Raw genomic sequence first — 144,179 nt, forward strand, 5'->3', positions numbered from 1 at the left:
CTGCTCTCATTTTTATTAATATTAATGGCCCATTACAATGTTCAAGAGGAAACCTCTGACACTATGGGGATTAAAAAGAGCTGACATTCAGTCCTAGACAAGGCTACAGGGGAAAAGATCAAAAGAAAGGTGTGATGAGATCTAGGATTTTCTTAAGTGTGCACTAGGCTGCGAGGAGAGGAACGAATCCCCATGAAACAAGGGCAAATTCAGTGGGGGAAAGAGGCAGATAGAGATTTGGTTCGTGATGATTCATGCTGTTCTAGCTTTCTTCTCCAATAACTTAAGTTATAGAGCATCATCGGTGTGTACACAGTACTATGTAATTAATAAACTGTGCCGAACAGGTAACAGGATCCCTACCCCAGTTTACAATTCAAGGGTCTGCGCCAATACCCACTGAAATCAAAAGACACCCTCAGGCTTCAGTAGTTAGATCAAGCCCTAGTTTTAGGCACAAGTATGTATATGATATATTATGATGCAACGGAGAGAGAGAGTAGTTTCCAATGCCAACTAATTGAACCTGGGATGACCCTTGTATTAACAATCTCCAGATCCTGGGCTGACTGGACTTGTCGAAGATGGATGAGTGTGCACACGGGGGGGGGGGGGGGGGCTATACACTTACAAACATCAGTTCTGAATTAGCTTCACAAATTTCCATTCCACCTGCCCTCCCTAGCCCCCAAGCCAATAGTCTTAGTTAGGCTGAAATATATTAATTGTGGTTGATATGACTTATGCTCTCCTAAGATGTTATGTACTTCAGCTGACTCCCCTCTGAAGATTTATCCACAGTGTTGTGTAGATTTGAAAGGCAGTGGTTGTCCTGTAGCTCAGATTTATCCCCTATATACTCCCTGCAGTCTTTGAAAAGTATTGTTGAAATGCATAAGCAAAGTGTGCAAGCCGAGTTTTACACTGCAACTGCACAATGTCAGCCTGACATTTTGATCCTATTGTTCTGGGGTTCTGGCAACCTGTGGCCTTTTCAAATCCTTTATTTTGTGCAAATATTTTTTTAAACCACAGTTGCAACCAGGTGCTTTTAAAAGTCCTCATGCAGTTCAATTCAATGCCAGGCCTTTTTTTAAAAAGGTGACCAGGTCATATCTTTCATGTTGGCATTTGCCAACAATTCATCTCAAGTGCAATCCTTTAGTCTGTTTTCTAAACACCAGGGCCCTTTTCCAGAAACTGTACATGCTGTTCTTTACTCATTACTACACCTCTTATGCAAGCAGTGGCAGCAGCTTTGAACACATGGCAACAGGACTTGAGATTTTCCAAGAAAAAGCTGACATCGGACTTCACTATGTTCACAGTATGCAGTTTAGTTGTAGCTGTGTTAGTCCCAGGATACTAGAGAGAGAAGATGGGTGAGGTAATATCTTTTATTGGACCATCTTCTGTTGGTTAAAGAAACAAGCTTTCGAGCCACACAGAGCTCTTCTTTGGTCTGGGAAGGGTACTCCCAGTGTCTCAGCAAATTGCAAGGTGAAAAGAAGAGGAGAAAGTCCAGGATATACACCTTAACATACTCAAACCCGCCTTCACCAAACAAAGACACTCCACCAGAGAAATAGCTCACATCATGGAACGGGTCACCCAAATACCCTGAGAGAACCTACTTTAATACAGAAATAAAACCCCCTCTGACTGCACACCCTTAGCTGTCACCTACCACCCCATACTGGAACACCCAACAACTACAACCCATACCCAATGGAGACCCCATCCTGAAAAAAAAAATCTGTCCTGAACCCCTAGCCTTCAAACACCCCAACTCATGGGCAGCAGGTGGAGCCCCACTTTGGGGAGGCTAGCCCCCAGCTCCACCCCTTCTGCCCATCCCCTCCATGGCCAGAGCCCCCCTGCCTCCCCCTCCCATGGCCAGAGGAGTGCCGGGCCAGCCAGAGCCCTGAGCCTCCTCCCCTCCCTCCCCCCAACCTGCTCAGAGGAGCTGTGGGCTGGCCGGAGCAACCACAGATGCGCCTCCTCTCTGCAGACCCCAAGCCACCCTGCGGGAAAATTCAAAAGTTCTTGGCATCTTCTCTTTTCCAGAAGAAGAATCTGAGCTTTTGATATGTCGTATGCAGGTTCCGGGGCAGCTGAGGCGGCAATGTGTGTTATTCAGCTTTCTGGGTTCATCAGTAATCTCCCTGGAGATCAGGAAGCAACCCAGGAAGCTGAATAGCAAATACGATCTCCTCAGTCGCCCCGGAACCTGCATGGGACATAATAAAAAGCAAAAATTCCACCCTCCAAACCCGCAACTGAGGTCCGGCGGCAGCAGCTGGGCTAGGGGAGGCTGAGGACCTATTATACCCACCGCCCATGCCCCAACTTCTCCACACTCATCATCAGAGGCAAGCTCCCCACGGACCAGGACACATGAATGCAAAGCAGCACCGACCCTGCCAGAACAATAGATGCAAAACCTGCAGCCATATCTCCACTGCTACAATGATCTACACTCCCCACAACACACCTTTCAAGATCCATAGGTCCTACACATGCCTATCACAACATGTGGTGTACCTCACCCAGTGCACTAAATGCTCCAACAATTATGTAGGTGAAACCAGATGATCACTATGCTCTTGAATGAACTCACACAGGAAAATGATAGAAGACAAAACAGCCTATCACCTGTGGGTGAACACTTCTCACAAAGCAATCACTCTGTATCTGACCCATCGGTCCTCATCCTCAAAGGAAACCTGCACAACACTTCCAAAAGATGAGCTGGGAGCTTAAATTCATTACTCTGTTAGACACTAAAACTCATGGACTGAACAGACACGCTGAATTTATGGCTTATTACAACAATCTGTAACCAACTATCCCCCCCCCCCTTTTGGTCTTATGATTGCAAAGGTGTTAATGGGCCACTCTACCTTGAATAATCCCTTACAACATGTGCTAACTATGTATGCCAAACAAACTGTTCCACCTTGTATTTGCTCTGACACTGGGAGAACCCTTCCCGGACCTGAAGAGGAGCTCTGTGTGGCTTGAAAGCTTGTCTCTCTCACCAATAGAAGTTGGTACAATAAATGACATTATTGCAATATGCTTTTTAATAAGGAACGAAACTAAAGTGTGGAGGTTGCCACTGTGAACATAAGGATGTGTGTGAGGTAATGGTCCTAAATGCTGCAGGACTAGCCTTGCAAACTGTACTGTTTGGAATTAATAGAAGTGCTGTACTTTGGGGTTATTTTAATTAGGGTTACGTCTGGGATCACTGAGAAAGTAAATATTTGACACAGACATGCCATTTACCTGTACATTTAAAATGTCATACAGCTACCCAAGGCTAGATACAGACAGAAGAGGAAAGTAAGCTGGCTCGCTCTGGGAGCAGAGTGCCAGTCACAAACAAGGCTCCCAGAAAGCCTGTTGTGGTTTTTTCCCAGGCAACCCAATTCTTGGCATGACTACGGATGCCACTCCCTGCTCAGTGCTCTCTGGACCTTGTATTACACCGTATGGCCATGTTTTCCTGTGAATTAGAACTCATTAGAATGAGTTGTGTCCGGGTCACATATACTACGTTGTATGACACTGATGAATTTTGTATTGCCTGATCCAAATGCTCTAGATCAGGGGTTCTCAACCTTTTTCTTTCTGAGGCTCCCCCAACGTGCTATAAAAACTCCACAGCCCACCTGTGTCACAATAATGAGTTTTCTGCATATAAAAGCCAGGGCGGGCATTAGGGGGTAGCAAGCAGGGCATTGCCTAGGGCCCCGTGCCACAGCTACATTGCTCAAGCTTCGGCTTCAGCCTCGGCTAGCAGGGTTCAGGGCCCGGGCTTCAACCCCCACGTGGCAGGGCTTCAGCTTTCTGCCCTGGGCCCCAGTGAGTTTAATGCTGGCCCTGCTTGGTGGCCCCCCTGAAACCTGCTCTCAGCCCCATCCCCAGGGGGCCCCAGACCACTGGTTGAGAACCTCTGCTCTAGATCAGCAGTTCTCAAACTTCATTGCCCTGCAATCCCCTTCTGACAATAAAAATTGCTACATGAACCCAGTGCCCTGTATTACTCTACAGCCCCACACAGGGGGCTATAGTCTGGGGCCAAAGCCCTCAGGCTTCCGCTTCAGCTCTGGACAGTGGGACTCCGGCTTCAGCTTTCTGCCTGGGGCCCCAGCAAGTCCAATACTGGCCCTGGCGACCCCCATTAAAGGGAACCCACGACCCACTTTGGGGTCACGTCCCACAGTTTGAGACCCGCTACTCTAGATCAAAAGAGAGAAGAAAGGATAAGGAAAGGAAGGATTTTCTTGTGGACAATCCACAAGACTGGGAGTTGTGGGTTCTTAGTCCTGGCTCTGTTACTGACTTACTTGCCCTGGCACCAGTCACCCAGCTTTCTAATTTTCAGAAGTGCTGAACAGAGTCACCTCTAAATGAAGTCAATGGCAGCTGAGCATACTCAGAACTTCTGGAAATTGAGCACTAATCATGTAGTGACGTTCATATTTTAAAGCCAGAAATGATCATTGTGATCATCTTATCTGCCCTCCTACCCTCACAGCCCAAAAGACTTCTCCCAATTAATTCCTGTTTGAACTAGAGCATCTTTTAGAAAAAACATCCAATGACTGAGAACAGACCACAACCCCTTGGTAAACTGTTCCAATGCTAATTATCCTCCCTGTTAAAAATTTGCACCTTATTTCCAGTCTGAATTTTTCTAGCTTCAACTTCCTGCCACTGGCTCTTGCTATATCTTTGTCTGCTAAATTAAAGAGCCCATTATTAAAGTTCTGTTCCCTATTTAGGTACTGTGATTAAGTCTCCCCACAACCTTCTCTTTATCAAGCTAAACAGATAGACTCAAGGAGCTCAATCACTATAAGGCATGTTTTCCAGTCCTTTTATCACTGGCTTTTCTCTGAACCCTCTCCAATTTATCAGCACCCTTGAATTGTTCACACCAGTGCCAAATACAGAGGTAAAATGAACTCTATACTCTTACTTGAATCTCCTGTTTATACATCCTAGGATCTCATTAGTCCTTTAGGCCACAGAACTACACGGGGAGCTCATGTTCAGCTGATTATCCACTATGACCTCCAAGTCTTTCAGAGTCACAGCTTCCCAAGAGAGAATCCCCAATCCTGCACATATGGCCTATGTTCTTTATTCCAAGGTGCAACACTTTACTTTTAGTTGTATTAAAGGGCATATTGTTTGCTTGCACCCAGCTTACCAAGTGATCCAGGCTGCTCTGTATCAGGGACGTTATTATTCATTAATTTACCACTTTTACCGTGGTAGGTTTTTGTTTGCCATGTGTACATATAACTAGAAAGATTTACTACTGAAATCACACATTTTTCTCAATGCAATAACCGATTCTCTCTGTATTTAATCATTTGCTTAACCCTAATTTGTTTGTCTATCTAGGCTCAGATGTATCGGAGTAAGGAATAAAAAGATATCACAGCAACAGTAGTTTTGTGAAGAGTTACCACCACAAAAGCTGCACTGAGGTGATCAGGAAGTCCCACGTTCAATGTCCATTCAGTTAGCTCCTTCCTCATTTTTCCCCTACCTGCCCATGTGAATTTGCAGAAAGCAGCAGGTATTGGAATGGTGGACACTGGAAGCGGAGCATGAATGGCTGATGACTGATGGGAACTTCCTGAAAGAGCAAAGGGAGGTCCCCACTCTGAGTCATGCATGGGAGCAATTGACCCAACCAAGGAGGAAAGGGACACCAACCCACGGCCACCCCAAGAGCCCCGCTTTGAGGGGCACAGTGAGCACCTACACCAGATGACCAAGGACCCACAAACCCAACAAGTGATCCAACAACTGCTAGTGCCATGTAAGTTCCGACAGGACTTGCTGCGGCTGGAACACTCGGTGCCCTGGTCCAGACACCTGGGGTAAGAGAGGACCCTACACTGGGTGGCTCTTATGGATGCTGGTCCAGAAAAACTTAAGGAAGTAAGTGACTTCTGTGCTTCCTGCCAGAAGTGTCAACGCGCCGGTCCCAAAGAAATACGCAAAGCATCCCTGATCCCCCTCCCAGTGGTAGGAGTGCCATTTGAGAGGATAGGCATGGACTTAATCAGGCCCTTAGAAAAGAGTAGTTCTGGGTTCTGCTACATATTGGTGCTGGTAGACTATGCCACCCAATACCCTGAGGCTATCCCCTTGCATTCAACAATGGCAGCCGCCATAGCAAAGGAACCCTTAGAAATGCTTGCTCGAGTCAGGATACCAAAGAGATTCTAACAGACCAGGGCGCCAACTTTTCATCCCGACTAATAGCGGAGCTATGCAAGCTACTAAACATCCAGGCCCTGAAGACTTCAGTCTACCATCCCCAGACTGATGGCTTAGTCAAGAGATTTAACAGGACCTTGAAATCAATGCTCTGTAAATTCGTAGAGGATGATCCACGGCATTGGGAGACTGTTACCTGCCTTGCTGTTTGCAATACGGGAGATAACCCCATGGACGCTTGGGGTCTCCCTATTTGAACTGTTGTATGGAAGGCAACCCAGGGAGATCCTGGACCTCCTTCACGAGCCCTGGGAGGAACGAGAGTCCTGGGTTACTGGGTCCATCCCATATATACTACAACTGCGAGAGCACCTTAAGAGGCTTGGAAGGTTTGCCCATGAGAATTTAATGAAAGCATAAACAGACCCAGGAGCAGAGGTACAACCAGGGCACCCGTCTGCGGACCTTCGAACCCGGTGATCGTGTCTTGTTGCTACTCCCGTCATCTGAGTCCAAACTGTTAGCCAAACGGCAGGGACCGTTTGAAGTAGTCCGAAGGGTGGGACCGGTAGATTATAAGGTCTGGTTGCCCAGGTGGCGGCGTGAGACCCGGGTGTACAACATCAACTTCCTAAAGATCTGGAAAACCCAGGAGGGCATGCTAATTGCCCCTTACCTGAATTAGGGCCAGACGCCCTGATACAACGACAGCTAACATTGGGCACGAGCTCACTGTGGAACGATGACAACAACTACAAAGACTGACCCAGTCTATTGCCCCACCCCAGGCGGACAAAGATGGCATACTATCACATAGCCACCAGCCCAGGACAGAAGGAAGCCTTGAGCATGCAGGACCAGCTGTGCTGTTGAGCTCTCCACACTGATCAAACAGGAAATTAAAATTCAAAAGTTCTCAGGGCTTTAACAGGGGGGCGGCTGTTTCCTGCGTACCTGGCTGATGTGCAGTTAAACTGAAAGTGCTCTCCAGAGCGGTCACAGCAGAGCACTGTGGGACACCTCCTGGAGGCCAATTCATTCAAATTACACAATGCAGCATCTACACTCTCCCTATGTCGACTCAAGCACTACACCTGTCACAATGATTAAGTACAGAAATCGACTTTACAAGCCCTTTAGGTCGGCGGAAGGGACTCTGTAGTGCAGACACATACATTAACAGCTCGACCTAATGCAGCTTATGTCTACCTAACTTTGTAGTGTAGACCAGGCTTAAGTCTTGAAGAAAATGAATGCTTTATGTTCACTGGCCTTACCTAACAAGCAATCCTTACCACGGCAGCAACATTCCCTAGTAATGCAAACAATCAATCTTCACTGGTCATAAATAGAGCAGACAAAAAAATATGCATGACATATATGCACACAGGTCTATTCTCGCTCACTTTCACAGACGCCTCCAGAGACACTTAACATTGAGGAAAATGCACCACCAGATTGTAATTTTATATTATACTGATTTATAAAGTAAAATTAAAGAAATCTATGCAATGAAACTATGAAACATTTCAATTGACCCGAAACAAGTTTTTCAGAATTTTGCTTTGTAGAAAACAAGATTTTTTTATTCCAAATCAGAAAAAACAATTTCAAGCTGTCAGGCTACTACACACTATTCATCAGCCTGCAGCACTGATCAAAACTCAGAAATTGAGTCAGCCATATTTGCCTGTTAAGATAAATAGTAATATCATCACATTGATTCTAACATTTCTGATTAAGAAGTTTTACCTGGAACTACTGGATACCAAAATGTGGCTGCCTCTCCAAATGATGTGAAACAGTAAAGCTTCCCATCAGAGGGAGTGACTGTACAGTCCCTCTCCTGCTGCCCTCCCCCCAGCTCCTTGCTTTATTGCATTTGTATTACCTGCCATCCAACTTGCCTTATTGGGGGAGAAAAATGGGCCATTTGATTCCCTTTCCCCACTCCCCCATTTGCCCAATCAATTTAGGTCTCCTCAGCTGGAAGAGGCTCACATCTTACCCCTTCCCCTCCGCCAAGATTGAAGAGAGGTTAGGCACAGATCTTTTGCTCCTTTTTCATCAGGAGGTGAGACCCTGCCACACATCTTCAAATGTTGGCAGATATGTAGGGTGTGCTATCTTAAGCTCTCATGCCCTTTCCTCTTAACATGAGGAGTTGTTGGGGCACATAGTAAAGATAGTCAGCCACTCAGGAAGGAGTATGGAGGAGGTTGGATTTTCCTCTCATTAGTGGGGCCTGGTTCATATGGTCATGTACCCACCCCATCCCCCTAATACTTCTTGGAGAAACATGTCCAAGTGTCTTCTTTCTTTTGATCCCTACTTTGATCAGGCAGCGGAGTAGAAATTTTCCAGAATAAAAGGTTTGGGGATGGCTGACACTCTGCTCTCCCAGTCCTACACGAACCTTTCTTTAGAATCATAGAATATCAGGGTTGGAAGGGACCTCAGGAGCTCATTTAGTCCAACCCCCTGCTCAAAGCAGGAACAATCCCCAACTAAATCACCCAACAGCTTGCTATTTTGACTGATGGCACTTAAAATTCTCCACTCATTACTTTGAAATTAACTCCCCCTACATACACAACTGATCTTTTATCTACTAAACTACACTCAAATGTCTTGCTATTACTCTTCTGAAAGAGGAATTTTTAATCATTCTCTAGCTCCAGGGAGCATAGCACCTGCTCTCCAAACCGTGCTTAAGTGAAAGTCTATATAGTATCTCCCCATATAAAAGTAATAAGCCTATTTATAATCTGACATTTCGCAAACGCTTCTGCTCCAGCTTTTTTCACAGTTTCCTCAGCATCTCATTTCATCCCCCTTTTCATGAGCAGTTCCAGGGATTTCCATAACATGAAAAGTAGTTTTGCCAAAGATTTAATGATCCGTCTTAATCTGCATTTAAGTAATGCTCTTTGTACAAGTTCCTCTTATATAAAAGCACACTGGTCTGGATGGTACTATTAAAAAAATTGATGTATCCTGTATGAAGACATATTTTTGTACTGTTTGCAGGAAGCCAACAGCAGGCTTCTATCACCATAGATACTCCAGAGTCAGAATGGGAGGGTAAAATGTATTTCACACAATCCCGCAATTGGTAGGGTAGATGCCAAATATTTTGGGTCGTCTTCATAAAACATTTGACCATTTTAATTAAAATCTACAGTGCACAAAATTCACCCCTTTTAAGTCATTGGCTTCCCAGTAGTACTACTTGCCTTAGCAGTATACTTAAATATGAGCTCTTTAGTCAGTGGTAGATGCTTTGTGGGACGTAACACAGCTGAAATGTTTTTATTGGATTAATATTTGTCTAAATTCCTAGGGTAGAATACTTGCATAACTCTTACAAAAGCCATTTGCTTTTAAGATGCATTTGGACAGATGCAAAACTCAGCACATTGTGCAGATTTCATGAGAAGACAACCTATGCATTCTAGTAAAAGCTTTTTATTTCCACATAAGGAGCTTTTAATATGTAATCATGGTTATATGTTTCATATTCCTCTGTACTACATTTATAGATGGGCCTACACAAACTCCATCTGAACTTTTTTGAAGTCAATTTTGATTCATCTTTACATTTAAAGTTACAACCCCTTCTTACCCTCTTCTTCATTGCAATATTGACCTCTCCTAGCCTCCCAGACAGACTCATGCAGGCTATGTAATCTAGCAAACTGCATATAAAACTACCAATTCCATGTTTAACATCGAGTAGAGAGGAAATATTTCTCTTGCAGCAAAATTTAAAATCTCTGCAAAATAAACTAAAGGATCACAACTCAATACACCAAGCTGAAGTGTACAATGCAATCCTAGTACCTTGTTAAATGAACCAAATACTAGGTTCTCCATGTACTTTACATGCCATTGCATGCCGCTGGTGCTATTTGAATAGTAATTAGTATGCAGCCAAAAAAAATCTAAAGTTCACAATTTTTTACAAGAGTAAATTACAACATATGATTATAAATCTGCAAGCTTGACAATACTGAAGTGACTTAAAGAATTGTCTGACCTTCTCAGTGCATATCACTATTTAAAAAAAAAAACAAAAAACAAAAACACCCACCATTGACATGGCTCTCACCTCCATTTTTCAAGTGGGTGGTCAAATATTTGTATGCAGCTCTTCTCTGATAGCTTTGTCACTTCCATGTCTCCACTGTAGTTTTCATGCAGATATTCCTGATTCAAGACTTCCACCGTATTTTAATGGTAAAGGATCTTTATACTCCACCTGAAGTCAATCTACTTGTGAATCAAGATTACCAACTAAAAATGTGTAATAAGTCACCTGGGTTTGCTAATATTTTAATGGTTACATAACTATCTTTTGACAAAGTGCTGACTTATATTACTCTCCTCACAGATTTTAAGGATGTTTAAATATTTGTAATTGCCATGAATAACTGAGATTAAGTTCTGGCTATCAGACAACCAGATTCATGCAGTGTTATAGCCATGTTGGTCCCAGGATATTAAAGAGACAAGTGAATGAGGTAATACCTTTTTATTGAACCAACTTCTGTTAGTCAGAGAGAGAAGCTTTCAAGATGATGAGCTGTGTGTAAGCTCAAAAGCTTTTCTCTCTCTCTCACCAACAGAAGCTGGTCCAAATAAAAATAATAATAATAAAAAAGTCATACTTCACCCATCTTGAGACTAATAAGATCCATGAGTTGTATTCCAAAGTATTTGCATGGTTTCCCAATTTTAGTACATCACATTTAACTACGTCAAAGTATTTCTGCCCTCCACTTTCACCTCTTCATTTTAAAGTGAAGTTTTACTCTAAAAAACTTACTATAAAAAAGTGACATCTTAAACACATGGAACAGTTTTATCAGGTATTTAGTTGTATCTGATTTTAGTGGCAGACATTTTTATTGCTTTTAAGTTCTGTTAGCTCTACAAGCTAATAGTGGGATGGATTCTATCCGTTCTTGTGCATCAACAGAAATGTAATAAAGTCAAACCTGTGTAAATCCTTTGACGGCAGTGCAGCTGCACAGGTATTACCAAGGATCTAATTTGCCCTTAAAAACCTTTGTTATTGCAATTTTGAAAGAAAGCACACAAACTAAACCTGAGTGTGCAAGGCTGACCAGAAACACACATAAATTGAAGACATTTGATATGGAAGTCTATTGAGACAATCACAGACCTCCCTAATGTATTTTTAATCACTTTTCAAGTTATAAGCACACTAATTCAAGTTTAAAGTAGGGCTGTCGATTAATCGCAGTTAACACACGCGATTAGCTCAAAAAATTAATTGTGATTAATCGCAGCTTTAATTGCACTGTTAAACAATAGAATACAAATTGAAATTAAATATTTTAGATGTTTCTCTACATTTTCAAATATATTGATTTCAAGTACAACACAGAATACAAAGTGTACAGTGCTTACTTTTTATTACAAATATTTGCACTGTAAAAATGAGAAAAGAAATAGTATTTCAATTCACCTCATACAAGTACTGTAATGCATTCTCTACCATAAAAGTGAAACTTACAAATGTAGATTTTTTTGTTACATAACTGCACTCAAACAAAACAATATAAAACTTTAGAGCCTACAAGTCCACTCAGTCCTACTTCTTGTTCACCCAATTGCTAAAACAAATAAGTTTGTTTACATTTATGAGTATAATGCTGCCTGCTTCTTATTTACAATGTCACCTGAAAATGAGAACAGGCGTTTGCATGGCACTGTTGTAGCCGGCACTGCAAAGGATTTATGTGCCACATATGCTAAACATTTGTATGCCCCTTCATGCTTCGGCCACCATTCCAGAGGACACGCTTCCATGCTGATGACCTCGTTAAAAAAATGTGTTAATTAAATTTGTGACTGAACTCTTTTGGGGGAGAACTGTATGTCTCCTGCTCTGTTTTACCTGCATTCTGTCATATATTTAATGTTTTAGCAGTCTTGGATGATGACCTAGCACATGTTGTTGGTTTTAAAAACACTTGCACTGCAGATCTGACAAAACGCAAAGAAGGTACCAATGTGAGATTTCCAAAGATAGCTACAGCACTCAACCCAAGGTTTAAGAATCTGAAGTGCCTTCCAAAATCTGAGAGGGACAAAGTGTGGAGCATGCTTTCAGAAGTCTTAAAAGAGCAACACTCTGCTGCGGAAACTACAGAACCCGAACCCCAAAAAAAGAAAATCAACCTTCTGCTGGTGGCATCTGACTCAGATGATGAAAATGAACATGCATCAGACCATATGCTTTGGATCGTTATAGAGCAGAATCCACCATCAGCATGGATACATGTCCTCTGGAATGGGGATTGAAGCACAAAGGGACATACGAATCTTCAGCGCATCTGGCATGTAAATATCTTGTGACGCTAGCTACAACAATGCCATGCGAATGCCTGTTCTGACTTTCAGGTGACATTGTAAACAAGACGCGAGCAGCATTCTCTCCTGCAAATGAACACACTTGTTTGTCTGAGTGATTGGCTGAACAAGAAGTAGGACTGAGTAGACTTGTAGGCGCTACAATTTTACATTGTTTTGTTTTTGAATGCAGTTATTTTTGTACATAATTCTACATTTGTAAGTTCAACTTTCATGATAAAGAGATCTCACTACAGTACTTGTAATGGGGGAATTGAAAAATATTTAGTTTTTTACAGTGCAAATATTTGTAATCAAAAATAGATATAAAGTGAGCACTGTATACTTTGTATTCTGTGTTGTAATTGAAATCAATATATTTGAAAATGTAGAAAACATCCAAAAATATTTAAATAAATGGTATTCTATTATTGTTTAACAGCACGATTAATCACAATTTTTTTAAACTAGGGTTGTCAAGTGATTAAAGTCAAATCTTTCACTGATTTTAATTCACAAACCTATTAAAAACAACCTATTTTAGCCACTTTTTCCAGTTTATTTCACTGCAGAATTTTTAACCCTCAGCTGTTTATTTAACATGTTAAATCCCAGCCCTGCCCCCAAACATACAATTTTCTGTAAACTTTTCTACACCTCATTTACTCCCTTCCTCTTCTCACCTCTTTCCCGACAGTTTCTTAGCTCTGAAGTTATGGAAGTGCCCTTTGTGAAATCCACTGCCAGTACCTCCAAGCACACACATGTATCAGGAGCAAGGTTAATGATGTAACGTCCAATCCACAGAACACAAATTTAAATGATTTTTAAGGGCATTTTTTCAGTGTTTAAATGCACCATAAAGGGGAGTATAGATAGGTCACTGCATTTTAAATAACAGTACCACAAGTTAATTTGTGCAGCACCTAGCACAAAGGGGACACAATCCCAATGGGGGCTTCTGGACTCTATTGTAATAAAAACTAATAAAAAGCTTCCACACTGACAGTGAACCCAACACCACTGTCAATATACTAAAGAACCAGCAAGTGAAGGTACCTAGATACTAACTTAACTTGTCATTATCCCAGATATGACAAGTTAAAACAAACAAAATAGTGAAAAGTAAATTAGATTTTTTTAAATGTCAATTTAGTGTGTGTTAGCACCAGAGTCAAGAGAATTATTATATTTGACTGAATTCCTGTAGCATTTTTTTTGTCACTTAAAACTGAATAATGCTGCAAGGTAATCAAAATGACACACAAGATATCCCATTGGTTGGTTTGAGCTGATTTCTCATAATACAGATGCTTTCCAGTGCCTTCCTATTATAGTGCCTTTCAGTACAGAGAAGCCAGACTGGGAAGATCTATATGTTCACTTTTAGTATAATACAGTACACTAGACAATATGAAAGCATCATTGTATCACATATCAAGTTCCCATAAGTTTATATGCTGCAATGCAATTCATGAAGAAGTGCCAGAAGAAACACGCTGCTTTACAGATTTACTTACAAAACCTCTTCACCTGTTGGTTTAAACCCTACCAATTCCTTCATGGGCTCACTTAACTGTGCGACTTATTCATCAAAGTGGACAAAGGAAAAATATAATACTGATCTCTTGGGAGAGATTTTATTAACTTACAATTGACATTCTAATTATCTGTATGTCAAGTCTGCCACACTTTAGGAAATATGCTTTATTGTTGATATACAAAGCTACATGATGCTTTTTAATAACACCAGAAACCATGAAGACTTAAGTGCTACAGTATATCTTGTAGTGATTGTTACATTGTCCCGATATTTAACTGGTCAAATCCGCCATGCACTTCTAGAAAGTTGCTGGGTTTATTCAAATGCACTATTTATGCATTATGATTGGTATGCTCAAATCCATTCATTATACTGCAGATTAAAGGTCTCCAATAAAAAAATACCATTTCAATACATTCCTCCATAGTAGGAGTGCTAGAAAGTCTAGTCATCGTATTTATCTTTACTGAAGCTAATATGCATATACAATTAAAGTAACTTCAGATTTTATTCAGAAGAATCTATTTTCCAACGAAAACTTTGTTTTTGACAATAATGAATGAATATTGCAAGCGACATTCTGCAGCAGAAGCTGGAGTGTTGGGACACCAACTAAAAGTCTACATATCAGCAATACAGACACTTTTACATGAACTCTGACCATTTTTAATATTAACATTAAGAACCAGGAGCTTTAAAGTTTGTGCGCCTGTCAAGCAATTAAAACCTCCACACAGAGAAAAAAAAAGGAAAAAACCCACAGAACACAGTATTTCAGAGACTATAACACTTTAGACACTTCCATGACAACTCAGATCAGATTGGCAACTGAAACTTAACATCCACCTGAGCTTGCTTTGCTAAGGTCACTATTTCTGAAAGTTTCACAACCTGGGGGGGAAAAGGAAATAAAGTTATAAAGAGATAATTCAAGAAATATTAACAGTTTAACAAATGACACTACTAAATTTTAGGAGTTCAACTAGACAGTCTATTTTAGAAAGTGATGTCAGAAAGAGCTTGCCATAAGAAAAAAATAGATTCATAGATTTAAAGGCCAGAAGAGACCATTGTGATCATGTAGTATGCATGACACAGGCTACAGGACTTTCCTGAATTTAATTTCTGCTTCAAGTCCAATACCTTTGGTTGAACTAGAGCATCTCTTTTAGAAAAAAATTTCCCCTACTGTTACTCACACTTTCTTGTCAACTGTTTGAAATGGGCCATCCTGATCATCACTACAAAAGTTTTTTTTCTCCTGCTGATAATAGCCCACCTTAATTGATTAGTTTTGCTAGAATTGGTATGGCAACACCCATTTTTTCATTTTGTGTGTGTGTGTGTGTGTGTGTGTGTGTGTGTGTGTGTGTGTGTGTGTGTGTGTGTGTGTGTGTGTGTGTGTGTGTGTGTGTGTGTGTGTGTGTGTGTGTGTGTAAAAATAGAATCAGTATATCAGGGTTGGAAGGGACCTCAGGAGGTCATCTAGTCCAACCCCCTGCTCAAAGCAGGACCAATACCCAGACAGATTTTTGCCTCAAATCCCTAAATGGCCCCCTCAAGGATTGAACTCACAACCCTGGGTTTAGCAGGCCCATGCTCAAACCACTGAGCTATCCCTCCCCCTCATCCTACTGTATTTTCCACTGAATGCATCCGATAAAGGGGTTTTAGCCCACGAAAGCTTATACCCAAATAAATTTGTTAGTCTCTAAGGTGCCACAATATACTCCTCGTTCTTTTTGGATTTAAGAAGTTTCCTGTGATGAAGAATTCACCACAACTCTTATTAAGTTGTTCCAATTGTTAATTACCCTCACTGTTAATATATGCACCTTATTTCTAGTCCACATTTGTCTAGCTTAGTAATCCATGCTAGCCACCTGGCATCTAACAGATGCTAATGATATTGTTTGTTCATAACTTTATAAAACCAACAAATTGTGCATAAATAATCTACACAATCATGTGATCCTATTACTGTCACCCTCATTTTTCCCTCTTCCATTTGTTACACCTACTTGCTGCATTATTTTAAAACAAAGCTCTTCAGGGAGTTAGGACTTGTCTACGAAGAGTTAACCTGGAAGTTGCATGTGAATAACACTCTTATTCTGGAACAGGAGTGCCTTGTTCCTGTTTAGTTTAAGCCACGTTGAAAGTGGGTTAAACTAAACAGGAACAAGCCACTCCCATTCCAGAACAAGAAAATGCCCACACATTGCACTTTAAAATTAATCCATGTTAATTTTCAAGTGTAGTCAAACCCTTATATTTTAATATACATTTATACAGTGCTCAGCTGGGGCCTCAGGGTGCTTTTTTAACACAAGTAAATATTCTCTGGAGACATTTATGTTATTTTTAAACTAGTAGTACCTTTTAAAGTGATTTACCTGTTGGTATATAGGATATAATTTTAAAATTGACAAAACAAATTAATTTGGGTCATGTTAACCTTGACAAACTTATTTCTTCGTTTATAAAATGGTACCAGTAGCTTTGGATGGTGGGCACCTTATACAAATGCAATATAGGTCTAAAACCCAAATTCTCTGCTGCAGAAGCATTGTAATGATCAACCAAGGGCTTGATCAGCTTAACAGGATTTCCACTGTGCCTTTAAACTCAGTTTTGTGGATCAGGGTGAGTAGGTTGTTCCCCTGAACGCAGCTAGTTCTGGAGAGTTCAACCCCAGGAGCTAACATTACAAATGATTCAGATTATACACTGGTAGCACTCTTGCTTATTAGGGAGTTCAAATACTTACCTTGGCCTTGAACTACTAAAAGTGTTGACCTAAAAATACACTACCAAGGAGGGGTGAACCATTAGAAGTGCAGCCTTTCAGATGAGATTTTCACTTGAGGTCCCCCTTCTGCCCATCTACAAAATTAAAGATCTCTTGGCTCTTTTATAAAAATAGGTAATAATCTGGTCAATATTCCTCTCTAGCAATATAGAGCAGGTTCCTAGTTTGGGGTAAAATAGATTCTGCCTATAAAGTTACGGCCCTACCAGTTAGTTACTGCTTTGTGAAATACACCTCTACCCAGATAGAACGCTGTCCTCGGGAGCCAAAAAAATCTTACTGCATTATAGGTGAAACCGCGTTATATCGAACTTGCTTTGATCCATCGGACTGCGCAGCCCCGCCCCTGCGGAGCACTGCTTTACTGCGTTGTATCCGAATTTGTGTTATATCGGGTCGTGTTATATTGGGGTAGAGGTGTACTTTGGATACGTAGTGTCAGTGATATTCAAGGTTTCAAATATTTTATCCTAGACTCCTGTTTTAAGTTGACTGGGGGAAAGACACAACTTTACTAAGACTTCATATTAAAGCATACCATCTGTTACGAAGAGTTATGCAAAAAGCTCTTTCTTGCTCACCATTTTAGCAGCTTCATCCAAGTCATCACAAGCAAGGATTTTGAGGCCGCTAGCTGTTATTAAAGCTTTGGCATCATCAACTCGTGTACCTGAAGAAAGAGAAGTAGTTTTAAACAACAGAATTCAGAATGAAATAATGACCCACTAACTATCCACTTCAATCAGAGACCATGTGAGCTGGTGATGATCAAGTTTTCCAGGACAGATCTACCAAGCCATCTCAAAATTGAGATAAGTACAGTATACACTAGAAGGCATTTACAGTAGCCGCAAGTTAGATTTGCTGTTCTAAAATGTTAACTAAACAGTTACCAAAAAACAATATGGTAAGAAATAAATATTTAATAGAGTCATCAAGAAAAACACTGGATTTTAGATATTAGTATATATTTCTCTTTACAAAATATTCTCCTGTATACAAGCAATTTTGCTGTGCATCAAGTGAACTGCTAAACACAATGATCACTATTATTAGTATTATTCTAGCACCTAGGAGCACTATTGACAAACATAAATCCAAAGACAGATTTACACAGTATTGAAGAGTGCTCACCTTGTAACCGTACAACAATAGGTATTTTTAGGTCCAAATCCTTTACTGCCATAATGATACCTTGTGCAATAACATCACATCGCATAATGCCTCCAAAAATATTCACCAGAATAGCCAGTACCTACATACAGAAAACAGCACGTAGGGTTATACATTTAATGATAGAACGCACATCAAGTCCACCATCCTACTAGAATATTATGAAGAATTTTAACAAGCAGCAAATAGCCCATCTCATCAGATAAAGGGATTCAGCCCACTCAGATGGGCAAAAATCAGTTCTAAAAATTCAAGCTCCAGAAATTCAATGCTAAGCACATGGTTTAAGAAAACCTTCATTCAATTCTACAAGAATTCAGCAGAAAAGTTATTAGTCTCTAAAATAACGTACGTCAGAATCCCGTTTATCCGATCTAATTGGGACTGGGAGAAAGATAATCAAAGATTCAGCTAATCTGGAATATGGGACAGTGTGAGGCTGCAGCACCATCTAGTGGCCAACATGAGAGATTGCCCGCTTCTGGACCAGTGCGCACTGTTAAGTTTATATGGAGTCAGATAATGGATGATTGGATAAACAGGGTTCTACTGTACTGCAAGACAATTATTGCAGGACTAAGTATTATCTAGATCATCCTTGGGGTAAGTGACTGTCTGTAGTGTGTGTTTGTTTCTGTTTGGGGGTTACTTGCTGTGAGCTGAGCTTATGTTTGTCAGTCTGTTTGTTTGGTTGGTTGGTTGTTTGAAGGACCGTGTGCTGTGGCTGGCAGTTGGAAGCTGTGAGCTTCAAAGGAAGGTTTGAAAGGTAGAAGCCTCTGGTAAGTGGCTGAGCCTTAATCAGTGGGCGGGGCATTCATACAGGCCAGGGCTTTATAAAGCAGCGCACAAGCGACCAGGGAGCTTTTGCGAACAAGGGCTCCTAACTGGGAGTTTCTCAAGAGAGGTGGGAAGGGGGCGAGGGTCCCTTGCCGGTTCTGTTTTCCCTTTATTCCCCTTAAAACCTATAAACCAACTACATTCAAAACTTCTTGCTTAAACAACCCTTTCAGCGGACAGGGGGCTGCAGACGGGAGTTTGACAGAGGGAGGTTTACGATGGTTAGGAAGACCCGCAACACCTGTGCCAGCACTGCTTCTGTCTCCTCCACCTGCACCTGTAGCCAGACAGAGCGCCTGAGCATGGATGCTTCTACCCAGATCCTGGTGTGGTTTTGCAGAGACTGTAACTTGCAATTTCCACTTACTGATATCCAGGCTGGGGGGACCATCCAATGTGAAAGGTGCCTGCTGGTGGAATCTCTCAGGCAGCAGGTGGGAGAGCTACAGGAGGAGGTGGCTAGGTTGAGGAGCATCTGAATCCATGAGCAATTCCTCGACAGTGTCCATGTGGAGACAGCTGAGGTAGCTGTCCCAGTACACAGGACTTCTGATACACCACTGATGGAGGAGGAGGAGGAGATGGCTCAGGGTGGACCCTGGCAGCTGGTTACTTCTGGCAGCAGGCAGTGCTCCACCCCTGCTCCGAACCCTCCCGCCGTGGTAATAGGTAACCGTTATGCTCTTCTTGATACAGGAAAGAAGGAATCACCCCCTACAGTAAAGGAGGAGAAGCCTCGTACCCCTAAGGCTGGGAGGTCTGCTGCCACCACTGCGAATAGGAAACGTAGGGTAGTGGTGGTCGGAGATTCTCTGCTGAGGGGGACGGAGGCGCCCATCTGTCGCCCTGACATTTCATCTCGGGAGGTATGCTGCCTGCCGGGAGCCCGTATCCGAGACATTACGGAGGCATTGTCGAGGATTATCCAGCCCTCTGACTACTACCCCATGCTACTCATCCATGTGGGCACAAATGATACTGCGTGGTGTGACACTGAGCGGATCAAGAGTGACTACAGGGCTCTGGGAGTATGGGTGAAGGAGTTTGGAGCGCAGGTGGTATTCTCTTCGATTCTTCCTGTCAAAGGTAGGGGCCCGGGCAGAGACAGATGCATCATGGAGGTCAATGCCTGGCTGCGAAGATGGTGTCACCAGGAGAGCTTTGGCTTCCTAGACCACGGGATGCTATTCGAGGAAGGACTGCTAGGCAGAGATGGCGTTCACCTTTCGAGGAGGGGAAAGACCCTATTTGGACACAGACTGGCTAACCTAGTGAGGAGGGCTTTAAACTAGGTTCGACAGGGACAGGTGAGCAAAGCCCACAGGTAAGTGGGGAACATGGAGACCTGGGAGATGGGTCGAAAACGAGAGGGAGTGTGGGCTATATTGGCAGAGAAAGGAGGGTCGGGACAAAACTGGGAGGAAAGATCAAACCAGTATCTTAGATGCCTATATACAAATGCGAGAAGTATGGGGAATAAGCAGGAAGAACTGGAAGTGCTAATAAATAAATACAACTATGTCATTGTTGGCATCACTGAAACTTGGTGGGATAATACACATGATTGGAATGTTGGTGTGGATGGGTACAGCTTGCTCAGGAAGGATAGACAGGGGAAAAAGGGAGGAGGTGTTGCCTTATATATTAAAAATGTACACACTCGGACGGAGGTAGAGATGGACATAGGAAATGGAAGTGTTGAGAGTCTCTGGGTTAGGCTAAAAGGGGTAAAAAACAAGGGAGATGTCATGCTAGGAGTCTACTACAGGCCACCTAACCAGGTGGAAGAGGTGGATGAGGCTTTTTTTAAGCAACTACCAAAATCATCCAAAGCCCAAGATTTGGTGGTGATGGGGGACTTCAACTATCCGGATATATGTTGGGAAAATAACACAGCGGGGCACAGATTATCTAACAAATTCTTGGACTGCATTGCAGACAACTTTTTATTTCAGAAGGTTGAAAAAGCTACTAGGGGGGAAGCTGTTCTAGACTTGATTTTAACAAATAGGGAGGAACTCGTTGAGAATTTGAAAGTAGAAGGCAGCTTGGGTGAAAGTGATCATGAAATCATAGAGTTTGCAATTCTAAGGAAGGGTAGAAGGGAGAACAGCAAAATAGAGACAATGGATTTCAGGAAGGCAGATTTTGGTAAGCTCAGAGAGCTGATAGGTAAGGTCCCATGGGAATCAAGACTGAGGGGAAAAACAACTGAGGAGAGTTGGCAGTTTTTCAAAGGGACACTATTAAGGGCCCAAAAGCAAGCTATTCCGCTGGTTAGGAAAGATAGAAAATGTGGCAAAAGACCACCTTGGCTTAACCACGAGATCTTGCATGATCTAAAAAATAAAAAGGAGTCATATAAAAAATGGAAACTAGGACAGATTACAAAGGATGAATATAGGCAAACAACACAGGAATGCAGGGGCAAGATTAGAAAGGCAAAAGCACAAAATGAGCTCAAACTAGCTACGGGAATAAAGGGAAACAAGAAGACTTTTTATCAATACATTAGAAGCAAGAGGAAGACCAAAGACAGGATAGGCCCACTGCTTAGTGAAGAGGGAGAAACAGTAACAGGAAACTTGGAAGTGGCAGAGATGCTTAATGACTTTTGTTTCGGTCTTCACCGAGAAGTCTGAAGGAATGCCTAACATAGTGAATGCTAATGGGAAGGGGGTAGGTTTAGCAGATAAAATAAAAAAAGAACAAGTTAAAAATCACTTAGAAAAGTTAGATGCCTGCAAGTCACCAGGGCCTGATGAAATGCATCCTAGAATACTCAAGGAGCTAATAGAGGAGGTATCTGAGCCTCTAGCTATTATCTTTGGAAAATCATGGGAGACGGGAGAGATTCCAGAAGACTGGAAAAGGGCAAATATAGTGCCCATCTATAAAAAGGGAAATAAAAACAACCCAGGAAACTACAGACCAGTTAGTTTAACTTCTGTGCCAGGGAAGATAATGGAGCAAGTAATTAAGGAAATCATTTGCAAACACTTGGAAGGTGGTAAGGTGATAGGGAACAGCCAGCATGGATTTGTGAAGAACAAATCATGCCAAACCAATCTGATAGCTTTCTTTGATAGGATAACGAGCCTTGTGGATAAGGGTGAAGCTGTGGACGTGGTATACCTGGACTTTAGTAAGGCATTTGATACGGTCTCGCATGATATTCTTATCAATAAACTAGGCAAATACAATTTAGATGGGGCTACTATAAAGTGGGTGCATAACTGGCTGGATAACCGTACTCAGAGAGTTGTTATTAATGGTTCCCAATCCTGCTGGAAAGGCATAACGAGTGGGGTACCGCAGGGGTCTGTTTTGGGACCGGCTCTGTTCAGTATCTTCATCAACGACTTAGATATTGGCATAGAAAGTACGCTTATTAAGTTTGCGGATGATACCAAACTGGGAGGGATTGCAACTGCTTTGGAGGACAGGGTCATAATTCAAAATGATCTGGACAAATTGGAGAAATGGTCTGAGTTAAACAGGATGAAGTTTAACGAAGACAAATGCAAAGTGCTCCACTTGGGAAGAAAAAATCAGTTTCACACATACAGAATGGGAAGAGACTGTCTAGGAAGGAGTACGGCAGAAAGGGATCTAGGGATTATAGTGGACCACAAGCTAAATATGAGTCAACAGTGTGATGCTGTTGCAAAAAAAGCAAACATGATTCTCTGATGTATTAACAGGTGTGTTGTGAGGAAGACACGAGAAGTCATTCTTCCGCTCTACTCTGCTCTGGTTAGGCCTCAACTGGGGTATTGTGTCCAGTTCTGGGCACCGCATTTCAAAAAAGATGTGGAGAAATTGGAAAGGGTCCAGAGAAGAGCAACAAGAATGATTAAAGGTCTTCAGAACATGACCTATGAAGGAAGGCTGAAAGAATTGGGTTTGTTTAGTTTGGAAAAGAGAAGACTGAGAGGGGACATAATAGCAGTTTTCAGGTATTTAAAAGGGTGTCATAAGGAGGAGGGAGAAAACTTGTTCACCTTAGCCTCTAAGGATAGAACAAGAAGCAATGGGTTTAAACTGCAGCAAGGGAGGTCTAGGTTGGACATTAGGAAAAAGTTCCTAACTGTCAGGGTGGTTAAACACTGGAATAAATTGCCTAGGGAGGTTGTGGAATCTCCATCTCTGGAGATATTTAAGAGTAGGTTAGATAAATGTCTATCAGGGATGGTCTAGACATTATTTGGTCCTGCCATGCGGGCAGGGGACTGGACTATGACCTCTCGAGGTCCCTTCCAGTCCTAGAATCTATGACTCTATGACAGGTGTCTGTCTAACCTGTTCTTAAAAATCTCCACTGATAGAGATTCCACAACCTCCCTGGGCAATTTATTCCAGTGCTTAACCACCAGGCAGATTTTCCTAAACTCCAACCTAAACTGCCCTTGCTGCAATTTAAGCCCATTGCTTTTTGTCCTATCCTCAGAGGTTAAGGAGAGCAATTTTTCTCCCTCCTCCTTGTGACAACCTTTTATGTACTTGAAAACTGTTATGATATCCCCTTCTCAGTCTTTTCTTTTCCAGACTAAACAAACCCAGTTTTTCCAATCTTCCTTCATAAGTCATGTTTTCTAGACCTTTAATCATTTTTGTTACTGTCTTCTGGACTTTCTCCAATTTGTCCACATCTTTTCTTAAATGTATCACCCAGAACTGGACACAATACTCCAGTTGAGGCCTAATCAGCATGGAGTAGAGTGGAAGAATTACTTCTCGTGTCCTGCTTACAACACTCCTGCTAATATATCCCAGAATGATGTTTGCCACTTAAACTTCAAAGACGCTCCGTGATTTATTTTTGTTTTTGAAAGGTTCTATATCTGCCCTTTAAGGCACCAAGAGTAGCAGGCACTAATAACCATTCCTGATTTGTAAAAAGTTAACTGAAATAAGATGCAAACCAAAGAGAACCTTTTGATCTCTAACAAGAAAGTAAAAATGACTGCACCATGACTTTTCTTGATAGTCTTGCTCAACCAATTTTCTGGAGAAAGCAATTACTTTTATTCAAAGAAAAAAAATAATTAAACCTCAGCTATTAAAATCAGTGTCATGACTGTTCCATTTGCCTGCAGTTTGGCCTTCCAGTTTAAGACAATCCTGCTAGAAGTATTCCCCAAACTAATACTTTGGCCTGTCACCTGTAACATGAACTCGGTTGAAGGACCTACATTAGAAGAGAGAATGAGCACGCTTTTTTTAGACTGAAGGTCATTAACTTTACCACCATGTCTTTGCAGATTACATTTAATGTTAGAAGTTAGATTATGAGTAAGAGGGCTGGGGCACAGGAAAATGACAATAATTCTTCTTGAGCTCTATTATACAGTCTGTATGAAGCTACTGCAAGTGATCAGTTCAACTGGACAAAATGCCCACTCAATATAGCGTGTGTTAAAATAAGTTCTCTAAATTAAGTTCTCTAACATAAGAAATAGTCATTTTCAAATACTTCAGCATATTGCAATGTTCATTCTTTTACTTTCCTAGATAAGGGATACAGCAGTTACCATACGGATGTCTTCAGCATCAGAAAATATGCTTTAACACAATATATAGGTGGTAGGGAAAGCAACCAAACAGGCAAACAAACTCAGCTTAGAACAAAAAGAAAAGCTACATTTTAAAAAGGTAGTTCTTCAGCATTTTAGCCCCCTTTAAACAAAGTCAAGTTTATCGAAACAGTTTTAAATTATTTTAGTCAAAAGGAAAAAGTTATGATCTTCTCTCCTCAAACAAGCCTAGATGGCAAAGAGCCCAAGGCTACGGGACTGTGAGGTTAAAAGTACTTTCAGAACTTGACTGCCTCTCTCAGAGGAAGACAAGGTGGGTGAGGTAACATTGGTTATTGGACCAACTTCTGTTGTTGAGAGAGAAAGAGAAGCTTTCGAGCCATACAGAGCTCTTCAGACGAGATCTAGAAAGGAGGGAAGCATAGTGTTGGTATTCAGTAGCTGAAGCCAACTCAGGCTACTTCCAGAAGCTCTTCACAGCATTCTGGGCTAGCCTTGTGCTGATCTTAAGGGGGTTTTCTAGCTACAGAAAAGATTGGAGGCATTCACCAAATGCCTGAATGAGACAAATAAGACAATCCCTTTATAGATGCCTGATCCCAGGCAAATGACAGCAAGCATGCTCATCTGTGTACATGATTCATCAGGTCAAGTTTTCTGTACTTTTTCTAAATGCATTCAATCATTTTAAGATTTTAAATGCTGCTTTACACTGGACAGAGGTGTTCACTGAGCTACCACAATGACTCAAGGGAGTCATTTATTCTGAGGATGCTACAAGTTCAGAGCCATTGGTGTTCACCCATCACCTTAAAATGTATCCAAGTCAAGTCATCTATCATTGTGCTGTCTAACCTCCTTTAAGGTGACGAACACAACCCAGTTTAAAACCCATCTGTTGTCAGAACTACCTTGATGGCGTATCTGAGGACATCCCCATGCATGAGTTTTAAAAATGTATTTACAGCCTGCTGTGAAGAGATTCCACAGAACACCATCATTTTAATTTGCATACATGACCTTATTAGCAGTTAAATGGCAATCATTTAATTTTTTTTTAAGACATGAAAGTCTTTCTTCACAAAATTAAATGTACATTAAAGCCGCTTTAAGCTATACATGCAAGCATCATTTTTCAGTCAACCAGCCAAATGACTAAAATTTGAATATTCTTTTGTTCTTTAAATTAATACCTGAAAAATATTTTGGTCTTTACATTAAATTAAATACCTGAAATTGGATTCCAAATAAATACCCTTCACAGGGACTATTATGTCATGACTTCTTGGTCCTTGACCAGACATTATGTCAACATGTATAGAACATGCTCCATGGGGAGGTTATGCCAGGGGTTTACCAAATACTGTTGATGAAGTCATTCCATTGCTACTGGCCACCTTGTATCAAGACGGTTGTCTCAATAGTTTTCATCAAGCAAAGTGTTTTTAGGGTTTAAGAGGAGACAGGCTTTAGCCAAGTTTACTATAGTTTGGTATGGTTCCTATCAATTCCTGTTGTGGGGTGCTTGAACAAACATGAAATCTTGGGATCCCAGCACCCAGTGGTGATGAGCAATTCAGCTTCTATCAAAGAGCTGTTTTGTCAGCAAGCCATCCAAGCATTCACTCTGTGTATTTACACTGCAGCAGCAGATAAGCCAGCCTGAAAAAAGGTAGATGGTCCTAGCCCACCACACATTGAACATGCATTCCTACTACTACCCAAGAGAGTTTACAGCGTTAAGTAGGCTCTCAATGCACTTTCATACATAGAATGTCGACGGAAGACACTGTAAAGAATCTTTCATCTGAAGAGCTATGCAGAAGTAACGTTACCTACTTTATCTTGATTTATAACCTTAGAAAGGAACAGAAGTGTTTTACCCTAATCCTTCATCTTAACATGACAGTGCACCAAGGTCACTGTGTGAACTAGGAGTCAGTACTCCTATCATGCTGCAACCCTTTGGTTACACAAAGCTGATCAGCTCTCATCTCTCCACAGCTAACTCAGCATTTCCTCCCCTACTAACTCTCAGCCACCTCAGGCTTTTAATGCAGCACATATCGCTGTACTAGTCATCTCTGTTTCCTACCATCAATCTCTGCACCTCTGCTTCCTGTCCACCTCACCTATTGCCCAGGGACACATCTCCTACCTTTTTCCCAGCTCCCACAAACCTCCATCCCTCTGGAATCACTCGCTTCTCATCACCACAACCCTCCAGCTGCATAACTGTCACTAGCCATCTGATTTCTTCTTCACTCAGCATTCCACAAAAAGATAATAGTATTGTTCTTAATTGTACTAATCTCTCCCTTCATCCGCTAAATGCCCCACTGTTATACAGAACCACAACTTACATCCATTGTTTCTGCCAGCCAGCCCTTTTTGCTGCAGCCTTAACCCTCAATGGAGGTGGAATACAAGCAAGCAGTGATACCATGGATACCAAGTTCTACTTGCCAGCGTGACTGATAATACAAAGTCAAAGGGGTACTTCATAAGCAAAACCAGAATTGCACTAGTGACTCACTTCAACCTCTTCTCCATTCTGCAGGGAGAGATGAAATACTCCAAAAAGATACTGATGAGTACTCATGGCCAATACTGCTTTGTGATGTGCTTTGAAATTGAGCACACTGAAGGAATGATTTAATTCAGGAGGAAAAAACAGGATTGGGGGTTCAGGGAAAGAAGTTTGGGAGGAGAGGGATGGGAAGACGGAAGAGAGTGACCTTTTTAAAACCAAGTATCAGAGGGGTAGCCGTGTTAGTCTGAATCTGTAAAAAGTAACAGAGGGTCCTGTGGCACCTTTAAGACTAACAGAAGTATTGGGAGCATAAGCTTTCGTGGGTAAGAACCTCACTTCTTCAGATGCAAGGCATCTTCTTCTTGCATCTGAAGAAGTGAGGTTCTTACCCACGAAAGCTTATGCTCCCAATACTTCGGTTAGTCTTAAAGGTGCCACAGGACCCTCTGTTACTTTTTAAAACCTTTGCTGGATGATTGGGGAGAAAATGTGAGCAGGTAGTGGGTGGTCGAAGGCCTCAAACTTAAAGTGAAACGTTGTTAGTGCCGAGTGCCAAATAAACTCAGCTTTCCTTCATGCTATTACTCCTATCCATCAGTAAATGTATGTCACTAGGGAAGCCATAGAGTTCTTCCTCCTGTTGCCCAAAATTATACTCAGTTAATCTTTAACATTCAAATAAAATTTATATATTATTCCAACATAGGTTCAAAGATCCTGGAACTCTTCAAAATAGTACTGGGACATGTGTATCCTTCCAGACAAGTTATCAAAATAGTTTTATCTTGCAATGTTACTATGTTACCAACTAGCACCTTAGAATCTTAACGTTTATGTACAAATCAGACAATACCCGTTACAATCTAAGTCTGGAATCCTACAACTGGATCTGCATAAATATACACATGCACCAGCATGAATCTAGTTGCAGGTTTGGTACCCAAGTCAGAGATGGTGTCATGTTAGACTCTTGTCCAACATACATAGAGTTTCAAATTCCTTTTCAAACAAAGAAAAGACACACTTAGGATATTCTAGGAAACCCCATATTAGCCTAGCTGGCCACTGATCTAAGTACAAATAATTTTGGTATTGTTGAAGAAATTCTGCTTTATCTAGTGTAAAATAAGACAGCCTGGTTTGAAATCACTTAGTTTATTCAGCAAGGACAGTTAAACAGATTTAAGGATTTTTAAAAGGGTAATAACAGCACCTCAGTACTTGCTTACAGTACTACAGACGTGATTTTTGAAACTGGGGATCAAGTTACTGGTGTTGTTCATTTGAGTCTGCTAAGTGTTTCTGCGCTTAAAAAAAGTACACTAGAGCTGAAGCTGCGAAGATAATTAAAAGGTAAGCTGTTTACTATTTATTCTGAATACATGTAACAATGCATCTGCTCTATGTTTATACTGCATCTAAATGACTTTCATCAGCTCCTAGAGAATGACTGTTTCTATTTAATTTGCTACTATCTTTAACCTCCCTTCAAATTACATAGGAAAGTGTTACTTTATTTATTCCCTTTTCTCATGCTAATTCTATTAGAAAATTCTAGTTTTATTTTTAAAAGGAGTATTTTTAATTCCCACTAAAAAAATGACTTGCAAAGAAGGGAGTTTGGTAGCCTCCTCCTTTTAATAAAAAACTTTATACATAAAAATTGAATGTTTTCTTCAGAACAGGGCTTGCTACTTCTCCCCTCCCTCAGATACATTACAAGTGTTAGGTATCCTCTACTAATTTTGCCAGTTAACTGCTTTGGAAAAAGTAGAGAACTACTGTGAATTACATCACAACTATCTGAAAACTGTGCAATTGACAGACATTTTGAGAAAAGGCTCTGTGGGAGATTCAAATACTCATGCTTGTTCCTTCAACTGAGGGCTGAGAGACTTCCTACTTCAGTTCTCCTTCCTGTTCTTTGCTGAAGGACTGAAGACTGATATTCCTGACAAGTAAGAAACATGTAGGAAAAAACCTTAACATGTTTTTCAGGCACATCGTAAAGTAGCAAAGACAGCACAGTTCTCCCCTCTTTGTAGCTCACCTTTAAAATCCATGTCTACTAGTGGAAACATACAATACATACATTGTCATAAGGCATTTTAAAATAATTATTCAACAGTGCAGAACTTTGAAATACTAATCCTTGTTTTACCTTTTTATCTGAAGTAATAAGTTTAAAGGCTTCTGTTACTTGATGTACTGTAGCGCCACCGCCAACATCAAGGAAATTTGCTGGAGTGCCTCCGTGAAGTTTAATTATATCCATTGTGGCCATAGCCAAACCAGCACCATTCACTGTAAGAAAAAAAAGTTACAATTAAGAACTCCATTAGCAGCAAGTACATCAAAGGATTCTAAACAGCTATTATGTAGAACATACATACCTAGACACCCTATGTTTCCATCTAGTCCTATGTAGTTGAGGTCTGCTTTAGCTGCATCCTTGTCTCTCTCATCCTCCTGTGTCCAGTCCTGCATATCAAAGATTTTCTGCTGACGATAGAACGCATTGCTATCAAAGTTTATCTTTGCGTCCATACACATCACTTGGGAAAACAAACAAAAAAATTGTTTAATGCCTTTATCTTTAAAAAGGTGAAATACTTCTCTGAAATACAATAGAATAAGTATATTAGGGCACTAAATAATTCTTTTTTGGGCTAACATGCTAACTCATGCAGCCTTCATTCCATAAATTTCAAGGCCAGAAGGGACCATTGCAATCATCTAGTCTGGCCTTCTATATAACACAGGCCATAGAACTTCCCCAAAATAATTTCTAGAGCACATATTATAGAAAACATCCTATCTGGATTTTAAAATTGCCAGTAGTTGAGAATCCACAGGACCCTTGGTAAATTGTTCCAATTATGCCTTACCATTATTAATATATTCTTCATTTCCAATCTGAATTTGTCTAGTTTCAACTTCCAGCCACTGGATCTTATTACATCTTTGTCTGCTAGACTACAGAGCAGTTTATCATCAATTTACTGTTCCCCACTTATTTATATAGACTAATCAAGTCACTCCTTAACCTTCTCTTTGTTAAGCTAAACCAGGGATTGGCAACTTTTGGCTCATGGCTCGCCAGAGTAAACACCCTGGCGGGCCGGGCCTGCAGCGGTTTGCCACTGCAGGCCAATGGGGGCTCGGGAAGCCACGGCCAGCACATCCGCGCTGCTTCCCGCAGCCCCCATTAGCCTGGGACTGAGAACCACGGCCAGTGGGAGCCGCAATCGGCCAAATCTGTGGACGAAGCAGGTAAACAAACCGGCCTGGCCCGCCACGGTGCTTTCCCTGGTGGGCCGCGTGCCAAAGGTTGCCGATCCCTGAGCTAAACTGACTGAGCTCCTTCAGTCTACTCACTATTAAGGCACATTTTCTAATCCTTCAAATCATTCTCATGGTGCATCTCTGAACCCTCTCCAATTTATCAACACTCTTCTTGAACTGTAAGCATCAGAACTGGACACGGTATTCCAGCAGTGGTCGCACCAGTGCCAAATACAGAGGTAAAAGAATCTTGGAGGAGTAGAGAGGTTCTCTTATTTATGCAAGCAAGGATCACGATAGCCTGTTAGGACACAGCGTCGTACTGGAAGCTCATGTTCAACTGAATACTCATCACGAGCCCCAAATCTTTTCCAGAGGCCATGATTCCCAGCACAGAGTCCCACATCTTGTAAGAATGGCTTATACAGTGGAGTCGCATCTTATGCGGGGGTTAGTTTCTAAAGTCAGCATGTAAGGCAAAAATTGCATATAGTCAAAATTACCCTTGAAAATCCCTTAAATTGCCCATAAAGTACAGTATACTTACATGGTTTTGTGTATACAACCCTGTACAGAAGTACGTATAATGTATATAGTAATGTACAGTATATAATAAAGAGTACATTTGCAAAATATAATTTTACAGTACTGTATTTTTAATTACAGGGGGTCGTCAGGGCTTGATGTCAATCCAGGAGACGGAGAGCGAGTCGTAGACGAAGTGGTTGGCTCTGGTTCAGCTCGAGAAGTTGATTGTGTAGGCTCATCTGCTGCTGGTTGTTTTTCCTTGGGGGGTGGGGTGGGGGGGGGGGAACCACACACACACCTAGTGATCGGCAACTGTCGCTGTTGTCTCTTGAGCTGCTCAAACATTTCTTCATATGGTCTCAAATCGTCCGTAATACTATGTGTGATTTTGAGGCTTCGTTCCATAGAGGGATAGTATTCAGAAATTAAATCATTCAAGCGTTTCGCTGCTTGGAACACTTCAGTAAATTTAGGAAGATTCCAACTTGCTGGCTCTTCTTGTTAGTCATCATCATCATCATCTTCGTCTTCTGTAGACGATTTTATCAGTTCCTCTAACTCTTTGTTAGTCAATGTTTCTCTATGGCTCTCAATTAATTCTTCAATTTCTTCCTCAAGGATGTCAACAAAGACATCACCACTCACTTGCCTGGCCACCTGAACAATGCTTTTCACTTCTTTGTCAATGGTCGGGAAACCTTTAAAATCATTCACACATTCTTTCCATAGGTTTTGCCAACATGCATTGACTGTTTCAGGCTTGACTGCATCCATTGCCTGTTTAATATAAGTGATGCAATCGGCAATGTTTAAGGACTTCCAAAACTCCATCCCATTAAGATTGGGATCAGCATCCATAGCGCTACGTATCCGTGAGAACGTAAGCCTTGTGTATGTGGCCTTGAAACAGTGAATCGAGATGATGGCTGTGGTATTTTTGGGGGGGGCGGGGGGAGAGAAAGACAACAAACCGGAGTGCCGCAGGGTGGCCAGCAGCATTGTTTATGATCAGCAACACTTTAAAGTCAAGTCCTTTCTCTTCGAGGTACCGCTCGACCTCCGGAATGAAAACACTTGTGGAACCAATCCAGAAATATTGCTGCCATCACCCAAACCTTTTTATTTGATTGCCAGAACACAGGCAGGAGATTTTTCTTCTTGCCTTTTAGGGCACGGGGATTTGCAGCCCTGTAGAGCAAGCCCGGCTTTATTAAATGCCCAGCAGCGTTGCCACAAAACAACACAGTCACATGGTCTTTAGCTGCTTTGAAGCCTGGGGCTTGTCTTTCTGATTTTGAAATGTAAATGCGGTTGGGCATTTTTTTTCCAGAAGAGCCCAGTCTCGTCAGCATTAAAAACTTGTTCCGGAAGATAGCCCTTTTCTTCTATGATTTTCTTTAATTGTTCAGGGTAGGCTTTTGCTGCCTCTTCATTGGCAGATGCAGCTTCACCAGTAGTCTGCATGTTTTTGGGGTTGAAGCGGTTCCTAAAACTGTTAAGCCAACCTTGGCTGGCTTTGAATTCTCTCTCAACAGAAGGCTGTCCCTCTTCAGCAGAAGGTTTGAACAGCGTGTAGAGGCTAAGAGTCTTTTCTCGCAATGTGTTGCCATCAATGGGCACACGTTTACGATTCATGTCTTCCAGCCATAAGTTTAATGCCTTTTCAGTCTTCACTACATTCTTATCACGCACCTGGCCTGTCACCTTAGCAGTTATTGGAGCACTTAATGCCTTGGCTTGGCAAATTTCTCTCTCTCGAATCTTGATGGCACAGATGCTAAATTTGTTGCGGCCATATTTACGTGCCACATTGGAGACCGACATACTGTCTCTCAATAAGTCCAACACAGCCAGTTTTTCCTCCAGCGTTGGAACAGATCACTGTTTCTTCGGTTGAGCACCAGATGAAGTAGTTGGCTTGGGTTTACGGGCCATGTTATACGAAAAATACGTATCTTTAAACACTAGAATCACACTCAGTGCGGCGAGATGCTCACACTACGAGAGGCACGCAGGAACTGAGACCGACTGAGGGAACAGCAGATTCACGTCTCCCATCTCATGCTCACTCTGGGGCATACGCTCATTGACTGGAATGGTGGGTGGAATCGCCCGCACTATTTACAGGTAGCTTGCGGTTTTTCTTTTTTTTGCCAAGTGCGTATAGTTGAATTCGCACAAGTTAAATGCGCGTATGATGCGACTCACCTGTACTCTTTTCTCCTAGATGTATTAAATGCATGTGGTTTGCTTTTGCCCAATTTACCAAGTGATCCAGTAAAAAGCCTCAGGCCAATCAATCAATCCCTGCGGGACTTTACTAGAAACACAACTGCTGAGCTGGAATTGATATGCAAACTAGACACAATCAACTCCGGTTTGAATAAGGACTGGGAATGGCTGAGCCATTACAAACATTGAATCTATCTCCCCTTGTAAGTATGCTCACACTTCTTATCAAACTGTCTGTACTGGGCTATCTTGATTATCACTTCAAAAGTTTTTTTTCTCTTAATTAATTGGCCTCTCAGAGTTGGTAAGACAACTCCCACCTGTTTATGCTCTCTGTATGTGTGTATATATATATATCTCCTCAATATATGTTCCATTCTATATGCATCCGAAGAAGTGGGCTGTAGTCCACGAAAGCTTATGCTCTAATAAATTTGTTAGTCTCTAAGGTGCCACAAGTACTCCTGTTCTTCTTTTAACTGCTTGATGATGACTCCCCATAGACAATTGTATTTTGAAACCGATCAGTTAGTCAGTTTTTAAACTATTTGATGTGCCATATTAATTTTGTAATGTTCTAGTTTCAGTCAAAATGTCTAGTGGTACCAAGTCAAATGCCTTACAGAAGAGTTTTAAGTATATTACATCAAACACTATTACCTTCATCAAACTTATAATCTCATAAAAAAAAAGTTAATTTGACAGGATCTATTTTCCATAAACCTATGTTGATTGTTAATCAACCCAATTACCTTCCTTCAATTCTTGAGTAATTCCTTCTTCTATCAGTTGCTCCATTATCTTGCCCAGGATCAATGTTAGACTGACAAGCCCATAACTAGCCAGGTCATCCTGTTTACCCTTTTAAATATTGGCACAACACTAGTTTTCTTCCAAATGTTACTGCAAATCAACATTAATGGTCCAGCAAACTCCTCAGCAAGCTCTTTTAAAACCCTGGGATGCAAAGTTCTGCTAAAAATACTTCAGGTAAATATCACAGGACTAGCTAATACCAGATTACCTCACATTAGAGGCATTACCTGATCTCTGGCCTCCTAACTTGCAAGTACCTTTACACGTATAAATGCATTTTTTGAAGAGCGATTTTTACAATATTTGTTGCATTTTTAGTAATAATGCGTCTAGAATAGTTAACACAAACTCACCTAAATAAGGGTATGTCTACACTTACCTCGGGAGCGATCGATCCAACAAGGGTCGATTTATCACGTCTAGTAAAGACTTGATAAATCGACCGCTGAGCGCTCTCCCGTCAACTCCGGTACTCCACCGGAGCAAGAGGCACAGGCGGAGTCAACAGGGGAGCGTCAGCAGTCGACTTACCACAGTTGAAAACGCCGTGGTAAGTAGAATTAAGCAAGTCGACTTCTGCTACGTTATTCACGTAGCTGAAGTTGCGTAACTTAGATCTATCTCCCACCCAGTGTAGACCAGGCCTAAGAAACTGTGCACCAGATTAATCCTTCCATCATGCCCTTTGTGTATCTTTAAAAAAGCCACCCACTTAGGCTTCTGCTTTTAAATTAAACCTATGTGCTTCTTAAAGAGAGCATATAACTAAGTCAAAAGAAATGCAGAAAGTCTCAGAACACCAAGGAAGTTTTTCCCACAGATAGCGTAGGGACATTGGGGAAGATGATATTAAAAGCCTAAGCAGACTCCTCGCATTGATGAAATGCCATGTATAAGGTTAAGATTTTGTCAGTTATTTTTAGTAAAAGTCACGTACAGGTTACGGGCAAGAAACAAAAGTTCATGAAGCCCACAGAATTACTGGGTGGGGAGCTGGCTGAGGGGGGACAACTGAAGCCCAGGCCCCAAGGGGGGAGAAGAGATCCCAAACCCCAGTCCGTGGGGTGGTGAGGAGGAATCCAGCTGGAAGCTCCGCCCTCCTTCCCCACCCCCCCCAAAAGCAGCTGAGAACTCCGGGCCCCCTTTCTTCCCTCTTGCAGCAGCTGGGACCTCCGGGAACCCTTTCCTCAACCTCCCGCCACAGGTGGGAAGCTAAAAATGTCACGAGGTCTCTGAAGGTCACAGAATCCATTACTTCCTTGACCTCTGACAATCTTACTTAACCATGTACTAAGGAAACTGACAAAAAGGAGACCCAATTACGCTAGGTCTAAGTTCAGAATATGAAGCAGTTTCACTAAAAAAAGTGACATACAATACGGTCTTCATCCTAACACTCTTGTATAAAAAGTGCACTGAACTGCTTGCACAAAACTAGATGTGCAAATCTGAACAGCAAGGATCAAGCTGAGACTAATACTGAAAATGTTTAAGGAGGAACAGTAGAGAAGTGCCGATTCCTACAACATTCCAGCAGATTTCAAAAGAAATACTTACTAACAACAAAAAAACAAATCTGTAGTGGCTGAAAGATACTTCAAGTGTGTAGCTGTACTTTCACCCCACCATCACAGATACTGGGGAAAGTTAAGACAAATGAGAAACAAGAGAAGGTGCAAATGCCCAATCTAACCGTAGAACTCTACTAAAAGGACTATAATTGGTTATTATTTAAACTACATTTCTAAATTAAGGTAGTGTTTTCATTATAACTTAACTACACACCAAGAAACTGCATGAAATGCTGTAAGAAGCTTTGGGTGAAGGAAGTATAGCTATAATTTAACCTTTGTTGTATCTGAATTCAAGCTGTCTGAACAAGTCTTCTAAGACTATCAGTTGCCTTTAAGGCAGGTATTCTTAATTGCTGCAAAGTCAAAACTGAAGAAAAGAAATATCTCCTAAAGAAGCAATATTTTATACACAGACTTTTGAGATAGCTTTATTTCAGAGAGGAGAGTTTAAAATAATCCACATCTGATTAAAAACTGCATTTCTTGGGTATCCTGTAGTCATAGGCATAGTTTGACTTCTATATTGGGGGGGGGGGGGGGGGAGGAGAAGACACAGCTCCAGTCTGGCCAATGCGGCTGCGCTAGGGGGGGGGGGGGGGGGGTTGACAAATTCTGTACCTGCCCGAGGCTTGCAGTCTGTAGTCTCTTCAGAGTGGGAAATCTAAATTAAGGAACAAACCCAACTCAGACAAGAAACAATCTTTTGGATTTAGTTATCTGTGTTTGGGCATCAAGAGAGTATCTACTGCTGGCAACATAAGAGGTAGGCAACTAACCCTAAAGAGTAAAGTGCCTTCAAGCACCTAGAGTACATTTGGCAAGGAAGTGGGGTTAAGACATTACACTTCCTTCAGTGTCTAAGATGAAGAATCAGAAGTCACTAGTATTTTGGGTTGCTCAGTTTTTGGGTGCCAGCTTGAAAAAAATCTTAGATGGACCCAATTTTCAGAAAGGGCCTAATGTCTGAAAATTGCACTTTCAAAGTGCTTCAGGTTGGGCACACAAAAGTGAAGTCACTTCTTAAAACCTTGTCTAAAGAGTTCAACATCAAAGCCAAAGGGAATAAGATAAATTTGTAGTTAAAGAATTACAAGAGCTTGGATTCTTTCCAAGAGGAAAAGCTATTACTGCACACAATTGAATGCAACTTTGTTCTTATTCTTCTCTCAGGAAAAAATACTTATTCTGATAGACTACACTACCAAAGCTTGTTATAACACCAGTGTCAATCTCAATCTGAATGTTAAACCTTGGTTGCCTTTATGGATTACCATGCATGCAGCATTAGGATGCATTCAGTAGTAGCAGCACGGTCCACTAGTTTTGTATGCTCTGAGAATGTATATTTACAGCACAAATATTTCACATAAATTACTTTAAGTCCCACCTTAATTACTATTCAAAAACAGATTTGAACATCTAAATATATAGGGCGTTAGCATGAATACTGCAGTCCACATTTACAATAAAAGAAAATTCCAAAAAGCATTAGAGAAATTTGAAGCCAGCCTCCAGTAATTTGCATAGAATTCACACCATGTAGAGGGCTCCCAGATCCAGTGCTGAATATTAGGGTTGTCGATTAATCACAGTTTTAATTGCACTGTTAAACAATAGAATACCAATTGAAATTTATTAAATATTTTTAGATGTTTTCTACATTTTCATATATATTGTATTCTGCGTTGTAATTGAAATCAAAGTGTATATTATTTTTGATTATAAATATTTGCACTGTAAAAATGATAAGTAAAAGAAATAGTATTTTTCAATTCATCTCAAAAGTACTGTAGTGCAATCTTTTTGTTATGAAAGTGCAACTTACAAATAGGTTTTTTTGTTACATAACTGCACTCCAAAACAAAACAATGTAAAACTTTAGCGCCTGTAAGTCCACTCAGTCCTACTTCTTGCTCAGACAAACAAGTTTGTTTACATTTGCAGGAGATAATGTTGCACTCTTATTTACAATGTCACCAGAAAGTGAGAACAGGCATTTTGTAGTCGGTATTGCAAGGTATTTACATGCCAGATATACTAAACATTCATAGGCCCCTTCATGCTTTGGCCACCATTCCAGAGGACATGCTTCCATGCTGATGATGCTTGTTAAAAAAATAATGCATTAATTAAATTTATAACTGAACTCCTTGGGGGAGAATTGTATGTCCCCTGCTCTGTTTTACCTGCATTCTGCCATATATTTCATGTTATAGCGATTTCGGATGATGACCCATCACATTGTTCATTTTAAGAACACTTTCACTGCAGATTTGACAAAACGCAAAGAAGGTACCAATGTGAAATTTCTAAAGATAGCTACAGCACTCAACCCAACGTTTAAGAACCTGAAGTGCCTTTCAAAATCTGAGGGACGGGGAGGTTGGGGACGGGGGGATAGAGCATGCCTTCAGAAGTCTTAAAAGAGCGACACTTCAATGTGAAAACTACAGAACCCAAACCACCAGAAAAGAAAATCAATCTTCTGCTAGTGACATCTGACTCAGATAATGAAAATTAACATGCGTTGGTCTGCACTACTTTGGATTGTTGTTGAACAGAACCCATCATCAGCAAGGACGCATGTCCCCTGGAATGGTGGTTGAAGCATGAAGGGACATATAACAACTTTATCACATCGGGCACGTAACTATCTTGCGACGCTGGCTACAACAGTGCCATGTGAACACCTGTTCTCATTTTCAGGTGACATTGTAAACAAGAAGCAGGCAGCATTATCTCCTGCAAATGTAAACAAACTTGTTTGTCTGAGCAATTGGCTGAACAAGAAGTAGGCCTGAGTGGACTTGCAGTCTCTAAAATGTTACATTGTTTTGTTTTTGAATGCAGTTTTTTTGGTACATAATTCTACATTTGTAAGTTCAACTTTCATGATAAAGAAAGTACACTATAATACTTGTATCAGGTGAACTGAAAAATAAGATTTCTTTTCTTTTTTTACAGTGCAAATACTTGTAATCAAAAATAAATATGAAGTGAGCAGTGTACACTTTGTATTCTGTGTTGTAACTGAAATCAATATATTTGAAAATGTAGAAAACATCCCAAAATATTTAAATAAATGGTATTCTATTATTGTTTAATCACGATTAAGCTTTTTCATCGCTCCACAGCCCTGCTGAATATGCTTGCAGATGTTTAGGTGCCACAGTCAGTTTTTTCAACATACCATGTTAGTGCTAAATCCTCTTACTGTATATAGTTGGAGAAACTTTAGCAGAACCCCTAAAACAGACATGCTCTGTGCAGATTCAAACTGCCCATCTAAAAAATTCTATAAAGAAGGTACTTTACCAACTCCTGATGCATCTTCTACCATAGGGTTTATTTCTACCATGGTGGCATCATATTTCATAAAGAGATTATATATCTTGATCATATTATCTGCTGCTTCATCCACCAGGTTAGGGGGAAATCCCATTTTCTGGGCCAACTGAAAGTAAAAAACAAAGTATTCTGGTAATCAGTTTATAACATTAGGCATTTAAATCTTTTATAAATAATTATTATATATTACTTATATATTGAATATATAAAATTATTATATATTAAATATATAAGTATGATTAATTATTATTAAATATTACTTTTATATATTATTTTAACACAGCTATACAAGTCTAGCCTGTAGCTACAGAACTTTACCTACCCTGCAGGGAGTGGCTCCTGGGTTTTGGCTTTTTTAAAACAGTTAATCGCATTTATCCTACATGGGACAGTGAAATTAAGGCTCCCAGGCTATACACTGGACTAAGTACACACCTCTTGAGCTAGATTTATACTCTTTATTGCAAACTAAACACTACATTAAAATATCTTTTAATAATTTACTAATAATGTTTGGAAGTGTCAGTTTTCTTTAGTCAGCCAAAAGGCTGTATAAAATTTACTAAGTATATTTACAAAAGCAAAACTCCCTCTAACTATGATTGTGTGGAAATGTACTCTTTAGTACCCTGACAGCTTGTTCCTTTTTGATGCCTTCCACAATATCAATGGGTTCCTTAATTATCGCATCAGGAGTCTCTGCAGCAACATCTTCAATGTTAACACCACCATGAGAGCTGCCTATAAGTACAGGACCCTAAAGAAAGAGAAAATTTCAATGTAAGATTTGTATCATTCACTATGTTAATTCTTTCCACAAATATTTCAAAGAACCTCTTGTTCTCAGTATGAGATTCTTGGCTTTTGGCAATCCATTAAAGTCGTCTTTTATTCTCTTACTGTTGCTATCTTTTCATTCAAGATACTTATACAATACTTTTATGATATACGATCACCAAGAAGTTTTCCAACTCTAAACTCTTATATCAAAAGGAAGCTTTTCCTAGGTTATCATCATATTTATACTATGGGAAGAAATACCATACTGGCTTAAAGTTAGGACAGAAAAAGGCAGTTATGAAATGGTACATCATACCCTGTGTATCACTTCTGATTACGCTGTCAGTGAACAGAGAACAACCTTCATTTTCTTCATAGTTTACCACACTCCAGCCTCTGAAGGTAAATCTGGGTCTGCACAGCCATTTGCAATAGTTGTTGCACTCTATTTCTATTCACCATGGATCATAAGCCTTGATAACTATAACCACCTCTGAAAACTTGTCTCAGTGCTTGACTGTTCAGTGACATGAGTTAAGTGGTGTCAATACCATTTCACGGTGCATAAAATGTGTCAAAAAAGCCACTTTCACAATTAATCCCAACAGAAGCACCAAAAACTCAATGGGCATGGAGACTGAACAATCCTAGGACCCTGGAAATGATCCATCAAGTTCAGGGTTGAAGCATGTTTGCTCATATGAGTCAACCAACATTCACTGTCACTACACGTGCAGTACTTGTTGCATGCATAATGAGAGACTATAATGAGAGCTAGACTATTAAGTCAGTACTTCCAATAAGCACCTAAGTAGGGTTTAAAAAACATACTTCACAAGTGAAGCTTCAATTACAGTTGTAGAGAGCATGGTTGTTGCTGCATTGGACTGGCTTTTTTTTTTTTTTTTTTTTTTTTTAAATAAAAAGAAAATCATGTTGGATGCTCTTCTTCCAAAAGAAAGGTTCTAGAACCATTTCTTAATATTTTGACAACTACATAATGAATGCAGCTGCAAGGAGAGCTACAAGTGCTTTTGAAAACTTTCAGGCATAATTACAACTCAGTATCATTAGAGCCTAAAAGTATTAGTTTTGCTTAAGACATGACAAGTACATTTCACTCCTTCAGCTGCTTCTGCCCGCAAGGGTTTTATTTTTTGAAGCAAGGTTTGACACTATCAGAATGCATGATATACACCACAGAATCCTCATATTTGGGGTTTTTAAAAAAACTCTTACAAGTCTAGGAAAATATGTATAGTGTTAATTGGGTGCTGATAATCACCCATCACTAGGAGAATTCTTATCCAAAAGAGAAGATTCCCCAAATTTATAAGCAATAAACTACACCTCTACCTAGATATAACGCTGTCCTCGGGAGCCAAAAAATCTTACCGCATTATAGGTGAAACCGTGTTATATTGAACTTGCTTTTATCCGCCAGAATGTGCAGACCTGCCCCCCCGCGGAGTGCTGCTTTACCACGTTATATCAGAATTTGTGTTATATCGCGTCGCATTATATCGGGGTAGAGGTGTAACCCTGTCAACACAGTTTTGTTTTACAAGTCAAACATGAAAAAGGCCATCTACTTTGGTTAAACTTATCATGGCTGAAACTTGCAAGATAAACATCCTTGTTTGAACAATGTGAAATTTTTAGAGGATAAAATATAGCTATTTGTTGTATTTTAATGCCACCTTGTGGCATAAATGAGGTAAACATTTTCAGCCACCCCCTTGTCACTCTTGTATAGAAATTAGACAGCTCTGGATGTCATAAAGCAGCTTAGAGATTTTTAGATGTTTAAGATTGAAATGTTGGACAGTTTCCTATGAAAAGGAAGAGGCCCCTTAACCTAAGAGGAAGAGCAGGGGTAAAAGGAGTAGATAGAATACAAGTTAAACATTTACCAGTTCACCGACTATGCCTGATTTGCGTACAAGTTCTAAATCAGAGAGCAGATATCGTTTCCAAAAAAGTTCTTGTAACGTAAGTGAGAGTGAGCTACAGAATGTACTGAACCATCCTCTCTGCGGGCTTTCTAGCATTATTGCACCAACCAAGGAAGCTGGCGGAGGCCATCTGCTCCAGGTCTGAACTTTAATGATGTAGTTGTACTTTGTACTCACAACAGAAATAAGCCTAGCAGAAAGGCGTAACCTGGGGAGAAGATAGTTCTGGGGCACACACCACCACCACCAACTGGACAGTCCCACAGTTTGTGCAGGACTCAGCTGCAACCCTAAGCACACACACCACTGACATCTCCAGGAGGCATCAGTATCCTTAAGATAAAAAATAAGGAGCTTTGCTAGACACTAGAGTAAATAACTTCTTATAAACGCCGCAATGGATCACCACCACAGAATTACATGTCACCCTCATTGGGCTAGTGTAATTTTAAGTTTAATGCTCATCCCATATCTATAGTGCTTGTAAATTTGATTCAGTCCTCTAGAGACCAGAAGTCATCTTCTTTCCTGGAGTGAAGCCATGATGATTTATTAATTTTGTTCATATATCAGGTAACTTACAAAATTTATTTCATGAAATGTGACGTACTTAATAGACAAATCAACTAGCTCAAAGAAAATCTGCTGCACACATTTCCTCTATAAAATTAAAAATTGGGCACCTATACAACCAGAGTCACACAGATGACTTCAAGGAAGGCTACTAAGTGTTCAGATCTGAATTAAACAGGAACAGCCTAAACATCCATTGTATAGTAAAGAAGAGGGAGGAAGGCGAGACAAACATGCAATAACCTGTACAAACATCATATTAAGTTAAAATTTACTGAACTAAGCTTGTGGGCTTGCGGGTGTCCATTGTATTAAAAATGCTAACATTTATATCAGTGGTCACCAACCGGTAGATCGCGATCTCCGGTCGCTAAAAGTCTGGCGGCGCAGTGAGTCCAAGACAGCTCCCTGACTGCCCTGGCCCCATGCCCCTCCTGGAAGCAGCTGGTATGTCTCTGCAGCCCTGGGTGGAGGGGGAGAGGCGACGCCGCACGCTGCCACTGCCCCTGCCCCCTCTGTGAGCTGCCAATGCCCTTGCCCCCCAGCATGGACTCCATAGCTCCCATTGGCTGGGAACTGCAGCCTGGGGAGGAGGGCAGCAGGTCTCCATGCGCTGCCCATGCCCGCAAGCACCACCCTCGCAGCTCCCATTGGCCATAGTTCCCAGCCAATGGGTGCTGCGGAGTCTGAGGGCGGGGGCAGTGGCAGCTCACGGAGGGGCCACAGAGACATGCCAGCCACTTCCGGGAGCAGCGTGGGGCCAGGGCAGGCAGGGAGCCTGCCTTAGCCCCGCTGTGCCGCCGACCGGGAGTCACCTGTGGTAAACGCCTCCCAGTCAGAGCCTGCATCTCTCACCCCGTCCCGCACCCCATCCTCTGCCCCAGTGCAGAGCCCCCTCCTGTACCCAAACAGCCTCCCAGGCCCTACACCCCCTCCCACACCCCAGCCCCTGCCCCAGTCCTGGGCCTGCACCCAAATTCCCTCCCAGAGCTTGCACCCCTCACCACCTCCTGCACCCTAACCCCCTGCCCCAGGGTCAGCCCGGAGCCCCCTCCCACACTCCGAACCCCTGGGCCCCAGCCCAGAGCCTGCACCTTCTCCCGCACCCCAACCACATGAAAGTGAGTGAGGGTGGAGGAGAGCAAGTGATGGAGGGAGGGAGGAAATGAAGTTGGTGGCATAGAGGCTGGGTTGATCTTAAATTCAAAAAGTGATCTTGTGCATAAAAAGGTTGGAAACCACTGATTTACATACTATTTTTGGATTGTATGTAACTTCTCTCGGAGGGGGAGATATGTTAATATAATTCCTCCAGTTATCGGCAGTTTAAAAGTCAAGTCACCTACATGTCTAAATGGACACAGACACTTGACTTTGGACACCCATTTTTTAAAATCTTGGTCATCTTCTTGCTCTGCACCTCTTTGACAGATGTGGTGGCATGTTTAAAATTAATCCCCAGCACTTAAAATTAAGTGTGGTCAAGGAGACAGAAATTAGATCATTTCTCTATCCAACTGCAATTATCAACTCTGCAGCTCAGAAATGTCACTACTACAGATATCCAGTTATGTAGCATTCATTTAATTGCACTGTGCCACAGCAAATTGCTTTGGTAGTTGAAGTGTTTGGTAGCATGACCTTGGATTGCATGCTTTTTAAACAGAAGGTTAAGTTCATGTACAACTCTATAAATCAGTTTCAAATATAAATGTGACCCATGTGAAGAACAGCAGTAATATTCTTTCAATTCCAAATATAGCAAATTCATTTTAAGAGCACTATTTCTATAGTTACTCACTTGAAATGACCTTTCCATAGTTATTGCAAAATAGTATTCTCTCCTGGGATATCTGCGCTCACAGATAAATACTTGATTGCATATCCTGCCCTTTTCTCCTGTCTGCTTGGTAAACAACTTCTTTCCAATCATTTTGGAGGAAATCTCTTTTGCTTCTTCTGGACTAGAATAAGAGAAGCTCAGAATGTGACAAGAGAAATGCTGAAGTAAAGAGAGTAGAATGAATTAATTTAAGTTTTGTATATTAGTCTACAGTAAAAATATGTTCTTACCTAGTTCATGTCTTCATAGTTCACAAGGCATTTTAATCAAATTAAAATTCCAAGCCATATAAATGGATTGAAGATATTTTCAATTTACCTGATAATTTAGAAATACAACTTACGAAAAAACTATTTTCACTCCGCCTTTGAGGCCACCTTCAAAGGTTCCTTTTCCTCTACCACCAGCTAAAACCTGAGCTTTTACCACAAGGTCCTTTGAACCTAGAATTAAAAAAAAAAAAAATACATATGCCAGAATTTGTCAATCATGACTCCTAAATTAGTCAGTAGCATACCCAAGGCTATTTTCAGATTATTTCCCTCCCACAAGATAGAGCACAGATTATTGAGATTAAGATGGCAGAACTCTCACTTACATTACTCAATGTTTTCTCTTGACAAAAAAATAAATCAGGCTGACATACCAACAAATCTAGGAAAGCTCCAGCTCAAGAAAGAATGCTGGATTTTGGAATCTGAGTCTGTACTTATAAAATGTACAACCTGATTTTTGGTTTAATTAGTCATTATTCAATCATTAGTATACATAATCTAATTGATTAACATTCTCTCAGATCTCAGTACTATTTACATCATTAAATGTCAACACAACTTTTCAAGCCATCATTAGCTAGTATTTTCTTCTTTGTGCAAGAATGAGTAGCCGCATGCATCCACCCTATGCGCTATCTTGCCCGTTAGTATACAACTGAGATACTTTCTCAAGTTAGCTTCCAAATGAGTAGCGTTTGTGCAATCAACTCAGGCCCCAATCCAGCAGACCACTTAAGCACATGCTGGAATGCTTGGCAGAAGTCAGAGCCTAAATGAATCTACCAGTTTTTGTGAGAAAAAACATGAGAACGAGTAGTATAACTTTTAGGCTGTCAAGCTTCTTAATTCAGACTAAATCAAATGTCTACACTACAGACTTCTGTAGGCCATGGTATATCAGTCAGGGGTGCAAAGAGAGATGAACCTTGACTGACATACTTCTACCAGAAGAAGCCATCGGTATAGCTGCAGTTACACTGGCAAAACTGTACTGGCAAAACCGTACATTTACAATTCTAGCTTGTTTTGTTCAGAAGATGGACACATTAGGAAAAGCTATACAAGTACAGCTTTGCCAGTATAAACTGCATCCATACTTGGTGCATTTTGCTAGTATAGTATACAAAGTATAGCATTCCTAGTGTAGACTCAGCCATAACCTTTGGGAAGATACTTTAAGCAGTTTCCACCCTACCCCCAGAGAGGACATAAAAGGTCTTATCTACACTATAAATGCTTTGCTAGTATAGTTACACTGGCAGACACCCCCAGTACAGATGCAATGTATACAGACAGAGCGAGTTTTTCTGCTGGCATAGTAACACCATCTCCCAAATGACACAAGCTATGCTGACAAATGTGTGTCTCCACGGGGGCTTTTGCTGGCATAGCTATGTCGGCTACGATGTGTGGTTTTTCCCTCCCTCACACCCCTCGCCGGCACAGCTAAGCCAACAGAACTTTGTAATATAAACCTGGCCTTCTGAGGACATGTCCCATGATTCTTTGTGCTGCCATAAGCTAAGCTCATTTATGAATTTTTTCCCCAGTGAATAGTGGGAGAACTTGTCTATGCTTTCTGGGAACACCGAGTGGTCATGGGAGAAATTTTGGAAAGGCAGTGGAGGACTAGCAGCACTCAAATTGAACTAGCCTGCTATCATACACTGGCCATGACAGCTGTAGAGTTGTGCTAACCTGAGCTTTATCCTATATCCTACAGGCCAGCCAACTTGAGTTAAAAGTCATAATCAAGTTGAGTTTGTGCACGGTATATGGACAGGACTCAAGTTAGGGGCAATACTCTAGTTATAATCTGAGTTAACTATGCAGTGAAAAAGTATTAGTAGCCAATCCAACACTAAAAAAAAAAAAAAAAAAAAAAAGCTATAAGCAGCTCTCTTTAAATTTTCTGTCACTATCAATCTCTTTGGTATAAAATATTTGAAGACAGTTCGTGAGTTAAGATGTGAGTACATGTAGACTTACTATGACCTTTACATCCAAGAGAATTATCTTCACAATCCTATTCCATTTTTATATCTACTGAATACTGGATGTCATGTAGATTAGACCAGGGGTTCTCAAACTTCATTGCCGTGACCCCCTTCTGACAACAAAAATTACTACACGACCTCAGGAGAGGGGACCAAAGCCTGAGCCTGTCCGAGTCCCTCTACCACTGGGGGTAGCTAAAGCCCAAGGGCTTTAGCCTCAGGTGGGGGGACCTGTAATCTGAGCCTCGCTGCCCAGGGCCGAAGCTTGAGCCTCGCCGCCCAGGGCCAAAGCCCTGGCTGTGGGGCTCGGGCTTCAGCTTCAGCCCGGGGTAGTGGGGCTCAGGCTTCGGCCCCAGGCCCCAACAAGTCTAACGCCAGCTCTGGCGATCCCATTAAAACGGGGTCACAACCCATTTTGGGGTCCCAACCCACAGTTTGAGAATCACTGGATTAGACTAATATTTTCATAGAAGTCATAAAAGAAATACTTGGGACTCTTATTATTCATGTTACCCTTCCAGGAGACTATTCTGTCTTCGTTTAGTTGTACAAGCCTTATGTTTAGCGTCAAGCATAAGGTAACCAACCACCAGATATAAACAAGATTAGTGTTCACTGGCCAATGATATTGCTATACACTCTGCTCTGCAAACAAAACAGACCTACCCAGTGGCCGATTAGCTACTGGGCCAATGGGACCCATCTCCAGGAACCCCAGCCAATTGGGGGACCCACAGAAAAATGGGCACCCCGCCTGGTGCTTGTGCCAGGGAGCAGGAGCAGGGGCTTGCCCCACTCTGCCTGCCTGGCACTCCTGCCAGGGGACTGCAGGCAGACAGGGGAGGAGGGGCCCCCACTTGCTCTGGCCCAGGGCCCCACAAACTCTTAATCCGCCTCTGGACCTACTAGTCAAACTCTACAACATACAAACAATCTGTTTCAACGAATACATTAATGGAGAACTGACCCAAAAAAGTTAATATGTAACATGGGTAAAAGAAAAGTAGAAACAGGTACAAAGGCAGGACCAAAAAAAAAAAAAAAAAAGACATCCTTCCATGACAGATAGAATCCACTTGGGTGGCTTTATGAAGTTCAGAAGTTATACTCATTTCACTATGAAGATTTTCACAAAGATGTATATTTGGTATTTTGATGACAGTAGAGGAATACTGCTATACATCAAAGCTCTTCATCAGGTACTCAGGAACCAGAAGAGAGGATAATTTGTCTAACATCACAGGGCAACTCAGTGGCAATGTTGGGAAGAGAATCCAGTTTTCTAGACTTCCAGTCCTGGGCTAAATCTGCAAAGCAGTAGGTGCCTCTCTATAGATCAGGGATGGCCAAACTTACTGACCCTCCAACCCACATATAACAATCTTCAGAAGTTCAAGAGCCAGGGTGCACCTGACAGGGCTGGGGGCTTCAGCCTGGATCCTGCGTCAGGTGGGGCTGAAGCCCCGTGACACTCCCTGCCCTGCAGGGCTGAAACCCCAAGACACCCCCCTTCCCGCAAGGCAGAAGCCTCTGCCCTATCACCCTGCTGCAAGGCAGACGTCCTGAGCTCCCCCCAGCAGTCTGGTAGGTGAAGAATGGAGGGGAACCTTGGGGTCTCCGCGAGCTGCACTTTAATGGTAAAGCCATACGAGCCACAATTTTGCCACCCCTGCTATAGATGTTTTCAGGCATTGTTTTTGATTGACACCAATATTTATTAGCCTAATTTCTCTAAGCCACTAAGTTTACTCAAAGATTTTCTGCCTATAAGCAGACAAATCGTGAATATCTAGAATTCTATTTTAACCCCTCTTTTTCTAGCCATCATCATACCTACTAGAACAAAAGTCAATATCCTACCACAGCAGAGCCTGGTGCCAGCCAGAGAAAGTAGAAGGAGCAGCTTCAGCTAGAAACACGCAAACAATCTTTTTGTCCTCCCTTAAGAAGTTGAAAGGGACAGGTTTGGAGAACACGAAATGGACACAGGGGTGTTTGTATGTTCCACTTTACAGGTATAAGCAGAAAATGAACTGTTCAAACTCAAGCAACAGTGTTGTGGGCAGCTGTGGAGAGCACCAGCAGTATTTGCCCTTCTGAAATGCTGACTAAAGAGAAAGGGGATTCTTTACTAAAGCAGGCTTTGTAGTTTTGGATTTTTGTTATTGTTGTTGGGTTTTATTTAAGTCTCCCCCCCCCCCCCCCCTTGAGTAGGATTAGACTCTGGAAAGCTGACAGCCTTGGATTCAATAAATTTCCAACAAATGAGCAGAGAATAAGTAGTGAAGAATCTGAGTTTATTTTTCATTAAAGTTTAAAGAAAACTGTAGACAGTGCAGTTATAATACATATATAAATTGAGACATGTTATTGGTACACATAACCTCTCTGTCCACTCCTTAAGTATAACGAGCCATTTCAAAATTCAACAGACCACAGAGGAGATTTTCAAAGCAATTCAAGGGATTCAGTAGTGATCTGAAACTCTTAACTATTACACAGAATGAGAAATATACAGCAGAGTTTAGCTCTACCTTCTCTTGCCATGAAATATCCTAATTCACTTAAACAACCAACCTACTGGACTACAAGAAGCAACAAGGAATCCAAAGTATGAGAATAGAATTATAAGCTTCAGCATTTTCTGTTCATCTAAGAATAGGCAAGAAACATTAAAGGAGATCTTATCTGAATATACTATCTAGTAAATGTGTTTCCTTTTATTTGCTTCATTAAACTATAGGCTAATCAGGTCATAGAATATCAGGGTTGGAAGGGACCTCAGGAGGTCATCTAGTCCAACCCCCTGCTCAAAGCAGGACCAATGCCCAGACAGATTTTTACCCGAGTTCCCTAAGTGGCCCCCTCAAGGATTGAACTCACAACCCTGGGTTTAGCAGGCCAATGCTCAAACCACTGAGCTATCCCTCCCCCCCACTGTCTAGAAGCATCTCAGGGGGAAAAATGAGTTTGGCTATGATGAATTCCATTTCCTGTATGTCTACATCTCTATTCAAATTTCTCATGAGTCTCCTGAAGGACCCAAAAAGATAGCTGTGATCAAGATTTGAAAAGTCTGCTATTGAAAAGGAAATAGATTAAAAAAATAGATATTCTAGCCTTCTTTCTTCAGCTTGGCTTCAACAGTGTGTCCGCTGCAGACCTTCAGCACTCATTTCCCCCCTGGGGGCCAAAACTAGCACACTCCAGTTCTCTATTTAGAAACACTGTTGAAAAGAACCTGTTGCTCTGACCTATGTATTTGTGATACCCTGTACCCCATGTTCACCACTTTTATATGGTTATGATATATTTTGTACAAAGTATGCCTTGTGAGTGATCATTTGAAAATTTAATCTGCTGAATATTATCTTGTTGAAACATATGCAAACATCACTCACTGCATGTAAAATTATGAGATTTTGCTATGTGATTGTTACTGAAATACGTTGCAGATCTGGGTAACACCCACAAATTATTTTTTGAGGGCTTGTTTACGCTGGCAAGTTTTGTCACCAAAAACTGCCTTTTGGCAATAAAACAGCAAGAGCACACACACACTACAATGGGACTTTTGTCACGGAGAACACACAGTTTTGGCAACAAAAAACTTCCACCCCAGGAGAGACTTTTGTCTTTTCCCCTCCCTTTATTGTCAGCAAAGCCAGTGTAGACACTGCTAATTGTTTTGTCCACAGAACTGGCTTCCGCCAGTATCCCACAATGCTTGTCCTGTTCCTCTGCTCAGTGTTTTGATCTCTGCTGCCCTGCACTCCTCTTCTTTCAAAGCTGCGGGAAGTATCTGTGTGCTGCTGTTTGAGGAACAAAGAGCAAATAATTGGATCTGCCCTGCACTAGGGACACAGCAGCAGGCAGACTGCTGCTGCAGGAGGAGGGGGACAAACTGCTGTGCTGCTTTGCCATTCCTCAGCACAGAGAGCTCACAGAGCTACTTGTGATGCTGCTCTCTGCAGCTAAGGGGGCTGTGGGAGAACTGGGAGAGAATCCCAAGATGCGCAGCGACCAGCTCTTCCTTCCCACAATGCTGCACTGTGGGATACATACCCATGATGTATTGCTCACTCTGTAGATGGTGTCCCCAATGTGGACATGATCTGTTGACAGAAGGAGCAAGTGTGAACACCCTTTGGCAATTTGTTTTGTCGACTTTTCGCTGTCGACATAAGTTTTGTCAACAAAACTTGGTAGTGTAGACAAGCCCTCAGAGACAAAGGCACACTAGCAAGGTGCTAAAGGGCCATTACCTGGCCCTTAACTGGCCAATATACTTAACTGGCCATCCACCAGCAGTGGAGAAGGTATAAACAAGAAATTTACATTTCATCCCAGAGACAGTTTGAATCTCATGCACACAGATAACTGTTTGTCTACAACCCAGTGCAGGGGAGGGATAATCCTCAAAGAGAGGAGAAGACTATAAAAAGAAGAGTGTGACCTCCCCATCACCCCTTTCTTCCTCCCATCCCTCTGCTCGGGGCATCAACAAATACTAAAGCACATTGAACTGGGGGACCGGTCCCTGGCTGAAAGAAAATCCAGTCTGTGAACTGTTACAGCTCATGGCAAGAGAGATATTTGGCTTTTAAGTTCATTTAGGTAGTAGCTTGTGTTTCTCTTATTTCTTTTGTAACCAATTCTGACTTTTATATTTTATCACTATTAATCCTTAAAATCTATTTTTCTCTGCATGAAAAACTTGTTTTATTTAAACCATTGTGTTTGGGAACCTCTACTTAGGATGACAAGGCTGGTGCAGAATCATTACCCAGTGTTGGAATGACATGAGCTTACACTGTCCAGAAGAATACAGAGCAGTGCAAGACGTGCATTTCTGGGGCACAAGGCTGGGACTGGGTATATGCAGGTGTCGCCGTGTAAGTAATTTATGTTTGGCTAGGCTTGTAGCACTCAATACTGTGTAGCTGGGAGCAAGTTACATGCTGGAGGCTGTCTATGAACAGGCCAGGTGTGGCTGTTCTGGCAGCAAGTCAGCGTAAGAGGCATCCCAGGCTAGAGACTTAAGGGGGCACCGCTGTTCAATAGTCCAGATTGTACCCTGGGGAACGTCACAGTGTTTTAATACTTTACAGCCCCAGTAACTTGACTTTTTGGCTCCATTTCTTTTCATTTCTGTACTTCATGTACTTGCAAATTCTCTTTAGGGGAAGAGATTGTCTTTTCAAGAGAAGACATTACTTTTGATTCCATAATAAACTTAGACTAGGCAGACCTTTTAAACAGCATGAAAGCTTTGGTATAACCTCCAAATATCCTGATTATTCAAGAATTGAGTCTGTATTTTAATTGCAAGACAAGAAGTTAGTGTGGAGGATTGCATCTTGGTGATCCAGTCAATGGGTTAGCAGACCACAGCTTCTTCAAGACTTTAAAAAATGTTGGCTAATATCAAAAAAGTCCTCAAATTATCACTGAGCTAGATTTATAAAATGTTTTATGGACAGGACCTTGTACACTGATTTATCAGATTAAAAAATCTAATGCACAGTGCTTCAACAGTCATTCTTTAAGAAGTACTGTGAATGAGCTTACATGCTTGATTAAAGGTGTTGCACAAATTATTGTGTAAAAATGTCTTGATTTGTTTGATAATTTTATATGCGTACCTGCTATTAAATGGAACAGATGTAGCGATTGTTAAGAGATTCTACAAAACTGCATATCATTAAATTCAGTTAGATACCCAGTGCTATTAGAACAGGGTTTTTGGTCATCTCCTCCTCACACTCCAACCCAAACGGGCAAAAAACGGTAGTAAAGAATTCAATAAAATAAAAACAAAGACAGGTTCACTTAACCTTTGGCTCAGTTTAAGAAAGCAAGCGCATTACTGCTGCCTCTTTAATTGGGGTAGAATAAGATGCCACAACAAAATCCTGCTGGGGAGTACTACAAAGCAAATGGCAAGGGAACATGATTTACATGCTCAGTAGCTATCTATCTCAACACACAAGACTAGGAAACAGGGAGCTAGACGCCTCAATGCTGGCTGTCCATATCATAGGGCAGGGGTAGGCAACCTATGGCACGCGTTCCGAAGGTGGCACGCAAGCTGATTTTTAGTAGCACTCACACTGCCTGGGTCCTGGCCACCAGTCCAGGGGACTCTGCATTTTAATATAATTTTAAATTAAGCTTCTTAAACATTGTGAAACCTTATTTACTTTACATACAACAATAGTTTAGTTATATATTATAGACTTATAGAAAGAGACCTTCTAAAAAGGTTAAAATGTATTATTGGCACGCGAAACCTTAAATTAGAGTGAATAAATGAAGACTCGGCACACCACTTCTGAAAGATTGCCGACCCCGTCATAGGGCATGTCTACACTTGCAGTAAAGCGCTTTGAGTTAAACCAGCCTTCATATAGTGCAGTAGGGAAAGCGCTGCAATCTGTCCACACTGACAGCTTCAAGCGCACTGGCGTGGCCACATTAGCAGCAGCATTGGGAGTGGTGCATTATGGGCCACTATCCCAGCATGCAAGTGACTGCCACATGCTTTTAAAATGGGAGGGGTGGGGTGTAGTGGAGTGTGAAAGGGAGTGTGTTGTGTGTATGTGGGGGGGGGAGAGAGTGGGTTTTTGGGAGGCTGAGAGCATGTCAGCATACTGTCTTGTAAGTTCAGACAGCAGCAGACCTCCCTTAGCCCCCCCCCAGCATTCCACAGTAATGGTTGCTTTGTCTCAGAGCCAGCTGTCAGAAACTGAGCTTTCAAAGTCGCATTCCTAGGAGAGTTCAAAACAATGACAAGAGTGGCCATTTGACTTAAGGGGATTATGGGACATTTCCGGAGGCCGATCAGAGCACAGTAACGCAACACCTTGTTCACACTGACGCCAGGGCGCTGTAGCCAAGGCGCAGCAAACGTTATTCCTCTCACCGAGGTGGAGTACCGGCAGCACTGTAGCTGCGGAGTCAGAGCGCTCTACGTGCCTTACCAGTGTGGACGGGTAGGGAGCTAGTGCGCCCGGGGCTCCTTTATTGCACTGTAACTCGCAAATGTAGCCAAGCCCTTAGTTCCATTACATTTTTGGGATCTAAAGCAGGTAAACTCCATAACACCAAACTTTTGAAGAAACAATGTCAGAACCACCACTCAAGCCTACTAGCTTCAGTGTTCCAAGTGATTTTCAAGTTTGTGGCAAAATAGATTTCAGCCAGAAGGGCCACAAGTGAGCCAGATGCTGACTGTTAGTTCGGGCACCGGAGTGATGTGAGGTGTTTTAGGGAGCATAGTCCCAGGGATAAGTGCTCTGCAAGACTTGGATGTATGATAATGTGACCGATAAAGAACAAAAGTTAGCATCTACGCAATAAGGAGTGCAACCGTACATATGCTAAAGTATTGCACCTCCACCCAAGGAAATTGTGAACTTGTAGCTCATATTACAGTGAACAGGAAATGTCAGTGCAATATCAAGAAATCATTTGACACAGCCACTCTTTATATTAAATTCTAATTTTATTACTACTTTGTCCTATTCCACTCTCCACTTATTTGCTGCAGCCATCTGTTGTCTCCCATCAGATGCTAAGATTATGAATTTTCTGGGGCAGTTCTGGGCCTATTTATTACAAGTATATACAACACCTAGAACAAGGCCTTGATAGGGGCCTCCAAGCACTAAAATATAAAAAAAAGTGATAGTTTCCCCTTTAAATATAAAGTGAGCATCTACTTTTACTACTAAAATGTTATGCCTCAAGTGGTGGTTCTCTTAGTGCTTGTCTACATGGGAATTTTTTTCTAGTTATACAGATATAGTTAAACCGTTGTAGTTATAGCAGTGAAACTCCCCATGTGGACAAACATACAAAACAAAAACACACTTACTCTGGGGTCCCTCCCATTCATCTTATGCTATTTCCAAAGTGACATATGTTAATATGGAAAAAAACACTCATACTGGAATAATATCTATAAAACAGTCATATCTATAAAACTACAGTGGTTTACATTTACACCCTATCTCATACTGGTATACCTTTCCATTTAAACAAGTACTCAAGAACAGGAAAGCTACATATGCAACCTACAAATTTCAAAGCGAACAGACACTTTCATTAGTAGTTATAACATTTCTGTCCAAGAATCTCTCTAGGATTTTATCAAAATTAAAAAGGTACTTAAATACAATGGACTTAAGATCAGAATTTGTTCAGACAGTTGGTACAATTAACACTGATGAAAAGAGTGGCTGCTTGAAAGTTAATTATACTTAGATGCAGCATCTGTTCAGGACATCAAAATCTATGAGGTGCCAGTATTGTTATATATGAATAGCCACAGTTTATTAATTGGGGTAAAACTTCATACAGGGACCAGCCCTGTCTTTGTGTCTTGGAATATTAATTTATTTGCTTATTTAGGAGGAATGAGGGAATTTCTAGAAAGACAAAAATTACTGGAGAATGTTTTTTAGTGGAGATGTTTCACGTATTGCCTCAATGATTCTGTATCAGGTTAGGTTAGTTTGAAAGTGAAGAGATTTTTTTTCTGAATTCAAGCTGAGTTCTTTTCTGTTCGAAACAATGCTAGTAACAGACCCTGCAGGCCAAGTTCTGCCCTAAAATAAGCCTGGGCAACCCCACTGTCTTTACTGGGATTGCACTGGCTTAGGGGTGAGGGGGTAAATGGGGGGGGAGGGGATTGGTCCTGCAAATCAAACTTAATTTTGTACATATATGAACCAAAATAGAATTCAGCTTGTACTTCGTACATGAGTTGGTTCTGCATTGTTAACAGAAGTAAAGTCTTACTGCTATCTCTAGTAAATGGTAAGAAAATCTGACTCCCAATACACAGGGAGATCTTAAAAGTTACTTTAAATGAGAACTCATTTTTTAAATTAAATTTTCTCTAACACACCGTAAGATTTGGAAAGTGTGTTTATACATCCTTCCTAACCTGCAGTTCAGAAATGTGCTCTAATTGCAACATACCATATGCATAGCCCTGAGCACAATGATGTCCTGGTTCCTGACTAAGGCTTCTAGGTGCTACAATAATATAAATAATGACTCTTCATCCTTCCTTTGAAAAATTACACTGGATACAAAACAAGGGTATGCAGCTTCATGCTCAAGGTACATGAAGCTGGAAAACAGTTTATATTACATAGATGTTGCTAATCACAATATTGGATCAGGTTACCTGTCAACTGACAAAAGACACCACATTTGTTTGGGCAATAGTTGTAAGTGGGAAAGTGAAATACTGCATAACCTTAAAAAAGTCTGAACATAGTAAAACTGCTGGTAACAATCAATAAAATATTTTCCCAACTCTTAACTAAACTATTTCCTCTTCCGTAACAATCCTTTTTAATTTTATTACACAAGTGAGCAATAGACTCATTGAATTCTGTGAAGTGGCAAAAAAAATCTTATTGTAATGATCACATTTATCAGATGTACTAAACAGTTTCTCAAGTACTGTCAATTTAAAAGGGCTAAATTCCCAAAAAGTCTACTACTACCACCACCACTCTTGTCGTAAGCTGATGTTTGTCTGCTTGATTCCCATAGAGGCTACTTAAAGATTATGTCCTATCTTCAGCTCCTTCACAGAATTCAATTAGCCTGTCAGTTTAAGGGAAGCAAACACGTTAATACAAGGTCAGCTGGACTGTTTGGAGTCAGATCTTGTGGGAGATCTATGTGCAGCAGCAGACAGGTGAACATAGAGAAAATAAACAGTGTTGTGATAAGGGAATGATCAGGTTGATGGAAGAAGAAGGAAAAGTAACCTAGTGGGTGCAGAGGGATCCATGTTAGGCCCAGTCTTTCTTAAGATTTTCAATGGTGTTCTAAAAGAGGTATAGGCAGCATGTTAATGAAATATGAAAGTTATAGCACTGAAAGGCAGTGTGAACAAGTCAAGAGGGAAATACAAAAGGCTTATCTACAATAAACCTCAAGCCATGGGAATGAATCTGGTTATAGAACACTTATCCCTTAACCCAGGTAGAAACAAGGCTGTAAACAGGTTCTCTGACTGTTGTATTTGTAGCATAGACTAGGACTTTGAGATCTGAGGTGTGGGCAGAAAACATGCGACTTCACCGGGGGGGGGGGGGGGGGGGAGGAAGAGACGAGGGGGGGACGAGGCCTAATACATCTGAGGAAGTAATTCAGATAACTCACTGAGAGAAGTGGTAATGATGAAATTCTTGAGTGATAATGGACAGCAAGTTAGACATAAATTTGCAATTTATTATAGCAGTAAGAGAAGCCCAATCCTGGGCTGCGTAAAAAGTGACACATTCAGTATTAGTTTAATTATACCTCAAGCATCCTAGATTTTGCAGCACATTTGCATTTTGGGCAATTATGCCTTCCTGTTCCATAGCACCAAGCTGAGCAAAAGTCTATAGATGAGAAAAGAGACTCTTTCCCCCCCAGTCTGCTTTTTGGCTAAAAGGAAGGTGTATGAGTTCTAAGCTCCCTTCTTCTACAATGACTTCTGTTTATATTTCTGTGTATTTCACAATCCTTGCTATTGAGCATAGCCTCACATCTTTACCTGCGGAGGGATGCAAACATCATTCTCCTCATCTCCGAGAGGCTGAACAAAGTCACTTCTGGAAGAACTAAACCCAGGTCTCTAATATGAAAGACTCAAGTCTCATTCACACTGCTTTAGACAGAAGGTTTCAGAACTATGTACTTGTAATCACTGCCACAACTACTAGATCACACACCTCTCCCAGAGCCAGAAACATAACCAAGAAATTCTGACCACCAATGTTCTACTGCTATATAGAAAGCAGCTGTATAAAAGTTTCACATCACCAGTAGTGACTGGTCCACACAGAGATTAGCCCTTTAGTGCAAAAGTGAGAGATCTGTACTTGGAATCTGATCATATAGGTGAGCTCTCTTACTTGGGGGCACTGCATTTTTAAACAAAATTTCTCTTCCAACTGTTTTGCAGGACTTTGAGTTATAACAGGTATTTACAGTGGGGGTTTCTTTTCATAGACTTTAAAGTCAGAAAAGACCACCATGATCATCTAGTCTGACCTCCTGCACATTAGTGTTAAGAGAATCTTACCCACCCATGCCTGTAATAGACCCCTAACCTCTGGCTCAGTGTTAGTTTACTTGACGTTTGTCATCTTCCTGCGAGTTCTCCGGTCAGTCTCAGGAAAAAACAGGATAAACAAGACCTGAATTTCTAGTATATCAGACCTACAGCCGGGGGGGGGGGGGGGGGGGGGGAGGGGGGAGGAGATGGACGACGACGGGGACGACTTTCAAAACCTTCATACATCTTAACACAGCACCACTTGCTCTGAAAAAACAAGTTCTTTGTAGATCTTATTGCCTGCAATAAACCTAAGCACCACAGCAGAGATCAGTGTCCAGACACAAGCAATTATCTTTGTCATAGAAATATAGATTGAGGAACCATCTCTGCTGCAACAAGTTGAAGATATCTAGGCCTCCTACATATGGTAATGGAAACAGCAAATCCTTTTCTGCATGAAACCCTGACTGATGCAAGTCTACAAGATGATCTTTCAAATTAGAGAGCTTATTTCATGCAAATTTATAAAGAGTCATTGCTGAAACAATACAGAAGGGAGATCAAAATCAAATCAGAAATAAATAAAATAAATAAATATGCACACACACACACACATTTAACAAGAGACATGGGTAGATTAAACTGGCAAGTCAATGTGACACGAAAGTCAAGTCAACTCAGAAAGAGCAAGCCTACAGAAAATTACCTTTAGAACAATGTATTGGCATAGTTTGACACCTAGTAGCCTAGAAACAGCTTAACATTTGACTATTCTCACATAATGAGTGACCATACTGTACCATGAGAAAGGTTGCAAACAGAAAAGTAACCAAGCTGTGGAGTTCAAACAAATTGGTTCTCTTCAAACCCTGGGAATTCAGCACACTCTCCACTACAACACTACATACAGAGGCCCCTTCTACAACAAAAGCAGCTGAAGGGGACTTTTGCAAGGAAAACTGAGAAGAACTCAAGGAACACATTGTCCTGTTGGAAGGACACGTTTTTGCCCTTGCTCCCATCGCAAAAGTGTTGCATGCAAACCTAGTAATGCCCTCATGATCAATGAGAGGCCTGGACTATCCATGTAACGGCCATTTTCATCTGCAGTGGCTTTTGCCCCCAGCTCTATCTAGAGGGGAAGTTATGACGCATTAGGTCTCTCAGAGAAATTATGAAGGGCCCAAGGGAAAATGACGGACAAACATATTCCCTCGTTACCCACCCCACCCTAATCCATTCCAGCCACGGATGTTAAACTGTGTGAAGAGCCTTCCCACAGAGTCAGGGGCAAGAAATAGGAGTGCCACTGAGCCCCCCTTTCCATAAATAAGGACTAAGATCATCCCCATGTGAGTCTCAGGCACATGATTTGATCCAGCAACGCATCTCTCTATCACTAGGCCACCATCACTGTTTCCATTGTTGCATTGTAGAATCTCAGGCTTTAGAAAGCTTCAATGAATAAAAAGATTTCAGCTACAAAATAATATTCAAGCAAGTTTTTTCTGGGGGGAGGAAGCTCTCCTTAAGAGAGGATATGTAGAACTAAAAAATGTCTTACTAGGAAAGCAAGAAACAAAAGTAGTTACACCTTGTATCAGAAATTCCATGTCTAAACTATATATGACAGGTCTTATGCTCTAATAAATTTGTTAGTCTCTAAGGTGCCACAAGTACTCCTGTTCTTCTTTAAACTATATATGTTCTCTTTAATATTATACCTATTTCTTTTGCAATTTTGTAAGCTTCTTCTGGTGTCTTTGCAACTAGTCCATGTGGAACAGAAATACCAGCTTCTTGCAACAGTTCCATGCTCAGGTATTCATGCAGTGACAGGCTCCTTTGTTGCTGCTGTTGCACCTGAAACCCATGGCTATTGAATAGTCCTGGACCTCCAGCAAGTACCTAAGAAAATTAAAGAAAGTGATTGTTTTTCAAACAGGGTACCCTCTATTTAACCACAAATTCCATGTTAAACACACAAGAACTATGGAATTTGAAGAATGGATTTATGTGAGATGGTACATTCTGGTACAATAAGGCTGCACAATGATAAATGCCATAGCACTAGGAAATTTAACATGGAAGTGTAAGAGTCACTTACAGTTTTCTTAAAACAAAATCCAGTGCGCTCAGTTTAACACTTAGCATTTTACATAAAAAGTGTAGAGACTGACAGAATTAGATACAGACAGCAAAATGTATGGTAAAAACTAAACTATTTATCTTTAAAACACTTTGCTACGTAACAGATATATAAATTAAGAGGCATAAGCAGTGGCTAAAAAGGGGCATTGTACACCAGTTTCAGTAATTAAATGAATGGGTTGTACAGAGTTTGACCAATCTAGCAAAGTGACTGTTGACAGGACTTAGCATTGCTATCTTGGTCTCCAGACTGTTGTAAAAGCAGAAAAAAATCCAGATTTAACTTTCTCTATTAGACATTATCAATACTTGATGTCAAGTGCCAGCAATTAATCAGAGGGTTGCATAGAAGGCAAGCCAGTATCAAAAATATTTAAGTCAAGTAGAGAGAAAATATGCTCGAGACTGAAACCAGGACCTTCCACTATCAACACAGTCACTTCTTCATGGAAACTGACACACAGTGAGTGCTCCAGGAGTTTCTGGATAGACACTAGCCAGAAACAAGAGGGCGAATGGAGCAAATAAGAGTAGAATTCTGATCTTACTACACAACCCTGACAACAATGCAATGTGAACTAGACTATGAAAAGGTATTACTGGACACAATGCAGTAGTTTTACCAAATTTTAAAGAACACGCTACTAGGTAGCATAAACCAAGAATCTGTGTTTAACACAAAAGAGAATGATTTCCAACAATATTAGAAAAAGGCATTTTTGTTTTCTAAATTAAAGTGTAGAAAAGCACATTGCTTAACTTTTTGCACATAAAATTTGTCCTAGTGAAGTTAACGGGTTTAATTTATATACATATTTGCAAGACTGGAACCAAAGGTATTTCACTGTTCAAGCTGACTGAAGTACAAGCAATGTTTAATTTTTAAGATTCTCTTAGTTTAGGTGAAGGTGTTATTAGCAAGAGTGACATATAAATACATTGATTTTTAACTGGACACTGATTTTTAAATCCTGGAATTTGAGGGAATTCTTTTTATATTTCTGTGACGCATGGCTAGAAAGGGTTAAGCATCCTTCAAAATAAATAACCTACAGACGATATGTGGGGAGATACATATGTAAATAATGTTTGTGTTTTTGTGTATGAGTAAGGTGGACAATGTAATCAACAGTCCCTGTCTATGCTGTATTCTGATAATTCAGAGGTCAAAAGAACATCCTATCACGTAAGTGAATTGTAAACGTGGGATATCTCCTTATTCATCTCTCTTTGAAATGTACTGTGAATGGTGGAGGAACAAGCAAATGGCCTTATGTTAATACACATAGCTAAGTACCAGTGATAGACCTCCTTCAAAGTTATCCTAATTACCTTTTGTTTCCCGAGGAATTCCAACTTGTCAAGAGACATGAAATTGTATAAAGGAGGGGGAGGGATAGCTCAGTGGTTTGAGCATTGGCCTGCTAAACCCAGGGTTGTGAGTTCAATCCTTGAGGGGGCCACTTGGGGATCTGGGGCAAAATCAGTACTTGTTCCTGCTAGTGAAGGGAGGGGGCTGGACTCGATGACCTTTCAAGGTCCCTTCCAGTTCTAGGAGATGGGATATCTCCATTAATTTATTTATTTATTTATAATTTATCCTTGGGTCCTGACTCTGTCATCTCAGATCTGCTTACGCTTCAACAGGGGAAGTTTGAGTCACAAGACTGAGGTCCCAGTTATGCTGGTACGCCCTGAATATGATATTTGGACATTGGACTATGACCTATGAACTAATTTCTAAAGGAACTCTTTGCAACTTCAAAGCCCACCATCTCTGCTATGAATCTGAACCTCAATGGATTGAACTCATGTCTGTATGTATATTGATCTTTTAACCATACTCCCTCTCTTTTGTTTTCTAATAAATTTTAGTTTAGTTAATAAGAATTGGCTGTAGCGTGTATTTGGGTAAGATCTGAAACATTCATTAACCTGGGAGGTAATGTGTCTGATCCTTTGGGATTGGTAGAACCCTTTATTTTATATAATGAAATAAGATTTACAAAAATATTCATCATATTTGATGTGGGTACCTGGATGGAGGCCTGAGGCTGGATCACTTTAAGGGAACTGTATTGTTTGGACTTCTGAGTAACCAGTAAGGTAATAAAGAAGCTGTTTTATGCTGGCTTGGTGAATCTAAGTATTGGACTATCCATCAACTTGTGGGGGTTTGTCTGCCCCATTCTTGGCAGTTCACCCTAATTGAATGACCATAGCAGGTCCCCACTGGGACCCTGGTCATAATTTCAAATGCCCTAAAATAAGCAAACAAGAGTTTGACTGGGAAATTCAAGCTTGACAAAGGAGAGCAAAGCCTATTTAAATATCAGGAGGATCACTACTGCAAACTGTACGCTGATCAAACTGTACACTATTTACTTTGCTTCCTGTTCAAATTAAAGGTGTTTGTTACAGCAGCTGCTGTTTCTCAAACTGACCAGCAATGCCCCTCAAAGACTCTGCAGTGTAATATGGCAGCGCCAGCCTTCCTCCATTTGTGGCTGGGAGAGGCGCAGACACATCGAATCCGTTTGTCTCACTGGCCCGTTTTGGTTTGTATTAAATTCCCTGTAGTTATGCTAGCGGAAGCAAGGAGAATAGGCTGAAAACAAACGTTCATGTGATCCAGCACTCGGGGGGCGGGAGGAGACCACTGGTACCTACTAAAGCAACCAGCCCGCAGGACCTCAGGTGGCCCGTGTTACTATACGGCTAAGGGGGCGGGGCGGGACTTGACTTTCCATTGCCACAGCGATGGGGGCAGACAGAAGCCAGCAGTCACGGCGCGGTGGGAACGGCCAAGGGACAGATGTCAACACTCCCTCCCCCACCGCCGTCCAGACCGACACACGCACTTGGGTGCTCCCGGCCCAGGACAACCGAAGGGCCGATCTCTGCCGCCCCGGGACACGCCGCGGCCCAGCTGCTCCCGCCTCCTACTGACCCGAACCAGACCCTGAGAAGCCCGTCACGTTAACAGCCCCCCGGCCTCCCCCGCCAGGCGCTTCTGCGCCCCCCGGGGCTGGCGGGCCCGGGGGCGGAATGTCACAGCGAGTGACCCCGAGCCGGAGCCGGAGCCCTCACCCCAGCCAAGTCCCCGCCCCGCGCACCCGGGCCGCGGGGGTCACCTTGGCGGCGGCACCGAACGACGCCCGGCAGCCGTTGTTCCTCAGCCCGGCCGACACCCGGCTGCAAATCATGGACGCCGCCATGACCGAACCTTGTCGGCTTCCCATTCACCGCGCACGCGCGCCGCTGCTACCATAGAGCGCGGGGGGGGGGGGTGGAAAAGGCCTCGGCTCCGCCTCTCCTGACTCGGCGGTCCCAGCTGGGGAACTCTGTGGTCTCTGGACTCTCGCGGTGCCTCCGAGCGCAGCGCTGCCCTCTAGCGAGGGGAACCAGCAACGGCAGGAGCCCGCCCGGCTGGGATTGACTGGCCAGCGGCAGCGAGACGGGGGCTCTTGGGAAGAGCCTCGCCCCAGGCCCGATGGCTTCACTGGAGCCTGACCTGAGGCTCATTGAAGCCAATGGAAAGCGCCTCAGTGACTGCGGGGAGCAGTGGCTGTTGACACCCTTGTGGGCTGTGGGGATGGGTCAGGCCCGCAAGTGACTCAGTGCTGCCTCCAGCCCCAGGGGCTGTGAAACAGCTCAGGCTCCAGGCTCAGTCCCTGTCCCAGTTAGGCTGCCCTCCCACTGGTAACCTGCCAGCCAGGAGTCCCCAGGGCTGAGACTGCTAAAGCCCCTCATGCTGAAAGAAGAACAGGAGTACTTGTGGCACCTTAGAGACTAACAAATTTATTAGAGCATAAGCTTTCGTGGGCTACAGCCCACTTCTTATGCATCCGAAGAAGTGGGCTGTAGTCCACGAAAGCTTATGCTCTAATAAATTTGTTAGTCTCTAAGGTGCCACAAGTACTCCTGTTCTTCTTTTTGCGGATACAGACTAACACGGCTGTTACTCTGAAACTTGTCCTCATGCTGAGTGTGCCCAAAACCCCTGTCCTCCCCGGTTGGTCCCAGAGCAAACAATCATCCAAGGAGCTTGTGTTAACCAACCCCAGGGTTACAAGGGTTGGAGTTAGAGTGACCAGATGTCCTGGTTTTATAGGGACAGTCCTGATTTTGGGGGCTTTTTCTTATATAGGCACCTATTACCTCCCACCTCGTCCTGATTTTTTACACGTGCTATCTGGTCACCCTAGTTGGAGCAAGAAACCTGTGTAAGGGGCTTTGTGTAAGGGGCCTATAGTTCTGGAACTGGACCCCCCCTTTGGCCTGTTACACTACAGATTTCTGCTGCCATCACTACATCAATCAAGGGCGAGATGAAGTGTCCTCTCTGCCCAACATAGCTCTGCTGGCTAAAGTCCCTTGTGTAGATGTAGCTATACCTGAAAAACTGCTTTGACCAGTACAGCTTGTTTCACTCGGGTAGGGTGGAATAACCTATGGTAGTAAAAGCACAGCTTTGCTAGTATAAACTGCATCCACATTAGGAGTGCTTCGCCAGTGTAGTATTCCAGTATCGCTATATCAATAAAGCGTTCCTAGTGTAGACATGGCCTATTACTTATCATTCTTTTATTATGATTAATTATTTATAAGATAACCTAAAGTGTGAGAGGATCTTTATGGAGGACTGTTTATACACAAAAATTTAACTGCTTTAACTATAGTGGAATAATTAAAGCAGTGCAACACACACACACACAGGGCTTGTCTACACTTAGAGTGCTGCAGCGGTGCAGCTGCAGCGCTTAGTGAAACCGCTGCCCACGCCAACGGGAGAGCTTCGCCCATCAGCATAGGTACTCCACCTCCTCAAGAGGCGGTAGCTATGTCAACAGGAGAAGCCTTCCTGTCACTATCACGCAGTCTACACCAGGGGCTAGGTCAGCATAACTACGTCGTCGCTCAGGAGTGTGGAAAATAAGTTGGTAGTGTAAAGTAAAGAGTTACTTTATAAGGGTATAGCTATTCCTGGAAGTGAAGGAGAAAAAGCAGTAACAGTATTCTTTTATACCAGTCTAATTGCATTCATACTAGGCGTTGTACCAGTATAACAAATTTGGTAAAACATCACAGTCCTTAACCTAAATATTATTATTGTTATTTATTATTTGTATTACCATAGTGCCTAGGAGCTCTAGGAATGGACTAGGTCCCCATTATGCTACATGCCGTACAAACACAGAACAAATAGATGGTGCGTCGTTATACCGGCACAGAAACAATGGGTTGATCAGGCCTAGGGTGACCAGATGTCCCGATTTTATAGGGACGGTCCCGATTTTTGGGTCTTTTTCTTATATAGGATCCTATTACCCCCCACCCCCGTCCCGATTTTTCACACTTGCTGTCTGGTCACCTTAATCAGGCCTGTCGGAGAAAAACAGAGTTCTCACTATTTGTTTAGGTAAATGACAAGATGTGTTCAGTGTTCCTAGGAAATTACAGTCCCAAATTGTTTTTCTTTTTTTTTGTCCTTTGTGCAAGCTGTATTTAAGCAGGCTTTAGCTTGAAACGTTATTACAAAAAATAACAGAGATCCCTTTGTTTATATATTTTTCTTGTAGGGGAGTTGAAATGCTTTATTAACATTGAGCGAAAATGTAAAATTGGTGGTGTTTGTTTTTTAAATATGCATATGCTAAAGACTGCTCTGATTAATATTAATATTTTCATTCATTTTGACTGATATCAAATGAAATAGCTGCAGCCACTATTATGTTTAATCACAGAGACAACAGCCTGATGTGCCACTAGGTCTCCACTGGTACTCAGGTCAAGTTGTAACATCAATAATTATTTTTAGTCCTAGCATAATTTTTCCATTATTTCTAGATAGTCTTAATTCAATATATAAGATATGTCAATAGCTAGATCTATACTGAAAGTCCCTTATTTCTATTTTTTTTAATGATTTTTTTAACACCACCAGATTACTCGATCCTGAACTTTGTACAATACACAAAAATAAAGAAAATCTCTGACTCGAGTTTACAATCTAGGGACTTGATCCTGCAAACACTTGTGTGTTTAACATTATGCCTATGAGTAGTTCCATTGACATAGCTATGTAAAAGACAGAATGCACTGGGAAATTCAGAACTGAAAACAGTGTGCGAGTCACTTGGGAGAAGTATTTTTCTTTTAAAGAAAATGTTAAAGAAAGAGAGGTGGCTTGGCAAATTGTGATGAGAAGGGCATTCCGCACATGGTGAGCACCATGGGAAAATGCACATGGATCAGCTTGTTTCCATAAATTATGTACGTAAACGGTAAATCTAAACTGAAGGAAAGCAGTCTTGGAGCTGTAACTATCTGATGTCGTTAACAATTGAAAACGCACAATAGTAAAATAACAGGATGAGTTGCATTTTTTGCCAAAAACAAATCTAATGTGGATTAAAGCAGCTTTTGCTACAGGAACTAGTTTAGGGGACACTGTGACTGTTGCTTAATTGTTTTGCTGCTGGCCATCTACTGTACCCGATGTGCTGTCATTATCCATTAACATTTTGTTGAACTCAGTGGAATGCTAGGATGCAACTGGTACTTTCAGAAGCTCAAAGAATGGTTCTATATGGATGTACTTGTTCCTGTGACACTAATGTGTTGCCAAAATTTCAGCAAGGGACCGTCAAAAATTTTCCACCTCAGTAATACATATGATATTTCTTTGGTAAAGTACTCTTCTTCCCTGCAAAAACCAATCAGTGCCATACTCTTTCCCTACCAAAATCTATCAATCCTTCCAAAGCTGCTCCTCCCATATCTATCAACCCTTCCACCATAACCCCTCTCTATGCACCATGCTTCCCCATCACCAATCTCTTATAAGTCTCTCCCCATCTGGCATCTGTTCCTTACAGCTTTAAGTCTTATCTCAGAAGTGCAAGAACAACTTATATAGGGAGGCTGCTGGATATGGTACCCCCTTATGGGGAGAGATAAGGAATAAAATAGGGCTGTCAAGCGATTAATCACATGATTAATCATACTGTTAAACAATAATAGAATAACATTTAAATATTTTTGGATGTTTTCCCTTGCCCGCGCAGCTTCCCGCCGCCCCCATTGGCCTGGGACGGCAAACCGCGGCCAGTGGGAGCTGCAATCAACCGAACCTGCCAATGCGGCAGGTAAACAAACTGGCCCGGCTCGCCGGGGTGCTTACTCTGGCAAGCCGCGTGCCAGAGGTTGCCGACCCCTGGTCTAGATAATGCGTAGTCCTGCCTTGAGTGCAGGGGAGTAGACTAGATGACCTCTCTAGGTCCCTTCCAGCCCTATGATTCTATGAGCAAAGATGGAGAGGAAAGAGGTAATTTGTGTGTGTGAGTTTTCCATTCTTATACCTTTTCCCCCTCTTTGAAGATTACCCCCAGCAGGGGTGTAGACAAAACAGTCCCCTCTGTACGTAAGATTCAAAACATCTTTCAGGTGAATTATAAATTTCTTGTTTACCCCTCCTGTGTACATGAAGTTTGAGCTGTCTCGGAGATGATGTGTAAATTCTTTATTTAAAGTTTCCTCTTCTTGTGAATGGTTGTTTCAGCAGTTAATAATTTTCTAACACCTGTGGTCAGTCTTTTTTTTTTTTTTTCTCTGATGAGCTAGTCTGTGGGCGTTCTTCAGAATTACAACATATCTCAGTAACAAACATATAGTAAAATCTCACAGCTTTATACACACAATTGTTACACACATTTTAACAGAACAATGATGTTCAGAAGATTATGAGTTTTCAAATGATACCTCACAAGGTATACTTTGTACAAAATATATCATAGGCATATAAAAGTGAACATGCGGTGCAGGATGTTAGATGGGGTACAGTGTGTCACATGGGGCAGTACATGGAGAAAAGAAAAGAAGGAGTGAAAGGGCAGCCCTAAAACCAAGGAGGAGGAGGAAAAAGCCAAGCCACAAGTCACACAGATGAAAATAAGAAAAGAAAATGGAGATACAGAGAAGCCAGAAGTACTGCACATTAATAGAGAGCCAGCTGAATATGAGATGGAATAAACCTCTTAACGGGCTCAGAGGTTCACATTTGCAAGAGAGAATTGCAGTAGCTGAAGTGTGCAGCATTATATGACAGTGAAGTTCTGAAAATCCCAGTGGCCAGGCACCCACCTGAACTCAGATATTCAGGTATCTTGGGAAAGCAATACTAAAAACATATTTTCAAAGACCAAGCACTGCCCACATTCTGCTTCGATAATTCCCTTTTAGTGAGCACACAAAAGTGGCTGGCCAAATCCTCTGTAGAGCACCCAGGGGAGGCCTTTGAAAATTCGATTGCACGTGACTTGCCCAGGTTCATGTAGTAAGATAGCAGCAGAGCAGAAAATAAAACTCAGCAGTTCTGTCTCCTAGCCCAAGCTCATTCTGACCATACAATTACAGCACAGCATTCCTCTTTAACACTATACAGCTGCATGGGTGCTATCAGTCAGTCTCTGCGAGCTCTCCATTGTGTGTGCACATCATTATACTCGAGGAACAATCATCGAGTTTGACCACTTTGGGGGTCAGAGGACATTTTGTTGCAAGGCAGTCCTGATAGTGTAACCAGAAGCAGAAATTCAAACAAATTCATACACATGGATTATTCTGGTCCTTAGAAGAGGATAGGAGTTTGTGAGAGTCAATGAAGGTTATAGAAGTCAGACTTTTTGCTTAACTGGGCACTTTGTAAATTACAATATTAAAGGAAAGGATTTTCTATAATAAGAAAGTATATGATGTAGGAATTCTCACAGCTTTCTGATATGAAAAGGATATGAAGAACTATTGCCTGAACTCTTAATATAAAACTAGGATTGTAGAGAATTACATAGAACATAAAATTGTAATAAAGCTAAAGTCAGGACATAAGCAAAGGTAAAATAACTAGGCTAACTTTTGTAAAGTTTCTTTTACACTATATGGAGACTCTTTGGCATAAGTGATTCATACATTATTGGGATTCCCTCCAAGACCTTTTCCATTCAGCTTATCCAGAACACCTTGTCCAGTTCTGGGAGAACACGTCATCAAGTTCTCTAGGATCCAAAACACTCAGTTTGACTCTGGATTTCATCATTCAGGTTCCTTTATTTGGCATACAGCAAAGCTACGCTGAGTTGATCAGACTCAAGCATAGCGGGTGGTTATTGGGCATACCACACATCCAAAGTTAAACAGACCTCTTCCTTTAAATACATTTACATATTACATTGCATTTGTTATACATTACACCACACATTTTTGGACTGGATTGGTTATTTGCAGGAACCAATCCCTGTACAGCATGCTCTATCCATGTGCTGTTCACATGGAGCCTGATCTTTACATTACAGGTTTTTCTTGTCCATAGTCTCTAGCATCAAGATGTTGCTGCTTATCTTAGCTAGCACAGACATCCTGACTCCAGCATACTGTTTGTCAAGCCCCTGTTTACAATTACAACTTAACCTTCCATTCCCCCTTCCCAATTATGCCCATTAAGAGATGAGGCAAGTTGCTTATGTCAAGCGAGGCCTATATAACTGCCCCTATTTCAGTTAAAGATGGACAGTCTTTTTCCTTATATTTTCTTGATGCCCCCCATAATCTGAGCATCGGTTTCTCCATCAGCACCAAACTTCCAAAACCTGGACAATTTTCAGACTAAAAGCTGCTTTAGTATATACCCAGATGTACAGACACTCCTTTCTCAACCTATGTATTACGTAATTTTTTTAACATTAGCTTTAATTCCTTTTTTTAAATCCAATTACTCTAGGGACCAGCAATTTTACCATGATCTGTCTCCTTGCTTTTCATCCATGAATCTCAAAGCACTTTACAAAGGACAGCACTCTCATTATCTCCATTTTACAGATGGGGAAACTAAGGCATGGAACAGGGAAATGACTAAAACCTCTATCCGCTACTACCAAGCGACAGATACAGCAATATAATAAAAACTGATATATTTAATTTTACTTTTGTGTTTTTTTTAAAGAGTTGGGGAAAAATGTGTTTTCCCATTGTTTTTTCCTTTATTATTGCAAAAATGTATTAATTTCATAAACTCTAAAAAATTATGGCAAGTAGCACAAATAGTTAATATTTCCTTCTTGCCTTTTGTCATCCCACTCCATCCCAGCCCCCACCAGGTTGTGATAATTGATGTGTTCACTGTCTAAATTAGGGCCCACTCCTTAAGGCCTGGCATAAACACAAGGAGACCAAACTATAGGGCATAAGCAACCTTAATATTGGCATTTTGTAAATACTGAGTTATCACTTTATAAACTTAATGTTCTTTAAACCTACATTGTTAATGTAATTCTGTAGTTTTTTTAAAAAGCAAACTGAAAAAACAGAGATTCCATAATGTGGAATCATATTGACCCCCATTAACAGAATGGGAAACTACACCTTCCCAGCTTCCCCTTACATTAAACCTTGACTTACCCTAAGCCAAAGGAGTAACAGAGGCTACTTTACTGTTATTTTGTCTCCTCCACTGGAATTCTAGTTATGTGCCTGGGTGCAGGCTGTGACTGGTGTATTATGGAGCTCCGTGCTACCGGAGCAGTCTTTGCTGGGAATGGAATGCTCAAGACATTTTAGTGAACAGCTTCTCAAAACCTACACTGCACATGTGCATATAGTGAGTTTCAGTGTTTTATACAGCAAATCTGGGTAGATTTTCATTCTTTGACTCCAGGACCACCTCCTTGCCCAATTTAAAGTTCCCACTCCAAACCCTGGGGTCACTAAAGCAAAATTATCTATATTTCCTGAATTTTATTTTTGAAAACAGCTGAATTATTTCCAAAACAATTCAACCTGAGGCAGAGAGCAAACATGGAAAAAAATTGTTCAAATGGTTATAGTGTGGTAAAGTTATAAGCAACTGAAAACAGGGACTTTTAATAGAAAGTAGTAGGCAACATTAATTATATGGAAGACAGGATACTGAGCTACATGGACCCAGTATGGCCAGTCTTATGATTTTATGTTCTTACTTGTCACAAAGCTCTGTGCAATACCCATAAAATAACTAGTCAAAAAAACTGAAGAGAGCAGATTCAACCAATAAAATATTTTGTATTTTCATATGGTATTCTTCACACACACAATCACAAGACATTTTACAGACAGTCATTCATCAATTAAAGAGAAAAGGAAGGTTTTATAGATAGATTTAATGTCTTGGAGGAGAGAAAGAGTTTTATATACCTGTGTGCAATAGGAAATGGAGGTTTTCCTCTTTGTTGACATGTATGACACTCATGGACATCTCTTTTAAATATTAATAAATATTCCTACTCTGCAGAAGAGAAGGTCTGAAGCACTGTCTTTTTTGTGGTTTGCCTGGACTCTATATTTACCCTCTACTAGTTTATCCACTTTCACAGTTGTACTGCTTGCAACCATGGAACCAGTAACATTCAGGGCTTCTATACCATCAAAAGTATAGAGGTTTAGAGTCAGTCCATGAGGCAGTGGTTCCCAAACTTGTTCCGCCACTCGTGCAGGGAAAGCCCCTGGTGGGCCGGGCCAGTTTGTTTATCTGCCGCGTCCACAGGTTCGGCCAATCACAGCTCCCAGTGGCCGCGGTTCGCTGCTCCAGGCCAATCTACAGCGTGGTGTGGGGAAAAATCTGAATCCAATTGCAATCATAGGTTTCCTGAAGAAACTATCCTGTTATATAAACTAGCTTAGTTATATAAAAATGACCACCCAAATATCTAAGTATCCAAGGCTAGTGCCATAAAGAAATTTAGGCCTTGGCTACACTTGCAAATTAGAGCGCATTAAATCATCCCTGGGCGCCCTAACTCCTGAGGTACCCACACTGGCGAGGCACATAGAGCGCCTGGACTCTGCAGCTGGAGCACTCCTGGTAATCCACCTCCACAAGTATCAGAGGGGTAGCCGTGCTAGTCTGAATCTGTAAAAAGCAACAGATGGTCATGTGGCACCTTTAAGACTAACAGAAGTATTGGGAGCATAAGCTTTCGTGGGTAAGAACCTCACTTCTTCAGATGCAAGTAATGGAAATCTCCAGAGGCAGGTATAAATCAGTATGGAGATAACAAGGTTAGTTCAATCAGGGAGGGTGAGGTGCTCTGCTAGCAGCTGAGGTGTGAACACCAAGGGGAGGAGAAACTGCTTCTGTAGTTGGATAGCCATTCACAGTCTTTGTTTAATCCTGATCTGATGGTGTCAAATTTGCAAATGAACTGGAGCTCAGCAGTTTCTCTTTGGAGTCTGGTCCTGAAGTTTTTTTGCTGTAAAATGGCTACCTTTACATCTGCTATTGTGTGGCCAGGGAGGTTGAAGTGTTCTTCTACAGGTTTTTGTATATTGCCATTCCTGACATCTGACTTGTGTCCATTTATCCTCTTGTGTAGTGACTGTCCAGTTTGGCCAATGTACATAGCAGAGGGGCATTGCTGGCATATGATGGCATATATAACATTGGTGGACGTGCAGGTGAATGAGCCGGTGATGTTGTAGCTGATCTGGTTAGGTCCTGTAATGGTGTTGCTGGTGTAGATATGTGGGCAGAGTTGGCATTGAGGTTTGTTGCATGGGTTGGTTCCTGAGTTAGAGTTGTTATGGTGCGGTGCGTGGTTGCTGGTGAGAATATGCTTAAGGTTGGCAGGTTGTCTGTGGGCGAGGACTGGCCTGCCTCCCAAGGTCTGTGAAAGTGAGGGATCATTGTCCAGGATGGGTTGTAGATCGCTGATGATGCGTTGGAGAGGTTTAAGCTGAGGACTGTAGGTGATGGCCAGTGGAGTTCTGTTGGTTTCTTTTTTGGGCCTGTCTTGTAGCAGGAGGCTTCTGGGTACACCTCTGTCTCTGTTGATTTGTTTCTTTATTTCCTTGTGTGGGTATCGTAGTTTTGAGAATGCTTGGTGAAGATCTTGTAGGTGTTGGTCTCTGTCTGAGAGGTTGGAGCAGATGCGATTGTACCTCAGTGCTTGCCTGTAGACGATGGATCGTGTGGTGTGACCGGGGTGGAAGCTGGAGGCATGAAGGTAGGCGTAGCGGTCGGTGGGTTTTCGGTATAGGGTGGTGTTAATGTGGCCATCGCTTATTTGTACGGTGGTGTCTAGGAAGTGGACCTCCCATGTAGATGGGTCCAGGCTGAGGTTGATGGTGGGGTGGAAGCTGTTGAAATCATGGTGGAATTCTTCCAGGGTCTCCTTCCCATGGGTCCAGATGATGAAGATGTCATCAATATAGCGTAGGTAGAGAAGGGGCATGAGTGGACGAGAGCTGAGGAAGCGTTGTTCCAGGTCAGCCATAAAAATGTTGGCATATTGTGGGGCCATGCGGGTGCCCATAGCGGTGCCATCGGTCTGGAGGTATATATTGTCACCAAATTTGAAATAATTGTGCGTGAGGATAAAGTCACAGAGCTCAGCAATAAGTTGTGCTGTGTCATCATCAGGGATACTGTTCCTGACAGCTTGTATTCCATCTGTGTGTGGGATGTTTGTGTAGAGAGCCTCTACATCCATGGTGGCTAGGATGGTGTTTTCTGGGAGGTCACCAATGCATTGTAGTTTTCTCAGGAAATCTGTGGCATCACGGAGATAGCTGGGAGTGCTGGTGGCGTAGGGTCTGAGTAGAGAGTCCACATATCCAGACAATCCTTCAGTGAGAGTGCCAATGCCCGAGATGATGGGGCATCCAGGATTTCCAGGTTTGTGGATCTTAAGTAGTAGATAGAATAACCCCGGTCGGGGCTCTAAGGGTATGTTGATTTGTTCCTGTGTTAGTGTAGGGAGTGTCCTGAGTAGATGGTGCAGTTTCTTAGTGTATTCCTCAGTGGGATCTGAGGAAAGTGGCCTGTAGAATTTGGTATTGGAGAGTTGTCTGGCAGCCTCCTTCTGGTAGTCAGACCTGTTCATGATGACAACAGCACCTCCTTTATCAGCCTCTTTGATGCTAACGTCAGGGTTGTTTCTGAGGCTGTGGATGGCATTGCGTTCTGCACGACTGAGGTTATGAGGCAAGCGATGTTGTTTTTCCACAATTTCTGCCTGTGCACGTCGGCGGAAGCATTCTATGTATAGGTCCAGACTGTCATTTCGACCCTCAGGAGGAGTCCATGTGGAGTTCTTCTTCCTGTGTTGTTGGTGGGAGGGCATCTGTGTATCAGTGCGCTGTTCAGTGTTATCTTGAAAGTATTCTTTGAGTCGGAGGCGGCGAAAGTAGGCTTCCAGATCACCGCAGAACTGTATCATGTTCGTTGGGGTGCTGGGGCAAAAAGAGAGTCCCCGAGATAGGACAGACTCTTCTGCTTGGTTGAGTGTGTAGCTGGATAAATTGACGATATTGCTGGGTGAGTTAGGGGTACCCCTGTTGTGGCCCCATGTGGCAGGTAGGATTTTAGACAGCTTACGGTCCTTTTTCCTTTGTAGAGAGGTGAAGTGTGTAATGTAGATCTCCTATCTTATTTTAGTAAAGTCCATTTGTGTGGAGGGTTGGTTATTTATGAAAGTCTCCAGGTTGGAGAGCTCTTTCTTGATGTTTTTCTGTTTGCTGTATAGGATGCTGATCAGGTGGTTCCTCAGTTTCTTTGATAGTGTATGGCATAATCGCTCACTGTGGTCTGTGCAGTATGTAGATAGCAATGGATTTTTCACCTTCAGTCCATTTGGTATGATGTCCATCCGTTTGCATTTGGAAAGGAAGAGGATATCTGTCTGTATTTGTGCAAGTTTCTTCATGAGGTTGATAGATTTCCATTCCATACGGCTACACCTCCACAAGAAGTATAAAGCTTGCTGCACCCCAGCTGAAACACCCAGGTGTCAGTGTGGACAACGTGTTGCATTACTGCACTGCAATTGGCCTCTGGAAATGTCCCATAATCCTTTGAAGTCAAGTGGCCACTCTCGTCATTGTTTTGAACTCAGCTGCAGGCATGTGGATATCCCCTTTCAAAGCTCCGTTTCTGACAGCTGGCATGTTTATCTGCTCAGGACAAAGCAAACCATTACTGTGGAATGCTTCTGCTGCAGAGACAAGTGTGTGTGTGTGTGTGTGTGTGTGTGTGTGTGTGAGTGTGTGTGTGTGTGTGTGTGAGAGAGAGAGAGAGAGAGAGGCGGTGGGGGGGAGAGTCTGCTGCTGTCTGAACTTACAAGACAGTATGCTGACACTCTCTGCCCCCCCAAAACACAGTCTCTCCTCCCACATACACACAACACACTCCCTGTCACACTCCACCCCACCCCAATTTGAAAAGCACGCTGCAGCCACTTGCACACTGGGATAGCTACCACAATGCACTGCTCTCTGTGGCATTGCAAGAGCTGCTAATGTGACCATGCCACTGCGCTTGCAGCTGACAGTGTGCACACTGCAGCATTTTCCCTGCTGTGGTCTCCGAGGGCTGGTCTAACTCCCGGCACTCTACATCTGCAAGTGTAGCCATGTCCTTAGACTCCTAACAATTGCCACTTAAAAAGCCTAAGTCCAAAATTTAGACTCTCAAAATCCCTGCTCAGCTGCCACCTAAACCTGTAGGTGCCTAAATTTATGCCTGTGGGCATGTGCAAAGCTACTTAAGTCCTGATGCTGCCAAGCAGCTCAGAACCTAAAGATCTGTTGGAATTCTCCAAACAGGCATTCCCCTGCCTATCTTGCCCGTGGGGCCTGATCTCATAGGTATTCTCAGAAGCCACCTAAGTGCATGCCTACCAAATTAGTCCCCCTACAAAACACAGCTGAGGAGCAGGTGGTGATGGGTATTTTATACAAAGTGGAACAATCTCAACAGGAGAGACTGTGAAAGACCCCAAAATAGTGAAAGGCATTGGAGTCAGCGACACCAGCAGTAGGAGGGGAGCTGCTGCTGTCTCCTCTTCCAATAATAAATACATATTCTCAGGGGCATTGGAACAATTTTTATAATGGAGCTGCTGAAAACCTGTATATGATGGAAGCCATGCATTCAGCTACTATTATTACTTCAAGCCAGGGGGTGCTACTGCATCCCCAGCAGTCCTAGTTCCAGTGACATTACAAGTTCTGCAGTTTACTGAGCTTGTGTCTGTGTCATCATTGCAAAAACTCTGCCTGCTTGTGTGCTAACCAGGAGAAGGAGACCAAGAGGTCACACAATATTGGTAGCAGCTAGTGGGATCATCAAGTAGCAGGCAAAATAAGGAAAATGGCAGATGACAGCAGTGAAGTGAGTGACATGCAGCACAGAGCCTCCGGAATGGGAAGACACAGATCAAAATGCTTGTTCTTATGCCTGAACCATTTACAGGGGCTGACGATAATTAGAGCTCCTGGATAGGACACTCTGAACAGGTTGCGAGGGTGAGTCAGTGATCTGAGGCTGAGGTTTTTAAGGTCAGGCTTGACAAAGCCCTGGCTGGGATGATTTAGTTGGGGATTGGTCCTGCTTTGAGCAGGGGGTTGGACTAGATGACCTCCTGAGGTCCCTTCCAATCCTGATATTCTATGATTCTAAGGTAGACATTTTGGTATTGCTGTTGAAAGACAAGGCATGGCAGCTTTGCATATACATTCTTTAGAAATATTTTTGATTCATATAACATATTTTATTTTATTTATTTATTATTTATATAAATGTATATTTTATCAGACTCTACTGTAGTGCTTTATCATTCCCTGAACAAAAAGTGACCCAGCAGATGCAATTTTTCAAACTAAATAAAGTTGTTAAATAAGGACTTGTTAAACTGAGATTAGTTTTTATAATTTTCAGCAAAATGACCCTTTTTCTGCAGTAAATTAGATACTCACATCTTTTCAAAGTCCAGTGAAAACAAAAAACAATTAAAGAATGCTTTGGGTCCATGCTGTATCTCAAGTACTATGCAATGTAACAAAATTATTATGCAGTTATATTGGGTTCTTCTCTCATACTGCTTATAAAAATACTAGCACAGTAAGTAAAAAATAAATAAATAAAATAAAGCATCAATAAGACTAAACCAATGGATTTTTTGTTAACATAAAGTCTCTTTAAATTCCAAGATTGAAATAGAGGAACACCAGCTTTTTCAGTTTGTCTTCTGAAAGAGAATGCCTCCAACCAGAAAGGATAAGATTATACAGCAAGTTGCTGCACTCAGCATCAGCTGTGTTTGTTACAGCATTTATGTATCTGAAAGCTAATGTTTTCAAATTTGGAAGACAGTGGGCTGTTGATAACCAAAACATGGCAGTGTCAATTTCCCCTGACTGTAGAGTGCCACCTTCCTGGTACATAAAGCAGGCTCCTCTGCTGAAATGTCACTGAAGTCAGGAATTGAACCATAATCTTCCTTCCTTGTGACTGGTTCCTAGAATGGACCATACTGAGAATGCCACACTCAGGGCAGACTGCAAGAAACATGTCAGGCACACCCCAAGAACTGGTGGTTTATTCTATAAATAGATACACCAAACCAGTAACAAAAGAGCTTCTGTAGCACTACACTGGTTAACAAGAAGCCAAACATATCCCCTTTAGGCATTCCAGCCTTTGGTTCCCATTCAGACAAACCGATCTTATATGATGAGAGGTTACTGAAAACCCAACTCACCATACATGAGGTTCTACCAATCCCAAACACTTACTCCTAACTCAATATATATTTCAGATCTTGCCCAAATATCATGCTATCAGCCAATCCTTAGTAACTAACTAAAGATTTGTTAATAAAAGAAAATAAGATAGTTATTGAGTGGTTAAGGGATCATATACTTTACAAATGATTGCAAAGTCCTTAGATCAGATTTGTAGCATTGGTGGTGAGTTTGCTGGTTTGCACAAAAGTCTCTCTGGGATCATTCCAAAGGGTATAATCCAAATGGCAGCTTAGATGTAGAGTCTTTCCAATTCCATGCATTTTCCAGGGTAACTACTTGGAAGATCTCAGTCACATGGCTTAAACTTTCCGTTTAAAGTTCAGCAGACTAGAGATGGCAGGATCAGGCCTGAGGTTTCTCTTTCACAGCTGAAACAGGCTGTCAAATGTTTTGAGCACAGCATGTGACTGCATATGTTTCTTTGTTGCGTACACACTGACCCATCCTTTGAAGTTAACATTTCCTTTCCTATGTACACACAGGTAATCCACAAAAAGAACAGGAGTACTTGTGGCACTTTAGAGACTAACAAATTTATTTGAGCATAAGCTTTCGTGGGCTACAGCCCACTTCTTCGGATGCATGTAGTGGAAAATACAGTAGGACGATATATATATACACAGAGAACATGAAACAATGTGTGTTACCATACACACTATAAGGAGAGTGATCAGCTAAGGTGAGCTTTTATCAGCAGAGGAGAAAAAGAGCCAAGTGAAAAATATCTCCTTAACCCCACTGCGCAGCTGACCGGACTTTTAATGGACTATTAAAATCTCCCGGATTGGTTTCAGTAGCCACCAGGAGATCGATGCCAATACTGGGAGACTCCCGGCCAATCCCGGGGGGTTGGCAACCTTACCCCGTCCCCAAACAGCCCTCCCAGCGGCTTCACGCTGCCACTACTGCGCATGCACTTGGACCCAGCCGCCACGAGCGCTTCAGTAATTGACTTCCAAACTCGTTCTCCGCGCATGCGCAGCTTCGAAACTGCCGGCAAATTCCAACGGCATCGGGGCCTTCTGGATTGGAGGAGTCTCGCTGTAGGTCACTTCCTGACTGCTCGCCATAGGCTCCGAGCGGGGGACCGGCAAGGGGGTAGGAGTGTCCCTCCGGTCACGTGGTCGTGAGTCGCCGGCGACAGCATGGAGGGTGGCCCGGTACAGGTGCGTCCCGGGGTCGGCGTGGGGGTGGTGATTACCAGCCCCGCCCACCCCGACTGCGTCCTCCTGGGCAAGAGGAAAGGCGCCGTTGGGGGCGGCACCTACCAGCTTCCCGGAGGACACTTGGAATTCGGGTAGGAGTCGCGCGCCGTCCCGCCCTCCCCCTTTCCACCACCGCGCGTGCGCTTCCCGGCGTCCCACAGCGTCGGCGGTCGCGCGGCAGGTGAGCGCGACCGCCGGCGCTGCGAGTGGGGGGTGTTGTGTCCCCTCCCACCCCGGGCGCGCGGCGCAGAGCTCTCACCGCCCCCTCCCCCGCCCGCAGGGAGAGCCTGGCGCAGTGCGCCCAGAGGGAGACCCTGGAGGAGGCCGCGCTGCACCTGAAGAACGTGCGCTTCGCCTCGGCGGTGAACGCGGTCAGCGCCCCGGACCGGTACCACTACGTCACCATCCTCATGAAGGGGGAGGTGGACACGGAGCGCGAGCCCGAGCCCAGGAACCGCGAGCCCGAGAAAAACGAGAGTAAGAGGGGCCAGGCCGGGAGCAGGACAGCGCCACCCCCACAACCACACAGAGCAGTCGGGGAAAAGCTCCGCGCACCCAGAGCCCGGCCCGGTGTTAGTGCCGTTAGCATCCCCGGGGAGACCCTTACACCGGCTCCTTCCCGCACAGCCGGCAGAGGGGGAGTCATTGCCCCATGAAAGGGGTAGCTCCACTACAAACACCAGAGCCAAAGTGCAGCCGCATACGTAAATAGATCCAGAAAGGGATACTCCCAGGGTATCGGAGATCCTGAGCAGGAGGGAGCTCATCAGCTGAAAGGAAAATAAAGTCACCTGGCATGATCCATCTCAATAGCTTCGGTGCCACTGGAGAATGGAATTCTATCAGCTGAAGTAGGCGCACTGTAGCCTAGGCGGGCAGTCTGCCTGCTGACATAGTCCCCATCTTCATCCCAAGATCTGTGTACAAATCGCAGCTCTAGTTTTAGGAGATCTGCATTTAAGATCATATCTAAAGCAAGGCTCCCCATCCCATCTCACTTTGTGCTAAACTATAAGCCCTAACAGAGAACTGTGCCAACATAGGCCCAGCAGGAGAGAGAGTGGGTAAATTGTGTCCATCCTGAATCACTTTCTTTGAATAAAGGACTAGATACCCATATCTCAGAAAATTCTCTGGATTTCTTGTGCTATTTTTTCTGATGGTTATAGTCCAGGATGTTACATTTATGTTGCAGATGTAATTTCTGCACTAGCACTGTCCTTGTAAGTGTATTGGGATGGTATTGCCCCTCTCTAGTTGTTTTACAGGCTCTGACACTTTTTCCTCTTTCTTTTGTACAGGTTGGGAATGGGTTAAATGGGAAGAATTTCCTCCACTAGATCAACTATTCTGGTCTTTACGCTGTTTAAAGGAACAAGGTTACAGTCCTTTTACAGAAGACTTTAATCATCTCAGGGGATACACAGGAAATCACCACTAAATGGCATAGTAAATTCATTGTATAGTGTGTAAAAGAAAGGGATATCTTGTGCCCTCCCCCATCATTTTGTCCATGCCAAAGTCAGAAAGATGTTGCAGTGCTTTACCATCTTTAACATCTAGAGTCTCTGTCACAGTCACCATCCTTGTATCCCAGGAATAAATGGGACTCCTTTTGGAGCCATTCAATGTTAGACATGTTCTCAAAGTAAAAAGGTTAAACGTGCTATCTTATTTTACAGGATCCTATGCATTTGTTAGAACTCTAGTGTCTTACCCCATAAACTTTTATATATGTCCCGTTGAAGTCTGTGGAACTACTCATATAAAACTATTCATGAGGGAAGGGTTTGCAGGAGCAAGCCCAGGAGAAACTGTTTCCCTTTCTTTCATTCAGATTCTTGTTTTTCATTTTAAAGTAAAGAAGGCTTGTTTGCTGCTACTCTGCAGTCATAGTTGTGAGAACAACTTCTAGATCTTAACTGTAGCCTCACACCAGCCTGTATTATTTTAGTTGATGCCACGAGCCTCCACGTGGAAAGTTGGGTTTTTTTGTTTTTGGGGGGGTGGGTCATACTGAGTGTGTCTTGTACTGGCTGCAGAAGCATGCTAAGTGCTGAAGAGAAAAGCAGGAATATAATGGGTGGGGAAAAGATATCCTATCTTACAGGAATGGGTGAAAGTTCTAGGACCCCACACGGTGGGAAGTCTTTTTCGTATGAAACCTGATTTGTTAGCAAGAGTTCACTCTGCTATAAAATGTTAACACACAAACAAATCTTATATCCTGCTAATCTCCCTTTGATGCCCATGCATATCTTTCTCACAAAGGAAAGTTGTGTGTATAAAAAGGCAAATAGCATACTGTTAATGGTAAAGTATTATTCTTAATGTTGCTAAACACGTTGACCTCAAAATATTGTTCACATTTAGCATGAAAATAAAATAAGCAAGGCATAGTGGTGGCAGAAATGACTTTCTTTTGAGTCTTAATTATGATTCTAACATAGGAACTTTTCAGCACAGCATACTTAGTGTTTATTGTGAATTATGCTGCTGTATATTTTAACTATTTGAAGTGCTAGAATGCTATAGCCGATTGACACCATAAAACTTCTAAATCTTGTTCGTGACCACTCCTACTGGGTAGACTGTTACTAATTCATTCTTCGGATAAGGAGTGCAGCCACCATTAAACTGGACAGAAAGCTATGGCCTCTTATGATTACACAGTGTTCACATAACTCCTAATCACCAAAGGGTTTGACACAGAAAATGTAAATGAATTGGCAGCATGTAACACTGCAAAAGGCAAGATTTCATATGCAATGAGTTAAAGATTTCCATTATATTTTACCCATAAATCAGAATTCAGACTGGGCCAAATCCTGAAGTCAATGGGAGTTTTTTCCATTGACTGTGCATTTTTTCAGAATTAATTATGATTTTAAAGATCTGTTGAATAAAACTTCATAGAACTAGTTCAGTTTTTCCTCTTCAAGCATCATCTTTAAAAGTATATTTTATATCCACAAAATACATTCAGAAAGAGGGGTGGGGAAAGGGCGATACTATTGGTTGTACCACTTGCATAGAATGTATGTAGAGGAAGAATGACAAATGCATTGATAATTATTTTCAGGTAAAACTCAATTTTAAAACAAACAGTATTAAAGTATGTGAGTCACTTGCATACTTTATATGCAAAGCAAAGTCAGCTCCATTTACTTAGAAGATTCTTACTGCTTCTACTACTAAGTTGATGGCATGTGATTGGAAGGTGTAAAGGCACAATGGATTATAACTAATCTCCCACTGGGAAATATTTTTTTTAATGTTCTGCTTAACTATATGTAACCTCTTGTAGAAAAAATGCTCATTCCATAAAGTGGTAAGATTATTTATTGCTAAAAATAGTTTTGCAATTTAAGACTCACTGAAACTTATCTTACCTTAGTGTATTTGTGTACGAGTTATTTTCCTTTGCAAAAAGTTACTTAAGGTTATCTTCCTGAAGGCAACACTTCATGTACACTGTGTATGCAGTTTGAAATTATCTCATCCAGATGTTAAAAAACAAGGCTGTCAGAAGAGGTGACAGATCTCCTGTCCATCAATCTAAAGGGTAATAAAGGAAGAGATTAAATTAAATTATTCTGCACTAATTTAGTTTCTGGGAGATACCCAATACTAATGTGAAGGGACAGGCCTAATTTAAAATTTGTTTTATGTTGCAATAAATGTATTATATCTATGGATTAATTAATCAGTATTTTTTTTGTCTGCGTTGCTAATGAGCAGAGAGCTACATGGTAAAAGGTTGGGCACAAAATAACACATGTCCAGTTGAAATGTGTCAAAACTGTCTTACAGCATTCAGACTCACACAACATACAGAGTATGTAGACTGCATCTAGTTCAGGGGTTCTCAGGACAAATTTTTTGGTGCCTAAGAGTGCGGCCACCAATGCTTGCTGGTGGCTGCTCTCACACTTTTTCCTAAAATACTTGATTAGCTTTAGGAAAAACAAATAAATATGCACATATACACATTATTGTAATTTATTTATTGCAAGCTGGTAAGTCTGTTGTTAAAAATGATATAAACAAACATACAACTATCACTTTTCACAGCATGCTTACTCAGCCCTGGGAAAGCTGGGGACAAATTAAGCCCTGGATGGGTGGGTCAGGGGAGACAGCAGGAGCCAGGGATGATTAGGGTGGGGGGCCCGGGGAAGACAGTGGGGAGCCAGAGCCTGATGTCCAAAGCCCCGTGGCCAGGAGATGGAGTCCGAAACGGCATAGCCCGACCCTGGGGCCTGCTGCCATGCAGTCAGAGCCTAGGGCTGGAGCCTGAAGCCCCACAGCCAGAGCCTTCCACCCCAGGCATGAAACCCAAAGCCTGACCCCTTGGAAGGTGGGGAACTCACCAGCTGCCTGCTCTTCCAGCATTGTGCCCCAGCTGTCTCCAGAGGGGTCAGGGCCTGACCCCTACCTGCAGCCCTAGCAGCCAACACCTCCAGGAGCAACAGTGAGGGGTTGCTGCTTTGCCCCCCAATATCACAGCCCAGGAGGCTGTGGCTGCAAGAAAAGTCCCTGGTGTATTTGAGGAAGGTTGATCTAGTTCCTTTGCCTAGCTTTACTCTACCTATCGCTGGCTAAACAGGTGTCTATCTCCCACCTTAGTCTTGGAGCATGTGTAAAGCTGTGGGTAAGTTAATGATAGAAAGGTAAGGGAGCCATTATTAGTTTAGTAAAAATCTTCCGAATCATAACTTCAGTGGTATCACTTGCTGCAGCATGGCAGGGGGGGACTCGTTGCACCCCTTGGCTCCCTGGTCTATGTCGTCTGGTTGGTGGAAATTTTGATAATACAGTGTCATTGGAAGTGGGTCAAGCTGGATATAATTCAGAAGCCCTTTCTTCCAGAAACACAATGGTACAAACATGACAAACCTAGAACAATTATGTAAATATATATATTTGAGAATGTTTAAAAATTGTTTTTAATTAAACTCAACACAGACATGTCAAACATGCTGCCCTTACAAAGTTAAAGTACTGTCAGTCGAGGGCTAAATTGATCAGTTAGTGATCAGAACAGGGCCGGCTCCAGGGTTTTGGCCGCCTCAAGCAGCCAAAACAAAAACAAACAAACAAAAAAGCCACGATCGCGATCTGCGGCGGCAATTCGGCGGGAGGTCCTTCACTCCCAGGCGGAGTGAGGGACCGTCCGCCAAATTGCCGCCGAATACCTGGACCTGCCGCCCCTTTCCAGAGCGGCCGCCCCAAGCACCTGCTTGAGAAGCTGGTGCCTGGAGACAGCCCTGGATCAGAACATGATACTGGATTAATATTTTTAATGTTATACATTACTATAAAGGGAAGGGGGTGCTTCAAGTTGATTTGCCATCACTGACAAAAAAAAAAAGTAGCAGTTGAGTGGTATTATCAGCTTTGTTTATTAGCCAAAACAGTTGTAATGAAGTGCTGGTTAAGACATAATTTTTCAGTCAGAAATTACTGGAATCCACTCCCAAATGGTAAGCCTATAGTTACATAATATACCTTACATAACAATTAATTACAATCCCCAAGTAACTTATTACAACATCCTTATTTTACTCCTGAGGGAATTCTGCGCCACTACGCAATGCAGAATTTGCACAGAATTCCATGTTTCCCCTACAGAATTGGGGCTGAAGAACTGCTGGCCACCAGTAGAAGCCGCTGGACGCTGCAGAGCCCAGTTTCCAGTGAGTGGAGTGCTCAGCCCAGCAGGGATAGGGGCTCTGCACACTCTGGCTGCCGGACTTCATCATTTTCCCGGGGACGGGAGAGGGCTGGGGAGATCCTGCTCTGGCAAAGGTTGAGAAAGGGCAGGGCCAGGCCGCACCACACCATGTTCCCCAACAGGACAGTAAAGAAGCTGGGGGGAGTAAAGGCTCTGGCGGTGCACATGTTTGGGCTGCGGGGAGGGAGGTGTCCTGCAGCTGGGCTCTGGGGGTGTGTGTCTGGGCTCTGAGGGGGGGGGGGGGGCTATAGCTGGGCTCTGGGAGGACAGGTGTGGGTGTCTAGGGTGTCCTGTGGCTGGTCCAGGGGATGCCTCACACCTGGGCTCTGGGGGGAGGGGAGTGCAGGTGTCTGGGGGCCCCATGCAGCACCCCCTAACTGGAACTGGGTTGTCATAGAAGTTTCCCTAACTCTCTACTCCTGGGGGAATCTCTGTTGTTGTATTGTTTACATACTTGTTGACAGGTATTTTGAAATAAATTACCCAAAATAATTGAAACTGGAGTGATTATACTGTTATTTTGACAAAATATGAAGGATTTTAAAGTATTGTGTGCAGAATTTTTAATTTTTTGGTGCAGAATTCCTCCAGGAATATTATTTTTACTTTGGTCTTCATCATTTTTAAGCATCAATGGGGAGATGAAGACTACAGACTAGTAACTGAATCTTTGGAGAATACCACAGAGGACTGAGTTAACCAATGCTTGGTGGCACCGTACATGCTCTAAAGAGTGCACCCATAAACTGAATTTGGCAAGGTTGGAGAGGTAAGTATCAGTAAAAAATTGAAGATGCCGGGACAAGTGCCAGCTGTGAGCAAGATTCATCTTATATGAGGCCCCCTGGCATGTGTTTTGAAAAGAACACCTGCTTCTTTTGGGGTAAGCTGGAAGCCCAAAGGCATCCATTAACTACAGTTTCAATACTTGAGACAGGTGAGAAACCGTATGAAGCGGTCACTGTTAGCAAGAATGTTGCATGGAAAGTAAAATGAAGTAGGTGCATTGTCCCAAAAGAACCCCACATATACGACACTGTGTATCACATTGAATGCTACACCAAGAATGTATGTAATGTGTTCTGTCAAAATGTAAAAGCAATGGAAACAAATACTGATTTTACTCCTACAAGCTGTGCAACTCAGCAGGAGTTTGTTCATAAATTGCCTTGCAGACGCTCTAATGGATGGGAAAATAGTAGCAATGGCTGATGCAGAGGCTAAGTACAGAGAAATATGTGCTTTGAATTGGACTGAAGAACAACATATGCTTAGCAGAAAGGCTCTTAAAGCACATGTTGAAGATTAACTGTGGGATATGAATGTAGTTTTTAGCAAACCTTCCTGCAGAAAAACTGAAAAAGATGTGGTGCTATCAAATGCTGAAGAAAGCGCTGACATCAACAGCAATATAAAGACTTTGCAGCTGCTACATTTTTAGGGTAAAGCATTTTGTCCTGCAGTACGAGTGTTTCAGGGATCCACAGCTGATGCCTAACTTGAAAAAACAATACCTCATGACCGTACTACTGCTTTAAGTGGCGCATTAGTGGTTGCAGTGACTTTAGCACCAGAAAGTGAGACAGTACGCAAGTGGTGCATAAGACTGCCATTTTATCAGAAAGCCTCATGTACAAATATGTGAGTGAAAGGCAGGTTTCCAACACATACATGACAACTGTAGGGCATATACTTAATGTACCATTACCAGTGGCTGTTTAACAGTTCATTCCAAAACCTGCAGTACATTCCTTATGCAGGTTATGCACAGCATTTGCTCCTCCATGGATTACAGCAAAGTATTCCCACTGGAGACTGCAGTTGCCATAGGTTCTCCACCACATAGAACTGACTGAAGGGTTGTACATTTCCCCCAAGCCTCATCAAGGGTAGGTTTATAGTTTATGCTGCCAATATCTGAAGCAACGGCAGGCGGAAAGAGTACCTAAAGTTACAGTCTGCTATTATGACAAGGATTAGTGTGATATGTCTAGTAGTGGTGCCCAAGACAGAGACTACACAAATGGTGACGCTGATGAATAAATCTTTTCAGTTCAACATGTCAAAGCTAGCTTCCTTGGATTTCTAAAGCTCACGGTCTTTTATGTAAGCAATGCATCTGTGTTAAATTATAAAAAGTTAATTTTTGAACATTTTATCAAATTTATATGCACATAACTGTTCTAGGTTTGTCAAGTTTGGTACCATTGCAGTCTTGGGAGAAAGTGGCTTTTGAATGATACATAACTTGACCCATTTCTGATGCCACTGCATTATCAAAAGACTTTGAGCTGTGAGCCAGTGAGGCGCCCCCCCCGCCCCCAGCCCCTGGCCATGCTGCAGAGGCAACACCACTGAAATTACGATTCTCTAGATTTTTATCAAATGACACCTCCTTTACCTTTCTATCACTAATTTGCTCAGACAATGAGATTTTACTGTACCATGATCCCAGACTACCTCCTTTGTTCTAGATCTAGACTGATTATTTCTTAGATGTACTGTTTTCAGTCATATAATCTAATCCCTTGACAGAGTAGCCAACAAATCAGAAAAGGAAATGCTCAATTTATGGTGGGGATCTTACTTTCTCAGTGTTCAGAGCCTTGTTTGTCAGCAGCAAACACCCTGCTTACAAGATAGTTCAGCTGGTCTTAGTCACGCTAACAGCCCACATAGAAACCAGCCCCTCAAATAGTCAGCTCTTCTACATTTTCCCCACCTTGTGTTACCCAAGGTAGTCAGATTTTGGCAGACACAGTATATGCGGTAATTGTCCCTGGATGATTAAGGGAAGCTTTTGTTAACTGGATAAGTGATTGCCTACTTAGGTTCTTTACCCCATAGCCACATTTTCTATTGCAACCTTCACATTCTGGCCCAGACAGCCTACCACAGGTGAAGTTAGTTCTCTGGGAAGAAGTCTGAAACGGTCAGCAATATTATTTCCAGAGACCTGGTATAGCCATTGTTTACTAGATGATTTGGAAGTAGGGGGTAGTGTAATTTCTGGGCATGTTCCCATCAATAAATTCTTAGGATTTTCTGCTCAAGGCTTTAATGTGATACACTATCCCGGTTACATGCAACACTATATGACAAGTTTATGCTCCTATCTCACCTAGAAGACCTTTATTTAATAGTCCCCTGCTTATGCCTCTACTCTCATTTCCCCCTCCTATATGCCACCAAAGGGTGTGTCTTCACTGCTAAATTAGCACAGGTGATCAGCAGCCAGGTTAGCCTACCTCTCCTGTGAGCATTCCCTACTGCAAAACCGTACCTGGATAAATGCACTCACTGTTTCTGCATTCACCCATGTGTATCTGGGGACATATTCCCTGGTTCTTTGTGATGAGATGCTCTAGGATTCTTTCCCAAAGGGCGGGAGAATTTGAGAGACAAGGTGGGTAAGGTAATCTCTTTTATTGGACCAACTTGTGTTGGTGGGCAAGACAAGATTTCAAGCTACACAGAGCTCTTCTTCAGGTCTGGGAAAAGTACTCACAAGTAAACACAAGATCGAACAGTTTAGCGCAGGGGTTCTCAAACTGGGGGTCGTGAGGTTATTGCATGGGGGGGTCATGAGCTGTCAACCTCCACCCCAAGCCCCGTTTTGCCTCCAGCATTTATAATGGTGTTAAATATACTAAAAAGTGTGTTTATTAGGGGGGTCGCACTCAAAGCCTTGCTGCGTGAAAGGGGTCACCAGTAAAAAAGTTTGAGACCCACTGGTTTAGCATAAGAAGTTAGCACATATTCTAAGGGACCATTCACCTTGCTAACTACTATGCTAAACTATCTGTTTGATCTTGTATTTAGCTGTGAGACTCTGAGGCTGTGTCTACACTAGTACTTTTGTCAGTATAACTTATGTCACTCAGGGTGTGGAAAAAAAACAACACCCTCCCAAGCAACATAAGTTACACTGACAGAAGAACCGGTGTGGGACAGCACTATGTTGGTGGGAGATGCTCTCTCACTGACATAGCTACCACCACTTATTGGCAGTGGCTTAATTATGTCAGTGGGAGAGCTCTCTCCTGTCAGCATAGAGCGGCTACACTAGAGATCATACAGCAGTGCGGCTGATTTTTGCAGACCTGAAGATGAGCTCTGTGTAGCCCAAAAGCTTCTCTCTCACCAACAGAAGTTGGTTCAATAAAAGATACTACCTCACCCACCTTGTCGAATATTCTGGGACAGACACAGCTACAACAACATTGCAAACGGAGAACTTGTTTGTCCTTCAGGGAGAATTACAGGAAGGGCGTTGGAGGACTGTCAGCACTCGAGTGATTTAGCCTGCATCTTCACCGAGAAGTGGGCAGATTCAGCCTGAGTTAAAGCAGAGCTCAGGCTCTAATCTACACCCCCAGCTGAGTCAGCTATCATTGTCTGAAATCACCTTTAAACCCAGGTAGCCTATGTGGAATTAAGGCTAAAACTCATGTAAGAGCTCAGCGTAACTGTACAGTGAAGATATATCCTAAGTATGTTTGTCCTGGCTGCTCCCTGCGTCTTTTTCCCATTCTCAGCTTCGCACCTCTTCAAGCAATCCCTTTAAAGTCTTGTCTGTGCTGTTTTCCCTGGAGAATGTTATGGAAAACTAGAAGGGACTGACATAATAAGTATCAAGAAAATGAAACCTGGGCAGCTGAAGGCAGGGAAATTTTAGTCAGGATGTTGAAATAGAGAAATAGGTACCTCTTTCTGGGCAAAGCATTGTTTGGGCTTCAAAGTCATTTCTACTTCCCTCCCACAACACATCAGCTGCTGAGAGCATTATAAAAGCAAGATGTTCAGTCTCTGGAATACAAGCAGCAAATAACTTAATAATCAAGATGTTAGAGCACCTGGCAGACTCAGGTGGGAGGAATAAGTGAAAACCTCTATTGGGGCTGGCTTTCCTCATGAAATTAGTGGTTTGAGTCTGAGAATCAGATGATGAAGTTATATTCATGACAGAGAATGAAGAAGAGGAAACTTATTTTAAATTGTACCTAAATACTTTAAGAATGACTTAATACACTCATACCAGTGAAAGAAAATTTTGTAGTTCTTGGCTTATTTTTTGCACCTCTGCCATTGCTTTACTTTACCTTCCTATTTCCCTAGTGCCTATTGTAAAATTGAATTAGGGAAGAGGAAAGTTGATTACAAATATGCTTAGAATGATCATTGTCAAAATTACATCATATTTCATAGTGAGTAGTCTAAGTCACTCAAACTAGGGTCTGGGGAGTATCAGTTTTCACACTTGAAATGTTTTGAGATACCTAAATGTTGGGGAGGAGTGACTGAGCAAAGGGGAATTCTAACAGGAATACCCAGAATGAAAAAGCTGGGCAGATTTAGTCAAAACTTTAGAAAACCATGAGTCAGGGCGAATGGAAACTGCAGAAACTACTTGTTCTGTTGTAACAACTGCATGGGGGTTTCCTACTGTGGAGATATGGTAGGCAGAGAAGTTAGTCAGTCCAAGATTAAATTCTGCAAGTTGAAATGTAAAAGTACATCAAAGTTGAGTTTTTTATTTATAACAACAAATTCACTATATATTATAATAATTACAAAAATATTTTTGTATAACAGCTTATGGTCACATCACATTTTTGTTCTCATAACACATAAGATGATCAAACACTTGAGTTCTGGCAGTAGCTAACAAAGCAGCCAACTTTTAAAATCTACACAGCTGGACACATTTTTTGTGCCTTAATAGAAAGGCTTATCAAAAGAGTGAAGTTATTAACAAACATCCAAGGGGATTCCCCTTACAGCTTCTTTTCCAGAAACTTATTTTGTCTAATGCATAGTAAAAAAAAATACAGTTTACAAAAAACAATCACTGGAAAGCTGGCAAAGCTCTCCCCGACAAAAGGTTACCACCAATTTTTGCTTGTTTTAATTGAGCATCTAGTGGACGATATCTAGAGCAACAAAGAGTTTACCATTTTAAAATCACCATCCTAGATCTAAACAGGCTGTGTCTTCTCACTGCACAGTGAAGCCAACGTATCAGGCTGGTATTGCAGCTTTTGATGAACAGTGTCCAACTCGCCTTCACCAGAGGAAATAAAAGTCTATTTGGTTGAGATGTTGTCCCTTTTCGGTACTTAATCTGAGTCACTACTGCTGCTTGAGGAGTCTGTTGACATAACTTCTACATCATCTTCATTTTCTTTATTGTGCCCTGGAGGCTCCAACATAAAGTCATTGCTATGATTAGGAGGTAGCATGTTCATTGAGATATCACTTGACTGCCAGGGATATTGAGGAGCAAGCACATCTGAAAAATAAATACAATGCTTTGGTAGCATAATCATTAGCTGAATATTAGCCTTTTAAATGGAGAAGCCCATGCATCTGAAAACAGGCTCAGCTGCATGTACTGTTAAAAACATTTTCAAAAGTTTTGTTTTCAGTGCCAAACTATTCTCCCAATCCTCATTCTTGAATTTTTAAACAAGGTAGCTGAAACAGTTCACTTGGCAGCTGAAGCTTCTTGTAAATGAGCCATTCTAATACTGTAAGGCCTGTTCCATCAGAGGTACTACTTTGATAGAGAGAACAGAATCCACCCTTCTCTACTGTGATCATACACATTTAAAAATATCAAAATAATGTTTGTACAGTGCTTTATATCTTCACAGCCTGTCAAACATTAACTACCCTTCACAAGACTGCTGAGAAATGAGTGAATGTTATCACTTTAAGGACACAGGCTAAGTGACTTGCCCAAGACTTCACAGCCAGGAATAGAACTGAATTTCTGGTTTCCAGCCCAGTATTTATACGAACACATTTTCTCTAGAACAGCTACAATAACACTTTTGGTTTTAGATGTACCCAACCGTAACAATCTTAACTTTTGAAAACAAACTTTTCATAACTACAAATGGTTAGACAGACAAAAACCAAAAGCTCTTTTAAACTCCAATATAGACTTTGTTCTTTAGTCAACTCCTGGAAAGGTAAAAACCACCAATCACCTAGCATAACTTATTAGCATAACATAATGTATTCTTAGTTCACTAGTAATATTTTTAAACCAGAATATAGTTTAGCAATCATGACTGAATCCAAGATAGATCACTATTTCAATAATCAAGTATTAAGGAATTAATCCTTAATTCTTACACTCAAAACACCACAGTATTTAAATTGGTTTCATCACTAAGAATTTATCTTAAGTGATAAATATTAGTTCACCAGTTCTAGATCTGGAATGTCTAAACACATTTGTTATTCTGTTGATATAGACTACAAATTAAAGAAGGGAAAAAAGTCTTCTGACTTCATACATATCTGAACTTCCCTTTCATGATTCAAGACAAGATATTTGTTTTCATTGTTAAGCAAGTAGTAATTTGCTCTGAAAGTTTTCCATATTTTAGTGTGTGATTTTAAAATAACCAGTTTATTAGAAATTACACAGAAATGGATTGGAAGTTGAAAGCCTACATGTTTCTCCTTTCATGAGTGAAATTTTTTCCACTGGTTTGCCAATATGATCCAGTTATCTCAATTTGATTTAGCAGTGGGACAAATAAAACAGAATACATTTTCTCTTGCTCTTCTATATCACCATGCCGGTCTTTCAAACTTCTTACTTTGTTTAATAATCCCTTAATTCCAGGGAACTAATCCACTGCAACGTCAGCCAGAATTTTTAGCTGTTTTAGTTCTGTCTTGCTATCACTGAGGGACACTTTGGAGGTGAATTAAATTCATAATTGCTATGGTTATGGCATTTCTTTTATTCATTGCATAAACATCTGAGTACTTCCATTACCTGGCAATCTGCCTGCTGCAAGTGCATCCCCTGGCAAGTGTCCATTAACTCCATTAGTGGATGGGTTGTTCATCTGACCCAAAAGGCCACTCCTCATCTCCAAATCTGTAGGATATGGCCTGCGTGGGTCCCCTTAAAAACAAATAGTTTTTTATATGATTAAAACAAAGCTAACATCTGCAGGATAACTGTTAGCTATTTAGTGCTAGTCTTTTTCTTTAATGCTTTTCGAACAGAAAACTGTGTTGATTGTTCATATCAGCAATGGGAAGCACACCTGTTCTGTGAGAAATTAAACCCAAATATATTCTCCATTTACAATCTTCTTTTATTCAAGCTTGGCAAAAAGAAGTACACAAGAAACTCACTGTAGTAGAAGATCTATCTCTGTTCTCATTGCTACTATTAGCAAGACTTCATTTCAGTTCTTGGCCTTGCTCTTTAGCCAAGTACACATTCTGATCTGCTGCAGGAGGGCAGGAAGAGGATCTGCTGCAGGATGGCTAGGACCCATCACTGAACATTCCTTGCCTCTGGCTCCCAATAATTTCTATATAGTTTCCACATCCCTGATGAGTGCAGTGGTCTCAGAGGAATGTGAATGAAGAGACAGTCCTAATGTTTTCACTCCTCAGCTCATAGAGAGCCGAGAACCTGGTTCTGACCCATTAATGGATTTAATTAGGACCAAGACCTTGAATTAGACCCCATAGAAAACAGGGATTCAATGGAGGACATACAGTACCAACTTATTAATGGAGTCCAGGAGCTGAGAGTTTTGTAGCTATTTAAAGCCACATATAAAATTTCCACAAAATTTTACTCCAAGGTATTCAACAAGGAAAAAAATAAGGTAAGTATTTAAGTATCTCAAGGGGAAAAAAAACATTTTTAATATTGGAAAGCTTTATAAAATCCAAGCAAAATACCATTTGTCATGACACAAATACTAAATGGTGGTGTTTAATTATTGCTCCTATATTAAAATGAAAGGACATTTCCATGTCATGCCATCAATGAAAGTACAACAAACTCATACAGCTTATTTGTCAAACATGAAATTTACCTGGTACCCATGTCAGAGGAGCACAAACAGCGTTGCTGGCACTAATCCTGTGGGCATATTTAATTATTTCTTCAGATGAAACAGCACCTGTGAAAGGGAAAAAGAAGTTAACAGGGGAAATGCACCCTGATTAGCATACTCTCAAGATATTGCCTGATTTGATAGTTTCAGATTATTTAACACTTTGATATTCCAAATAGAGATCAACGATGTGACATTTTAACAGAACTTCAAGGGTATCCCCAATAGGCAGACATTGCAGAGAATAGTGTCACAGTTCAGGGCAACTGCACCTGTATTTCCCCTCTATGGCCCAACAAGGGCAACCCACTCAAGGCTTCATGCTCCTCTGGCCATCACCTCTTGAGTGGAGATACTCATCTCTCTCCCTTCTGAACAGGCTGAACAGTTCCCTGCCTTTACTGTATTATTCCCAGCAGAGACAGGTTGCCTAAACTGGCCTGCTGGCTTTCTTTTCAGATACTAACAACAGAGTAATTGCCCACAGTTGTAAGGTATCACAGAGTTCTTCCTATGCAAACCTATTTTATTCTTGTTAAAAGTACTACAGAGAAAACATTAACAACAATAAAAGAACCTACACACATGCTAATAAGATTACCAGATCACCCCAACTTTAACAATGGCTCTGACAGGAGCAGTCCTTCAGTACCCAACCCAAGGGGTTTCCTTGTGGTTTCAAGTTCATCAGGGCTTCAGCTCAGAACAAGCACACTGTCTTATGGGGCCTCAGTAGGCCAAGTCTTTTCAATCCTTCCCTAAGGATTGGGGCCCTCCATAGACCAGAGGTCCTGTCCATCTGCTGGATCAGGAAGACGGCTATAAGCCTATTTTAAACCAGACTATTTATCCAAAAACCCTTTCTTTGTCTGTTGGTCTCTGGAGAATCCAGTTTGAACTAGTATATGTGCACCTCTCCAAGGGGGCTTCAGAAGGCTGATAACCAGAAGAATTGCATTATCATTCCCCTCCTTCTCCTAGAGGAGCTACATACAATAACACATACACAGTTGCATTTTTAATACAATGGATCCCAAAGGTATTAAACCTAATTCAGTAAGGTTTAACCTAATTCAATAAAGTTTATCTTAATTCCAGGAAGTTTGTCCAGGACATTGAAGAATACTGTCAGTCTGTCACAAACAGCTTAACAGAAGGACCTGGTTTGCAATATATTGACTCAAACTACAGATTCAAATATCACAAAAGTCAGCTAAGTTTTTCAACCTTGTGAGGTAGGCTGATTTACATGCAGTCTACTCTGTAAAATATACTGAGATCTTCTGATTAAAAAAGTCTGTATAAAAGCTAGGTGGATCTTTCATAGGAGACTTAGTACCCATACAGAAGCTGGTTGTAAGATGCCATGGCATTTTTTGTTATAGTAGGGACTTGCCCTAGAATACTTAAACTTCTCTCCCTTTTTCTCCTACTATCATGCAGTGTACATGTTCCAGATGGCAGTCACTCTCCACTCCATAAGTGACTACATTTCAAGCAATGTATAATTTGTGAAATGCCCTGAGATCATTTTGAATGAAAGTCACAAATAACTATAAAGATGTTATAAATAACTATAAAATACCTTCCCACCTATTTTGTAAAAATGACTAGCTTAGCTATGCAAGTACTACAGTTTTACTGCAAGTACTGTGCAAGTACTGATTTTACGAGATACATAGTATATTGCTAGCAAGTCTGAGGCAAGACACAGATTTTAGTAAGTAATATTGTTGATATTCATTTAAAAAAACAACAAAAAAACATGCTCTCCCCTCCACCTCCAAAAAAAGACTGGATACAAACTGTAGACCAGCATATTAGGGGAAGTGCCTTGTGTGACAAACTAAGCTAATCATATGCATTACTACTAAAGCAAAACCAGCACAAAAATTTATACTACGGGGAAATGTATTTGGAGCTATACCTTAAAACTATGATATAATGTTTCCACAACACACACACGCCTTCCAAAATAAAACCCCACACAACTCCAGCCTTTCAAAGTCCTTTATAAGATTTAGAGGTTCCAAACTGAATGGAAAACTCTTACACTCATGCAACATTTTACACAGATTTTAAGTCTTAAACAATTATGTGATACAATTAAAAGAAATCAACCTACATGCTTACATAGAACTCTAGATAAATTACTTAAAGCTATATAGTTTTCAAAGCCTCAGAATATTGTAATAAACTATTGATACTCACCCTTTCTTGCTTTTTCTATTGATTTTAGTTTTTCCTTTGCTTGATAAACAGCTGTTGCCTAGTTATTAAAGAAAAAATGCTTCATTAATTTGTAACCTTTGGCTCAAAGAGGCCCTGTGAATTTGTCCACTTATTCTATTAAAAACCACCTCTAAAATAAAGATCAGATCAACATCTTATTATACAGTGAATATTTCAAAATATACCAGTGTTTTAAATAAAGTTCTTCTTACTATGCGAGCACATAGCACAGTAATGTCTCTAGAATGTCAGATAAATTAAATAGCTACCATTCTCTACCAATTGTGATGCTCACAGATATCCAGGAAGGGCTCCTATTGCTTTCACTAGTCCAAGTTGCTCAAAGGGTTGCCTATTTTCTCAAGGAATTAGGCCAAAATGTGAAGTCCAAAATTCATCTGCTCCTTCTATTCTTTCCTCATTTAACCAGCACCCGTCTTTAGTGGTTTGATTTTCCACACTTCACCTATTATTTACAATAGCTGTTATTTTCACTACAAATCTTTCAAATAGTGAAAACAGACTGGGTGGGGTGTAAAATTATTATGAAGGAAGAGTAATATAGGTTGAATGAAAATTACCATTACAGCCTTTCCAAAAAGCAAGTAACTTTAATTAACTCTGGCTACTGAAAGCATAATTTCCAAGCTTTCAAGAAGAATTCATGTATTTAATCTTAAACTAAAAATTTTGTTTTTTCCAGAACTGCGTGTTATGCACAACCACTCCCAACCAGCAACTCTCAAAAGCAAACACTTCACCTATAGGCTTACCAGTATATGCTCTGCTTCTTTCAGTTGTTTTTGTAGCTGCTGAATATCACTGTCCCTCTTTTCGACTACTTTTTCTAATAGCTGCATTTCATGATGAATTTTCCCCTGATCAAGTGCCAGTTTCATTAATTCCTGAAATTCTCCATCTCTCTGAATCAGCAACTCCAGGATCTGTCAAATAAAGTATTTATGTAACTTATTTAGCTTGATTAATTACAAAATCCACAACTGCACTATGAAGAGGAATCCAATAGTAGGAGGGACAGCAGAAGTCGGTTTTGGGGTATTCACACTGATTTTGTTGTATTCTCCAAAACAAAACATATTTAAAATAAAATGAAGTTTCCAACTCTTCTACTTGGAAAGATAACCTACAATTCAGATAGCCCAAATTGCAACTTGAGGGTAGGTCAAGTATGACATGTGCTAACAAATAAGGTATTTATTTGTACCAAAGCTGGTATGCTGGAGGATTTTATTGAGAATGCAAACAAGAACTTTCCATTCATCTATCAAGGAAGATACAAGTTTCAATATTAAATATGAACATGCAGATCTGAAAAGTATGTGTGTTTCTTGGATTCCAGAGAAGCTACCAATTTGGCTCTCAGTTTAGCAAAATTAGGGCACCCCAATCCATGCAACTGATGGACTTATCTTGTTGGGACTGCTGCCAAACACATGGAAACAAGAGTACTACGAAAGATGCCAATTTTCCTCATTCATCTAATAAATCATTAATTCTTAATACTAGTTATGAACATTTCAGCCCCAGCACTGTTAATTATGCCACTGCTGAATATATGAAACACAGCCCTGGCCGTACTAGCCCATCACCCCTGAGTATTAACTAGAACATCCTCAATGTATTACATTCCTTAGAAAAAAATATTTTACCTCTAGCAAACTGACATAACAGCTACACTCCACTCACAGTGAAGCTGACAATTCTAGACATTTAGATTTTAAAAGGTGTATTAAGTAGAAGTGCAGTCTGAAACAGTTTGTGCTATAAATTAAAAAGCGAATCACTTTTAAAAGTGGAGGAAACTGTGTTTTATGCAGTAAAATCTCTGCAGATCTGGAATGTGCTCATTTCATCACTACTAGCACAACTCTTAGTAGGTTTCACACATATGTAGATTAGTGATTCCTAAACCAAAGCTAGCAAATTTAATACATTTATTTTTGGCCAAAACCATAAGGTTTATTGTAGAAGTACAAGGAAGTGCCAAATGAAAATAATGGTTCTTTTGGGTGGACTGGGGAGTCCTTGACGTATGCTACATCAAGCCCACATTTCTTCCAGAGCTTATCAACAGTGTTTCTTCAGTTAGCATGAGTACTGTGCCTATTCCCAAGAAGAGCTTCCTGTGCTACCTCTGTGGCACTCCAAATTCTGCTGATTCAGAAGCTGAGGTTTAGACCTGATTCCTTGTGCCACTCTAGACTGACTAAGTACTTCTGTTGCCAACAAAGAAAGTAGGAAGTTTCTGGTGAACAGTAAGAATGACCCACTGTGTTGTGTGATTATGAGAGGGAACCAAGCTCCCTTATACTATGGGCACTGACTGTCCAAAGCTAAATGCCCACTAGTAGGCTGTGTTAACACAAGCAGCCCAAGCTTGCACCAACTCCAGCAGTGCACAACCATCAACTCATTACTAAAAAAGGTTTACAACCAAACTAGAAGTTACTATGCCCTCAAATGTAATATGATATGACTAGCCCTCTCACTAAGTATGCTGGAACTCAGAGCCATCTTCCTCTGTTTTCAGAAGGGTTACTTTGCAAGACATAGTAGTGAGGGCAGTTCACAGCGGGGCCATTGGTCTCATCTAAAGCATAGCTGTAATCCACAAACTACACAGAAGTATCCCCTTAGTCAAGGTATGTTCTTTGTGAATCCTCTAGCTGTATCTGTTTACTCTTTTGATAAAGTCTTTACTTCTGTTCAGCACCACAGAGCCAATGCAATGGAGTCTATTCTGCTTCATGCATCTACACAATTTTCAGTTAAACTCTGCTTACAAAATCTTTATTACAAGCAAGGATGTACAATCCTTAGAGAACACAGCTTGATTTTTCAGAGCACAAATTGGATTAATAGCATCTCCCATTACAAATTCATCTTTGGATTTGTAAGAGTTAAAGTTTGATGTGGAGGCTATTGTGAGAGAATACGTTACAGTAGATAATAAGGGAAAGATTAACTGTATGTAAATTACTGAAACTAGTACTACATGTATTCACATATTTAATCTTTGCTGTTTTCAATCTCGATGCCCCCTTGGAGAAAAATCTTCTGATACTGTCAGCTACCTTAGGTGGCCTGTTTTAAGTGGCCAGGAAAGGAAAGGTATAATTAAGTCTCCTTCCTCTATGTACCAGGGGTTTATCTCCATAAAGATATCAAATAATTGGACAGTCCATCACACGCAAAAATCCACCCTCAAACCGCAGAGGGAGAGAACTGGCTGAGATTTTGACGAAGTGCCAGACCAAGAGTGAATGAAGATCATCAGCACTAAGGATCACAAAAGGAAATAGTCTAGCTACAATTTTCTTCAGAACTCTACAGACCAGCACTTGACAAACCATCTAATAAGCTCCTTATCCAGAATATTTATGCTGCTTGCCACCAGTGCTCAAGGCACATGTAGGGTTTAAGGAGTGCACATGGACTGGGACAGGGGTTAGCAAGAAGCTGCTCTTCAGCCCTTTAAGTACTTACAAGCACAGCAGGAGACTGAATCAAGCCCTGGAAAAGCAAAATACTGAAGAGTCTGTTAAACCACTGCTCTCACATTTCATAGGATTTCAGTCCTATTGAACACAACTAGTATTTACAAACTCAGGGCAAAGTTCTTGGCTTACTGGGTGGGGGAGGGAAGGGGCACTGTCACTGACTTCTCTGGAAGCAGGATTGGGCCCTCACCACTAAACTTTTCAAATATTAGTGTTGCTAAAAATTTCATACCACACAGTTAGCCTGAATGCTAGGCCTCGTAGGGAGAAAAAGGCTGAATATGTAGGTTAACTACCTAGACAAATATTTAAGAAAATTTGTTTACCTGGCTCTCCTCTCCTGGTTGTGGGAGTTTCTGGTTTCTTGAAATTGCCAAAATTTCAATCAGTTCCCTGAAATGAAATTTGCATTGTAAACAATATTCTAAACTACTGTTTAGAAATTAGGTCAGATTGTCCCCAGTGAGTTTCAAAAGTATACTAGTGACATTGTATTTTTATTAGGGCTGCCGATTAATCGCAGTTAACTCAGGTGATTAACTAAAAAAAATTAATCGTGATTAAAAAAATTAATCACGATTAATCGCACTGTTAAACAATAGAATACCAATTGTAATTTACTAAATATTTGTGGATGTTTTTCTATATTTTCAAATATATTGATTTGAATTACAACAAGGAATACAAAGTGTACAGTGCTCACTTTATATTATTTTTAATACAAATATTTGCAGTGTAAAAATGATAAACAGAATGTTTCAATTCATCTCATACAAGTACTGTAGTGCAATCTCTTTATCGTGAAAGTGAAATTTACAAATGTAGATTTTTTTGTTACACAACTGCACTCAAAAAAACAAAACAATGTAAAATGTTAGAGCCTACAAGTCCACTCAGTCCTACTTCTTGTTCAGCCAATCGCTCAGACAAAGAAGTTTGTTTACATTTACAGGACATAATGCTGCTCGCTTCTTCACAGAATCATAGAAGATTAGGGTTGGAAGAGACCTCAGGAGGTCATCTAGTCCAACCGCCTGCTCACAGCAGGACCAACCCCAATTAAATCATCCCCAGCCAGGGATTTGTCAAGCTGGGACTTAAAAATCTCTAAGGATGGAGATTTTACCACCTCCCTAGGTAACCCATTCCAGTGCTTCACCACCCTCCTAGTGAAATAGTTTTTCCTAATATCCAAGCTAGACCTCCCCAACTGCAACTTGACACCATTGCTCCTTGTTCTGTCATCTGCCAATACTGAGAACAGCCTAGCTCCCTCTTCTTTGGATCCCCCCTTAAGGTAGTTGAAGGCTGCTATCAAATCCCCCCTCACTCTTCTTTTCTGAAGACTAAATAAGCCTAGTTCCCTCAGCCTCTCCTCATAAGTCATGTGCCCCAGCCCCCTAATCATTTTTATTGCCCTCCACTGGACTCGCTCCAATTTGTCCACATCCTTTCTGTAGCGGGGGGCCCAAAACTGGATGCAATACTCCAGATGTGGCCTCACCAGCACCAAACAGAGGGAAATAATCACTTCCCTCGATCTGCTGGCAATGCTCACTAATGCAGCCCAATATGCCGTTAGCCTTCCTGGCAACAAGGGCACACTGTTGACTCATATCCAGCTTCCACTGTAATCCCAGGTCCTTTTCTGTAGAACTGCCACTTAGCCAGTCGGTCCCAACCTGTAGCAGTGCACGGGATTCTTCCATCCTAAGTGCAGGACTCTGCACTTGTCCTTGTTGAACCTCGTCAGATTTCTTTTGGCACAATCCTCTAATTTGTCTAGATGCCTCTGTATCCTATCCCTACCCTCCAGCGTATCTACCACTCCTCACAGCTTAGTGTCATCTGCAAACTTGCTGAGGCTGCAATCCATTCCATCATCCAGATCATTAATGAAATTATTTACGTCACCTGAAAGCGAGAACAGGCGTTCACAGGCACTTTTAAAGCTGGCATTGCAAGGTATTTATGTAGCAGGTATGCTAAACATTCGTATGCCCCTTCATGCTTTGGCCACCATTCCAGAGAACATGCTTCCATGCTGATGATGCTTGTTAAAAAAAATGTGTTAATTAAATTTGTGACTGAACTCCTTGGGGGAGAACTGTACGTCTCCTTCTGTTTTACCTGCATTCTGCCATATATTTCATGGTATAGCAGTCTCAGATGATGACCCAGTACAAGTTGTTTATTTTAAGAACACTTTCACTGGAGATTTGACAAAACGCAAAGGAGGTACCAATGTGAGATTTCCAAACATAGCTACAGCACTCGACCCAAGGTTTAAGAATCTGAAGCTCCTTCCAAGGTCTGAGAGGGTCAAGGTGTGGAGCATGCTTTCAGAAGTCTTAAAAGAGCAACACTTCAATGCGGAAACTACAGAACCCGAACCACCAAAAAAGGAACTCAATCTTCTGCTGGTGGCATCTGACTCAGATGATTAAAATGAACATGCATCGGTCCACACTGCTTTGGATAGTTATCAGCATGGACGCATGTCCTCTGGAAGGGTGGTTGAAGCATGAAGGGACGTATGAATCTTTAGCGCATCTGGCACGTACATATCTTGCGACATGGGCTACAACAGTGCCATGCAAACACCTATTCTCACTTTCAGGTGACATTGTAAACAAGATGCGGCAGCATTATCTCCTGCAAATGTAAACAAACTTGTTTGTCTGAGCGATTGGCTAAACAAGAAGTAGGAGTGAGTGGACTCCAGTTTTACATTGTTTTATTTTTGAGTGCAGTTATTATTTTGTACATAAAATTCTACATTTGTAAGTTCAACTTTCATGATAAAGAGATTGCACTACAGTACTTGTATTAGGTGAATTGAAATATACTATTTATTTTGTTTTTTAATGTGCAAATATTTGTAATAAAAAATAATAATATAAAGTGAGCACTGTATACTTGTATTCTGTGTGGTAATTGAAATCAATATATTTGAAAATGTAGGAAACATCCAAAAATATTTAAATAAATGGATTCCATTATTCTTTAACAGTGTGATTAATCACACGATTATTTTTTTTAATCGCTTGACAGCCTTAATTTTTATCTTAAATATTTCGGTATTTAAGACAACCCCTTGAAAAACCTAAAAGTATCAAAATCTTTATTTTTGATAAAAAAACTAATTAGATTTTACAAACATATGAGGAAAGATTGATGTAAATTTGGACTTAAAATTTTTGGCACAGGGCTTTCAATTTAAGAACGTGAATAAGAAACTATTTCAAAAGTACTTTCTGTTATTTTAAGTGACATTTGTGTTTATGAAAGGTGCCAGGCTGACATCCTCTCAGCATAAGTATGACACCAGCAGAAAGAGTTCCAAGGGACATCATCAACCTTAAAAATCATAAATTGTAACACAGGTAAGGAAATGTGTTTACAAACACCACGTCAAATCCAAAGCCCAATTAAATCAATGGAAGACTTTCCATTGATTTCCATGGACTCTCGATAAGATTCTCAGTTCTTAGCATCTCCAAGTCTGCCAAGCTACATGCCAATTGTTATGGTGGTTTACAAGACATGGGTATGAATTCAGTAAGAATTGACCTGCCATCAATTCATTTCTCAGATCGCTAAATAGCCAAAATGGCAGTTAATTCCAGTCTACCATCATGGGCTCAATTTGAGCCGGAGACTGTTTATGAGTAATGGAGTCTCAACTCTAAGGGTATGTCTACACTGGCAGAGTTACATCGCCACTCAGAGAGCGCTGAAGGGAAACTGCTGTTGCGTGTTCACACTATCAGCTGCCTGCGAAACAGCATGTTCACACTTGCATCGGTATTGGGAGCGGTGCACTCTGGGCAGCTATCCCACAGAGCACCTCTTCCTCTTCTGCCACTAAGAGTTGTGGGAAGGCGGAGGGGGTCATGGGGCTTCCTGGGTCCTGTCCCAATGCCCCATGATTCTTTGCTTCGTATCCCAGCAATCCCTGTGCTTCTGTCTGCATTTGGCGCCATCTTTCAATGGTTTGTGTACTGCGCACTCTGCCTCTTCGGTCTGCAGGAATGGATCCCGCATTGTTGACCAATATGCTGCTCGTTACTAGTACGTCACAAGTAGCAGTGGAGTTGTTCCTTAAACTACAAAGGCAAGAGGAGTGTGACACTGATCTCGCCACGCATAGTAGCTATGACAAGAGATTGCTTGTGGCATTCACCGATATGTTGACCACAGTGGAACGCCTCTTTTGGGCTCCGGTAACAAGCACATACTGGTGGGATCACATCGTCATGCACACTTGGGATGACTAGCAGTGGCTGCAGAACTTTCGGATGAGGAAAGCCACGTTCATGGGACTGTGTGATGAGTTTGCCCCAGCCCTGTGGCACAAGAACACGAGAATGAGAGTTGCTCTGTCGTTTGAGAAGTGTGTGGCGATTGCACTGTGGAAGCTGGCTACTCCAGACTGCTACCAGTCGCTAACCAGTTCAGAGTGGGGAAGTCAACCGTTGGACTCGTGTTGACAGAAGTGTGCAGGGCCATAAAATCACATCCTGCTCTGAAAGACCGACTCTGGGCAACATGCGTGACATTGTGGATGGCTGTGCACAAATGGGCTTCCCTAACTGCGGGCAGCCGGGGGGGGGGAAGGGGGGGGAGAGGGCGAGATAGATGGCACACATATTCCAACTCTGGCACCAGACCACCTAGCCACCGAGTACATTAATTGGAAAGGGTATTTCTCTATGGTTCTCCAGGTGCTTGTGGATCACCGCGGACATTTCACGGACATTAATGGAGGCTGGTCCAGAAAGATGCATGACACATGGATCTTTCAGAACACTGGCCTGTTCAAGAAGCTGCAAGCAGTGACTTTCTTCCCGGACCAGAAGATCACCGTAGGGGAAGTCAAAATTCCCATTGTGATCCTGGGAGACCCCGCCTACCTTTAATGCCGTAGCTTATGAAGCCATACACGGGAAACCTTGACAGCAGCAAGGAGAGGTTCAACAACAGGCTGAGCAAGTGCAGAATGACTGTTGAGTGTGCTTTTGGCCATTTAAAGGCCCACTGGGGCTGCCTATCTGGGAGGTTGGACCTGGCCAATGAAAATATTCCTATGCTTATAGCCGCGTGCTGTATGCGCCATAATATTTGTGAAGGGAAGGGTGAAAGCTTCACTCAGGGCTGGACCACTGAGGGTCAGCGCCTGGAGGCTGAATTTGAACAGCCAGAGACCAGGGCTATTAGAGGAGCGCAGCACGGGACCATAAGGATCAGGGATGCCTTCAGGCAGCAATTTGAAGCAGAAAGCCACTAATATTTGTTGCTATGCTCGGGAGTGCAGTGCTTGTAATGCTAGGAGGTGATTGTGATTGCACAGTGAAGGTTTAAGAAAATTGCCTGTTGCTTTGCAGGGCTCTGTTTGCTTTCAGTTAATGAAATAAACATTGCTTTCAAACCAAAGCAATTCTTTTATTAAAAAACAACAACTGGAGGAGAGAGACAAACAAAAAAAAAACACATCAGCACGGGGCGGGGTGTCCCCAGGAGGAGGTTGGATCCCGGGACAGTTAAAGATTTGTGTATGTCCAAGTATCATATGCAACCTTGTCCTTTGGAGTACAGTGCAGCAGGTACTGTACTTCAGCAGGGCTAAACTGCAGAAGGTTGGGTGTAGAGTGCAGTGGGTACTGGGAGTCCACAGGGCTGGACTGTGACAGGACAGGAGTGGAATGCAGCGCTTACAGACTGGAGCCAGGAGATTGATAAGAGTGTGTTGGCCGTGTCTGGGGGGCGCATGGGAGAATTTTGCAACAGCAGGTGCAGGGGAGAGGGGCGCGGAGCTGCTCAGTTTGAAGAACTAGCATCGCCTGGAGCGCGTCTGCTTGGCACTCCATAACCTTTAAGAGCCGCTCCATGGCTTCATTCTGGCGTGCTGCATTCTCCTTTCAGTCCCTCTTCTTGCTGTCCCGCCATTCCTTCAATTTTTGTTTTTCGGCCGCAGAGTGCATCCTAATATCACACAGAAAGTCCTCTTTAGTTCTTCATGGCCGCTTTCTAATTCTGCGCAACTGTTCAGCTGGCGATAACAAAGAGGGAGGCTGGGCTACCAAGGTCGTATCTGTGAAGCCAAAATGCAACATTTTACAGAAGCAGTACTGTCTGCAACACACAGACCACTGATTCAGTGATTTAAAACGTAGCCACTATTCACGTACATGTCACTAACTGGCTGACCCCAGGCAAGCACACATGAGCCACAAGATCCTCAAAATGGTGAGTAACCGCAGGGGCAGGGGAAATCAGTGTTCCAGGACCATACTGTACACTGGGCAAGTGGCTGTTGGGGAGAGCCAGCACTGTATTGGGGGGGGGGGCTTATAATCATTACTGTTCCACATTTTCCACAGGCTTTGTTCTTTATGGCAGATATCTCACTTCTGAGGGTGAGCAGGGAATCAAGGGAGAGTCTTCTCCAAGACTATGGCTTCTGCCCTGGGCCTTATGCGGCTTGCCTGTGTGTAGCAATGTCCCCCCCGTTCCTGCCAATGATGGCACAGTGGACTGGGAAAGTTATCCTTAATGGGGCAAGAAACAAAGCAGCTCTGCCAAAGAACTTGCGGCAGCGGATTGCCCAGTATCTCCATGAGAGTGTCGTGGAAATTTCTGAGGCAGATTCCCGTGAAGTGAAGGAGTCAATCAACACCCTGTTCCGCCACTCAGACTAGGCATGTGGTGGTATGTGCATTATACAGACACAAGCCTGCTTTCTGCAACCCTCCTGTCCCCAACAACTTGCTTCAGCAATTCCCAAAATCAAAGCCATTTATCAGGGGCCTCCACTCCTGTTTGCGCTTCGCCAAGCTCCAACTGCTGAGACTGGCTAGCCTCCTCTGGGGTAGAGAAGAGTTCCTGGCTGTATGCATCTCTGACCTCCGAGTCGTCCTCTGCCTCTGGATCCCCCTCTCCCTCCACATCCTCATCCAAGATTTCCTCCTCCTGGCTCCGTCCACTCTTAACTAGCACGCGAGCCACCGAAGTATCCACAGTGGCCTTTGCAGTGGAGGTATGGTTGCCACTGAGTATCGTGTCCAGCTCTTTGTAGAACCGGCAGCTCGTGGGCACAGCCCCGGAGCAGCGGTTTGCCTCCCACGCCTTGCGGTAGGCGTTCCGCAGCTCCTTCACTTTGACCCTGCATTGCAGTGTGTCCCGATCATGGCCCCTTTCTGTCATGCATCGTGAAATCTGTCCGTAGGTGGTATCATTCCTACAGCTGGAGCGCAGCTGGGACTGGACAGCCTCCTCTCCACAAATGCTGACGAGGTCCAGCAGCTCGGCATTGCTCCAAGCGGGGGATCACCGGGTGCGTGGAGCAGGAATGGTCACCTGGAAAGATGCGCTAAGACCACTGCACACATCACTGAGCAAACAGGAAGGAGACTTTCAAAATTCCCAAGGCATTTAAGGGGTGGTACTCACAGTTGGTCACCTGAAGGCAGTGCAGTAGAGTTCAAACCAATGACCAGAGAGGCAAGAACAAGCATTGTGGGACACCTCCCAGAGGCCAAGTGCAGCACTGTAATCGACCAGGGCATCTACACTGGCACTGCGGCGCTGTAGCGCCAGCACAGAAAGCTGTACGCCTCTCATCGGGGTGGTTTTTTTACAGTGCTTCAACTGCACAGTTTATGTGCAGTATGTGGCTTGGCAGTGTGCACACCTCGGGGATTACAGCATAGAAAGCTGCTTTACTGAGCAGAAACTTGCCAGTGTAGACAAGGCCTAAGTCTCCCAATCCAGACAGACCCCTTTCCAACCAAATCAGCTCTTTTATTACTGATCTCTGGTGCTTTCACATGGAGGGATTTTTTGTTTTGTTTTCGGTTCATTTTGGCTCTCATCTAATATTTCAATACCAGACTTCACTGAAAGACAAAAATGACCATTTAACTTCTCTTCCTTCACTGCTGCTGTTCCAAGTTTCATAGAAACCCAACACAAATCATGCAAGTCATAGGAGTTCAGCCCTTTTAACCAGGCAGCCACATGAACAATTTTACCTTGATTTTTTTTTTAATAAAGAATAGCAGTGTGTGTGTGAGTGTGTATCTATATCTATCTATATATAAACAAAATACTATCTGCAAATTCAAAATTTGCATTCATTCCTATGGTACATCTTTTCAAAGAGAAAAATCAGAAAAAACAACAAATTCAGCAACTTTAAAGTTGGATGGTAGCTGGATGTTTCTGGTAAAATAATCAGCAGCATGTTTAACAATGTTTGTATTTAAGGTGAAGTCCATGTTTACTGGCTCTCTATTTTCATATCAAATGTGCTCAGTCTGCAACTAAGACTACCAATTCTACACAATCAACCTACATTCAGGGTCAAACTGAGAGTGAGAAGAAAGGAACCCAGGTTCTGTCAGTCAAATCTGTGCAATTCCATTTCCTTCAATGAATTTACACAAGTGTATTGATGGAACCTTTTAAAAGCTTTGGGGTAACCTTGAAAGGAGGCCAAATTCTATACTATTTATACATCCTACCTCCAATGGATTTGCATAGGGTAAGTCAACACAGAACTTGGCAATAACGTTGTTCTTAAACAAACTGTACCAAAACCAAAAAGTTAAATAAACTGAACAAAAAAATGACCCTCATCTTCTCACAGATCCATGCAGAAAGTTTGTCAGTCTATTCTGTGAATAAATCCCTTGAACGAATGTTGTTACCTTTACTTAACAAAAAGAAATGTGCAAGATGAAGAACTGGTAACATTACATTTCCAGTAAAAAAAACTGACTCTAGAGACTGACTCTCTTGATTATTTGAATTGAATTAAAAAATCAGAAATCAGCTTATTTATAAAAATAAAGGATACATTCAAAGAACTAGTAGCTCTGCATGGCTAAAAGAACAAACATATTTTATGCTTCAGCCCCCCAGACTGCAGCAGATCAATAGTGGTACATAAAAGGTAGGTAGGATGGACTCAGACACGCTGAGTAACTAGTTGGATGGCATATTGACAGGAGATGTTATAAGTCCATGTCTCACTAAATGGAAGATGAATCCTTATTTGTAAGGACTCCATCTGTTCCTAGTAGGCAGAGAAGTGTCCTAATCTGATTTACTATGCTACTTGGAGAGATGGAAGACTTTCAGAAAGTACATTAAGAGGCACATATGAATTCACTAAAAAAAAAAGTTAATAGAAGGAAAAATAAAGAACACCAGGGTACCCAAAATCATAGCACAGGAGCGTCTCAAGAGAGAAGAATCCTATTACCAATTTGTTACCAAGCTCAGTGATGATGACAACATATTAAGGAGAAACAAACATTCTTGGTGTTCCTTGAAAAAGGACAGAGGAGATTTAGTTGCAGGAGTTTCTAAATGGAGCAGTTTCTAACTGTTACTAACAAAACCTGCTGAACGGAGAAAATGGGAGAGATATTTTAAAGATTCTGAGCTTCTAGAGGAAAGCTTAAGTGAATTCTACATTTGCATGGATAAATACTTGTCATCACATATGAAATGTTACCTTCATTGGGCCAAGCAAGAACTGTATAAAGAATTATGAGAGTCAGATAAATCCAGATGCTAAAAATTTTACATTTAGACTTGAAATTAACACAATACACAACACCTGAAGCTCCTTATGAAGCATATGCAGGCATATCAAGTTTGGGTACTAACAGAAATCCTGCAGGACACAGACAAAGGCCAGAGACAGTCCAGTGTCCAGACAAACCAGAAGCAGGACCTCAAGAGATATGAGCAATAAACTATATTGACAAGTGGTGGCAGGCTCAGAAACAGAGAAGCAAGGGGAGTAATAAGACCAGAAAATACCATATACAATGATTCTTGCACTAGCACTACCCTTAATTTTACACAAAATAGGGAAGTGCAAGAAAGAATTACATCTGTACAATCCCATAGGAATAGAACTATAAATTACCAACTGAGGAGAGTAAGCAAGAGAGTACCTATTCAAAGATTAAGATCCATTCAAAACTATTCACCATTACAGAGGCAGGACAGTATTATTTCTTAGCCAAAAAGGTCATTACAACAGACCTATGGAAGGACCAGGGGGAAAACAAGGCATGGGCTAATATCTCAGCTTTCTTCAGAGAAGAGATGAACAAACAGCAACCAGGCTCCAAAATTTTCAAATTAGTCATCTTAAAGAACAACCATGGAAGAGAAAGAATTAAATAGACTCCGTACTATTGTTAGCAGTGAACAAGCTTAAACTGAGAAGAAATTTTAGACTGGGGCAGTATTTCTAGTACAACTAGTTCTAAACTAATAGTGACAGATAATATCAGTCCTTCCGAAAGTAATGGGGGCTCTTCAGCTAACAAGTTCATGTTCAGATACACATTTATTTCAAAACCATTTGGTAACACTTCTTGGGCTTTCAGAGACCGGGTTTAGCGAACCCTTGTCAGTTACTCTAAGGGTATGTCTACATTGCCCATGTTACAGGGCGGCAGCCCTGCAATGTGGGCAGTGTAGACACGCTTTATCACTGGGGGAGAACTCTCACGGTGTTAAAAAATACACCCCAAACGAGTAGTGGTAGCTTTATTGCCGAATAAAGCACGGTCTATACAGGCGCTTTTCAGTGCTAAAACTTTTGTCACTCGGGGGTGTTTTTTCACACTCCTGAACAATTAAAGTATTAGTGCTGAAAGTAGCAATGTAGACACAGCCTAAGTCAGTTCTTCAGCAGATCACTGAGAAGTGGGGTGCAGCTCAATTCAGATGTAAATAACTTCCACACAGTTAATGTTAGCAGTGAACTAAGTGACCCCTCAATTAGATTATAGTATGTTTTGTACAATGCATGGCTTTGTGAGGTATCATTTAAAAAGTCTTGATCTACTGAACATTAATAACCTGTTGAATTGTATGTTCTATCACTGTATGTGAGGTTATGAAGTACTGCTATATGCTTGGTTTCAGAGTAGCAGCCGTGTTAGTCTGTATCCACAAAAAGAACAGGAGTACTTGTGGCACCTTAGAGACTAACAAATTTATTAGAGCATAAGAGGTGTTCAACAAAACCACTGACCCAGGAACCTATCCTTGTAACAAAGCCCGATGCCAACTCTGTCCACATATCTATTCAAGTGACATCATCATAGGACCTAATCACATCAGCCATACCATCAGGGGCTCATTCACCTGCACATCTACCAATGTGATATATGCCATCATGTGCCAGCAATGCCCCTCTGCCATGTACATTGGCCAAACCGGACAGTTTCTACGCAAAAGAATTAATGGACACAAATCTGACATCAGGAATCATAATACTCAAAAACCAGTGGGAGAACACTTTAACCTGTCTGGCCATTCAATGTCAGACCTGCGGGTGGCTATCTTACAACAGAAAAACTTCAAAAACAGACTCCAACGAGAGACTGCTGAGCTGGAATTGATAGGCAAACTAGATACAATCAACTCAGGATTGAATAAGGACTGGGAATGGCTGAGCCATTACAAACATTGAATCTATCTCCCCTTGTAAGTATTCGCACACTTCTTATCAAACTGTCTGTACTGGGCTATCTTGATTATCACTTCAAAAGTTTTTTTTCTCTTACTTAACTGGCCTCTCAGAGTTGGTAAGACAACTCCCACCCGTTCATGCTCTCTGTATGTGTATATATATATCCTCAATATTTATTCCACTCTATATGCATCTGAAGAAGTGGGCTGTAGTCCACGAAAGCTTATGCTCTAATAAATTTGTTAGTCTCTAAGGTGCCACAAGTACTCCTGTTCTTTTTGCTATATGCTTGTTACTGAAGTATGTGGTAAACTGAAAACTCTCAGAGCTAGCCTTTCAGTGACAACAAAAGAGCAATTAGCATTGACAAGACAGATTTGCATGAGGCCAGCCTGATGTGTTGATGGCCCATCAAGAAGAATCAACTCTCTCAGAGAGGGTATGTACACAATGGGGGCTACCGAACCCCCACATCACAGTAAGGATCTTTCTAGCAGATGGGTGGGCAAACTTTCTGAGGACCACATCTGGGTATAGAAATTGTATGGTGGGCCATGAATGCTCACAAAATTGGGGGTTGGAGTGCGGGAGGGGGGGTGAAGGCTCTGGGATGGAGCCAGAAATGAGGAATTCAGGGTGTGGGAGGGGGCTCCAGATTGGGGCAGGGGGTTGGGGGAAAATACGGGGGACTCCGGCTGGGGGTGCAGGCTCTAGAGTGGGGCTGAGGTGTTTGGGGTGTAGGAGGGTGCCCCGGACTGGATTGAGGGGTTTGGAGGGGGATCAGGGCTGGGGCAGGGGCATGGGGGGGGGTTGAGGGCTCTGGCTGGCGGTGCGAGCTCTGGGGTGGGGCTGGGGATGAGGGGTTTTGGGTGCAGGAGGGTGCTCTGGGCTGAGACCGAGGGGTTCGGAGGGCAGGAGGGGGATCAGGGCTGGGGCAGAGGGTTGGGGTGTGGGGGGGGTGAGAGCTCAGGCTGGGGGTGTGGGCTCAGTGGGACTGAGGGTTTGGGGTGCAGGAGGGTGCTCTGGGCTGAGACCAAGGGGTTCGGAGGGTGGGATATACAAATTTTGACTGGAAATGTAATGTTGCCAGTTCTCCATCTTGCATGTTTCTTTATGTTAAGTGAAAGTGACAACATTCATTCAAAGAGTTTAACCACAGAACTGACAGTCTTTCTATATGGATCTATGGGAAAACAAAGGTCAAGAAGGCAGTAATGTGTAGTATTTGCATCAATGCATATGAACCAGAGATCAGACTAAAGCAGTTACCTTGCACATGAGCATTTCACATTTATTCTATCAATCACTAGGTGATTTAAAACTCCACTTTGCCTATTTGTCATCAACCTGAATTTTAATTTCCACACAGTTCCCAACAGATAAATATTAGCTCTATTCAGATTCTGTCTTTGTATTGTTTTCAAGAACCATTTTGCCCTAGTGATAAACAAGATTAATCATAATTTGGATAGTATTTTTTTAAAAGCAACTTAAATGTGGTTTACATTTTTAAAAGAGTGTGAATAATTACTCTGTAATTACATCTTTACAGAACCTAATTATCATCTGACCTTGGTAGGAACAATTTTTAAATGTTTAGTGTAACCTTTTCATGAAGGGAATGAGGCAATAGTTAAAATTAAGCAGACTGGCAATTTCTGTATAATAGTTTCATGTAGACTCTGATCCTACAATCTGATCCATGTTGGCAGACCCTTATTCCCATAAAGTGTGCAGCTGACAGCATGGGTTTCACATGGCTGCTAGGATGTGCTCAGACAGATCACAGATTGCAGTATGGAGGCCTTGTTACTTCAAATAAATTTATGCAGGAAGTGAACAAGTTCAGAATGGTTTGTCTTGATTAAAAAAAAAAGTATCTTCCGCTTGAGATGTTTGTTTCAGAATAATTTAGCAATTATCTCAGGTCAAATTTTGCCCAAAATTTAGGTTTGTAAAAGCAAGCATTTATAGAACCTGAGGTCAAAATAAATAATTAAATACAAAACGGAAAACATAGTTTTATACAAGGACATTCCCTGTAACACTTGCAACCCAGATATTGTGGTAGAACATTATAATCTGAAAAAGAAACTGACTAAAAACAAAAGTGAAACTGACTGGTGTATTTTCATACTCCTAGCAACAGAGAAAAATACAAAGATTAAACCATCCACATAAATAGGAAAATACATTAGGTTACCAACTTACTTTGAGGAGGCAATTTATAGAAAGCCCCTGCTTCTCTAGAAGGAAAGAGACTAAATCAAAGGACCCCACTTGCAACCTTTTGGCATCAGCAAACTTTCAATTAATAATTAATGTCTCAAGAAGTGGGAAAAATTTCTGTGGCATGGAAGAGAGATGTGGATAGAAAAAAAATAAAGAACACCAAAAGTATATGCGTGAGTTAATGGAGGAAAGAGTTGCTGAGGGTTAATTTCAAATTGTACTTCATTAAGTACACTAGGGAAACTTTAGTGCACACCCCAGCAGGGTCTACACAGACCAATTAATACACACCACCCCAACGAATAGAGAAGCCACAGAAAGGCAATACAGAAAATAAGGCACAGTTGTATTGTGAACACTAAAACAAACAAAAAGGCTTTGGACAAGGATCAATAAAATAGACAAAATTTTAAAAAAGTTTGTTCCATCCCTTCCTCTCAGTCCTTAGTCTACATGTTGTCTATATATTGTAAGCGCTACAAATCAAAGAAATGTCTTAGATGTCTGTAAAGTGTCTAACATACTTTGGGGTATTATATGAGCAACACACGTTTAAACTTTTCATTTTTAACTATCTACCTTACTAGCAATTCGGGTAATAACACGTCTTTATTACAATCCTTCCCCCCCCCCAGTCACGCTTTAACGCTTGTTTTCCTACAGACGCTCATGTGACACTGACCTGAGTCTATGTAGACCTGACACAGAATTCTGCACGTTCGTTTTACACACAGGAAGGAGATAAAGAAACAACATTTCAAGACGATGTCCGGGGAAAGGGATTTCAGTGACCCCCACCCTTTCTCTGGCTAATCTAGTTGGATTGCTGGCTCTGTGGGGCAGGGCCCCCCGTCCTCGGGACAGGGCCCCCATCCCTGGGGCACGTGCGGCCCGGCGGACAGGGACTCCCCCCACCTCCATCTGCACAGGGGCCTCTCGGCGCTGCCCCGCCATGCAGGAACCACCGGCTCCTCCACGCGGCGGCGGCGCGAGTCAGGCCGTAACGAGTCCGGCCGGCCCGGGGCTGGCGGGGGCGCGCGGGTACCTGGCCAGCAGCTCCAGATCCTCCAGCGCCGCCAGCAGCCTGTCCCGCGTGCTGCTCCGCTCCCCGCCCGCCGCCATCGCCGCGCCCGAGCAGCCACCCGCCCCGGCCAGCAGCAGCGAGACGGCAGCAGGCCCCGCACCGAACGGCAGCGGCCGGCGATAGCGCCATCTGGCGGCGGAGGTCTGAACCGCAGCGCCTGCCCAGGAGCTTCCGCGGCTCCGGCGGTGCCCCCGCTATCCGGGCCCCTCGCTCCCCTCCCGGCTCCCAGCCTTGGGGCGGGAGCCGCCCAGCGGGGCGAGGGCGCTGGGTCCGTCTGACAGGAGCGGGAGACAACGGGGATGGGGGCGGGAGACAGCAGAGCAGGCGCGAAGAAGCCCTGAGCGGCTCAGTGTGAGGCGAGGTGGCGGGGCCTCCCTGGCGAGCAGGGCCGCCCCTTGGCTTGTGGGGCTGGTCCCCTGGGCTTTGCCGCTTTCACCCAGCGGCTGGAGAGATAAAAGCAATTAAAAAAATAATAATACGAACATGTGGCATTGCAGATTCCTGCCGTTGTCTTCGTGTCAGCCGCTGGGTTCGCAGGGCCCAGGCCCAGCGCTTGGAGCCTGCTGAGGAGATGCTCCACTTCCATCTTTTCAAAAAGTGCATTTCTAACCCTGGCAGTCGCACAGAAAAGCCTGAGAACATGGCTCAGCTGGCCCGTGAAGACTTGTGCCAGGCCTGGGCTATGCCACAGAGTTAGGGTGATGGAAGCTGCCTTGCATCAACCTGGGTGTGCACGAGTCTATGCTCAAATTTGTCTCCGGGGGTGTAAGCGTCCCACTATGGCAATTCAGTAAAAAATCCTCCTTGGACAGCATAGAACCATGGTCAACCTATTGAGGTCACTGCAGAACGAGGATAGACTGCATGGTCTGTCAACCTAACAGCCATCCAGTAGCTGGTCCACTATGTCTCATTCCTTGAAATAGTGTCTGCTCTGCCAGGGGTGGCTCCAGGCACCAGCGCACCAAGCGCGTGCCTGGGGCAGTAAACCGCAGGGGGCGGCCTGCTGGTCACCGTGAGGGCGGCAGTCAGGCTGCCTTCGGCAGCATGCCTGCGGGAGGTCCGCTGGTCCCGCAGTTTCAGCGGCAATTTGGCGGCAGGTACGCCGAAGGCACAGGACCAGCGGACCTCCTGCAGGCATGCCGCCGAAGGCTGCCTGACTGCCGTGCTTGGGGCGGCAGAATACATAGAGCCACCCCTGGCTCTGCTCACAACTTTAAATTCCACTGCACAGAAGTCACAGAGACTGAAAGTCACCATCCCCCTACATGTATTTTTTAAATGCCTTTTCCTTATTGCACACCTACCAGCGTTCCCTTGTTGTGTGCAGCTGCCCAACCAACCACGCTGATGTCACACATAAGTCATATTCTTACCTGAAGTAGACAGGCGGTCCTGGATCTCCTAAGCCTATGCAGAGAAGTAGCACAAACACAAATACAGACCATTTATAGACACAGGGACGGCTATGAAAAAATTGCACAGGGAATACAGGTGAAGGGGAATGACAGGGATCGACAGCGGTGCCATGTGGAATCATAGTAACTGTGCCAGGAATCCCATAAGACCAGGGAAGCCAACAATTGATCTGGTGCTGAGCTGCAAAGCTGCCACTTTAACAACAAGCTGCATGCTATACTTGGTGGCGACCCCTCAGACCACCATGGATACCACGGAGGAGCTAAGATAGAGACCCATGCTGTGAACAGCAAAGAGGAACGGGGGGACATGTAACAAGCAGCTCCAGCCATTTCCCAAGCCAGGACCTATTGAGACTCCACCACTCTCTAGCCAGTCGCACCATCCAAGCACAGATGAACCCGATGAAGGTAAAGGGACCTCAACTAAGTGTGTGCATACATTTTTCCTTACAGTGCTCAAATTCAAGAATGGCGCCTGGCTCTGTGTCAAGACACTGGTTTAGACTTTTCATTATTTTACTCAAACAAGGAGAAGTAGAGCTGGCATGTACTTTTCATTTCTCTGTTGGGTTAAGCAGAGGAGGAGGGCATGCAGAACGGTTTGTTTATGGACATAAGATGCCCCTTTTATCCTCTATAAAACGTTTGTGGAGATATGCTGCAATCCTCTCACAGAACATTCTAGGAATGGCTGCCTTATTTCTTCCTCCACAGTAGGACAGTTTCTCACGCCACTCTGCAATGAGTTCGGCTGCAGCTATTGCAGTAAATAGGTTAGTGGCATTTGTGCCGAGGCAGCTTCATGACACCAGCAGCAGCTGAGCTCTCTGTGCCGTTATTACCCTCAGGAATGAGATATCAGCTACAGTCATAACCCCCTGTGGAAAATAGTGCTAATATTCAGTGCCATTGCCCAATACTTATAGAATATGTACCGAAATGTTATTGTTTCATGCAACTGAAATTCCTTCCCCCCCACCCAGGCCATACTCACCAGGGCTAGGGCTGGAGATAGGTGCTGTGCTAAAGTATTCCGAAGCTGAAGTGTCAATAAGTATGTCTTATTACAAGTTTTTAAGGGAATAAGAGAAGGGAGTTTTGAAACGTATCTTTCTCTTTGTGACTGTAAATCAATAATATATCTGTTTTTTATCAGCAGCTGCTGCCGTTGCAGCCTTGAGGGGTGCCCCATCCACACCTGGAGCCTGATGAGGAGGAGAAAGAAGAGAACTATAGAGGACATGTTCAGTGAGATCAGGTAAGCCAGTGGTGCATCAGACTGTGAATAAAGGACATGGAGGGCCAATATGGCAGATAGCATAGAGAAGAAAAAAGTGGCCAGGAGAAAGGCCCAGGAATCCCAGCAGGAAAAGAAGAGGAAGATGCACCAGGACGTAATGGGTCTTCTCAGGCAACAAACCTAAATGTCACAGATCTTGGTTGACTTTCCTGTCCAAAAATCCCAGATTGACCACCTTTTGCAGTCTTTGGAGAACTCCATGCTACAAGCTCCCTACACTGTCTCCCCATCCCCCAAAATTCCATGTGGTATCCCAGGCCACATCCTTACCCCAACCACTCCATGCCAGGGACAACAAGGACAACCACAGCTTCACTTACACTGACCTGTGAGAACCTCGGTCAGTGAGTGTATAGCCATAAAAAACTATATTTGTGCACTGAAATTGATAGACATGTTTGCTGTCTTTCCAATTTCAAAAGTCCCATTCTGTTCATGTATGTTTAAAGTTTGTATTGCATTGCTTGTTTTTTGCACATTATTTTTCTGCATTATTTTTGCCACTCAAACTTCTGTTTATGGAGAATAACATTATCTTTAGTAATTCACACACACATTTCAGAATGCATAGCAGTACTCAAATCACACAGGACTTGTAAATGTACAGCAAGCACTACACAGTTTCCTCCAGCACCCAAAGCTCCAGGCCCAAAGAACAGTCCAGCACAGAACACTACTGTAGCTGACCGCTAAAGTGCTCTTTCAAAAGCTCCTTCAGCTGCACAGCCCTACATTGAGCCCTTGTGTCTGGCTATTGAAAGTCAGCAGACAGCCGCCTTCCACCCTGGCTGCAGCTTTTCACCCTTCGCCTCACACATATTACAGAGGACACATCAGGCAGCTATAACCATTGCGATATTTTTGTGTGTAAACACTGCCAGCACACCTTCAGTGTACCAAAAGCACATTCAACAGACATTCTGCCCCTGCTGAGCCAGTAGTTGAATCTTTCCTTGGTGCTGTTAAGGTGGCCAGTGCATGGCTTCATAAACCAGGGGAGCAAGAGCTAGGTCTCCCAGAATCACTACAGACGCTCTCCGAGTTACGTAAACCTGACATACGCAAATCCGAGTTTACGGAAAAAGTTCCGTAAGGGGTAGGATTGGTTAGAGAATTTTGTTACACGGTGTTAGCATTGGTTAGTAAAATTTTAGTACACCTCTACCTTGATATAATGCCACCCGATATAACACGAATTTGGATATAACGTGGTAAAGCAGCGCACCGCGGGGGTGGGGCTGCGCATTCCGGTGGATCAACGCAAGTTCAATATAGATTTTTTGGCTCCCGAGGACAGCGTTATATTGGGGTAGAGGTGTATAATGTTTGGTTAAGGTACAGCTAAGCAGGCCTCAAGTTTCACTATATAAACTGGGGTCCAAAAAAAAGTTTTTTGGGAACCAACTCCAGGACACAGACCCAAGATTAGAGCTGCCAGACCTCAATACTCTGCTAATAATACTGTGCAGAAACTGGAGTCCCCCCAGATGGACCTGATCCTGACTGGCCATCAAGGAAAGTTCATCTGTCTTATTGGGAGTGGTGAGTACTGTATGTGTAGTGTGTGCATTCTGTTTTTCTGGCGATTGTTAATAAATAGAGGATAACGATATTACTGTGTCAGGCTCTTTCACTGGTAAAAGATCCTGCAAACCCGCAGAAGGTTATGCCCCGAGCCCATGGAAGGGAAAGGGTGGGTACCTAAATTAACAGGGTTACGCCTTGAGCCCTACGGATTGGGTAAAGGTGGGTGCCCCTAGAGTGTGTGAGTGACAGAGACTATTGTGCGGGAAACAGTATGCCAATGGAACTTGCATCAACCAAAGTTTGTAGTGTAGACATGGCCACAGAAACAAGAAAGCAAAGGAAAAGAACCCACAATATTTTTAAAATCTCATTATTTTTAAGTCAGTCTTCTGATTGTTTGAAGCCTGACTCATGATTTTTGAACACTTGGGGTTGGCAATACTGAGAATGTGATGTAAAATCACAGATACTGTCAGAAAGGGTAGGTGCAGCACCTGGAATTACTTTTATCTTAATGTTTTAAATTTGACTAGCTTTCAAATTGATGGTGTAAACAAAAGAATCTGACAACTAAATGATACTGGATATACAGATAGGGACTCCATCATGCACATTACACCTGTACAAAACCCTACTGAAATCAATAGGGCTTGACACAAGTGCAGAGGTCTGACCGTGCAGATCAGATTGCAGGGTAATTAGTAGATACAGATCATGGTTCTGATCCTGTGGACAATCAAACCCTATTTTGATATCTTTAAATTTATTAAATTACAGTATATGACCTTGATGCTGCCAATGGTCCCATGCAGACAGACTTCTGGGCCTGTGTGGAGCCCCACTTAAGTTAGTGGGGTTCCTATGCACCTAGAATATTTATTTCAGGCAGAGCTGGAGGCAGAAGCCACCGGGATGGGTGTGAAATATATATAGAGAGACAGAGAGATGCCAGGGCAGCAGGGTCTATGGGTTCTAGAACATAGAAGAAGATTAGAGTTGGAAGAGACCTCAGGAGGTCATTGTAGTGGGGTGGCTGCTCCACTCCATGAGAAAAAGGGCTGGAACAGGCCAGAGAGGCTGCGCAGACCAGCAGCCAATTAACAAGGGCCTGTGGAGAACCAATCGGGGCCAAGAAAGAGGCAGCCAATCAGGACCAGGCTGAGCCCTATATAAAGGCTGTAGCAGACTAATGAGAGTAGTCTCTTCCTGACCAGTAAGGGAGGAGGACCCTGGACAGAGCAGTCTGCACTCTGGCTGACCCTGTCAGATTGCAGGCCTTGAAACAAGGGCTGAGTGGGTGCTAGGGCTATAGGGAAGTGGCCCAGGGAAAGCAGGTGGTGATGGGGAGTGGAGGAAGGTAGCAAGCAGCTGCTGCTCAAGGGTCCCTGGGCTGGGGCCCAGAGTAGTGGGTGGGGCTGGGTCTCCCTTCTTCTCCCCCTCCCCCCCCCCCCCCCCTGCACTGCACCTTTCCTTCAGGGACTGTGGCCCATGGACTGCACCTTGTCCCTGAGGTAAGACTTTGGGGTGGCAGGTGGGGACTAGGACTGCTGATATATACCCCTAGAAGGGGGGCAGAATGGAATAGAGGGCACTGCTGGAGGGCAGTGTCCTGAAGGAGATGCTGTGGTCCACAGAGTGACATGCCTCCTGGTGGTGGAGACAACACAGCAGAGCTGACAATGGGTGAGCCCCAATGCACAGAGGGTGCTCCACATCTGATGTGCTAACTCCCGGAGCAACCAGCAGGAGGTGCCAGTGGTGGGGAGTGTGTGCCATTACAGTCATCTAGTCCAACTCCCTGCTCAAAGCAGGACCAACCCCAACTAAATCATCCTAGCCAGGGCTTTGTCAAGCTGGGCCTTAAAAACCTCTAAGGATGGAGATTTCACCATCTTTCTAGGTAACCCATTCCAGTGCTTCACCACCCTCCTAGTGAAATTGCTTTTTCTAATATCCAACATAGACCTATCCCACTGCAACTTGAGACCATTGCTCCTTACTCTGTCGTCTGCCACCACTGAGGTGGCAGATGACAGAACATTCTCCTCTACAGTACATGGAATTAAACCAGGAGTCCTCAGTCTCTACATAGCTATTTGCCAACAGCAGAGCAATGAAACCCACTAGCAAAGGGTGTTTCTGATCCCCTGTCTTGTGACTAGTCCACATAGCAAATCTACTAAACTTTAAACCTACTACTGCTACTATTTACAAGTGATAGAGGACTTTGCTGTGGATCTGAAGGTCCCAGTTCTGCTGATGACCCAAATTGGGAGTCAGTATGGTTCCAAAATGGAATGCCTGTTTTCCAGGGGTTTTAAAAACAATTGGGGAATTATGGTCCTTGTTATTTTAGGTAGATTTAAAAAAAAAATTAAGGTTGCAAAAGCAAGCACTCAGAGTTAGGAAATGCCAGAATTAAGGTCACACAGGGAACCTTAATTAGTCCCCCTTGTGCTTCTGTATTATGATACAGTCCTTAATTACATGACCATGTACTATTTTTTTTCCGCAGGACCCCTGCCTCTTTCAGTGCAAAGGAAGCACCATGCTCTGGGAATGAATCAGGATTGTGGTGTGAGTCTCTTGTCAGTAAGAACCCTACTTCATTTGTTGCAGAAGGTGTGTGGTAAATGAGGCAAAGGACTGTAGATAGGAAAAGGACGGTCTCATGACTTAGGCAGTTGAATGCTGTCCTGAAGAATTGGATTCTATCCCAGCCTCTGCCACAGTGTTCCTCTGTGATGCTCGTCAAGGTGCTTAAATAAAACTTTCCACAGTTGGCCACTACTTGTATGTTCTTTATTTTCTGGTGCCTGACTTAAGTCACCTGGAGCTTGATTTCCCACCCCCACCCCCACCCCCAGGAACACTGAGTGTTCATAGCGGCAACTGAAGTCAATGGGAGCTGTGCTTTAAACATGCAAAGTGATATAAATATGCTAAGTACACTGAAAAATTAGGCTTCAGATTGGGCATCCTAAATTAGTGGAGACTTTTGAGCTTAATCTCTCTGACCTTGCCACATGTAAACAGTGGATAATAATAGCACTCCACCTCACATGAGTGTTGTGGAAATAAAGTCATTAATGTTTGACGCTCTTAGTACTAGGGTGAGAGCTCTGTAGAAACACCTATGAGGAAATTAATAATTCTGTCTTCAGAGCAGCGCCAGAATAGTTTGCATTGAATAAGTTCTGGTACCACACAGAGTGTGGAAGATAAAAAGAATTATTGAATAACTACCCATACACTGAATGAGGCAGGAATTGTGTGGAAAAGATAGTATGTGATCATGTAATGGAAGACTATCATAATGCATACACACAAGGGGGCTGAATTAAGGTTGCATAAGCAACCTTGTATCTGACATTTTCTAAGGCCTGATCACACTTATAAGTTTTGCTGGCATAGTTATGTCAGTTAGAAGTGTAGGGGGAAAGCGTTCTTTTGCTGATATAAGCTGCATCTCCTCTCAGAGGGATAGCTGATATAGCTATAACAGCAAGCCTTGTCTAGTATAGACAATGCCTAACTTTTGAATGCTCAACTTTGCAACCTTAACATATTTTTATTTTATTGCCATGTTTTCCTAATGTACACAGTATTGGCACCCCTGGAGCTCAAAAGTCATGAATTAGTCCTTCTCCCCCCCAAATCAGGAGATTCTTAAAAAAATGAAATTTAAAAATATATATTTGGGGTTTTTAGTTTACCGTAGGTTTTTGAACCTTCAGGGTTCATGTTTTCAAACTTTTCTCTATAACCATGAGGGCTGGAAACTTCCTGTTTATATTAAAAAAAAAAAAAAAAAAAAAAAAAAAAAGCTGACTGTCTCACATAATCAAGTGACTCCAGTAGCTGGGACTTTAAGAAGAACACCAGATATTGTGACACAGGATAAAATTATGAGTTGTCGATACTGAGTTCAAGATAACTCCGCCAATGGGTAGTAATTTACAATGCATTTAGAATATGCTGCACCATTCAACTTTCAGGCTCTCTGTATAATTTAGGGTGTGTGTATTATTTTATATATATATATATATATATATATATATATATACATACATACACAAAAATAGATAAATCCCTTGAGTTAGAGTTAAAGTTCTACTCTTAAACACAGTATGCTTTATTTTTAAAGATTAGTTAATGCAAGGAAAGATTCAGATTCAGTGAAGCCCCCAACTGCAAGTGCAAATTATTACCTTGCCGCTATGTCCCTCTACAAGTGCAAACAGAAAGGAACAACAATACCAGAAAATAACCCAGTCTTCTTATATGTTCACAAAATTTACCATTTTTAACCATCTGCTTCTTACCACATCACATCCATTTTTGACATTTGCTGTTAACAGACTTAAAATGCTAATTGCACCCAAACTCAAATAGGGTCAGGCTGTTACCTTCATTAGGACTAAAGCCTGGTCTACACTATGAGTTTAGTTCGAATTTAGCAGCGTTAAATCGAATTAACCCTGCACTCGTCCACACAACGAAGCCATTTATTTCGAAATAAAGGGCTCTTAAAATCTTTTTCTGTACTCCTCCCTGACGAGCGGAGTAGCGCCGAAATCGATATTGCCATTTCGAATTAGGGTTAGTGTGGCCTCCGGGAGCTATCCCACAGTGCACCATTGTGACCGCTCTGGACAGCAATCTGAACTCGGATGCACTGGCCAGGTAGACAGGAAAAGCCATGCCAACATTTGAATCCTGTTTGCCCAGCACAGGTGACCAAAGAGAGCTCATAAGCACAGGTAACCATGCAGGCTGATAATCGAAAAAGAGCACCAGCATGGACCGTACGGGAGGTACTGGATCTGATCGCTATATGGGGAAAGGATTCAGTGCTCTCAAAACTTCGTTCAAAAAGACGAAATGCCAAATCTTTTGAAAAAATCTTCAAGGGCATGATGGAGAGAGGCCACGATAGGGACTCAGATCAGTGCCGCGTGAAAGTCAAGGAGCTCTGACAAGCCTATCAAAAAACAAAGAAGGCAAACGGTCGCTCCGGGTCAGAGCTGCAGACATGCCGCTTCTACGCCGAGCTGCATGCAATTCTAGGGGGGGCCGCCACCATTACCCCACCTCTGACCGTGGATTCCGAGGTGGGGGTAATCTCATCAGCCACACCTGAGGATTCTGCGGACGGGGAAGAGGAGGAGGAGGAGGAGCTTGCGGAGAGCACACAGCACTCTGTTCTCCCCAACAGCCAGGATCTATTTCTCAGCCTGACTGAAGTACCCTCCCAAGCCAGTATCCAAGACCATGACCCCATGGAAGGGACCTCAGGTGAGTTTACCTTTTAAAATATAAAACTTGTTTTTAAAGCAAGCGTTTTTTAATGATTACTTTGCCCTGAGGACTTGGGATGCATTCGCGGCCAATACAGCTACTGGAAAAGTCTGTTAACGTGTCTGGGGATGGAGTGGAAATCCTCCAGGGACATCTCCATGAAGCTCTCCTGGAGGTACTCCAAAAGCCTTTCCACAAGGTTTCTGGGCAGTGCAGCCTTATTCCATCCTCCATGGTAGGACACTTGACCATGCCATGCTAGTAGCAAGTAATCTGGTATCATTGCATGACAAAGCCTGGCAGCGTATGGTCCCGGTGTTTGCTGGCATTCAAGCAACATCCGTTCTTTATCTCGCTGTGTTATCCTCAGGAGAGTGATATCGCTCATGGTAACCTGGTTGAAATATGGGAATTTAATTAAGGGGACAGAGGTGGCCGTTCCTACTGGGCTGTTTGCCTGTGGCTGAAAAGAAATCCTTCCCTGCAGTTAGCCAAGCGCTGGGGGTGGGGGAGGGGCGGAATTGGCCCTGAGCTTTTCACGTTTGGCTAGCAGGGTGTTAGTTTGGTTCCTGCAGGGATCTTCCCTGATACCAGCCACGCGGTGGGGGGAGGGATAAAGCGATCATCCAGAGAATTGGAATGGGGGGGGGGGGGAGGGTTAGTTTGTTTTCTGCTGTTGCAGGTTAACAGGAAAACCGCAGCACTCAACGGGCTTTGCTTGGTATGTGGGAAAGGAGGGCGCAGAAGCTGAAAGACAATGGCTTACCATGGCCGCATGCAAGCCAAATTCTGTTGCCCGGACCTGCGTCTGATCTCTAGCAGCAAAGCCACAGGCACTCAATATTAAGAGGCAAAATGCGACCTTGCACAGAAATCACATGTGGTATGTAATGTGAATAGTGTTATACACCATGAAAGAGTATAAGCATTGTTCTGTAAAATGTATCTTTTTAAAAAATTCTCTCCTTTTTTCCCTCCCTCCAGCAGCTGCAAATTTTTCAAGCCTCCCTCCTCCGTCCCGAAGGCTATCTCAGATAAGGCGTCGGAAAAAGAGGACGCAAGACAAGATGTTTGCAGAAATCATGCAATCCACCCGCAGTGAAAGAGCTCATCTGAATGAGTGGAAGGACACGGTTTCAAAGTATAGGAAAGATGCCAGTGAACGTGAGGACGTGAGGGACCAACGTGAGGACGTGAGGGACCAATGTGAGGAGAGGAGAGACGCTCGAGATGAGAGGTGGCGGCAGGAAGATCAGAGGAGGCAGGATGCAACGCTGGGGCTGCTGCGTGAGCAAACAGACATGCTCCGGCCTCTGGTGGAGCTTCAGGAACGGCAGCAGGATAACAGACTGCCGCTGCAGCCCCTGTATAACCACCCTCACCATGTTCCATAGCTTCCTCACCCAGACGTGTAAGAACATGGGGGGGGGGAGGGAGGCTCCATGCACCCTCCCATTCCACACCAGTGGATAGCCCAAGCAAAGGGCTGTCATTATTTTAACCTTTTTTTTAGTGGCCTTTTCCTTCCCTCCAATCCTCCTCCCAAACCCCACCCAGGCTACCTTCACAGTTCTCTCCCTCTTTTTATAATCAATTAATAAAGAATACATGATTTTTAAACGATAGTGACTTTTTTCCTTTGAAAGCAAGCTGTGTTCGAAGCGGGAGGGTGGGTTCCTTACAGAGAATGAGTCAATAAAGGGGACAGGTTTTCATCAAGGAGAAACAAACAGAAATTTCACACTGTAGCCTGGCTAGTCATGAAACTGGTTTTCAAAGCTTCTCTGATGCGCAGCGCTTCCTGGTGTGCTCTTCTAATCGCCCTGGTGTCTGGCTGCGCGTAATCAGCAGTCAGGTGATTTGCCTCAGCCTCCCACCCCGCCATAAAGGTCTCCCCCTTACTCTCACAGAGATTATGGAACACACAGCAAGCAGCAATAACAATGGGAATATTGGTTTGGCTGAAGTCTGATCGAGTCAGTAACGATCGCCAGCGACCTTTTAAACGTCCAAATGCACATTCTACCACCATTCTGCACTTGCTCAGCCTGTAGTTGAACAGCTCCTGACTCCTGTCCAGGCTGCCTGTGTATGGCTTCATGAGCCATGGCATTAAGGGGTAGACTAGGTCCCCAAGGACAACTATTGGCATTTTAACATCCCCAACGGTTATTTTCTGGTCTGGGAACTAAGTCCCTTGCTGCAGCTGTTTAAACAGAGTAGTGTTCCTGAAGACGCGAGCGTCATGAACCCTTGCCGGCCAGCCCACGTTGCTGTTGGTGAAACGTCCCTTGTGATCCACCAGTGCTTGAAGCACCATTGAAAAGTACCCCTTGCGGTTTATGTACTAGGTACCCTGGTGATCTGGTGTCAAGATAGGGAGATGGGTTCCATCTATCGCCCCACCACAGTTAGGGAATCCCATTGCAGCAAAGCCATCCATTATGACCTGCACATTTCCCAGAGTCACTACCTTTCGTAGCAGCAGCTCAGTGATTGCTTTGGCTACTTTCATCACAGCAGCCTCCACAGTAGATTTGCCCACTCCAAATTGATTCCCGACTGACCGGTAGCTGTCTGGCGTTGCAAGCTTCCACAGGGCTATCGCCACTCGCTTCTCAACTGTGAGGGCTGCTCTCATCTTGGTATTCTGGCGCTTCAGGGCAGGGGACAGCAAGTCACAAAGTTCCGTGAAAGTACCCTTACACATGCGAAAGTTTTGCAGCCACTGGGAATCGTCCCACACCTGCAACACTATGCTGTCCCACCGGTCTGTGCTTGTTTCCCGGGCCCAGAATCGGCGTTCCACGGATAGAACCTACCCCATTAACAACATGATCTCCAAAGCACCGGGACCCGTAGTTTGAGAGAATTCTGTGTCCATGTCCTCATCATTCTTGTCGCTGTGCTGCCGTCGCTGCCTCCTCCTCGCCTCGTTTTTCTGGTCCTGGTTCAGCATAAACTGCACGAGAATGCGCGAGGTGTTTACAATGTTCATGACTGCTGTCTTGAGCTGAGCGGGCTGCATGCTTGCCGTGGTCTGGAGTCTGCAGTGTTCACCCAGGAAAAAAGGTGCAAAACGGTTGTCTGCCATTGCTTTCATGGAGGGAGGGGGAGGATGTACCCAGAACCACCTGCGACAATGTTTTTTGCCCCATCAGGCACTGGGATCTCTACCCAGAATTCCAATGGGCGGGGGAGACTGCGGGAACTATGGGATAGCTATGGGATAACTACCCACAGTGCAACGCTCCGGAATCGACGCTAGCCCCGGTACATGGACGCACACCGCTGAATTAATGTGTTTAGTGTGGCCGCATACATTCGACTTTATACAATCTGTTTCCAAAATTCGAATGCCATAAATTCGGATTAATCCCGTAGTCTAGACATACCCTAAGCTTTATTATTTAAAACACGAAGGAATAGTCTTGGCAATATGGCTATAAAGTTGTTGTTGGCACTTGTCGGTACAAAACAATAGAGACTGTCTTCTCAAATGTTGTACAGTGCTCAGTCTCTGTTCTTTCCTCTTGGGTAAGTCTGATCAGACTTGGATTGAGCCAGGTCTGATCCACACTCCTCAAAACTATTCCCCTTCTGAATAACTAAGCATCCTTCACTGATTTTTTTTTTATATACCTTGAGAGCATTTCCCTAAATCATTTAGCCTTAGAGACAGATTAGATATCTGACTTCAGATTGTCCTCTGAATGGTATATTAGGAAATTAAGACTTCTAATTATCACATGTAAAATAATGCCAGACTTTGGCTATGTTACACCCTGTCCAAGTCATGCTTTTGTCTTCTCCAGACAAGGCTACCCTGTAATGTCTTGTGTGCTGGCCTACTAAGCTGGCTGACTTCTAAGATTCAGCTTGTGCAAAACTTTTCTGCCTGGCTAGTATTATGTAAAGTAATACTGGTATATTTCTTCAGTTCTGGTATCATTACCCTTCCACAAATGAAAGGATTGATTTTAAGATTTAGATGTTGAACTACAAGGACTTTCATGCAAAGAATCCGTAGCAGATCTCCAGTTTAATTTTAGTCTGCATCCCTTTCAGGCTTTTGTGTTCTTCTATTGCAAGTTCCAGTTACTAAGCATCAAACATTCAGGCAGAGAGTGTTTTAATACTACATCAGTTATGTAACAACAAAAAATATTTATTATGCAAGATACCAAGGCCCAAAGGCCTCTGGGTACCTGACACAACATGTTGATAAATTGCATAGTAAATTTGCTTGACCATACTTTAGTGTTATGAAATGTATTCAAGGGCAAATATTGAGCAAGGTTTATTGCTCAAAGTCAATATTAGTATAGTAAGAAGGGCTTAATATGATACCAGCTTCCAGGAAGCCATCTTGTAAAGTGGTGTTAAATCCCCCTTACAAAGAAGGTATGCTCCCACAGTTACACTTTAAAAGCCATCTGTGGTTAGATGGTCAGCTGCGTGTGTTCTTTTTGTTCTCCCTATGTGCTGCCCAGCTCTGCGCCAACAGACAGCACAGCAGACCTTGAGCGAACCGCCCAATGACCACAAGATCCATCAAGGTATGAAGGCACCAGTCCAGGTTTATTATCAACAAAGCACAGTACTAGTATCCCACAGTCTCTACCGGACTACTAATACATGTATACCCATAACAATGGACCAGCTCAGTGAATGGTGGTACTTTCCGTTCCTCCCTAGGCTAAGCAAAGACACTCCCTCTGAGATACATCTTTATACCCCGATACAAACAAGTTATGTACTGCTCCTCTGACATAGTTAGTTACTGCCCCCTGAGGTGGCTAGTTATCACCCATCACCTTGTACATGTTGGTTTGATCAAAACATCTCTATTACGTACTGTCATCCTGACCTTATCTGTTAGGAGGGGTCAGTGTGTTCCTGTTATCTTTGGGGAATGTTTTTGTACCATCCTTGATATTGGGATGTTCTGGTATCACTTGATATTGGGATGTGTTTGCGTGAGTACCCTGTGCCTTCTAGCACTTCTGGGGCCAGGGATGAAGGGTGTGTGGTGCAGGAGGGGGTTCTAGGCTGGAGCAGGAGGTTGGGGTGAGGGCTCTGGCTGGGGGTATGGGCTCTGGGGTGGGGCTGGGGCTGAGGGGTTTGGGATGCAGGAGGGGGCTCCAGGTTGGGGTGCAGGGGCTGAGGGCTCCGGCTGGGAGTCTAGGCTCTGGGGTGGGGCTAGGGATGAGGGATTTGGGGTGCAGGAGGGGGCTCAGGATTGGGTTGTGGGGCACGGGAGGGAACTCCGGGCTGGGGCAGGGGGTTGGGGTGCAGGGTCCCGGCAGCGCTTACTATGGCTCCCAGGAAGCGGCCTCCAAGTCCCAGTGGCCCCTGGGTGCATAGGTGGCCAGTGAGGCTCCGTGTGCTGCCCTCCTGCCCACAGGCACCACCCCCGCAGCTCTCACTGGTTGCGGTTCCTGGCCAATGGGAGCTGCTTAGCTGGCACTTGGGGTATGTGCAGCGCAAGGAGCCTCCCTGCCTGCACCTGCACCTGCACCCAGGGACCCGGTGGCCACTTCCGGGAGCCATGCAGAGCTAGGTACAGAGCCTGCCTTAGCCCCGGGCCCCTGCTGCACCGGCGACCGGACTTTTAATGACCCAATCGGCGGTGCCAACCAGAGCCACTAGGGTCCCTTTAAAACCAGATGCTTGGCAACCCTAGTGTGTGTATATATATATATATATATATATATATATATATATATATATGAGGAATTACATGATTTCTCTGAGTAGTTAAATACCAGATATATTTCCTATACAACTTTTGATAAATGATGATATATAGGTAATGTCAGTAGTCGGTATGCATACATAGATGTAAATGCATATATAATAATGTGCATATGTGTATGTTTGTACCTTAAACCAAATGTGTCCTATAAAAATGTTTAACATATCTCAGACTATTCAAGTATACAGATGTCCAACAGCCCTTACAAACTATATAAGTACAAACATTTGCTTTTTAAAATATTAGCGTTTGATAGCTAGTTCCATTCCTTTTTGAACCAGGTGTTGTAATTTGGGTTTTTTGGTTTGATGTTGCATCTAGCAACACACTTTAATTAGTGCAATTATTCTTATGGCTTGTATTCCCATTAGTATATTACACTAAGGGTATGTCTTCACTACCGGCTGGATCTGTGGGCAGCAATCAATCTAGCGGGGATCGATTATCGCGTCATGTGTAGACACGATAAATCGATCCCTGAGCGCTCTCCTGTCGACTCCTGTACTCCAGCTCGGCAAGAGGCGCAGGCAGAGTTGACGGGAGCGGCAGCAGTCGACTCACAGTAGTGAAAACACCGCGGTAAGCAGATCTAAGTACATCGACTTCAGCTACATTATTCATGTAGCTGAAGTTGCATAACTTAGATCGTTTCCCCCCCTTCCCCCCCCCCCCAGTATAGACCAGAGCTGTGTTCAGACTATTGGGTGTAGAGTAACATCCTCTGGGATTGCCCACCAAAGTGTTTCCACCTCTCTTTGCACACTTTCTACTGCTTCTATTTGTTGTTGGATAAAATGAGCTATGCGTATTAAGGCTTCCTTGGTTCTTGCCACCAACTCATGTATGTCCAATTGTAATAGCTCCACTTGGGGAAGCAATTCAATCAATAAATCTTGTAGGTTGCTAGGAGGAGTAATAATTTCAGTGGCAGTGCTGACACTACTTGTTGGCCAAAAGGCCTGGGTTCCGATTTGGACTGTGCGAGTGACTTGCACACATAATCCTGTATTGATTTTAGGAGACATGTTTCCATGTATAGAGAAACTGAAATATCCCAGAGCACATACCACATTTTGTATTTGTACCAACTTATTGACTCATGGCTTCCAAGATAAAATGTCATCAGGCAGAAAGCTGCTGCAGCTTCCACTCTGCCAGAGGTCCTACTGGGATCACTCCAGCACTGCCCACAAAGTAGGAGGTGCTGGCTGGGGGAGAGAGATAATCAGAACTGGCTGTGAGACAAAGGGTGTTCCTGTAGAAAAGGGAGACTTGTTTTACAGATTAATTGACCAGATGAGGAGTAGGAAAAAAACTAGGGACAAATTAGGTTTTTTTTCACTAAGACAAAGGCTGAAAGGGGCTGCCTCATGATAGGGAAGATTTAGAAATGGACAACAGGACTTCAATGGTAGACCCCAGCCTACACTGGACTCTGATTTTTCATTAATTTAAACTTGTGAATTGAAATCAAGTACTATTTTTCCCAAATTCATCATGGAGGCATGTGTTTCCATCTGGTTCCTGCTGTGGCCTATTTCCTCATTACTGATGAGATTCCATGCAGGATTTATTGGTGTCTAGCCATTTACCACCCTGGCAGAAAACTCCGAGGGTAGGTGGTGGCAGCAAAAACAAGATGGATTTGTGATTGGATGTAGGGGCAAAGGCTGGTGGAGGGAGTTGCCATTTACCTTGGTGAATCAGTGCTCCTAAATCCATCTGTAACCCATGTGCCTAATAGGGAGGTATCTCTTTAAAAGATCTATTGGGGGATGGGTAGGAATGAGTTGGACTGGGTCATTATTGGTAGGCAGTTATACAATTAGCTCTCTCCATACTCAGAAGTTTCTGGAATTGGGTGTGGTGAGTTTGGGTATGTTTAATAGGTTCCCTGTTGCTGGACTCAAACTTCATGAGGGTAAGTAGTTAGGGCAGCTGCTTTGCATAAGGCCATGTGCAGGGTGTGAGTTGGGAGAAGCTGAGCCCAGGAGCAAAAAGCAGGTTGTTTTCCCTAACTCTGAAACGTTTTGCAGCAGGTTAGTAATATTGTTAACACTGCCAGGACTTCCCTGTTGGAGAATTAATTATAACAAGGGAAAATTGGGAGAGAAAATCATTTTATTTTAATTCTATACTTTGAACGTTTTAGTTAAATTGTCTGAACTAGTATGATTCACCAGCTTTTCTTCTTTAAATGTGATAATGGGAAAAGAGTCATCTATATGTTGCTAATCTGTTTTGTATTTTCTTATACCTGTATCACCTGCATCGACCGGTCTTCAGCTGTCGTTAAGACTGGGTCGATCACAACACATCTGCCATTCTTCTTGCATTCTTGCCTTTCTTCTCCATGTTCCTCTGAAACGTTTAACAATGTCATCTTCCCATCTTCTTGGAGCCCGACCAGGTGGTCTTTTCTGTTCTCGCGGGTACCACTCAGTAATGATTGCGGTCCACCTATTGTCCGTGAACCGTGCTATGTGGCCTGCCCATCGTATCTTATATCTGCTTTTCTTGACAATATCTTTCACACCGCTGCGTTCTCTAATTATTTCATTTGGGATATGATCCAGAAGGGAAATTCCCAACATAGCTCGTTCCATTGCCCTTTCAGCTACCGACAGCCACTATTCTTCTCTCTTCGTCCGTGCCCAGGTTTCACTTCCATACAGCATGGCTGGCAGCACTATTGAATTGAAGATATTTGTACGTGTGGTCTTGTCGATTTTTTCCTTTGAGGATGTCCTTGATGGAATTAAACGCACACCATCCTGCCTGAATCCTTCGCAAGAGTTCTCCATTCATGTCTTGGTGCATATTAACTTCTTGGCCCAAATATACGTACTGTTCCACTTCTTCAATTTCTTCTCCTGTTACCGTTATTCAGGCTTTTCTTAAGATGTCTGATCGCATGTATTTCGTTTTGCAACGGTTCGTTTTCAGACCGACCTGACTGCTTTTCTTGTCGAGTCTTCGTAGCATGCTCTGTAGTTGGTTGATGCTTTCGGCAATTAGTACGATGTTGTCCACGAATCAGAGATGAGATAATCGTTCTCCATTTATCTTGTTCATATCCATTTCAAGGCAGGCGGTAAATAGTTTTGGTGAAATCGTATCTCCTTGCTTTACGCCTTTCTCGATTGGGATGCGGAGGGGAGTTTCAAGGAGAGTAATGTCTGTTGTACATCCAGTATTCACTTCCTTCAACAAACTTATGTACTGCGTATTAATACCCTGCTTTGCGAGCGCCTTTAATATTGCGTTGAACTCGATGCTATCGAAGGCCTTTCCATAGTAAATGAAAGCAATGCACAGCGGGAGTTTGTATTCCCTCGCTCTTTCCAGAAGTTGGCTAAGGGTAAATATATGGTCAATCATGCTGAAATTTCTTCAAAATCCTGCCTGCTTTCTCGACTGTTGTTCATCCAGACTCTGCGAGAGTCAGTTCGTTATCACCTTTGTAAAGAGTTTATAGCTATGAGAGAGCAGGCATATAGGGTGATAGTTCTTAAGATTTTCTCAATTTCCCCCTTCTTGTACAGCAAAATGGTATTCGACTCCTTCCAGCTTGATGGTATTTTTCCTTCTTCGAGATATCGACTGAATCTTAAAGCGAGAGCCTTCCAAAGTTTTTTCGCCTCCTGCGGAAATCATTTCTGATGTTATTCCATCTTTGCCTGGAGCTTTTCCCTTCTTCATCTGTTGTAGTGTGCTTCAGACTTCGCTGACGATTATTGGGGGGCGGGGCGGGAACGCGTTCTTCTGACTCTTGGAGCGTTGGGAGAGGGACGTTGATTCTTGATTTGAACAGTTCTGTATAGAAGTCCTTGCAGACCTTCTCCATCCCTGCTCTGTCAATTACTGTCTCTCCATCCTTGTTCTTCAATGCTGTTACGCTCAATCTATACTGCGCCAATTCCCGCTTGCATGTCCTGAGGCTCTTGCGTGATTCAGCTGTTTTAAGGAGCTTTTCTTTCTGGAAGTTCTCAAAGTTGTCCTTCAGTTTTTGCCGTATAAGCTTGCACAGAATGGAGTACTCAAGGTTGTTATCCAAGCTCTTTTTCGTATTTCTCCGCTTCTCTAACAAGCTTTTTGTTTCGTTCAAGATTCTTCCCTTTGCCTTCTTCATCTTTTCAGTTTCAGCTGCTTTTATGCAATGTCTCAGCTTGTCAGCAAAGATACTATAATCCTCATCACACTTTTCTGTCTGGCTCCAGTCAAACCCAGAAATCGCTTTCTTCAGCTTTGCTTCATCGAATGTCTTTGGGCGCTGTTTCCTGTTTGCCATCTGTAAAGCTTTCTTTTCCACTACTTCATCGAAAATCAACTTCGCTCTAAGCAGGCAATGGTCACTGCCGGTGTTGAAGGGCTGCACCACAGAGATGTCTTGAACCATGCGTCTTTTATTGACTATAATAAAGTCGATTTCATTCTTACTCTTCGTGTTTGGCGCGATCCATGTCCACCTTTTTGCAATCTTCTTTTTGTACCAGGTGTTTGCCACGTACAGTTCTTTCATTTCTGCCATCGTTACCAGCCTTTCTCCTCTTTCATTTCTTTTGCCGCTGCCGTATCTCCCTATGAACTTTTCGCCAGCTTTCCCTCGCCTGATCTTAGCGTTGAAATCTCCCATCGTGACAGTGTAAGTGGATTTTTGCGCGAGGGCTCTTTTGAGCTCTTGGTAGAATTATTCCACTTCTTCGTCTTCACTTGCACTTGTGGAGCGTAGGCCTGGATGACCTTAGGATAGCTTTTGACTCCATCTGAAGATGCAGCACACCAATACGTGATGATATTAGCTGGCATGATATGACTTTCGAAATCCAATCCTTACTAACGATAAATCTGACTCCTCCAACGTTTCTAGCGCCATCTCCCTTTCCGAGCCTGTAGCAGGGTGGTTACCCCACTCCTGCCCTGAAGGGCTTAAAACAGCCCAGGGGGTGGGCTGTGGCAGGGAAAACAGCTAATAGGCTGATTGCGGAAGCAGCTGCAGCTGGGCCACGCCCCAATCAGGCCTCAGCTGGCCCTATATAAGAGGCTGGGAGCCAGGAGTTCAACAGTCCCTCTCTCTAGCTGTAGAGGGAGACGGACCTGGCTGCAGGGACCTGAGCAGGGCTGGGGAAAGGCAGAGGAGCTGGGGAAGCTCTAGCCTGGAAAGCCCCAGGCTGCAGCCTAGCTGAAGGCCAACGGATACTGGGGGTTGCAGAGGGCAGCAGGTCCAAACCCTCCTTGCCAGTGATGAGTGTCTTATACTGCAGTCTGCCCCAGGGAACGGGGGTTAGTTAGTGACTAGCAGTAGCCCACGACTGAGGCAAGGTGGGGATTAGAGGGTTGGGGGTTCCCCAGAGAGGGGAGGCCCTGAGAGAAAGGGGTTCCTGCCAGGGAACAGCACCCCAGATAACGGGGCACTGGGTCCAGGAGGGACATGGGGGGGTCAAGCGGTAGCTGGACACCAGCCTGCAGGGGGTGCTCCAGGACGGTGGAAGAGCTAATTCTCGGAAGAGACCAGCAGGAGGCGCCACAGGGGTGAGTCCGCACATGCTACAGAGCCTCACAGCACTTCCATCCTTCCAGTTGACTTCCAACTCCTTCTTTCGTCGGGTTTCGCAGATACCGAGGATATTGCATCTTATCCTTTTCTACTCCTCCATCAGATGGTTTAATGTTTCCTCCCTCGCCAGCGACCTACAATTGTAAGTACACACAGCGAGGGTTGTCCTTTTCCATGTTGGCCTAGCACCTGATATTTTTAGCAACCTCTCATCACTCAATTTCCACTCCACCACCGAAGAATGGTTTGATGATATGCAGGGAACTAAGACCCATTTACTTGTGTTTTAGCCGTTAACTTTAAGCCATCCCACTGGCTAGGCGGGCAGGCATACGTACCTCCTCAAGCTTAGCTAGCCTTCAACCTCTAAGGAGAAGGAAAAATGCTCTTTCCTCTGAGAGAGCAACCCCCCTCCTTGGATTAGATAGTCCAACACCTTTGTAGCATGGTTATACCTACCAGGGCATATGCCCCACTACCATAGTTGTCAGACAGCCAGGGTCACCGCTGCATCATGATGAGGTGCTGAGGTAGGATTTTGCAGTGGATTTTTTTTCCTTATACATTAGAAAACAAATGTTATACTTAACTGAGTGGCTTGGTTAATTGGTTAGCTGAGTGACTTCGACAGAGGAGGAGGAAGAGTCTGCATGGATTCCAACTGAAAATTTTTACAAGCAAGTGGAGGGAAGATATTGCTTTTGACTAGGCAGACTGTATAAATTTGGTGATCAAAGACTCATACTTTAGAGAACTCAACCTAAGCTTTTGGGAGTTTCTTCTCACTGTTTTTTCTGTGGGGACTGACAAGTTGAGATTTTTTTTTCTTTATGTATAACTGAAGATAATTTATATTACGTTGTAAAGATTAAATTATTTCTTTATCATATTTTATAAAGTTGGAACTTAAGAATTAAGTTAATTCCTTCTGTTCTTTTGGACTTGATTGTGGGGAGGTTTACCCTATGCAATCCTTGCTGAAAATCCTCAGTGACTGAATTCTGGGTTGCCAGGTGCTTTTCCATGGGAGTTGGGGGGGTTTTAAGGCACTGGAGAATGGCAATGAAGTAAATTCTAGGCCCCCCACAGCTTACATACACACACACACACACACACACACACACACACACACACACACACACACACACTCTAAACAACTGTTCCTCTGCACCTCTATCAGCTAGAGATAAGACCATCATCTCCTCTGGTTTAGCCCAGGAGCAGGGCCAGCTCTGGCTTTTTTGCCGCCCCAGGCCGGAGCGCAGGGGGGAGGGTGGCAAGCCCGCCGCAGCTCTGCTGGCGGCCAGAGCGCCAGGGGGAGGGCAGAGAGCCCAGCCAGGGCACCGCTCTCCCCGGCAGCCAGAGCGCCGGGGGAGGGCGGTGAGCCCACTGCGGCTCCGCTCTCCCCGGCGGCCGGAGCGCTGTGCCGCCCCCCTCCAGGTGCCGCCCCAAGCACAAGCTTGGTGGGCTGGTGCCCGGAGCAGGCCCTGCCCAGGAGACTAGTCTTTTAATTCCATCAGCCTGTCCTCTGTTCTCCATGATGCTACCCAAATTTTCATGTTGGCTGCAGTCATGCAACTCCCACATAGCCAATCAGCTTTTCAAATACATGTGATTGACACTTAACCTCTAGCCATGTGATTCAGGCAGAGTGGAGCATGGACCACAAATTCCAATAGTTGGCCTGGACTGGCCCTGTAGGGAGATTGAGTTGCTTGATGGAAATAAGATGTGCCCTCTACTAGAAGCCTGGGAGGGCAAGAGTGCAGATGGAGTGCTGCAGATGCACAGGAGTGATAGTAAAGTTTTCTTGAAACCAGAGTCTTGGGCGGGGGGGAGGGAATGAGGAGAGGTTCCCCTCAGTAAGCCATCCCAGAAACAGTAACCTCGTGAGCCCTGTTGAATTGCTAGGTAGTAAGCCATAAGCTTCCAGGGGGAGCCTAGAATCTTACCAAGTATTAAGCTAATAGCAACTCATGGTTCCATCTAAAATGGGGACAGGGTCATAGATTTTTAAGGCTAGAAGAGACCCTTATGATCATCCTGTACGTGTAAGGGAGTGGCTCATAATATCACTCAGTAATCTCTGCATCAAGCCCAGGCCTTCTGTTTGAGCTATAGCTTATCTTTTAGAAAGACTTCCAGTCTTGATTTAAAGAGGCCAAGTGATGGGAAATCAATCACAGCTGTAGATAAATTGTTCCAATGGTTGTGGCAGGCTTTAATACATAATAATGTGATATCATCACAGCTGTGAAATCGCTTTTTAAAAAGTAATGTTGAACTTCTACTTGTAAATTACATGTTGAAGATGTACTGTGGGTTACAAAAGAATGAAAGAGCTATTGTCTGCCATTGCACAGCAACCAGCAAAACTTGTCACTTTTCTCTGTAAGTATAAGCCTTTATTATGCTTACAACACCACAATCATTTTACATTTTAAATATTGTAGTGTGTCTGGTCCTCCCAACATTAATTATTATTTTGGGAATGAGGAAACTATATTAAAGGTAGAGGGTAGCTTAGACTCCATGTGCATGTATACCCTGGAAGTATCTGTAAAAAATACTATGGGCTATAGGAGTCTGTGGATAATTCCCAAACTAGTGTGTTCATCCATGAATCTGTTATTTTCTCTTGAGCAGGCACAGTGCAGAAATGGCCTCCTCCAAATCCACAGGCTGCGTCTATTCTAGACACTTTGGTCGACAGAACTTTTGTCGGCTTACAACTGACAACTTTGCTAAAGAGCACGTCCCCATTGACTGCTTTTGCCAATGCTGTGCTTTCTCGCTGCAAGAATGTGTGCCAGCAGAAGACACAGTACACAGTAGGTAGGCATCCTAGTGTCTCTCACCACAATGCCAGTGTCCACCACAGTGTCTTGTGGGTCTTTTTACCATTGCATTGTGGCGTACCAGGAATGTGCTCAGAATCAAGTTCCCACAATTCCCTTTCCAACATCCCATAACATTTCTTCCATCCCATAATTTTCAAGCCTTTTTAATACTCCCACAGTTCCTTGCACCACTTTTGTGTCTCTGCCATCTTGCCAGAAGAAACATGAATTCTGCACAGATCAGAGTCCTTGTGTGTTTTAGAGACAGGTCACACCAGCGGGCACCGGATGATGAGCCACCGAGGACCGTGTCCCGCGGAAAAGCATCCACCGAAATGCCGCCGAGAAGCGGCAACGTTAAGAGGCATCGCTGCCGAAATGACGCTGAGAAGCAGCGTCATCAAGAGGCATCGCCGCCAAAAATCAGCGGCATTTCGGCGGTGATGCCTCTTGATGACGCTGCTTCTCAGCGGCATTTCAGCGGATGCTTCTTCGCCGGCCAGTACGCGGGCGCACGTAGATGCCCCAGCGGGCGCCATGGCACCCGCGGGCATCCCATTGGGGACCACTGGGTCACACAGTTCTTTTGTACTTACAGAGCATCAAGGACTAACATTACAGCAACTGCAAAAAAAAGCAGTCAGAGGTGATGTGATAACCGTGAGACAACATGGTCAGAGGAGAATGAGTGCAGACTGTTCTCAAAAATCACAGGATGCTATAGCATTTGTTGATCAGCTATGCACAGTGAATCAGTGCTTCTGAGCCTGAGAGATGGACACTGACTGGTGGGATTGCATCATGATGCAGATCTAGGACAATCAGCAGTGGTTGCAGAACTTTCAAATGCAGAAGGCCACGTTCCTGGAATTGTGTGCCAAGCTCACCCCAGCACACCAACTGAGACACCAGAGTGAGAGCTGCTTTGACAGTGCAGACAGAAACAGGTGCTGATCACACTCTGCAATACACGCTGTCATACTGCTGATGCAAGAATGTCAGCTGAGGATTGGTGTTGTTTGGGAGGTTGTGTTATTTTGACAACAGAAAGGTCAGGTTCTGTCCCCTGGAATCAAATCCATATGCAGATGCATGCAAACCTGTGGTGACAAAAAGCAACTTCAATCAACCAAACACTATAACGTATGCCAGGCTGTAGGCACCATTTCAGTAAGGGCATGTCTTCATTAGCAACGTTAAAGCGCTGGCTGCGGCAGCGCTTTAACGTGGCTGTGTAGTCGCGGCACCACCTCCACAAGGGGAATAGCTACCAGCGCTGGGAACACAGCTGCCAGCGCTGATGCACTGTCTACACTGAAACTTGCAGCGTTCAGGGGGGGTGTTTTTTCACACCCCTGAGCAAGAAAGTTGCAGCACTGTAAAGTGCCAGTGTAGACAAGCCCTGAATGACTTATCGAAGTGTGAGGGGCTGAGTCCATTGTGGATACCTAAAGAAATTAGGGCTTGATCTTTCAAACTGCTGAGTACTCTGGGCCCCAGTCCAACACCACAATCAATCATGTGGTTATTTTAAGCAGGTGAGTAGTTGTGTAAAGTGAAGTACCTGCTGAAGTTTTGATGAATTAGAGTGCTCAGCAACATGCAAGATCAAGTCCTCCTAGCTAGAGGTCATAGCAATGCCTAGTGCTAAGGCTGCACATGTGTTTTCACTCTAAAGAGTCACTTTCAGATGCTCAAAAAGAAGAACAGGAGGACTTCTGGCACCTTAGAGACTAACAAATTTATTAGAGCATAAGCTTTCGTGGACTACAGCCCACTTCTGCTTATGCTCTAATAAATTTGTTAGTCTCTAAGGTGCCAGAAGTCCTCCTGTTCTTCTTTTTGCGGATACAGACTAACACGGCTGCTACTCTGAAACCTTTCAGATGCTCATTGCTCCATCAGATGATTTACTGTAATCTGGCCCCAGAGCTGTGAAATTATTTTTGTAAAATGAGACATCTTTAATTTTTTTCAAAGCATTTTAACCAGCTGGCTTGCAATGTGCACTAACACTGACTAATTAGCTGGGTTGCCTATGACAATCACATTGACACATATTAGCGATTCATACCTCACTTGAAATCAAAGTGAGGCCTAGACTATACTTAAAATTTAGATTGACGGAGTGTGACATTCTCCAGGGTCTAATCTGAACTACTGAACAGTGGTGCCCCCTTAATTCTCTAGCCTGGGATGCCTCTTACGCTGCTGTGCTGGTGAACTCCCACGTCTCCAGGTTCTGCCCATACACAGCCTCCAGCATGTAACTTGCTCCCAGCTACACAGTATTGAGTGCTACTAGCTAGCCACTCTTAAATTCCTGACAGGCGACATCTGCATATCCCTGGTCCCAACCTTGTTCCCCAGAAATGTGCGTCTTGCACTGCTCAGTGTTCTCCTGGACAGTTAAAGCTCCCAGTAAGTCTCATTCCAACACTGGGTAATGATTCTGCACCAGCCTTGTATTCTCGAGTAGAGGTTCCCCACACACTTTAGTCCAGACACAGACTGATTAAAATAAAACAATAAGATAAGTTTATTAACTACAGAAAAATAGATTTTAAGTGATTACAAGTATAGATGCATGTAAGTCAGGATTGGTTATAAAAGAAACGAAAAGATAAAAACATAAGCTAATACCTAAATGAACGTAAAAGCAAAATGTCTTCCTCATCATAAAGTGCAACAGTCACAGGCTGGATTTCTTTTTCAGCCAGGTACTCCTTCCCCAATTCAGTGTTTGAGATGGGAGGAGGAGAGAGGGGTGATGTGGAGGTCACTGTCTCTTAGGCTGTAGTGTAGACATAGCCTATGTCATGTATTCCACCCCCCAGGAGTGGCATAAGTTTCACCGACATAAGCGCTCGTGTGCACAGCGCTATTTTTGCGAGAGAGTTTCTCCCACTGACAGAGCTTATGCCACTCGCGGAGGTGGGTTTTTTTAAGCCGATGGGAGAGCTCTCTCCCATTGGCATACAGTGTCTTCACCACAGGTGCTACAGTGGCACAGTTGTATTGGTACAGCTGCCCTGCTGCAGCACTGTACATATAGATATACCCTTATTTTTATATCCACCTCCTCCTCCTCCTCTCTTTGAGAATTACCCTCCACCATGGTGTAGACAAACAGTCCCCTGTGTATGTGAGGTTCCAACAGGATCTGGGATGCAGGGCCATCCTTAGGCATACACGGCTGTGTAGGGTACCTGAAAATTTGGGGCACCCCTGGGTCTTAGTGTCCCCCCTCCCACCTCTTCCTATCCATGTTCTGACCCTTCCTGCAGGCTCCCATCACAGCTGGCTGCTGCTGCCTGGTGAGTCTTCCTCTGGAGGGGATCTAGTACTTAAAAATGAAAAAGCCTCCAGCCTGCCAGACCTATTAGCACAACATTGAAACGGTTAAAGAGCCATTCAAGAGGTAATGAAGCCATTTAACAGGCATTTGCCAACTCCCAGGTATATACTGTCAATTTCTGAATTTACTGACACAAACAGTTGCGCATTACTGTAATATTTACAAAAAGAACAGGAGTACTTGTGGCACCTTAGAGACTAACAAATTAGTCTCTAAGGTGCCACAAGTACTCCTGTTCTTTTTGCAGATACAGACTAACACGGCTGCTACTCTGAAACCTGTAATATTTACTCAGAACATGTTAGTCTACAGGAGACCTTAGTTTAAAATTTGCTTTAAAAATATTTCATTAGTGTGTTGCTGAAGATTATAAAATCACATCTCTAAAAAATCCTCGCATAGATTTTTAGATGCACAATCTCAGTATTCATTTTTAGCTTTAAATGCTTGGATCTTCAGATATATAGTTTTTTAAATAAATCCTTCAAAAGACCATCCTTATCTAAAATACATATGAGAGCCCTGGCTGACATTGGGCATAGGGGCACCAGTTTAATAATACTGCATAGGGCCCCATAAATCCTAAGAACGGCCTTCCTGGGATAAAATGTAAATTTCTTGTTTACATCTCCCCATTGCTGAAGAATGGCTGCTTAAATAAGTGGCCACTTGACTTTGTTGATACTTGTCTGGGGTTGCCAGTGTGTCTTTGTCTCAAAAACTGGTTTGTGGGCTTTACCCAGACTTACAAAATATTTCAGTAACAGTTATATGAGAAGAATCTCGTAACTTCACATATAATGTTGATACACCCATTTCAACAGGATAATATTCAGCAGGTTATGAGTTTTGCAAATGATACCTCACAAGGCATACTTTGTACAGAGTATATCAAAATCATATAAAACTGGTGAATAGGGTGTCGCAGATAGCTACATTGATCAGGGATGTGAAAAATTCATACTCCTGAGTGCCGTAGCAACAAAACCCCCAGGGTAGATGTAGCTAAGGTCAATGGAAGAATGCTTCCATCAAACTAGCTACCATTTCTCAGGGAGGGGGATTACATACAGTGATGGAAAAAATCATTCAGTACCATAGCTGTAGCATCCATAGTGCAGATATGGCCTGAGTTTAAAACCTAAAAGTAACTTATTTATCCAGGGTTCCAAACAAAAGTATCTTTCAGGGTTTATCACAGAAGGAAACTAAAACAACAGACACTGCAAAGTTGTTTATAGATAGGGTTACCATATTTCAAGTTCCCAAATAGAGGACACTGCCGGGGGGAGGGGAAGCAGGAGAGGGAGATAAAGTGGGAGGGCTGCTGGAGGGGGTATTTGGGGAGTGTTAGAGGGATGTGTGTGTACTGGGAAGGAGTATTTGGTAGGGGTGCTGGTGGCGTGTATGTGTGTGTGTGTACACGTACAGGGAGGGTTATTTGGGGGAGGTGCTGAAGAGGGTATTTGCAGGGTGATGGAGGGGGTACCTGCAGCCTCACTTGAGGTGGGGGGCAATTTCATGTTCCCTGTCATGGTGGCAGGGTGAGAGGTGCAGGCACGGGATGCAGCACCAGCCCATCAGTCAGGGCATCCCTGCGACCTCTCCCCCTCCTCAAGGTGGAGATCTGGGGCTTGGCCCTGTCACCTCTCCCAGCAGAGCTCTGAGGCCCGGCAGGCAGGGCAGGCAGCCTGGCCGAGAGGTGCTTGGAGGCTCCACTTATCTGACGGGGCGGGCCGGACCAGGCGAGATCCGGCAGCTGTGGATGCAGGAACAAAGCGAGGCATGGAGAAGGCTCTTTTTGAGCCTCAACGTCTTCTCCACAAGGAAAAATCCAGGACATCTCCTCTGATTTGAAAAATCTGCCCGGATGGAGATCAGGAGACCAAAAAAGAGGTCATGTCCAGAAAAACCCGGATGTATGGTAACCCTATTTATAGACTGTCTAGAAACTCTGAATTTTCTCCTTCCATATAGTACTTTAGATGAAACTTGTATCTTGGAAAACCTTTTTCTTAACAAAGGTATTTTAAAGAGTCTTGTCCCTCTCTCAGTGCAAAGTCCCTGCACTCCTGGCACATTCCCAGCATCTGATTTCCTCTTCTCCTAGGACATCAGATGCCTGTTGAGGAAGTCCCATGTAGACATCCTCCCATACAAGTTTGTTCTCTCCTACTTTGGTTCTGTCATCTTCCTGGTCAAGCGGCACTCCTTCTCCCTCACTGACACCCATAATCCCCATTGCCTCGCACCTGTAGACTCTCTCCATGCAGGACCTTGCCAACTTCTTTAAAGACAAAGTTGAGAAGATCTGCTTTGACTTCTCTTCTCCTCCTCCACACTCTTCTGACTTCAATACTGGTGTAAATGAAAGCATGAAGTGGCCCAGAGTTATGGTGCAAAAGTGCCAAATTAAATGGTAGTGTAATGCATTAAAAGAAATAAATTTTGAAAAATATGAGGGGTAAGAAGGAAACCAGGAATGGAGTTAAGCCTACTACAAAATAGACAGAGTAGCTAAGTAGTCTAATTGACATATTTAACCACCATTTTGCCTCAATGACTGAAACAAATTGAAGTTCATATACCAAGCTGACAATAGGGTTGCATGTATCAGCTTTGACTGTGCATCTCTAAAATATAAACAGCTATTCTACATTGTGGGCTGTAACACTGAACTGATTATTCTTCCATATTCCCAAACATGAGACTAGGGTGGCAGGGGGTAACTGAAAGCAGACTTTGGGGCTTATTGGCCCTAAATCTTGCTGATTCCCCCTGTTTTTTCTAAATATCACTCCCTATTAATCGTTAATACTTAATGTACCTTTTTATATGGCTATGATTGCTTCTTATTCCTCTTTGGCAATAGAAGAGCTATCCTTTGTGCATCAATTATGTCCCATAGTATCCTCCTGTGAGGAATTAGGGCTAGATCTGTACAAGTTATGAATTCTGATTGATATTGTGAAGTTGATTATGCAAACCTGCTGTATTATGAATGCCTCTCTATAAGTGACAGGTTTCAGAGTAGCAGCCGTGTTAGTCTGTATCCGCAAAAAGAACAGGAGTACTTGTGGCACCTTAGAGACTAAAATTTATTTGAGCATAAGCTTTCGTGGGCTACAGCCCACTTCATCAGATACATAGAATGGAACATATAGTAAGAAGATATATATTCATACAGAGAACATGAAAAGGTAAAAGTTGCCAAACCAACTGTAAGAGGCTAATTAACTCAGATGAGCTATTATCAGCAGGAGAAAAAAAACTTTTGTAGTATTAATCAAGATGGCCCATTCCAGACAGTTGACAAGAAGGTGTGAGTATACTTAACATGGGGAAATAGATTCAATTTGTGTAATGACCCAGCCACTCCCAGTCTCTATTCAAGCCCAAATTAATGGTATCTAGTTTGCAAAATAATCCTAGTTCAGCAGTTTCTCGTTGGAGTCTGTTTTTGAAGCTTTTCTGTTGCAAAATTGCCACCTTTAAGTCTGTTACTGAGTGACCAGAGAGGTTGAAGTGTTCTCCTACTGGTTTTTGAATGTTATGATTCCTGATGTCAGATTTGTGTCCATTTATTCTTTTGCGTAGCGA

The 144,179-nt window shown here is 42.8% G+C and overlaps 3 protein-coding genes across 4 annotated transcripts; 1 reads left to right on the forward strand and 2 right to left on the reverse strand.

The window, feature by feature from the left end:
* Window positions 1–14,257: 14,257 nt before the first annotated feature.
* SUCLA2 (succinate-CoA ligase ADP-forming subunit beta) lies at window positions 14,258–62,870 on the reverse strand. The gene is made up of 11 exons (XM_005287152.5): window positions 62,634–62,870; window positions 59,073–59,256; window positions 44,343–44,442; window positions 43,958–44,120; window positions 39,477–39,605; window positions 38,816–38,954; window positions 29,459–29,620; window positions 29,227–29,369; window positions 18,120–18,240; window positions 17,567–17,655; window positions 14,258–15,064 (listed from the first exon to the last, which is right to left on the reverse strand). Exons 1-11 carry the CDS (start codon window positions 62,739–62,741, stop codon window positions 14,990–14,992), a joined length of 1,413 nt encoding a protein of 470 aa, XP_005287209.1. The 5' UTR covers window positions 62,742–62,870; the 3' UTR covers window positions 14,258–14,989.
* Window positions 62,871–78,058: 15,188 nt separating this feature from the next.
* NUDT15 (nudix hydrolase 15) lies at window positions 78,059–82,022 on the forward strand. The gene is made up of 3 exons (XM_005287151.5): window positions 78,059–78,412; window positions 78,601–78,797; window positions 79,622–82,022. The coding sequence occupies exons 1-3, from the start codon at window positions 78,261–78,263 to the stop codon at window positions 79,759–79,761; spliced, it is 489 nt and encodes a 162-aa protein (XP_005287208.1). The 5' UTR covers window positions 78,059–78,260; the 3' UTR covers window positions 79,762–82,022.
* A 7,549-nt stretch (window positions 82,023–89,571) lies between these two features.
* On the reverse strand, window positions 89,572–113,661 carry MED4 (mediator complex subunit 4). 2 transcript variants are annotated; one of them, XM_024104493.3, is made up of 8 exons: window positions 113,479–113,661; window positions 113,116–113,144; window positions 99,022–99,088; window positions 95,948–96,118; window positions 95,154–95,211; window positions 92,922–93,008; window positions 91,856–91,987; window positions 89,572–90,349 (listed from the first exon to the last, which is right to left on the reverse strand). In XM_024104493.3, exons 1-8 carry the CDS (start codon window positions 113,644–113,646, stop codon window positions 90,177–90,179), a joined length of 885 nt encoding a protein of 294 aa, XP_023960261.2. In that variant the 5' UTR covers window positions 113,647–113,661; the 3' UTR covers window positions 89,572–90,176. The 2 variants fall into 2 exon arrangements, with proteins under 2 accessions (XP_023960261.2, XP_005287207.1); XM_005287150.4 differs by lacking the exon at window positions 113,116–113,144 and having other exon boundaries at window positions 113,479–113,636.
* Between the last annotated feature and the right edge of the window lie 30,518 nt (window positions 113,662–144,179).

Source organism: Chrysemys picta, chromosome 1 (assembly GCF_011386835.1).
Source record: "Chrysemys picta bellii isolate R12L10 chromosome 1, ASM1138683v2, whole genome shotgun sequence".
Lineage (NCBI taxonomy): Eukaryota > Metazoa > Chordata > Testudines > Emydidae > Chrysemys > Chrysemys picta.

Coding starts and splice junctions, on each gene's coding strand:
- SUCLA2 (XM_005287152.5), bottom strand. CDS start 62,741: ATGGGAAGCCGACAAGGTTCGGTCATGGCGGCGTCCATGATTTGCAGC. Junction 59,257..62,633: donor CGTTCGGTGCCGCCGCCAAG/GTGACCCCCGCG, acceptor TAATTTTCTTAG/GTACTTGCTGGAGGTCCAGG. Junction 44,121..44,342: donor GGAGTGAAAATAGTTTTTTC/GTAAGTTGTATT, acceptor CTCTTATTCTAG/TCCAGAAGAAGCAAAAGAGA.
- NUDT15 (XM_005287151.5), top strand. CDS start 78,261: ATGGAGGGTGGCCCGGTACAGGTGCGTCCCGGGGTCGGCGTGGGGGTG. Junction 78,413..78,600: donor GGAGGACACTTGGAATTCGG/GTAGGAGTCGCG, acceptor CCCCGCCCGCAG/GGAGAGCCTGGCGCAGTGCG. Junction 78,798..79,621: donor CGAGCCCGAGAAAAACGAGA/GTAAGAGGGGCC, acceptor TCTTTTGTACAG/GTTGGGAATGGGTTAAATGG.
- MED4 (XM_024104493.3), bottom strand. CDS start 113,646: ATGGCGCTATCGCCGGCCGCTGCCGTTCGGTGCGGGGCCTGCTGCCGT. Junction 99,089..113,115: donor TCAGGTCTACATAGACTCAG/GTCAGTGTCACA, acceptor ATTTCATTTCAG/GGAACTGATTGAAATTTTGG. Junction 96,119..99,021: donor AACCAGGAGAGGAGAGCCAG/GTAAACAAATTT, acceptor TTTATTTGACAG/ATCCTGGAGTTGCTGATTCA.